The sequence below is a fragment of the Leuciscus leuciscus genome (genome assembly GCF_965113295.1).
Source record: "Leuciscus leuciscus genome assembly, chromosome: 5".
NCBI classification, from domain to species: Eukaryota; Metazoa; Chordata; class Actinopteri; order Cypriniformes; family Leuciscidae; genus Leuciscus; species Leuciscus leuciscus.
In genome coordinates this window covers 5943963-6088141 of record NC_138729.1, presented here as the reverse complement: position 1 = coordinate 6088141, position 144179 = coordinate 5943963, and the positions used below count along the sequence as shown (strand labels likewise).

The window sequence follows — 144179 nt, the reverse complement described above, 5'->3', positions numbered from 1 at the left end:
AATTCTAAAACTGTACATACATTTCTTTCATTCTTTAGACTATATACAGTGAAATTAATTTATAAATAAAATATTTTTTTTATATATAATTCAGAAAGTAAAAAAAGAAGCAGGAATGAGATATATACATATCCTATATTGGATATTAACATCCAATAGTGTAAATCGCGGCAGCAGCTTCAGGTTGGTAGTCCAAGGCATTGTTGTTTACGGGGTTCTTACCACCGGAGCCTCACTTTCGATTTCAAAATGGCGGCTGCGTGAAATCAGCGTATTGGGGGCTTAAAACACCATTGTTCTCATTGACAAATGCAGAACAATTAGTTCATGCGTTCATGACATCAAGGCTAGATTATTGTAATGCTATTATGGGTGGTTGCCCTGCACGCTTAATAAACAATCTTTCTTACCAAAACCAGGAAGTATGACCATATTAGCCCTGTTCTGTCAACACTGCATTGGCTCCCTATTAAACATCGTATACATTTTTAAATATTGCTGATTACTTATAAAGCACTAAATAATTTAGCTCCGCAGTATTTGAGCGAGCTCTTAACGCATTATAGTCCTTCACGTCTATTGCGATCTCAAAATTCCGGCCAGTTGATAATACCTAGAATATCAAAATCAACTGCTGGCGGTAGATCCTTAGCACCAAAACTTTGGAACAGTCTTCCTAACATTGTCCGGGAAGCAGACACACTCTGTCAGTTCAAAGCTAGACTAAAAACACATCTCTTTGACCTAGCATACACATAACACATTATAGACTTTTATAATTCAATGTCAGGCTGCATAGATTAGGTCAGCCGGAACCGGGAACACTTCCCATAAATCCTGATGTACTCGTTACATCATAAGAAGAATGGCGTCTACGCTAATATTAGTCTGTTTATCCCGAGGTTTACCGAAGTCCGCCGGATCCAGGCTGTATCTAGTGATGGCCAAATGAAGCGTTTCGAAGCATTATTGCTTTCTGATACAATTGTGTCGAAAATGATTCATTACTCAAAGCTTCATTCAGATAGAAATTGCAGCACCATCTCCTGGTGAAGTAAATGTAATGCAACAAAGCTGACAACCATAAAATGCAAGTAGGCTTATTACGTGTTTAACGAGGCGATCAAAGCTGAAACAGTGTTAGTGCTGTGAAACTCATTTATGTAGGTGCATTTTACAGATACTGATGAATTTCATGTGTTCACCTTGATAATAAAACATTAAGCATGATGTGTGTGTGTGTAATTATTTCTTTAGACAAGGACAGAAGATCAGACCAGCTTAAAAAAAAGTTGGAAACCATCACAGAAATTCTAATGGTTTCTATTAAAATACCAATAGGAACCATTGGCTTTTACTATTTAAACCACTACAGAATTCTTTTTTGTTGTGTGTTTGGGACATATTCCATTAGGATTTAATGCCCCCACCAATAGAACCCAACACATATCAGAGACCACTATAATTCCCATTACAACCAATAAAATTCCCATGAAAACCATTAAATCCAATAGAATTTCTGTAATGGTTTCTATAGTTTTTTTTTAGCAGGGCAGTATCGTGTGAAAGCTTTATCTTGTTTAGCTGTGGGAAGCAGAACTCTATAACTTGTTAACTGGTGGGACTGATATTTTTGTATGTTGAAAAGGATGTGCTTGTGTAACTGGTTGTACTTGTATAGGCCTAATGTAGCAGAGGATTTTTGAAGTTTCTGTCTTTGATGCATGTTTTTATGTAACAATGTTCATATGTTCTCTAATTAATAATAATAATAAAAAAAAGAAGAAATACAGCCGCCATGTTTCAAACCTGTCAACACTGGATTGGGCTGTCAAAGCAGTCAGAGATGATTCACTACAGGAGTGAACCAGTGTGTTTGCTTCAGAAGTCATTTTCACGTGACTAGTGACGTAATGATACAAGCTCCGAAGCAGTGGTTCATTGCAAGGACCGTTCGAGTTTGAAGCAAGCTTCGGAGCGTCGGTGTCAGACGTAACATCACTAGCTGTATCCAGATCTGATGAAGGACCTGTGCCTGGACACGACGACAGGTAATTGGTAATTATCCTCAGGTGAAGAAAGTTCCAGGAAGTGGGCGTGTCTCCCAATAGAGTGACAGGAGAGTGACTAATTGGGATTTTTAACATAATAGCTTTGTCCATCAGGGAGACAGAGACATCAAACCACTGTCATTCACTAGAGGAGGACAGGGCACAACTTTCACAACCTCTCCTTTTACCCCTACTGGCTGAAATGGGTATTGCATGCTAAAATTAACATTCTTTTAGTAACAACTTTGTCCATCAGGGAGACAACGACATCAAACCACTGTCATTCAGTAGAGGAGGAAAGGGGACAACTTTCACAACCTCTCCTTTTACCCCTACTGGCTGAAATGGGTATTGCATGCTAAAATTTATATTCTTTTAGTTACAACTTTGTCCATCAGGGAGATAGAGACATCAAACCACTGTCATTCAGTAGAGGAGGAAAGGGGACAACTTTCACAACCTCTCCTTTTACCCCTACTGGCTGAAATGGGTATTTGCATGTTTAAAATTAACTTTATTTTAGTAATAGCTTTGTCCATCAGGGAGACATAGACATCAAACCACTGTCATTCAGTAGAGGAGGAAAGGGGACAACTTTCACAACCTCTCCTTTTACCCCTACTGGCTGAAATGGGTATTTGCATGTTTAAAATTAACTTTATTTTAGTAATAGCTTTGTCCATCAGGGAGACAGAGATATCAAACCACTGTCATTCAGTAGAGGAGGACAGGGGACAACTTTCACAACCTCTCCTTTTACCCCTACTGGCTGAAATGGGTATTGCATGCTAAAATTAACATTCTTTTAGTAACAACTTTGTCCATCAGGGAGACATAGACATCAAACCACTGTCATTCAGTAGAGGAGGACAGGGGACAACTCTTACAACCTCTCCTTTTACCCCTACTGGCTGAAATGGGTATTTGCATGCTAAAATTAACTTTATTTTAGTAATAGCTTTGTCCATCAGGGTGACATAGACATCAAACCACTGTCATTCAGTAGAGGAGGACAGGGGACGACTTTCACAACCTCTCCTTTTACCCCTACTGGCTGAAATGGGTATTGCATGCTAAAATGTACTTTATTTGAATAATATCTTTGTCCATCAGGGAGACAGAGATATCAAACCACTGTCATTCAGTAGAGCAGGACAGGGGACAACTTTCACAACATCTCCTTTTACCCCTACTGGCTGAAATGGGTATTGCATGCTAAAATTAACATTCTTTTAGTAACAACTTTGTCCATCAGGGAGACAGAGATATCAAACCACTGTCATTCAGAAGAGGAGGAAAGGGGACAACTTTCACAACCTCTCCTTTTACCCCTACTGGTTGAAATGGGTATTTGCATGTCTAAAATTAACTTTATTTTAGTAATAGCTTTGTCCATCAGGGAGACATAGACATCAAACCACTGTCATTCAGTAGAGGAGGACAGGGGAAAACTTTCACAACCTCTCCTTTTACCCCTACTGGCTGAAATGGGTATTTGCATGCTAAAATTAACTTTATTTTAGTAATAGCTTTGTCCATCAGGGAGACATAGACATCAAACCACTGTCATTCAGTAGAGGAGGACAGGGGACAACTCTCACAACCTCTCCTTTTACCCCTACTGGCTGAAATGGGTATTTGCATGCTAAAATTAACTTTATTTTAGTAATAACTTTGTCCATCAGGGAGACATAGACATCAAACCACTGTCATTCAGTAGAGGAGGACAGGGGACAACTTTCACAACCTCTCCTTTTACCCCTACTGGCTGAAATGGGTATTGCATGCTAAAATTAATATTCTTTTAGTTACAACTTTGTCCATCAGGGAGACAGAGACATCAAACCACTGTCATTCAGTAGAGGAGGAAAGGGGACAACTTTCACAACCTCTCCTTTTACCCCTACTGGCTGAAATGGGTATTTGCATGTTTAAAATTAACTTTATTTTAGTAATAGCTTTGTCCATCAGGGACACATAGACATCAAACCACTGTCATTCAGTAGAGGAGGAAAGGGGACAACTTTCACAACCTCTCCTTTTACCCCTACTGGCTGAAATGGGTATTGCATGTCTAAAATGTACTTTATTTGAATAATATCTTTGTCCATCAGGGAGACAGAGATATCAAACCACTGTCATTCAGTAGAGGAGGACAGGGGACAACTTTCACAACCTCTCCTTTTACCCCTACTGGCTGAAATGGGTATTGCATGCTAAAATTAACATTCTTTTAGTAACAACTTTGTCCATCAGGGAGACAGAGATATCAAACCACTGTCATTCAGAAGAGGAGGAAAGGGGACAACTTTCACAACCTCTCCTTTTACCCCTACTGGTTGAAATGGGTATTTGCATGTCTAAAATTAACTTTATTTTAGTAATAGCTTTGTCCATCAGGGAGACATAGACATCAAACCACTGTCATTCAGTAGAGGAGGACAGGGGACAACTTTCACAACCTCTCCTTTTACCCCTACTGGCTGAAATGGGTATTTGCATGCTAAAATTAACTTTATTTTAGTAATAGCTTTGTCCATCAGGGAGACATAGACATCAAACCACTGTCATTCAGTAGAGGAGGACAGGGGACAACTCTCACAACCTCTCCTTTTGCCCCTACTGGCTGAAATGGGTATTGCATGTCTAAAATTAACTTTATTTGAATAATAGCTTTGTCCATCAGGGAGACAGAGATATCAAACCACTGTCATTCAGTAGAGGAGGAAAGGGGACAATTTTCACAACCTCTCCTTTTACCCCTACTGGCTGAAATGGGTATTGCATGTCTAAAATTAACTTTATTTGAATAATAGCTTTGTCCATCAGGGAGACAGAGATATCAAACCACTGTCATTCAGTTGAGGAGGAAAGGGGACAACTCTCACAACCTCTCCTTTTACCCCTACTGGCTGAAATGGGTATTGCATGCTAAAATTAACATTCTTTTAGTTACAACTTTGTCCATCAGGGAGACAGAGACATCAAACCACTGTCATTCAGTTGAGGAGGAAAGGGGACAACTCTCACAACCTCTCCTTTTACCCCTACTGGCTGAAATGGGTATTGCATGTCTAAAATGAACTTTATTTGAATAATAGCTTTGTCCATCAGGGAGACAGAGATATCAAACCACTGTCATTCAGTTGAGGAGGAAAGGGGACAACTTTCACAACCTCTCCTTTTACCCCTACCGGCTGAAATGGGTATTGCATGTCTAAAATTAACTTTATTTGAATAATAGCTTTGTCCATCAGGGAGACAGAGATATCAAACCACTGTCATTCAGTAGAGGAGGAAAGGGGACAACTTTCACTACCTCTCCTTTTACCCCTACTGGCTGAAATGGGTATTGCATGCTAAAATTAATATTCTTTTAGTTACAACTTTGTCCATCAGGGAGACAGAGACATAAAACCACTGTCATTCAGTAGAGGAGGAGAGGGGACAACTTTCACAACCTCTCCTTTTACCCCTACTGGCTGAAATGGGTATTGCATGTCTAAAATTAACTTCATTTTAATAATAGCTTTGTCCATCAGGGAGACATAGACATCAAACCACTGTCATTCAGTAGAGGACTACAGGGGACAACTTTCACTACCTCTCCTTTTACCCCTACTGGCTGAAATGGGTATTGCATGCTAAAATTAATATTCTTTTAGTTACAACTTTGTCCATCAGGGAGACAGAGACATAAAACCACTGTCATTCAGTAGAGGAGGAGAGGGGACAACTTTCACAACCTCTCCTTTTACCCCTACTGGCTGAAATGGGTATTGCATGCTAAAATTAATATTCTTTTAGTTACAACTTTGTCCATCAGGGAGACAGAGACATCAAACCACTGTCATTCAGTAGAGGAGGAAAGGGGACAACTTTCACAACCTCTCCTTTTACCCCTACTGGCTGAAATGGGTATTGCATGTCTAAAATTAACTTTATTTTAATAATAGCTTTGTCCATCAGGGAGACAGAGACATCAAACCACGGTCATTCAGTAGAGGAGGACAGGGGACAACTTTCACAACCTTTCCTTTTACCCCTACTGGCTGAAATGGGTATTGCATGTCTAAAATTAACTATTTTAATAATAGCTTTGTCCATCAGGGAGACAGACACATCAAACCACTGTCATTCAGTAGAGGAGGACAGGGGACAACTTTCACAACCTCTCCTTTTACCCCTACTGGCTGAAATGGGTATTTGCATGCTAAAATTAACTTTATTTTAGTAATAGATTTGTCCATCAGGGAGACAGAGACATCAAACCACTGTCATTCAGTAGAGGAGGAAAGGGGACAACTCTCACAACCTTTCCTTTTACCCCTACTGGCTGAAATGGGTATTGCATGTCTAAAATTAACTTTATTTTAGTAATAACTTTGTCCATCAGGGAGACAGAGACATCAAACCACTGTCATTCAGTAGAGGAGGACAGGGGACAACTTTCACAACCTCTCCTTTCACCCCTACTGGCTGAAATGGGTATTGCATGCTAAAATTAATATTCTTTTAGTTACAACTTTGTCCTTCATGGGAGACAGAGACATCAAACCACTGTCATTCAGTAGAGGAGGAAAGGGGACAACTTTCACAACCTCTCCTTTTACCCCTACTGGCTGAAATGGGTATTTGCATGCTAAAATTAACTTTATTTTAGTAATAGCTTCGTCCATCAGGGAGACAGAGACATCAAACCACTGTCATTCAGTTGAGGAGGAAAGGGGACAACTCTCACAACCTCTCCTTTTACCCCTATTGGCTGAAATGGGTATTGCATGTCTAAAATTAAATTTATTTGAATAATAGCTTTGTCCATCAGGGAGACAGAGATATCATACCACTGTCATTCAGTAGAGGAGGACAGGGGACAATTTTCACAACCTCTCCTTTTACCCCTACTGGCTGAAATGGGTATTGCATGCTAAAATTAATATTCTTTTAGTTACAACTTTGTCCATCAGGGAGACAGAGACATAAAACCACTGTCATTCAGTAGAGGAGGAGAGGGGACAACTTTCACAACCTCTCCTTTTACCCCTACTGGCTGAAATGGGTATTGCATGTCTAAAATTAACTTCATTTTAATAATAGCTTTGTCCATCAGGGAGACATAGACATCAAACCACTGTCATTCAGTAGAGGACTACAGGGGACAACTTTCACTACCTCTCCTTTTACCCCTACTGGCTGAAATGGGTATTGCATGCTAAAATTAATATTCTTTTAGTTACAACTTTGTCCATCAGGGAGACAGAGACATCAAACCACTGTCATTCAGTAGAGGAGGAAAGGGGACAACTTTCACAACCTCTCCTTTTACCCCTACTGGCTTAAATGGGTATTGCATGTCTAAAATTAACTTTATTTTAATAATAGCTTTGTCCATCAGGGAGACAGAGACATAAAACCACTGTCATTCAGTAGAGGAGGAGAGGGGACAACTTTCACAACCTCTCCTTTTACCCCTACTGGCTGAAATGGGTATTGCATGCTAAAATTAATATTCTTTTAGTTACAACTTTGTCCATCAGGGAGACAGAGACATCAAACCACTGTCATTCAGTAGAGGAGGAAAGGGGACAACTTTCACAACCTCTCCTTTTACCCCTACTGGCTTAAATGGGTATTGCATGTCTAAAATTAACTTTATTTTAATAATAGCTTTGTCCATCAGGGAGACAGAGACATCAAACCACGGTCATTCAGTAGAGGAGGACAGGGGACAACTTTCACAACCTCTCCTTTTACCCCTACTGGCTGAAATGGGTATTGCATGTCTAAAATTAACTATTTTAATAATAGCTTTGTCCATCAGGGAGACAGACACATCAAACCACTGTCATTCAGTAGAGGAGGACAGGGGACAACTTTCACTACCTCTCCTTTTACCCCTACTGGCTGAAATGGGTATTGCATGCTAAAATTAATATTCTTTTAGTTACAACTTTGTCCATCAGGGAGACAGAGACATAAAACCACTGTCATTCAGTAGAGGAGGAGAGGGGACAACTTTCACAACCTCTCCTTTTACCCCTACTGGCTGAAATGGGTATTGCATGCTAAAATTAATATTCTTTTAGTTACAACTTTGTCCATCAGGGAGACAGAGACATCAAACCACTGTCATTCAGTAGAGGAGGAAAGGGGACAACTTTCACAACCTCTCCTTTTACCCCTACTGGCTGAAATGGGTATTGCATGTCTAAAATTAACTTTATTTTAATAATAGCTTTGTCCATCAGGGAGACAGAGACATCAAACCACGGTCATTCAGTAGAGGAGGACAGGGGACAACTTTCACAACCTTTCCTTTTACCCCTACTGGCTGAAATGGGTATTGCATGTCTAAAATTAACTATTTTAATAATAGCTTTGTCCATCAGGGAGACAGACACATCAAACCACTGTCATTCAGTAGAGGAGGACAGGGGACAACTTTCACAACCTCTCCTTTTACCCCTACTGGCTGAAATGGGTATTTGCATGCTAAAATTAACTTTATTTTAGTAATAGATTTGTCCATCAGGGAGACAGAGACATCAAACCACTGTCATTCAGTAGAGGAGGAAAGGGGACAACTCTCACAACCTTTCCTTTTACCCCTACTGGCTGAAATGGGTATTGCATGTCTAAAATTAACTTTATTTTAGTAATAACTTTGTCCATCAGGGAGACAGAGACATCAAACCACTGTCATTCACTAGAGGAGGACAGGGCACAACTTTCACAACCTCTCCTTTTACCCCTACTGGCTGAAATGGGTATTGCATGCTAAAATTAACATTCTTTTAGTAACAACTTTGTCCATCAGGGAGACAACGACATCAAACCACTGTCATTCAGTAGAGGAGGACAGGGGACAACTTTCACAACCTCTCCTTTTACCCCTACTGGCTGAAATGGGTATTGCATGCTAAAATTAATATTCTTTTAGTTACAACTTTGTCCATCAGGGAGACAGAGACATCAAACCACTGTCATTCAGTAGAGGAGGAAAGGGGACAACTTTCACAACCTCTCCTTTTACCCCTACTGGCTGAAATGGGTATTTGCATGTTTAAAATTAACTTTATTTTAGTAATAGCTTTGTCCATCAGGGAGACATAGACATCAAACCACTGTCATTCAGTAGAGGAGGAAAGGGGACAACTTTCACAACCTCTCCTTTTACCCCTACTGGCTGAAATGGGTATTTGCATGTTTAAAATTAACTTTATTTTAGTAATAGCTTTGTCCATCAGGGAGACAGAGATATCAAACCACTGTCATTCAGTAGAGGAGGACAGGGGACAACTTTCACAACCTCTCCTTTTACCCCTACTGGCTGAAATGGGTATTGCATGCTAAAATTAACATTCTTTTAGTAACAACTTTGTCCATCAGGGAGACATAGACATCAAACCACTGTCATTCAGTAGAGGAGGACAGGGGACAACTCTTACAACCTCTCCTTTTACCCCTACTGGCTGAAATGGGTATTTGCATGCTAAAATTAACTTTATTTTAGTAATAGCTTTGTCCATCAGGGTGACATAGACATCAAACCACTGTCATTCAGTAGAGGAGGACAGGGGACGACTTTCACAACCTCTCCTTTTACCCCTACTGGCTGAAATGGGTATTGCATGCTAAAATGTACTTTATTTGAATAATATCTTTGTCCATCAGGGAGACAGAGATATCAAACCACTGTCATTCAGTAGAGGAGGACAGGGGACAACTTTCACAACATCTCCTTTTACCCCTACTGGCTGAAATGGGTATTGCATGCTAAAATTAACATTCTTTTAGTAACAACTTTGTCCATCAGGGAGACAGAGATATCAAACCACTGTCATTCAGAAGAGGAGGAAAGGGGACAACTTTCACAACCTCTCCTTTTACGCCTACTGGTTGAAATGGGTATTTGCATGTCTAAAATTAACTTTATTTTAGTAATAGCTTTGTCCATCAGGGAGACATAGACATCCAACCCCTGTCATTCAGTAGAGGAGGACAGGGGACAACTTTCACAACCTCTCCTTTTACCCCTACTGGCTGAAATGGGTATTTGCATGCTAAAATTAACTTTATTTTAGTAATAGCTTTGTCCATCAGGGAGACATAGACATCAAACCACTGTCATTCAGTAGAGGAGGACAGGGGACAACTCTCACAACCTCTCCTTTTACCCCTACTGGCTGAAATGGGTATTTGCATGCTAAAATTAACTTTATTTTAGTAATAGCTTTGTCCATCAGGGAGACATAGACATCAAACCACTGTCATTCAGTAGAGGAGGACAGGGGACAACTTTCACAACCTCTCCTTTTACCCCTACTGGCTGAAATGGGTATTGCATGCTAAAAATAATATTCTTTTAGTTACAACTTTGTCCATCAGGGAGACAGAGACATCAAACCACTGTCATTCAGTAGAGGAGGAAAGGGGACAACTTTCACAACCTCTCCTTTTACCCCTACTGGCTGAAATGGGTATTTGCATGTTTAAAATTAACTTTATTTTAGTAATAGCTTTGTCCATCAGGGAGACATAGACATCAAACCACTGTCATTCAGTAGAGGAGGAAAGGGGACAACTTTCACAACCTCTCCTTTTACCCCTACTGGCTGAAATGGGTATTGCATGTCTAAAATGTACTTTATTTGAATAATATCTTTGTCCATCAGGGAGACAGAGATATCAAACCACTGTCATTCAGTAGAGGAGGACAGGGGACAACTTTCACAACCTGTCCTTTTACCCCTACTGGCTGAAATGGGTATTGCATGCTAAAATTAACATTCTTTTAGTAACAACTTTGTCCATCAGGGAGACAGAGATATCAAACCACTGTCATTCAGAAGAGGAGGAAAGGGGACAACTTTCACAACCTCTCCTTTTACCCCTACTGGTTGAAATGGGTATTTGCATGTCTAAAATTAACTTTATTTTAGTAATAGCTTTGTCCATCAGGGAGACATAGACATCAAACCACTGTCATTCAGTAGAGGAGGACAGGGGACAACTTTCACAACCTCTCCTTTTACCCCTACTGGCTGAAATGGGTATTTGCATGCTAAAATTAACTTTATTTTAGTAATAGCTTTGTCCATCAGGGAGACATAGACATCAAACCACTGTCATTCAGTTGAGGAGGAAAGGGGACAACTTTCACAACCTCTCCTTTTACCCCTACTGGCTGAAATGGGTATTTGCATGCTAAAATTAACTTTATTTTAGTAATAGCTTTGTCCATCAGGGAGACATAGACATCAAACCACTGTCATTCAGTAGAGGAGGACAGGGGACAACTCTCACAACCTCTCCTTTTACCCCTACTGGCTGAAATGGGTATTGCATGTCTAAAATTAACTTTATTTGAATAATAGCTTTGTCCATCAGGGAGACAGAGATATCAAACCACTGTCATTCAGTAGAGGAGGAAAGGGGACAACTTTCACAACCTCTCCTTTTACCCCTACTGGCTGAAATGGGTATTGCATGTCTAAAATGAACTTTATTTGAATAATAGCTTTGTCCATCAGGGAGACAGAGATATCAAACCACTGTCATTCAGTTGAGGAGGAAAGGGGACAACTCTCACAACCTCTCCTTTTACCCCTACTGGCTGAAATGGGTATTGCATGCTAAAATTAACATTCTTTTAGTTACAACTTTGTCCATCAGGGAGACAGAGACATCAAACCACTGTCATTCAGTTGAGGAGGAAAGGGGACAACTCTCACAACCTCTCCTTTTACCCCTACTGGCTGAAATGGGTATTGCATGTCTAAAATGAACTTTATTTGAATAATAGCTTTGTCCATCAGGGAGACAGAGATATCAAACCACTGTCATTCAGTTGAGGAGGAAAGGGGACAACTTTCACAACCTCTCCTTTTACCCCTACTGGCTGAAATGGGTATTGCATGTCTAAAATTAACTTTATTTGAATAATAGCTTTGTCCATCAGGGAGACAGAGATATCAAACCACTGTCATTCAGTAGAGGAGGAAAGGGGACAACTTTCACTACCTCTCCTTTTACCCCTACTGGCTGAAATGGGTGTTGCATGCTAAAATTAATATTCTTTTAGTTACAACTTTGTCCATCAGGGAGACAGAGACATAAAACCACTGTCATTCAGTAGAGGAGGAGAGGGGACAACTTTCACAACCTCTCCTTTTACCCCTACTGGCTGAAATGGGTATTGCATGTCTAAAATTAACTTCATTTTAATAATAGCTTTGTCCATCAGGGAGACATAGACATCAAACCACTGTCATTCAGTAGAGGACTACAGGGGACAACTTTCACTACCTCTCCTTTTACCCCTACTGGCTGAAATGGGTATTGCATGCTAAAATTAATATTCTTTTAGTTACAACTTTGTCCATCAGGGAGACAGAGACATAAAACCACTGTCATTCAGTAGAGGAGGAGAGGGGACAACTTTCACAACCTCTCCTTTTATCCCTACTGGCTGAAATGGGTATTGCATGCTAAAATTAATATTCTTTTAGTTACAACTTTGTCCATCAGGGAGACAGAGACATCAAACCACTGTCTTTCAGTAGAGGATGGAAAGGGGACAACTTTCACAACCTCTCCTTTTACCCCTACTGGCTGAAATGGGTATTGCATGTCTAAAATTAACTTTATTTTAATAATAGCTTTGTCCATCAGGGAGACAGAGACATCAAACCACGGTCATTCAGTAGAGGAGGACAGGGGACAACTTTCACAACCTTTCCTTTTACCCCTACTGGCTGAAATGGGTATTGCATGTCTAAAATTAACTATTTTAATAATAGCTTTGTCCATCAGGGAGACAGACACATCAAACCACTGTCATTCAGTAGAGGAGGACAGGGGACAACTTTCACAACCTCTCCTTTTACCCCTACTGGCTGAAATGGGTATTTGCATGCTAAAATTAACTTTATTTTAGTAATAGATTTGTCCATCAGGGAGACAGAGACATCAAACCACTGTCATTCAGTAGAGGAGGAAAGGGGACAACTCTCACAACCTTTCCTTTTACCCCTACTGGCTGAAATGGGTATTGCATGTCTAAAATTAACTTTATTTTAGTAATAACTTTGTCCATCAGGGAGACAGAGACATCAAACCACTGTCATTCAGTAGAGGAGGACAGGGGACAACTTTCACAACCTCTCCTTTCACCCCTACTGGCTGAAATGGGTATTGCATGCTAAAATTAATATTCTTTTAGTTACAACTTTGTCCATCATGGGAGACAGAGACATCAAACCACTGTCATTCAGTAGAGGAGGAAAGGGGACAACTTTCACAACCTCTCCTTTTACCCCTACTGGCTGAAATGGGTATTTGCATGCTAAAATTAACTTTATTTTAGTAATAGCTTTGTCCATCAGGGAGACAGAGACATCAAACCACTGTCATTCAGTTGAGGAGGAAAGGGGACAACTCTCACAACCTCTCCTTTTACCCCTATTGGCTGAAATGTGTATTGCATGTCTAAAATTAAATTTATTTGAATAATAGCTTTGTCCATCAGGGAGACAGAGATATCAAACCACTGTCATTCAGTAGAGGACAGGGGACAATTTTCACAACCTCTCCTTTTACCCCTACTGGCTGAAATGGGTATTGCATGCTAAAATTAACATTCTTTTATGTACAACTTTGTCCATCAGGGAGACAGAGACATCAAACCACTGTCATTCAGTAGAGGAGGACAGGGGACGACTTTCACAACCTCGCCTTTTACCCCTATGGCTGAAATGGGTATTGCATGCTAAAATTAACATTCTTTTAGTTACAACTTTGTCCATCAGGGAGACAGAGACATCAAACCACTGTCATTCAGTTGAGGAGGAAAGGGGACAACTCTCACAACCTCTCCTTTTACCCCTATTGGCTGAAATGGGTATTGCATGTCTAAAATTAACTTTATTTGAATAATAGCTTTGTCCATCAGGGAGACAGAGATATCAAACCACTGTCATTCAGTAGAGGAGGAAAGGGGACAACTTTCACAACCTCTCCTTTTACCCCTACTGGCTGAAATGGGTATTGCATGCTAAAATTAACATTCTTTTAATAATAGCTTTGTCCATCAGGGTGACATAGACATCAAACCACTGTCATTCAGTAGAGGAGGACAGGGGACGACTTTCACAACCTCTCCTTTTACCCTTACTGACTGAAATGGGTATTGCATGCTAAAATTAACATTCTTTTAGTTACAACTTTGTCCATCAGGGAGACAGAGACATCAAACCACTGTCATTCAGTAGATTGAGGACAGGGGACGACTTTCACAACCTCTCCTTTTACCCTTACTGGCTGAAATGGGTATTGCATGCCAAAATTAACATTCTTTTAGTTACAACTTTGTCCATCAGGGAGACAGAGACATCAAACCACTGTCATTCAGTAGAGGAGGAAACAGGACAACTTTCACAACCTCTCCTTTTACCCCTACTGGCTGAAATGGGTATTGCATGTCTAAAATTAACTATTTTAGTAATATCTTTGTCCAACAGGGAGACAGAGACATCAAACCAGTGTAATTCAGTAGAGGAGGACAGGGGACAACTTTAACAACCTCTTCTTTCACCCCTACTGGCTGAAATGGGTATTGCATGTCTAAAATTAACTATTTTAGTAATATGTACAATATTTGGTGTTTGGCTGGTCAAGGATGAGTGCTACCAGAATGGTGTGTCGATTAGAACACAGGAATGAGTCCAGAAGTTACTTCTCAATTGATTGATTCATTTATTATTCATGATTCATTTATCATGATTCATTTAATTTAGAAGGATGTCCTGTTACTTTATCCACTACAGTAAAAGACCTGGGAGTTATACTAGATCGCAACTTGTCTTTCGAAAATCATATTTCATATGTTACAAGAACAGCCTTTTTCCACCTTAGAAACATTGCTAAGCTACGTAACATGCTCTCTGTTTCTGATGCAGAAAAGTTAGTTCATGCATTCATGACCTCGAGACTAGATTACTGTAATGCTTAATTAGCTGGTTGTCCTGCATCCTCAATAAACAAGAATGTACAAAAGCGTTAGTCCAAAATGCAGCTGCTAGAGTTCTTACTAGGTCAAGAAAATATGATCATATAACACCAATTCTATCATCTCTACACTGGTTACCTATTAAGTTCCGTATCAATTACAAAGTATTACTACTGACCTATAAAGCCCTAAATGGTTTAGCTCCTGGGTATTTAACGGAACTTCTATCGCCCTACAATCCATCGCGCTCTTTAAGATCACTAAATTCGAGGCTTCTGGTCATTCCTGATTCCTGATATTGTTCGAGGCTCAGATTCGCTGTCCCCGTTTAAAACTAGATTAAAGACGCATCTCTTTAGCCAAGCATTCACATAATATTTACCTTTCATACTACAGTTGAATCAGATTGAATGCATTAATATTATGAACAGCAGCTATGCTAATTATTTCCCATCTGCTTTTCTGTCGTTATCTCGGGACGCTAGTCCCGAGGTAAATAGAGTTCGTCAGCTCCAGTTTGTATCCAGCCTCTCATGGAAACTTCAGATGCCCCAACACCCGTGAGGAGACGACTCGAAACCTGTGAAGAGACGACTCGACACCGGCGATATGTTATGCCCTAAATTAATACATGATTAACTAACTGTATTTTTCTATGTACATTTCTGAAATGCACTTTCTGTGAAGCTGCTTTGAGACAATATGTATTGTGAAAAGCGCTATACAAATAAATTTGAATTGAATTCCTAGGATATCTAAGTCCACTAAAGGAGGGAGGGCGTTTTCACATTTAGCTCCTAAACTCTGGAATGGCCTTCCTGATATTGTTCGAGGCTCAGACTCGCTGTCCCAGTTTAAAACTAGATTAAAGACGCATCTCTTTAGCCAAGCATTCACATAATACTTACCTTTTATACTACAGTTGAATCAGATCGAATGCATTAATATTATGAACAGCAGCTATGCTAATTATTTCCCATCTGCTTTTCTGTTGTTATCTCGGGACGCCAGTTTTGTGAAAAGCGCTATACAAATAAATTTGTATGTCATAATGTAAAAATAAATTATTTTAACTCTGTTGCCTTTTTGTAAAATTGCTATTGTGAAAGTGAAGAATGAATTAAGGCAGAACAAAGTCAGTCTTGTTAACTTCTCTATCAGTCCTTCAACCATTTTGTTCATTTGCTAATTATTCCAGTTTTACACAACTCATTTGAGTTAATATTTTGCTGTATTTTCAAATAAACTTTATTTTTTACATAATCTGAGTCTGAATTTATTACACATACAATGAAAAAAAATCTCTAAATGACAGAAATAGCCTGTCTTCAACATTCAAGCTACCATTTTTACACAACTTATTTACAACAAATACTCGCTGTATAATAGAGTATAACAATATGCCTTCAGAATACAGTGGTTGCTTGTTTCTTTATAATTAATTTCCTTGAGGAATCTTTTGACTGGAGAGTCATATTGTGTCATAAGGGCGTTCGATGTGCATAAAACTGTAACAATAACGACTCTGGGTAAATGTGAATTAGCTCAAAAATATGGGGAATCTTGGGAATATTAATAATTATGACTCATGGTCATAATTCATAAGTCGCATGTACATTTATTTTATCAATTATCGAGATTTCCTTGTTCTGTAACTGGATTGACCAACATCTAATTCGTCCAGCGAATAAATGTAAGATCATTACAGTTAAGAAGGGGGTATCCCTTTACAAACTCCGAGAAAGTTTTATCTTCTGGCCACGAATATCAAACTTACTGAGTTTCTGAATTAAGAACTACTAAATGTAGTTTATATCGAGCTTGTAGCTTAGATCTTTTAGTTTCATTGACTTTTATAAGGTGGGTTTTCAAACACAGAGACAATTAAAAGTATAAATGGGTTTATTAATAAAATGGCACACACTAGAGGTTATGTAAACTACAAACATAAACGTACGTAAAAATGCAAACAAACAAACAAACATTTAACCGAACAAAAACATAAACATAGCGTGATCAGAATGAAATGAAATGAAAGAAAGAAAGATATAGAGGGAAGATAGAGGGTAACTTAGTTCACAGACCTAAGACCTGGACACCTGAAATCAGCGTTTAGAGAGAGTTACGTTACGTGCAAGATTCTGTGCTCTTTCAGTGTGGTGCTGAAGAGGGGGCGCGCGTGCGCGTGTCCGGCTGGTTTGCGTCTAGCTTCGTCTTCTGGGTCGTTTTGCAAGACGATGTAAAGGCTCACTTGAATTTAACGTTACCGAGAAAGTTCAGATTCATCTCCCGGGCAGGGAGAGGTTTAAAGTCTTTGTTGCAAGGGACGCAGCTACGACTCGAACATGTGCTCGCTCGATGGAGAAGGCCAGGGCCTCCTCCAGATGTTCCTTTGGAGAAGCGCTGCGCCGAGGAAGAGGGTCAAGAGAAGTTGATGAGAGAGAGAAGAGAAACTGAAGGTTTGGACTTTTATCAGTGTCCCATGTGCCGTCCCCTCCTTCGTGTAGGACGAATCAGCTGTCGAGATTTTTCGAGCGGGAAGATTCCTTTGTCCGGTTAGACACGCACACTCGAATGAGTCATGATTGACTTTAACTTGAGAGGATTTTCTCCAGACATATGAACTTATAAAACAATGCGCATCACTGAATTCTGCTATCGGAATTCAACTCCGTTAGCGGGAGAGGATTACAGAGATATCAAAAATAGAATATAGGCTTTGTAGCAATGCAAAGATACATTATTATGCATTTGTATAGGCATTTGCAGTTCTATTAATGTTACAAATAGGACATGTATGCTTTCCTATGGTTTACACACACCTCTTAACACACAAATTTATATATTTAGTACATTTAAGAGTGACTTTATGGGTAAAAGTCCTTTTCTGTAAGGGGGTTTCTGTTTCAAAGTCCAGAGTGTGTTTGTGTGTGGGTTGGTGCTCAACTTTTAAGACCTGCCAATGAGATCGGATTACGGGATGCGATTCTACTGGGAGAACATTCTTCAGAAATACATTTCAGAGCCAAACACTCGAAGATCATAACTATATGATCAAAACAACATTAATCACACATGCATAATGGAATTGTACATATATTTAAAATAAATATTGCTTATCCTGAGTTACACACAAATGTTGGTCTCTTGGTGTGTGTGTGTGTGTGTGTGTGTGTGTGTGTGTGTGTGTGTGTGTGTGTGTGTGTGTGTGTGTGTGTGTGTGTGTGTGTGTGTGTGTGTGTGTGTGTGTGTGTGTGTGTGTGTGTGTGTGTGTGTGTGTGTGTGTCTGCGTTGGAATGTCATGAGGCTGTAAAGTCACAGGGAGTCCATGCTGAAATGGGGGTTTTAGAGGGTATTCTCCAAAACAGGGTTTCCTTATGTGACTCAAATGTCCCTCGGGGGAGCCACAAAGATGCAATTGTGACCGTTCAAGCAGACTTGGAGGTGCCATGAACAACTCGTTGTTTAAGGAGACAACGAAGGATGTGTTTGGAGATTGGGATTTACTAATTTGAACAGCATGTGACCGCATGTCATAGTCATTGTCGTTACAAAACTCATTCTGGTATGTACAATGTTGATGGGTCAGGGTCTGTGTCTGCCTGCTTATAGTAATTGGCATGTCTTCATTAATGGGTGTCTACGCCTGCGTGCCTCGAGTGAGGACAGTATAGGGCGCCTGCCAGTGTAAGGTAGCAGGAGGTGCAGAGAGATGCATATATGGGTGGAGCAGTAAATTCTGGTATACATTAGCTTTCAAACTGAGCACATCTAGGTTGTGATCTGTGATCATATCCTTAACAATTAATAAGTGCTTTAGTAGAAAGGGATCTAATATTCGGCAAGCCAAATGTAACACGTGTCAGGTCTGATGTGTCACGCTTGTATAGGGTTCAATATGCTTCGATATGGGCCAACTAATCAGAAGGTAAGGAGCAGCTACTGTAGAGAGGGAAACAACACAGCAGGAAGGTGAAAACCAAGAACTTCGTTTACTCGTTGGAATCTTGCATTCATTGAAGAATTTCTTAATTGCAATTTGTCTGGAGTATGTAAATCTCAATACTGTCATTTAACAACATACAATGAATTATAATGCTTATGATCAACTCTCTTTTTGAAATGTCAGGAAGTTGGACTCAAACAAATCAACTCAATTGAGAACAATTGTCATATACTTTGTACGAAAATGAAATAATAAAATAAAACTTCTTGAAAACTCAACAGACTCAGTTTGTTTATAACCCAATAAAATTGAAGGAAACAATAAACAATGTTCTCAAAACAAAATATTACAAACTCAATAACTCAAATCAGTCTTTCCCTTCAAATGTCTTTTCAGTCAAATGAATCAAATATTCAAGATTCACTGAATTGATTCAGTTAATGTCAGTTCAGAATCAAATGACTCAGATCAAAATATTTGTTGACTCTTTAGAATCGTTCAGTTCAGAATCAATGTCTCTCCGTTCAAAGCTCGAGGAAAAATATGCAAAAACAAAGTCTCAGTCCTGTTTGTCCAAAAACAAAAAGGAAAATATTTCTCATACCAGTTTCGATGAATTCAAGATCAAAGTTCAACAATCAAATTGTCTCCGTGGGTTGCTCGCCTTTTACATACGCTCATATCTCGTGTCCGCAGGATGGTGATCACAATTTCTCAGAAGAAACACACACACACACACACACACACACACACACACACACACACACACACACACACACACACACACACACACACACACACACACACACACACACACACACAAACCCAGCCAAGGCAAGAATTTCACATCTTATTCAATAAGAAGATAATTTGCGGTGCTTTAGTGTGTATCTACATCGGCCTTTATTCTCGATTCTCTGCCTCGTCTTTTTCTCACTTCGGCATCAGCTCTTCAGACTTATCACTTTCACTCAGAAATGTAATCTTTTGATTGCATTCAAGTTTCTTTTTCTCAATATCTATCTTTAGATGCGGAGTATCCCTGGAGATCACTCAGTGTGTATCTGCTTCGTCTGACTCGCTCGCTCTCTCTCAATGTCTCTGAGCGAGCGGCAGTGTCGCCGGCGCAGTCTCCATTGGCTCGTTGGAGTGTCAATCAATGCAGCACGATCAATAATTGGACAGAACACTTTCTCTTCTAAAGCACTCGTTTTTCTCTCTTATTCTCTTTTTCTTAATTTTCCCATCTTTTTACATATCTTTCAACTCTTTTACTGGTAGCCTGGATCAACTAGGTTACACAAACTTTATCAATTGTTAATTTAAGTGATCTCCAGAATCCTTGCAATAGAGAGTAACAGTCAGGTTTTGGAAGTAAAACTCTCCATAGGGAAATTGATTTTTGGCGATAACATATTGCAACTGGTATCTAAAATAATTATTTCTAAAATGACCGTGTTTAACAGCGTCTTTAGCTCTGCTCACTCCCATGAAGCACTATGAATGATGTAATCAAGTCAGTCTCCCTATGCCCTCAAAATACTTAAATATTTGTTCATAATGCTTCGTGGGATTGTAGTTCTTTTCCTCACTAAAGCCGTTAAGTACACGGTCTTGTTCTTTTGCATTTTTGTCCAATTTTCAAATACTTTTTTGCTTTAAATCAAAGTTTGTGATGTTATGATTCACCTCATAGCTGGTTGGTTTGGTTCATTGCTTATGATACTTTAAAAAATGAATGGAAAAAATACTTCCAGAACCAACGCCACTGAAAAAGTGGGCAGGCACTAATGCACCAAGAGAGAAAACAACATTGTGTTCCATAAAAGGAAGATAAACTACATTTGAAGTGAATTTCTAAAAGAAAAAAAAATCCAAAGACAGCACAGTGAAATAAACCATCTTTATGAAGATAAGAAATTTGAGGATTGATGACAGGTCCATCCTTTAGACACAACAGTGATGCAGAACTACAACCCTACTAATGTGTTTGGATTGCACATTTCATTGCCTTTACTATAAAATTGGTTTCCTGTTTTAACATTTTTAATGTCTTCAATATTTAGCCTAAAAATAAGGCAAAAATAGAAATGATGTGCACACAAACAGACACAGACAAACTATTATCTCCCCTCAATCCCAAAGTACATTTGAAAGATACCAGCACATCCTTTGTCATTAAGGAACTGATAAAGCTGTCCAAGGTCCATATGGTTTTCTCTGGTCCCGTGAGGGTCAAAAATGGCTTCATGAAATCCAGTGAACTTGCGAAGGGAGTCAGTTCTCTCCTCTATCGAGCTGTTTTCCAAAGGGACATCCTCTCTGTGACGAATCATAATTCTTTTCCATGTTAAAACTTTCACCCTGAAAATATATTTAAAAAAATGCACCAATAATAAAAATCTGCTTTGCCATCACAGGAATATATATTTTAAAATATATTTAAATATAAAAGTTATTTTAAATTGTAATATCAAATAAATTTATTTGCATTTATAAATGTAATTTTATCAAATAAATGCAGCCTTGGTGAACATAAGGGACTTCTTTCAAAACATAAAAAAAAAATCTCCTTCAAACTTTTGACCGGTAGTTTAATATAATATAATAATTAATAACAATTTGAAAATTAAACTAAGATTGTTTGTGTCAACCATAAAGTACGGTCAATTATTAGCTGCAGAGAACATTAAACCATCAAAATTAAAAGTTAATCTACTGTAGCCTATATGAATTTGGGAGATCGCCTATATCAGGGGGTTACAAACTTATATTAGCAAATTTAAGCACTTAAACATATGTCTAAGTTCAAGAAATATTTTATAGTCATCCCAACAGCCATGAAACGCATACACACACAGGCCCCTAACATAATAAATGAGATCCTTATTTTGGACCTAACAAGTATAGTCACACACACACAGGCACACAAACAAAACCTATTTTAAATTAGGTATTAAACTCATCTTTGGTATTTTGAGTTTGCACTCAAAAGGCGTGTTCACAAAAGAGTAAGAGTAGACCCTATTGATTTTCAATTCATACCTGGCCCAGAACTCATCACAAGCAGACTGCAGACCCTCCACACACACAATACCAGGCTTTCCCGGCATACTGAACCCAGAAAGGTTCAGCTCCTTTGCCCATTCCAGAATGTTGTTCCTCTTCATCTTATTGTAGATATGATGGCTGTAGATCCAGAGTCTAGTGAAGGTCTCTTTTGACTGCATTGAAACATTTTCCTTCTTGGGATCGCAGACAGGAGCACTTTTACTGATATATCCTTGTGTATTTTCATTGATCCACTGCACATCAGACAGAATACACACATCACCACTGCAGTTTTCAGACAGGAAGGTGTTGAGGTTGGAGTGAAGCAGCATCTGCTGGGATCTAGTGAGCTCAGAACATCTGAAAAGGGCAAAAAATTATTATCCTAGTAAAAATCCAGAAGAAATCCATTTGAAATATTTATAATAACTTGGATCCTAATGGGAATTCAGATACATTTTATCAGGGTTCCTCAAATCCGGCCCTGGAGGGACTCAGCGTTCGTACAGATTTTTGAGTGAAATTCAAGCACTAAAGTAAAGTCATTTGTGGTGATTTATATGATTAAATCATCGTAGGTCAGCAGCAAAGGCACTGGTAGATTAAGTGAGAAATCCATAAAGTATGTTTTACGTATTAAATCATTGCATTATTTGCATACAATTCTGTAATTGTATTCTATTGTGCATTTTTGTTAATTTTGAGGAATACTGAATCTGTTTGGTGAGTGTCAGAGGAGAAAAAACACTTGCAGAAAATATAATTCCAACCAATCGTTCCACGAACCTATACATATCTTTTCTTATTCTAAAATAAAAATGAACTACTGCATTACTGCATTAGCTACAGTAAAACAAAGGCTTTTGCTATTATTTATTCTTTTGGATATTTTTCTTTAATAAAAAGTAATTTAATGATATGACAGCAAAAGAAAATCACACACATATATATTCATCAACCCATTTCAGAATGCATTGCAAATAGTTGTGCAAAGTAAATGAGTGTACTAAAGATTTTACAGTGTCAGTCAAGTCAAGTCACCTTCATTTATATAGCGCTTTTAACAATATAGACTGTTTCAAAGCTATGGAAGCTTGTTTCCGCCACAGAAAAAAAAATAAAAAAAAATAAATTGCGACTTTTTATCTCACAATTCTGACTTTTCTTTTCTCAGAATTGCGAGATATGAAGTCAGAATTGTGAGATATAAAGTCGCAATTCTGAGAAATAAAGTCGCAATTGCAAGATATAAAGTCAGAATTCTGAGAAAAAAAAGTCAGAATTGCGTGATATAAAGTCTCAATTGCGAGATATAAAGTCTCAATTGCGTCTTATAAAGTCAGAATTCTGACTTTTTTCTCGCAATTGCGACTCTATATCACGCAATTCTGACTTTATAAAACATAATTGCGAGATATAAAGTCAAAATTGCGTGTTATAAAGTCAGAATTGCGAGATATAAAGTCAGAATTGTGTGTTATAAAGTCAGAATTGTGTGAAATAAAGTCGCAATTGCGTGTTATAAAGTCAGAATTGCGAGATATAAAATCAGAATTCTGACTTTTTTTCTCGCAATTGCGACTTTTTATCACGCAATTCTGACTTTATATCTCGCAATTGGGAGATATAAAGTCAGAATTGCGTGTTATAAAGTCAGAATTGTGAGATATAAACTATTCTGAGGTAAAAAAAAAAAAGCTACAGAAATAAGTAGCCTATATAAATGGCTGCTATTCTGCATGAGTTTATTTGTAATTGCAAGAAAGAAAGAAAGAAAGAAAGAAAGAAAGAAAGAAAGAAAGAAAGAAAGAGAGAGAGAGGGCAGAGATGAGGTTAGGAATGAAAAGTCAGTAAGCCTATGTTGTTTCTTCATTCACTGTGACCTATGCACTGGATGGCCAATTTCACATGTAGGCTATTTTGTGTATTTTCAAAATACAAAATACTGTATTTGTATTTAAATAAATTATGACATCATAGAATGTTGAGGACAAAAGCGTGAAACTCCCTGATCACTTTGTAGCGAGTAAGGAGTTCAGATATCAACAGTGTTTTTGCAGTTCTTGCGGTGTGTTTGCATTTGTTGATAGCGGTTTATCGTATTGATTATGGGACAGCGACACTTTCGGAGAGTGGGAGTTGACGGAGGAGGAGAGTGTGTGCCCGGGATAAACCCCCGAACAACACTGACACCCACCGACCACAAGGCGGAGCTCCATCCTCGTCCCGACGAGACGCCTGTGGTGGGCATCGGTAAAGCGGAGAGAAAGGAGAGAGGGAAAGAGAAATCAAAGAATAAGGGGCAGAAAAGGAGGACATTTCGGGAGTTTGCCTCTTTTTTCTTTTGTTCATCTCGCCCCAAATCCACCAAAGCTCAGGGTGAGCAGGTGGAGCAGTGTGAGGTGGACCAGGACACTGATGAAGCCCCATCCAGGAGATGTACTGATGGTAAATTGAGCTCTGAACAACACAAACTCTCTTTTACACTCTTGTAAAACACTCTTTTATTATCTTTTTTTTTTTTTTTTTACTATTTTGATCACACGAGCAGTGCGCTTGGTTTTTTTATGTTACTAGGCAACCACCGAAACAGTTGTGCTGTCAGTCAAGTAAACGTCAAATCAGCCTTTTATTAACTTTATTTACTTTGTCAAAACTGTGGTAGTTGGTTCGTGAAGTCGTTAAGCTCCTGGTAACCCGCGGTAAAACGCGAGGCGCTTGGGGCTTAACAGCGCGCAGAACTCTCACTGCCATAGGAAACCAATTGAAAAAAAAGGCGCCTCTCACTGCAAAAAAACGCGTCACGTGTGATCGGGTCCTATCATTTGCACACAATATAAAAAACCCACATCACACATTATAAAAAGGCAGATAAATGAATTCCACGATGTGATGAATGTTTGAATATAGATGAAATATAGTTTGAAGATGTGGCGGATGATTTTAAAACAAGCTTGTGGTTTATATTCCTCTCTTTAGATCAGATTTCTTTACAGGACATCTTTACTGCAGAGGATAATGATCATCAGGAACCTCCTTCCAGTCGTCCTGAAGTCCCCCCCACTGCCGAAAACCAGCAAGAGGAGGACATCAAGCCTCAAGATCAGGACAGTCCAGCCAGTTCATCATCAGGTGACACTGGATCACAGCTGGACAGTCACAAGATCGAGGGTGAGTTTACTGCAAGTTTACTGTCTGACATAAAATATAACACACACACACTCTCTCTGAAAGTAAATATGTATATAGGAAAGCATATGTTTTAAATAATCCAGCTGATACTGCTGTAAGGTTTCTTTTAGTTTTTTTTTTTCTCCATAATTTTAAATCACCATTAGGCTTTTTTTGCAGTTCACTTAAATAGTAATGCGACAAATGAATTTTTAAAAGAACAAATATTACAAATATATTTCCCTATTAACATTTCATCAGAAAGTATGGCCTCACTGCAGGACACTGCTGTATTAAACAATAAACAAATAAAAATAATTATGTTTTAATAGATCACATCTCCTCGAAATACGCCATTGGCAGGAAATTGGGGGAAGGAGGATTTGGCTCTGTATTCGAAGGGACCCGTTGCAAGGACGGCCTCATGGTAGCTGTGAAATTCACAGCGAAGAGAAAGAGCCAGCAATACACCAGCCTTGTACGTATCATACTTGTCTCTATGTTGGCAATTTATAACATTTGAATGTAAATCACGGTGCAAATATTTCAATAGATAGACTGGGCTAAATCCTTATTTGAGAAACCAATCCTATGTCTAACAATAATAAAAACTGTCATTCTTCTAGCCTGACCATCCCAAACCAGTTCCACTTGAGGTGGCCCTGACAGTAATGGCCAATCAAGGCCCAAGCTGTGGCCACATTATTAAGGTGCTGGACTGGCAGGATCATCTCGACCAGTACATCATGGTCTTAGAATGGCCCTTACCCTGCATGGACATGCACAGCCTTTGGAAGCGTAAGAGAGGCCGCTTCAGTGAGGGATTGGCCCGCCACTTCATGCAGCAGGTGATTCACGCTGCTGCCCTGTGCTGTTCCAGGGGTGTGCTTCACAGAGACATCAAAATGCAGAACCTCCTGGTCAACACAGAGACCCTGGAGGTCAAATTGATCGATTTCGGCTGCGGGGACCTCATGAAAAGATCAGCCTACAAATACTACTCTGGTATGTGTTATTATTTAAAATATACATTTTGGGATTTAAACTCTAGTGACCAGTTACATCACATTACATTCTCAGACATCACACAGTGAGATATTAACAATACACTAACAAAACTATCAAAGAATAATCAATATTAATATAATTTTTGTTGACTAAAATTAAATGCCATTTCAGTTAAATTGAGAAAAAGCAAGCTTACACGTGTGACAAACTCCTATCTCCAGGCACAGCAAGGTATTGCCCTCCTGAGTACTTAGAGAAGGGCAAGTACTTTGCGAAGCAGGCAACGGTGTGGTCGCTGGGGGTGCTGCTGTTTGCCATGATCACCGGCTATTTCCCAAACAGCAGAGATATCGCTTTGATGGACCCTGATGTCTGGTTCGAGCCGGGCTTCTCAGATGGTTAGTACAAAAAAGATGTTCTAATGGATAATGCAGGAATCTTTCCCATTTTTACAGCTTAGAGAGCAAGTGTAAAGTTGAAGGAAATAATTAGACAACTCTCAATCTTTCTGCACAGAATGCTGTCGCTTTATTCGAGGTTGCCTCCAGAGTAAACCAAAGCGGAGACTCCATCTGGTTAAGCTGCTCTCCCATGACTGGTTCAAGGTACTGAGTCTAAGACAAGCTAAAAAGATTTTGAAGGCTATTTGTTAATTTGGCTTGATTATGGACATCAGCTTATTTACATTACCATTCAGTACCTGCTGTAACTGTCATATACTGAGTCCTTATACATGGCACAGATGTATTTTATACCTAATGAAAAATGCTTTCTAATTGTGTTTCAGGTCATGTAGAGGGTTTAGCCTTGCGTCTGGCGGGCTGACACAGATGACCCCTCCATCTCTCCAGCCTCAGCGTCTTGCAGGGCTGGCAGGCCTCGGTTGCGTCTGGCGCCTTGGCTTGAGGTGGTAGTTTTAGCGTCTTGCGGAACTACTCGCCTAGTGATGTATATTGTAAATAGTTCACCTAGAGCTCTCTGTTCAGCCCGTCCCACAAGTTCCTCGCCCTGCCGCCCTAGAAGTTTCTACCACTGGCATCCGGGTCCCAGAGAGGGGGTTTCACATCGCTCTCTTTCTCAGCTGCCTTGGGCCCAGCGATCCTGTCAGGGCTGCTCCAGAATTCCCAGTGAAGACAGCCATAAAGTTTCCCGTCACTGCTGCTCCAAAACCTGCCGAGGCCCCACAGAAATCACTGTGAAGGTTCATTCTGCTGCAACTCCAGTCCCTGCTTCGGTTCTAGAGCTCCGTGTCAAAGAAGCTCAGGTTGCTAAGCTTTCCAGAGGTTCCTGACATGACCACACATTTTCCTCCCAATGGTGCAGAGGTCAGAATAACCTAGCAAATTACATACCCATTTCAAATCTTCCATTTATGTCTAAAATACTGGAAAAAGTTGTGTCCGCTCAATTGTGCTCTTTCTTGCAAGAAAATTATATCTATGAAAAATTTCAGTCAGGATTCAGGCCGCATCATAGCACAGAAACTGCTCTCGTTAAAATTACAAATGATTTACTTCTAGCTTCTGACCAAGGCTGTATCTCAATACTAGTTTTACTCGATCTTAGCGCTGCGTTCGACACTATAGATCACAAAATACTCTTAGATCGACTACAAAACTACACTGGTGTTCATGGACAGGCATTAAGCTGCATGTAAAATATTACAAACTCAATAACTCAAATCAGTCTTTTCAGTCAAATAAATCAAATATTCAAGATTCACTGAATTGATTCAGTTAATGTCAGTTCAGAATCAAATGACTCAGATCAAAAGATTTGTTGACTCTTTAGAATCGTTCAGTTCAGAATCAATGTCTCTCCGTTCAAAGCTCGAGGAAAAATATGCAAAAACAAAGTCTCAGTCCTGTTTGTCCAAAAACAAAAAGGAAAATATTTCTCATACCAGTTTCGATGAATTCAAGATCAAAGTTCAACAATCAAATTGTCTCCGTGGGTTGCTCGCCTTTTACATACGCTCATATCTCACGTGTCCAGGATGGTGATCACAATTTCTCAGAAGAAACACACACACACAAAAACCCAGCCATGTTTGATACATTAAAACCAACATTCAAACCACCACTTAAATAGACATGCCAGCAATCAGTGTAATTGGAAAGAGTGGAACAATTTTTATCATTCTAAGCCAATCAAATACCTTATAGGAAATTAACAGCATGGTAAATAAATAAAAAAAGGATTTATATAAACATATATAATGTGTGTGTGAGAACGGTCAAATAGGAAAAATGATGTAATTTCAAAGTGAAGGCTTAGAATAGACCCTATACTTAAAATCACTTCTTTTTTTCTTCTTCTTTGACAACCAACCAATCACAGTCTTCAAAAGATTGTGTCATACATAGCAACGGGGTCAACCCCGCCTCCTTACTAAGATGAAAGTTTTTGTCTTTTCCTTACTCAGAGTTGCCCTCAGATCAGTCCCGACTCCCGACCAATATAACACCATTTCTATCATCTCTACACTGGTTACCTATTAAGTTCCGTATCAATTACAAAGTATTACTACTGACCTATAAAGCCCTAAATGGTTTAGCTCCTGGGTATTTAACGGAACTTCTATCGCCCTAATACAATCCATCGCACTCTTTAAGATCACTAAATTCGAGGCTTCTGGTCATTCCTAGGATATCTAAGTCCACTAAAGGAGGGAGGGCGTTTTCACATTTAGCTCCTAAACATTCACATAATACTTACCTTTTATACTACAGTTGAGTAAGATTGAATGCATTAATGTTATGAACAGCAGCTATGCTAATTATTTCCCATCTGCTTTTCTGTCGTTATCTCGGGACGCTAGTCCCGAGGTAAATAGAGTTCGTCAGCTCCAGTTTGTATCCAGCCTCTTATGGAAACTTCAGATGCCCCAACACCCGTGAGGAGACGACACGACGCCCGTGAGGAGACGACTCGACTCGACCTCGACGCCCGTGAGGAGACGACTCGACTCGACGCCCGTGAGGAGACGACTCGACTCGACGCCCGTGAGGAGACGACTCGACTCGACGCCCGTGAGGAGACGACTCGACTCAACGCCCGTGAGGAGACGACTCGACTCGACGCCCGTGAGGAGACGACTCGACTCGACGCCCGTGAGGAGACGACTCGACGCCCGTGAGGAGACGACTCGACTCGACGCCCGTGAGGAGACGACTCGACGCCCGTGAGGAGACGACTCGACTCGACGCCCGTGAGGAGACGACTCGACGCCCGTGAGGAGACGACTCGACTCGACTCGACGCCCGTGAGGAGACGACTCGACGACGGCGATATTTTATGCCCTAAATTAATACATGATTAACTAACTGTATTTTTCTATGTACATTTCTGAAATGCACTTTCTGTAAAGCTGCTTTGAAACAATATGTATTGTGAAAAGCGCTGTACAAATAAATTTGAATTGAATTGAATTGAATTGAATTTATTGCCATTTGCTTTCTTTCTTCATTGTCTCATTTCCTTAAAGGAGAAGTTCACTTTTAAAATGAAAATTCTGTCATCATATACTCACCCTCATGTTGTTTCAAAGCTGTATGAATTTCTTTCTTATGCTGAACAGAAAGGAAGATAATTAGAAGAATATCAGTAACCAGACAGTTTTTGGGTCCCAATGACTTCCATAGTATATTTTTTTCCTACTATGGAAGTCATTGGGACCCAAAAACTGTCTGGTTACTGATATTCTTCTAGATATCTTCCTTTCTGTTCAGCATAAGAAAGAAATTCATACAGCTTTGAAACAACATGAGGGTGAGTATATGATGACAGAATTTTCATTTTAAAAGTGAACTTCTCCTTTAATGTGGCTTTACAATTGCTGCATATTGCTGGTGTCTACAATCAAACAAAATTAACTTTACTGATACAAATCATTATAATAATAATTATACATTCACATAACCATAAAGAAAATCTTTAACCAAATTAGTTATCAAATTAATATCAATACAAAAGGTTTAAATAAAATTACAAAGTCATAGACGCAGCAAGCAGAGGAGCAAACAGTCAGCACAAAGAGAGACACACTAGTGAGGTTGATTGGTAATTATCCTCAGGTGAAGAAAGTTCCAGGAAGTGGGCGTGTCTCCCAATAGAGTGACAGGAGAGTGACTAATTGGGATTTTTAACATAATAGCTTTGTCCATCAGGGAGACAGAGACATCAAACCACTGTCATTCAGTAGAGGAGGACAGGGGACAACTCTCACAACCTCTCCTTTCACCCCTACTGGCTGAAATGGGTATTGCATGCTAAAATTAACATTCTTTTAGTAACAACTTTGTCCATCAGGGAGACAGAGACATCAAACCACTGTCATGTTGTAGTGCAGTGGCATCAAACCACTGTCATTTTGACGTTTTATATTTATAACAGTAATTAATTTATTTCCTAGCGCGAGGCAGCAATCAGGGCAGCTATTAGCCGAGACTGTTGTTGTGGTGCTCCCGCAGACACGCACTGTAGCTGAACGCGGCAGAACGAAACCTCACAAAGAGTGAAATCCTGAATGAAAATCCTTTAAGTGCTTCGATTATGTTTATATCTCCATAATTGCTTCTAGTAAAATATTAGGAGTTCGAGTTCCTATATCAAAAGTTGCATTAACTACATACCCAGTGTAATGATTAGAAGAGTAGGCCTACGTTTGTCAACGTTTCTTGCTTGCTTGCTAGCTGTATGTGTGAAGCCAAATGATCTGCCAGCCACGGAAGCTTGTTTCAACCACAGAGTGAAAATTATAAAAGGTAATGGCAACTTTTAAATCTCACAATTCAGATATTTTTTCTCACAATTGCGAGTTTACATCTCACAATTCTGACTTTTTATCTCAGAATTACATGATATAAAGTCGCAATTGCAGGTTATTAAGTCAGAATTGCATGATATAAAGTTGCAAAATTGCGTGTTATAAAGTCAGAATTATGAGATATAAACTCACAATTGCGAGAAATATACTTGAAATTCTGACTTTTTTTCTCAGAATTGCATGTTTATATCCTGCAATTCTGACTTTATAATACGCAATTGGGAGATATTAAGTCAGAATTGCATGATATAAAGTCGCAGTTGCATGTTATAAAGTCAGAATTGTGAGATATAAACTATAGGTAAAAAAGGTTTTTTTAAAAAGTCCGTCTTTTTTTCCCTTAGAATTGGACTTTATATCTCAAAATTGTTAGTTTATATCTCACAAGTCTGAGAAAAGATGTCTCGCAATATAAACTCGCAATTATGTGTTTAAAGTCAGAATTGCGTGATATAGCCTAACGTCGCAATTGCGAGAAAAAAAGTCAGAATTCTGACTACATATATATATGCAATTCTGACTTTATATCTCTCAATTCTGAGAAATAAAGTCAGAATTGCGAGATCTAAACTCGCAATTGTGAGATAAAAAGTCGCAATTATCTTTTAATAAAATGTTTTATTCTGTGGCGGAAACTGTCACGATCCACACACAAGAAATAGGGAGAAGATCCAATAGCAGTAAGTATTTTAATGGGGCATTTCGTAATCGTAATCCAGTCCAAGCAGGGGTCAAAACCAAGGTAGCAATCAGACATAAACAGGAACAAAACAACTGGCAATAACAGACCTCAGAAGTGGCGTGATAAATACAAGAACTCCGTGACACATACTAAAACAGACAGGATATATATACACAGGGGAGAGACAATGACAATGGGGAATTGGCTGGGTGCAATGATCAGCGATGGGAAACAGCTGAGTGCAATGATAACAAGGACTGTGGGGAAAGTAGTTCACAAAGTGAAATGACACCGTGAGGAAGGAGGACATCTAGTGGTGACCCAGGGAACACAAACCAGACACTGACAGAAACAAGCTTCAATAGCAGACCTAGCAGCTAGACTAGTTATTCAAAGCTAGCATAACAACCTATTTGTCCAGTCAAGTGAATGTGATTTGAGCATGAATGAGTATATACGAGAGCTTGGTAAGCTGTCTAGGAAGCTAATATTATTTTTCTTAATTTAGAATCCTGCATCATGGAGAGAAAAAGAGGAAAAAGAACTTGTAACTTTGTTGCTCCAGAGTTAGAGGTTTACCTGTTAGATTATAGCCACTTCTCCAGACACCACTACAATACTGGGCCTAGCCCAAACCATGAAAAACATCCCAAGACCATTATCCCACCTTCAACATTGGTCCATATAATTTTGCCTACAGTATATAGTGTAGCAAGGTAGTCTTCAGAATTTTTTTAATTTTAGGGGACCCCCCAAGAGTCCTAAGTCATTTCGAACCCTGGTTTTATGTCTATGCTTCATGCATTTGTAACCATTTTAAGGACAACTTAGTTGTAGTGCAGTTAATGTCCTTTAAAGTTTTCAGATTTTCACCTAATCTGAAGTTGAGAACACTTTGCAGTTAATGAGTTTATCAAATTTTTAAAAAGCTGTCCTTTAGGTAGGCATGTATATCTTGTTTGTTGAAAGACAATAACTCTGGATGAGTGCCCAACTATAGTCGGTTTCAATCCGGTGTATGTTGTAGAGAGTGAGTTTCCGTAACTTTGTTACAGTCTGATGCAACCAGAAAGAAATGTTTGGGATCATATGGTCATTTGTTATAATTTCAGACACAGGAAGAGGAGGCTTGTCTTTTCCATGTGGTAGGTTGATGCTGTAGTACAGCACTCTCTTTGCCTGACTTGGAACTCGACTCACAACCCCTCCAGTAGCATCCAAATACAGGGTAACAGGATTTCCTTTTCTGAGATGTTGTACAAGAATGACCAGTCCTGTCTCAGTGTAAAGATGCACTCCAAATGGATCCACCTGCAGATGTTGGACATATCCTGGGCAAAATCTGTATGACAGATCTGTCTTTCATAATTTTCTGAGTCAACATCAGCTCCAGGATCACATCATCATGCAGTCTGCAGCTTTTTTGAATTTCACTAGAAATTACTTTGAGTATGTTTTTATTTTAAACTTCTAGTAATGTTTCCAGCCATCAACTCAGGAACTGGTGTTTCCCTCAGATTTTTGTATTACACATTACTTACTCCTTGTACCACTTCTTTGGCAATCTTGCCTCTCTTCTGGTAACTAGCTGGCCGGGACCTTATCTCTGGTTTCAAATGGGTTACCTTACCAATTCTTGTCACCTGAATTGGAATTCGTTTGTCACTGCTCAATGGTTTGTGTGTAATACGGAAAATATAATGTGCATTGCAAGTTTTGAAGGAACATGATGCCTTGACTGTCATAAATGGACACCGATACTTTCGACTATGAGTGACCTTTAAGTGCTGGTATGTAAAAACCAGTGTGCAGCAGGGATTTGTTTTAGGAAATATTTCATAAATTACACGTGTCCATGATTTCTGCTACCCGGCAAAGGCCTTATCTTTTTCCATTTCCGTGTGGATATGTACATTGTAAAAGACTTGGGTCCTGGCCTTGTGGTTCTGTATGGCTTCTTGTGATGTTGCTGTTGGTCCACAGATGTTGGTGCCACGTCACGCTCTCCATCGCTGTCTGTCAGACCCACAGGTGAAAGATGGTCCGCAGATGTTGGTGCCACATCACGCTCTCCATCGCTGTCTGTCAGACCCACAGGTGAGAGATGGTCCGCAGATGTTGGTGCCACATCACGCTCTCCATCGCTGTCTGTCAGACCCACAGGTGAGAGATGGTCCGCAGATGTTGGTGCCACATCACGCTCTCCATCGCTGTCTGTCAGACCCACAGATGAGAGATGGTCCGCAGATGTTGGTGCCACATCACGCTCTCCATCGCTGTCTGTCAGACCCACAGGTGAGAGATGGTCCGCAGATGTTGGTGCCACATCACGCTCTCCATCGCTGTCTGTCAGACCCACAGGTGAGAGATGGTCCGCAGATGTTGGTGCCACATCACGGTCTCCATCGCTGTCTGTCAGACCCACAGGTGAGAGATGGTCCGCAGATGTTGGTGCCACATCACGGTCTCCATCGCTGTCTGTCAGACCCACAGGTGAGAGATGGTCCGCAGATGTTGGTGCCACGTCACGCTCTCCATCGCTGTCTGTCAGACCCACAGGTGAGAGATGGTCCGCAGATGTTGGTGCCACGTCACGCTCTCCATCGCTGTCTGTCAGACCCACAGGTGAGAGATGGTCCGCAGATGTTGGTGCCACGTCACGCTCTCCATCGCTGTCTGTCAGACCCACAGGTGAGAGATGGTCCGCAGATGTTGGTGCCACATCACGCTCTCCATCGCTGTCTGTCAGACCCACAGGTGAGAGATGGTCCGCAGATGTTGGTGCCACGTCACCCTCTCCATCGCTGTCTGTCAGACCCACAGATGAGAGATGGTCCGCAGATGTTGGTGCCACGTCACGCTCTCCATCGCTGTCTGTCAGACGCACAGATGAGAGATGGTCCGCAGATGTTGGTACCAGGTCACGCTCTCCATCGCTGTCTGTCAGACCCACAGATGAGAGATGGTCCGCAGATGTTGGTGCCACGTCACGCTCTCCATCGCTGTCTGTCAGACCCACAGATGAGAGATGGTCCGCAGATGTTGGTACCAGGTCACGCTCTCCATCGCTGTCTGTCAGACCCACAGGTGAGAGATGGTCCGCAGATGTTGGTGCCACATCACGCTCTCCATCGCTGTCTGTCAGACCCACAGATGAGAGATGGTCTGCAGATGTTGGTGCCACGTCACGCTCTCCATCGCTGTCTGTCAGACGCACAGATGAGAGATGGTCCGCAGATGTTGGTACCAGGTCACACTCTCCATCGCTGTCTGTCAGACCCACAGGTGAGAGATGGTCTGCAGACTTTCCATCACAGTCTTTATCATCACAGTTTTTTGTATTCATGACATGTGTTCTGACTCCTCTTCTATTTTCATTCCACACAACATAAAGCCATTTACGGTATTGTGAAGTATTGATTCCAAACACAGCTGTAGACAGTTCTGGCCATACCTCTGAACTCCAATGTGTTTTCTTCTTTGTTATATTGACACCATGGAACTTATTTATTAGTTGTGCAAGTCCTCCACATGTACTCCATAAATCATGTTTCCTCATTTTTTTACCTCTCTTCACTCTACCCATGTCGACATGAAACACATTCTAAAGTAATATCTTGGTAATAAAGCTGTAATCACCTACTGTTCACGACAATCTGCATCAAAGCTTGAATGACAGCTGCAGTTTTTCCGTATGGAACGCGCAGAATGAGTGACAGTGTCGTGTAATGACGCAACAGAACGTTTTAAGACAAAGTAGAAGCCTCCAATGTAATATAAATAATTTTTTAATGACTTCATGCTGCATAAACCTATTATTTTTTAAATGTGTAGGCTACATAACTGTATATTGATCGTATTTATTTCAAAATATAAATATTAAAAAAAAATTCTGTAAGATCTGTTAGGCGCAATTCCAAATAAGGCCAGTTAGTGTCACCAACACAATTAGAAGTGTGCGTGTGTGTGTGTTTGATACTGGTGTTCCCTAAGTTATGGGGTCCAAATATCCACAGAAATATAGTAGCTAATACCAGTACATTTTTTTTTTTTTTTTTTTGTGTGTGTGTGTGTGTGTGTTTGTTGTGTTTTCTGAAAATGTAAAAATGCAGAAATTGTTGTTTGATACGTAGGTTTAGAGGTAGGTTTATTGTAGTAGGACAGAATATACAGTTTGGAATATATGCCTATGGAATATCCCCTAAAAAAACATGAAAACCCAACTTATGCTTGTTAAAACTTACTTATACTCAACACCTTATTTTGAAATTTCATTTTCATTTTTATTCATTGGAACCCAGTGGGTACTTGGGAGAAACTCTCAGTATTGATGATGATTAGGTTTAGTTAAGTCAATTAGAAATATACTGACTTGCAATGGAATGGTTTGAAAAGTCATAGAAAACTCTCCTGAGACTCTGTATTTCCCTAAATATTCAGAGTAAGATAAAATAAAAATCACTGTTCATTAGGCAAGAAATACCGTAATTAAAGGGTCTTGGTCATGAATTGTCATTTTTAATTAGCGGGTGCATGATCCAGTAATAATCTATATTTTAAAACAAATGACGGTATTGTTTTTTAATATGTTTAGTATTTAGAATTTTCAAGATATACAGTTTGTAGTAAGTGACATAGTTATTTAGATACTGAATGAATATGAATAAATTTTTATGAATACATGTTTCTATTCTTTCTATTCTGCCATTGGCCAATGCATATGGAAAAAGGACCAAGTCCAAGCATATTTAAGTGCTTCCCTGATGTTGTAAGAAATACAGCATTTTAATGAACTAGTAAAAAAATAAAAAATTATTATTATTTATTTATTAGCAACTGATCATTTGTCTTTGTAACATATTTAAGAACTCATATTTAATTCTATTTTTTGCATTCTTGACATTTATATTTGAGGATTGTTTACTAAGATCAGTACTATGTATATAAAAAAAATCCTGACTTTAAATTGTAGTTGTAAAATATGTATAGGCCTATTTATCAACTTTTTTAAAAATATATATTTGAATCTTGCAGACTTCCATATAAACAATGCACAACCACAAGTGTGTAAACAACATTTTATTTAACATTTGAACATAGTAACATAACTAACATAGACAAAACATATGACATTTAGTTGTTGTAAAAGAAAAAAGAGAGTTTGTCTTATGTCAATTGCCCCCCTCTACTGAATGAGTTTTACATCTCTCTCTTCCTAATGGATAAAGCTATTACAAAAAGAAGTTTAATTTGGTCATGAATTTTTCAGCCAATAGGGGTAAAAGGAGAGGTTATGAAATTTGTCCCCTGTCCTCCTCTACTGAATGACAGTGGTTTGATGTCTCTGTCTCCCCAATGAAAAATGCTATTACTAAAATAAAGTTAATTTTGGCATGCAATACCCATTTTAACCAGTTGGGGTAAAAGGAGAGGTTCTGAAAGTTGTACCCTGTCCCCCTTTACTGAATGACACTGGTTTGATCTTTGATGTCTCTGTCTCCCTGATGGACAAATCTATTACAAAAATAAAGTAAATTTTAGACATACAATACCCATTTCAGCCAGTAGGGGTAAAAGGAGAGGTTGTGAAAGTTGTCCCCTGTCCTCCTCTACTGAATGACAGTGGTTTGATGTCTCTGTCTCCCTGATGGACAAGGTTATTACAAAAAGAATATTGATTTTGACATGCAATACCCATTTTAGCCAGAAGAAAAAAAAAAAAAAAAGGATGTGAAAAATACCCCCTCTGTTAATTTTAAGTTCGGCACCTCTGCCGAACTGCACTGGTCTCGTGTCAATGGGCCCTTTAAAATAAAAAGCTGTAACAAAAACACACCCTTTGCGTTATAGTTAGAAACGAAGAAAAGTTGCACTTTCCCCACGGTCCCTTACTCGCATCTCTGTCAAGAGCGAGCTTTCCCGGCGTAACTCACATTGCGTCGGCTTTTGTGGGGCAGTGCTTATTATATAGAGCGAAAACACTGAATATTAAGCTTGTGAAACATTGTTAGCTTAGCCTTTTTAGCAGTAATATGGTTTAAATTATTTTTGGCCAAGTCGTTTTGGAGGTATTGCCATTTATCGGTGAATGTGTGGGAAATTTCGAAAACAAAACTAACTTTACTCCACTGCCATCGGCGTTCTCACTGGTTCGCGTTTTTTGAAGTTTGCGCAGAAAGAACTGAAGAGTTTTCTGTTAAAACGGTGTCGTGTTAGAGGCCCCTAAGTTAATAACTAATGATCGTTGCGACGGAAGTGAAGTGAATCTAACTTTAGCTGAACAATAACTTTATTCTAGAGCTGCTATAAAGCCAAAACACTTTACTTTAATTTCCTATTATCAATGTAAAGCTGCTTTGGAACAATCTACATTGTTAAAAGTGCTATATAAATGAAGATGACTTGACCTTTTCCATCAGCCATGATGAATCTGTGAGAGGAAACTGGAGCCTCTCCTCTCAACTGTCTCCACAGGTTCTCCTGCATCAGGGTGCAAGTACTCCCTGTATCCAATACCGCCTTCACTTCTTTACCTTTTACTACCAAGAGACGGGAGGTCTGCAATGCAATCTATCATGATACTACGTGGTATCTTGATACTTCAGCTGGTATAGTATCATAAGATTTGTTTGTGCTGTCGCGACAACCCTAGATGTTAGCAGCGAAAAATGTGACTGGAAGCTGGGTTCATTAAAATGACTTACTTTTGTCAGCTACAACTCGTTAAATCTAGCGCTCCGTACGCTCTAAATCAGACACAGAGATACAATTGTGCGGTAAGATTACATTTATTTGAGTGAATTATAACATTCATTTGAATGAATTACAGAGAGATGTACGCTTGTGCGTGAGAAGTACATCCGTGCAGCGTCTCAACTAACTAACGATGAAGCGGTAAGTGTAATAAGTCAAAAACATCGATGTTACCACCTCGCTACTGAGAAATATGAAGTAGCTAATTAGTAGCAAAGTCGCGGGCCAGCGTTGACAATATGTGCTAATATCTGTCCGCGCAGAGCGATCTCCCATCTGTGTGTGTGTGTGTGTGCACGGGCTTCAACAAAAGCAGCGTAGTAATACAGAGCGGTGATCACACTGACCTACCGGTGCATTACATGGTTAGAACGCACACCTCGCAGCCAATCAGAATCAAGTATTCAGACAGCCCATGGTATAAAGAAAAATCAAATTAAGATTATGCAGAACCGGCAAAGAATTGCATTAATAAAATAATTGTAAAAATTCAAGTGCAATGATTTAATTTTACTACCAAGTTCGAGTTAAAAACTTTTAATTGAGTGAGAATTCTTTAGAAAATTAAGCTGAAAGATATTCACAATAAATTACACAGATAATCTATGGAGGGCATACAAATGAGCATGCTATGAGATGTAGCAATAACTGAAATAACAGAAAACCGAACAGGAAGAATAAAAAAAAAAAAAAATTGCGCACAAATCAAGTACCCACAGTCAGTTAATATTCAGGTACAAATCAAATGTAACCTTTTTTGTGTTTTTAAAAATCACACGATAGCAGTAAAAAGATACAAAGCACCAAAGTAAAACTACTTACAAAAGGACTGTAGTAATAGAAACAAACAATGCTTATTGTCCACAGGTGGGCAGTAAAAACAGACGACTTCAATTATTTCTTGTTTTTTGCCTGATTTCTTGGAGAGCCTTTTAGTAAATCTCGAATCTTGAGGTAAACCCCCGTTGCTTCAGCAACTTCTGTAAACTCAGGAGTGTCCTCAAAAGGAATTATTCCCGCAGCAAATCTGCTACGGTGCGGGACGAAAGCTACTTTATTTATGGCAGTTTCCTCCGTGTCATCAGCCACTTGAGCGTTCGACTCTTGTGTGCTTATGTGTGGAGAGGCTGAAGTTTCATTCGTTGCAGCGTCATTATTACCGTTTTCCTCGTAAATTTCATCCAGGACGATAATATCACTCAAATCGATCACGTTTTCATTGACTGAATGTTTTTCCTGACCATCACAGGTTGTTTTATCTATCGTCTCACCCTCGCAATTAGTTACTGGATCACCGGGTGAAGTTGGTGTGCTCTGGATTTCATAAGCATGACTCAAATCCTCCATCTTTTCTCCTTCTTCCTCTGTGTCAAGCTTAAGCGAAGTGACAACACTGGGTGAACTTGGGACGGGGGTCCCAGAAGCTCCAGCGTCAGAATCACTGTTGGTTGTAGTATCTGCCTTTTCAAGGGCTGCCCAAAGAAGCCTTTGCTGCTCCTCCAGTTCCTCCAAAGTCAGCCCATCCTCTGACTCTTCCCCCTCCGTCATCCCCCTCCCTTGGGTGGATGGAGAATCACTTGTAGGTGGAGTTGCTGGTGGAGTACCCTTAGGGACTGGAGGTGTGGTCGGAGGCGTTCCCAGCGGTAGAGGTGGAGGAACGCTCAAGGATGAACAACCAGGAGGGAGTGGTGGGTGGAACTGGAAACCATCAGATCTCATTTGAGGCGCGTCATGATCTGTAGAAGAACAAAAACTAAATCATCATGATTGTCTTTCACAATTATTTGAAGTCTTTTTTTTTTAGTGAGGCACTGACATGTCGGCAACCAAAAATATTCAGGACACAACAATAGACCCTGACACATTTAAAGGGATAATTCACCCAAAAATGTAAGTTCACAACTACCACTTTGACACTTCAAAAAGTTCATAAAGAGATTAAAATTAATCCATATGAATTGAGCGGTAGTATAGTCCAAACTTTTCTGAAGAGACTCAATCGTGAACAGATTGAATTTAGGCTTTTATTCTGAGGATGAACAAAAGTCTTATGGTTTTGGAACGTCATGAGGGCGAGTCATTTTTGGGTGAATTATCCCTTTAAAACGTGCCACCTGAGAAGCGCTAATGAAATGTTACCGCTATGGCCCTTGATTTTGGCCCTACAAAACTATTTCGTCCAAAACCGAAAATGAATCTCTACCACTTTACTAGTTACAGCACAATAAAAACATCCAAAAATATGTAATCGCATGATTAATTGCATTTGCGATAATATCGCGATATGATGAAATACGATTTTTTTTAACCGCAAAGCTGCGATTACACTCTGGCCACGTGACACGCGAGAGTAAACCAGTCTGTATTGCAGATGAAGCATCAACTTGGCACGCTACGCATATAGGCCTGGCATAGGCTACAGGAAATAACAGTTTATGCTTAATTTATGTGATATTGTGTTATAGATTCTCTCCAACAATTCTGTATCGATTAAGATCATTTCAGATTTATGTCTGAGCTTAGTTTTAAACACAGATACGTGATGACGCTACGTGTGCTTTATAAACAACCGTATTCTGCTTGCTTCTAATTCCTTTGTCTCACACACACACAACACGACACCACTTGAACCTTCCAAAAAATTATCTTTCATAAAGTTCGGAAAAGTTGAAGCGAATTACAAGGACATTCGCGGGCTTCCTTGCACAAGATATGCGCTATGAGATACGCACGGTTTGCTTGATGTTACTTTTGTAGTGCGCGCCAGCGCGGTCTCGCCCGCCGGTATTTTACTTACAAATGTTCTACGAAGGCATCATATGTCTTCTGGAATGCAGTTGGCTTATTTATTAAAAATATGAAAATCACTGACAGAAGCTGCATTCAATTTCAAATAGTCATGCGTGCTTTGCGAAGAGCTTGTAATGTTTTTTTCTCCCTCTTTGTTATTTGTTTTAAAGCTATATTAGTTAAAATTATTAACATGTAATTGTATTAATTTAGTTTATTAATGTGTAATTATTTTTAAAAGTAGGCCTACTTATAATTACATATGTAATTAAATATTTTAAAGCCACACTATGTAGAAATTGTGTTTTTGCCAAACAGCGACCCCTAGAGTCGCTGTGGAATACTTGCACTGTCGTAAATATATCATATTATAACGTTTTTACATGATTGCAGCTAAATCACAAGTAAATAGTCTATAGTCTAGGCCTACTGTATAATTTAATTTGTGTTGTTTTTATTGGAATGTAAACATTACAAAATGCCAGATAACATCAATTAAGTTAAATGTACATCGCATTATTTCATAACATTGGCCGTTATGATGTCATTAGACATGATTATTGCAATTTAATAGTTTGCAAATTGTGCTCGTTTACACTATTTACAACCTCTACGTTAGGCTTATTTATGTCCTGATAATTATGTGAGATATTGAAAGCTGTTCTCATGATAATCGCAGGAATCAACGTCAACAGCGTCGTCTGATATCCCTCAGGACTACGTGATAAATACACCTCACAACACCTGAGTTCAGCTGGCAAACTAATTCGTGAGGCATAGCTATCTGATTTATCAAAACGATTCCATTTACACCTGGTCACATAAATGTATTTTTGCGAAACGGATTTAAATTCGATCTTCAATTCTCGCTCTATATGCAGATTTAATGGAGTGCACGTCACCGAAAGCAACAGATATGAGCTGCATTTTATAGATCATCAGCTAAAATTTCAAAATCAAAGACCGCAATGAGAGAGAGCAGTAAAAGTCCTTTTAGTTTCTTTACTTTTAATGATGAAGATTGTGTGATAAGCGTCTGCGACTTATTTTCACTTTGATTTGCGATAGTTTGCACGTTGGCTTGATGCAGTTGCTCATCTGCGGTGATGCGTGTTCCAGCGCGTCGTCATATCTGGATATAACATATAGCCTATACAACGCTCTCACACGTTTTAGTTTTTTTTTGCATTTTTGGGAGGAGTACAATTTACATATGTGACCCTGGACCACAAAACCAGTCTTATGGGTATTTTTTTTTTAAATTGAGATTTATACATCAACTGAAAGCTGAATACATAATCTTTCCATTGATGTATGGTTTGTTAGGATAGGGCAATATTTGGCCGAGATACAACTATTGAACATCTGTAATCTGAGGGTACAGAAAAATCGAAATATTGAGAAAATCGCATTTAAAGTTCTCCATTTCTATTGGTGATAGTGCTGCATCCATTCACAAAAATAAATGTTTTATATATTTAAGGTGGGAAATTTACAAAATATCTTCACGGAACATGATCTTTACTTAATATCCTCATGATTTTTGGCATAAAAGAAAAATCTATAATTTTGACCCATACAATGTTTTGTTGGCTATTGCCACAAATATACCCGTGCGACATAAGACTGGTTTTGTGATCCAGGGTCACATATGTGGTTTCAAAAACCATATGCATTTACACTTGTCCAGTTTCGTCTGGAATGCGTCTCAGATCTCCTCCTGAAGTGGTTTGAGGGATCGGATTCAAATCCGTCTCAAATGCGTTTCGGAGGGCATTTAAACCTGGACTTTTCACGATTGGATAGCTATCCGATCTGAGAAAATGCATGAAGTGGCCAGGTGTAAACAACCCCCATGACAAAAACATACGCACGATAGCCGAAAACAAACGCTGGTTGGCCTCTCACGTCCAAATTTGAGGAAGTGGTGGGGGAAGTGACGTATGCCGTAAAGCAGTCGAATTTTGTAGTTATTTTTGTGCTCTGGTTACTACCCGAACCCCGAAGTTACATAGTGCCAGTAAAAGCGATACAGACCCTGTCAGGCTATGGCAGACGTGTCATTCAACCTATTGTAAGTCGATGTACCATCACAAGGATCTTGGAAATATATTATGAAGGTTGAAAAGTTACATAGTGTTGCTTTAAATTTTATTAATAAGATTGATTAATTAATTAATTAATAAGAAAAAAATTTGATCAGCTCATGAGGTGTCTAAAGATTCCCATCCCTATTTTACAATGATTTATTGCTTGCTTTTGTTGAATAATAGAAAAGATAAAGAGCTTAAAAAATAATCGCATATTAAATCGCAATCGCAATATTGGTAAAACGAAATCGCAATTAGATTTTTTTTCCAAATTCGTTCAGCCCTACTGACCACATTCCGAAGAAAACTGAAAACTCATCTCTTCCGTGAGCACTTAACCTCATAATAAAAATAATAAAACTTTTCCTTTTCCTTTAATCCTCCCTTATCGGGCTCATGCTACTCTGACCAATGCCTGAACTTCGTATTTTGTAAGTCGCTTTGGACAAAACCGTCTGCTAAATGACTAAATGTAAATATTATCATATTTAAATGTTATCTTTAATATGATGACCAAAACATTATTTGTTCATCTTTCAAAGATTACCCATTTATAAAACTAAAAGTTTCAAGACGTATGAAAACTCATACTTAAAAATAATTTTTCTTTTGATAAAAAAATATGAAACATTATATTGTGATGCAATTTTTAGCTATATCGTACAGCCCTACACTATAGAGACGAGCATTTTGATAAATATATGCACTATTCCATATTTATTATATTTTTACTTAACCTTTTGTCTTTATTATTTAATATGTTTTAATAAATCTGCCACGAAAACATGTTATTAGTCACTTTTAAATGTTTATATTTCAACAACGAATTAGAGTAGAAAGTATCATTAAAAAGTTAATAGAGAACTGCCTTATGTGCAATTTAAATGTTTAAATTAATTATACAACTCCATTTTCACTTGGAGTGTTGATTATTAAATAAATGTGATTGATTATTAAACTATTGTCCAGCATTTTGTTTCAATGAAAACTTTCATTTTGGTGTTTCTGTAAAAATAATAATAATAATCACATAGTTACATACTATATGTAAAAAATTTTTTTTGAAATCCAGAACAATCTGTACTCAAAAACTACAGTGTTTAACAAAATTGAAGCTGTATACCTGACTCTATCTCCATATCCGATGCCTGGTGTGTTTGCTCTGAATTAGATCTCAATTTCTTTGTCTTCTGGAGTGTGGATTCAGACTCATGACGCCTCTTACTGCAGCTGGTGGCCTGCTGTGCACATACAGAGGTCATAAATTCCTTGGGAAATATCAATAAAGGCAATAAACCAGAAAAATAAACTAAAATATATCGAAAAGGGTTTTTACCGATGGAAAGTTACTGCTTAAAAAAGCAGCAAAATTTTGCTTCCATTGCTGAGGCTGCATTGGAATAGACCCGAAAGACCTGTAATCCTGTATGTTGGGGAAAACACACACAAGGGTTTGTTGGATTTCAACAGAACAGGCTTAATAAAGGGAAAACAGGATTTTGCATTAACAGCCATCCACAGCCACATTTGTAGACTGTCAGCTTGTAGAAAAAGGGTGCGTCTCAATCAGCTCCCTAGTTCAATAATCGGGGAGTCATCCATTTTAAGGGCTGTCTCAATCCCAAAATCCTACTTGTGCACTGAAACGTTCACTCCCTAAAACATCCCACAATGCACCATGAAAACTAGGGAGCATCAATGCTCACTATGTTGCCTTACCGGAAGTTTTTTAAAGCCATTACTGTATTATATTTTGGGATAAACATACATTGCTAGATAGATAGTGAACATAATTAATCTAAGATTTACTATAAATTTACATAATTAATCTAAGATTTACTATAAATTTACAGCAGAAAGGTTGCAGGTATATGTAACAATCAATGTTTTTATCAATGTACTTTTAAATAACATAAAAATATAAATATCAGAAAGATATCTGTGTTGCTGTTGTTCATAAATATCAGAAGTGATGTTGTACATCGAGGATGTTGCCAGAAATAGAGCCATCACTGTCCCAATGTGTAGTGAGTCAGGGTCCTCCCCAGTGCCTGATTTCATGTACGCAATCTACTGATTCACGATCTAGGGAGCTGATTGAGTTCTACATTTCCTGAAGAGAATGTCAGTGGTAGATGTTGCATCATCTTCGTTCTGTTTGTAGCTGAAGTTTCACCATACCAAGCTGCATCATGATGTGGAAACACAAGCATTTCTTTGTTTGTTTCATGTACAATTGGAGTATCTGCACACTTACATCTCTTATGTTGGGTGGCGTAGAGACATTGAAGCCAGGAAAGTCAACCAGCTTGGAGACATCATAAGATGTCTTTTGGATGGGGTGATTTTCATCTTCATCATTTGATCCTTGCAAAGAAAAGTTATTGAGTCAATGGCAGCATAGTTGTATTTAAAACACACTATCCTTCCTTAATCACACTTATGAAAGGTGAAGGTCTTGCAGTTCTGTGGTCAGCTGCAACAAACCCCCTCAATATGAAAACCCTTAGTAATAACTTACAATTCTGGGGTTTCGTAACCTAAGGGATTTGTTGCTAACAAAGGCCATAATAAAATACCAAACTGAGTCTTACCATCATAGAGAATCAGGCCTGAGTTTTCCATTTCGGCCTCTTTTAACCAGCCAGGCGGGTAGCCGAGCTCCCTCATGCGGTAGATGAATGGAGGAAGGGTGTTTACAGTGATCCCAAGAGCATCAAGGAGGTCTTCACTACAGAAAGACAATATAAACTGCATATCAGCTGAGTCCACTTTCAGAAAAATGACATTTCACAGACCAGGCGTGAGCCTAGTCCCGGACTAAACGCATGTTTGAGCTGTTTTAACTGAAAGCAACTTGCACTGATATATCTTGAAATATGTCAGTTCCATTGTTTGTCTCAAGATGCACAGTAATGTTTCTTTTTTCTAAGGCACATTTATAAAAGCTACTTAAATGCCTTAATTGAACTAAGGCCTCATCCTGGCTTAATCTAAGCTCTGTCTGTGAAACCAGGCCTAATCCTCCCAAATTAAAATATTTGGGCAAAGAAATGTGGGTGGAAAGACAAAATGCCTTTGTTATGTTATCAGTTCTTGAGTCAATTGTATGTACAAGTCTATAATTGTACATGCAATATTTATTAACCCATTCACTAAACCAGTAAATATATATAAGATTGTACTAATTTAAAGCAGCTACATAATTATCACATTTGTGATTCAGTTAAAAGTAGACGGGTAAAGTTGGTAAGACAAACTTAGATGTTGGCTAACATGAAAATAGCTTTTGTGTTTAAAAAATGAACACATTTTTTTTAAGGGTTTGACAATTTCTCGACTCTCGAATGCAATAAAGGCAAATCTGCAGAAGGTACGCCGATTCATTTGTTTTGAGATGCTGTAAAATTCACAGGTATTAGACTCATATTTCAGTCTGATCTCTTGTTGACCAGTTCGGGGGTTAATGCCTGTCTATCTCTTCATGTACGGTTCTAGCAAATACAGTGATTCTCCAGAAGTGGAAACTAGACATGCTTTCAACATTTGATGCGAGTTGATGAACATTATATATATATATATATATATATAAAAAGATAGCCTACAGCGATTTATCAATGACAAACTAGATGTATTTGGGAACTTCTGGAAGCTTATATTAAAGGGATACTTCAGGATTTAGCATTAAGCTTTGTATTAGTAGAAAACCTGTAGTATTTTCGAATTACCGTGCTTTCCACCCTCATATCGTCCTGAGAGGAGAGATTTATGTATTTTTTGTCTGGAAAAAATCCTCCGATGACGCAAAATGACGATTTCGGAGGATGATTTTCTGGCCAGAGGCTAAAGACTACAGCCAGTAGGAGGAGCTGTTCCGCATGTTCTCAACCTGCCCATAGAGGGTGGGATCTCACTCACAGAATGTACACAGTATCAGCCGTCTTTCTTTGGAAGCTAAGCTAGCAGGCTCTTGTTCTGTGGAGAAAGCTGAGTAGTAGGAGAAAGCTGAGTAGTAGGGGTTACCATCCTCCTTTTCCCGGACTTGTCCGGCGGGCGAGATCGTTCAAAATGTCCGGGATTCAGCTTTTGCTTTCTGCAGTCGCCATTCATTGTTTACATGCACACCTCGTTTCAATCTAACTGAATTCATTCCGATTGGTGAGTCTGAATGTAGTGTTTACATGAACGCTAAACAAGTGATCGGATGATGTGCGTTTTAACATTGCTAAGAAAATTCCCGCACGCACCTCCGTGAGAGATACGAGACCGGTGCGTCTCAGTAATGACGGCACCGGCCTCGCGCCGTTCTCCCGCGGCCGTCAGCCTCGTCCTGTAAACATAATGAATGGCGACTGTAGAACGCAAAAGCCGAATCCCAGACATTTTGGGCGATCCCGAAATCCCAGGCAGACTCGTCACGGAGACTCACTGGTAGCCTAACCTTGTTGTTTTCAACTGTGCTCTCTTACCGGTAGGCGTGGCCTCCTAGGGCAGCGAAGCAAGTGCATTCTGGGAGTTTTTGTCTTTCATCCACATAAGCCAAAAATAAATTTTCTGGCTTTTCTCAGTCTAGAAAGCTCCAAATAAAAAAAAATCTTCACATTTCTTCTACATAAATGACCTATTTTAAATACACATTCATCTTTCCAGAGGTGAAGTATCCCTTTAAACTATCTTGGAATTGCTTCATACCCTTTTTTGCATTTTTTTATGCTTTTATGATGTTTTGATCTTAGATTACCTTTGCCACTTTACATGGCCGCTCGCTCTATCGTTAACGCTATTATTAGGCACATATCCAAGTGTTTGTGTGGAAGTTAAATTAGTACAGCACTTACTGCATGACATTTAACTTAACATGCATTCCTCTCTATTAGCGCATCTATTATTCTGTGGAGATGAGAGTCAGTCTTCAACATCTTTGCAGCCGAGAAAACACTATAAATTATTAAAATGTTTTTTTTTCCGACACATTCACAATCATTACTTTTGCTAGTTAGTTCAGCAGATTAATGGCATATTTCAAGAGAATCGTTCAAATTGGTATAGAAGCATGAAATTTGGCACAGATACTCTCTAAGGGTCACTTTTTGGGAAAAAGGCGTTGGCCACCGAAAAATTCAACATGGCGGCCATTTTTTCAAGATGGCCGCTATTTCTGTAAAATGCTCATTATGTCAATTGTTAAAACAGTGATGTAGGCATAACATTTTGTGAAAATACTCTCTTCAGAATGTTTTTTTGGAAAACAGTGCTTGTCCCTCAAAAATTCAAGATGGCTACCAGTTTTCAAGATGGCCGCCATTTCTCTTGAATCCTTACATCTTTTTTTCAAATGGTGCTGCTATCATGAAATTTGGTACAAATATTCTTCAAGGAACATTATCATGGAAAAAGGTGTGTGCCGCTCAAATTCAAGATGGTGACCATTTTCAAGATGGTCACCATTTCTGTCAGAGCTCAATTGAATGTGTTAAGGAAGGTTGTGTTTAATAGAGTGAACGTCATTACACAACCAGGGCACACTGGTGACTTAACTGCTGTGGAACTCAGCATGGGGTTCAGTGTCAGCTGATCTAGTTTTACTTACACTGTAGTTCTTGACTAGTAGTAATAGTATAGCTAAGTTAGTGTCCCAAATGCTGTCTACCAGCCCCTCATCAATTAGCTAGTAATAGATGTAGTTAGATAGCCGCACCTGAATTGACAGGTTGTGCCAGCGCGGGAGAGCCGAGCCAAGGGTAAGCGGGGCAATACATGACTTGTTCATGTATGCTTACCTGGAAGGTGTACAGATCACACGGGACTTAAATGGCACTGGATGAATGATCGGGCTAGGTGTAGGTGACCCGTACCTAGTTGTATCCCATACCTGAATGTGTACTATGTCTATGATTGAGGTGGTAAAAGGATAACCCCTCGGCCTTAATCAGACAACAAACCCCCAAAATGGCAAATGAAATTCCCATGTCAGCCAAGAGGCCAACTGATTGGAAGAAATGTTGTCTTTGTCAGACAGACACAAAGGAACCCCTCCAATCACCACCTACCCATCATGTTTCTCAACATGATGGCTATAAAATGATTGCCACCAACATTCCACTCTTACACAAGATGAACAAAATGCCAATGACCCTGGACCTGGAACGACTGGATGAAGGTGGTGGTATAGAAGCTTTGAGAAGGAACCAAGCGAAGTATCACTACAATTGTCGACTTCGGTTCAACCACACAAAGTTACTTCGTGCCCAGAAGCAACAATCCGATGCTCAATGTAGTGAGATAGATGAAGGCCAAACAAAGCATCGCAGAACCATGATGCAGAAAAGTCTAGATGATCAGGTTTGCTTTCTTTGTGATAACATATCTCCTGAATCTGACCTACGTCAGGTAATGACACTGCAACTGAATGACAGACTACATGAATGTGCACAAACACTGAATGATGCTAAATTATTGTCTCAACTAAGTGGTGCTGATGCCATTGCACAGGAGCTGAAATACCATCATTTGCGTCTCATTCATCTTTACAACAGAGAGAAACCTCAGAAGGCTTGAGAAAGAGTCACAGAGTGAAACGATTCAACCAGCCATCTTTCCTATGGCTCTTTCTGAACTGGTCACCTATATTGTTGAAACCAGTCTCAATTCTGATGGTCCTTCAGCCTTCCGTCTCGCAGATACAGTGGGGAGAACAAGTATTTGATACACTGCTGATTTTGCAGGTTTTCCCACTTACAAAGCATGTAGAAGTCTGTAATTTTTATCATATGTATTCTTCAACTGTGAGTGACGGAATCTAAAACAAAAATCCAGAAAATCACATTATATGATTTAAGTAATAATTTGCATTTTATTGCAAGACATAAGTATTTGATACATCAGAAAAGCAGAACTTAATATTTGGTACAGAAACCTTTGTTTGCAATTACAGAGATCATTCGTTTCCTGTAGTTCTTGACCAGGTTTGCACACGCTGCAGCAGGGATTTTGGCACACTCCTCCAGACCTTCTCCAGATCCTTCAGGTTTCGGGGCTGTCGCTGGGCAATACAGACTTTCAGCTCCCTCCAAAGATTTTTTATTGGGTTCAGGTCTGGAGACTGGCTAGGCCACTCCAGGACCTTGAGATGCTTCTTACAGAGGCACTCCTTAGTTGCCTTGGCTGTGTGTTTCAGGTCGTTGTCATGCTGGAAGACCCAGCCACAACCCATCTTCAATGCTCTTACTGAGGGAAGGAGGTTGTTGGCCAAGATCTCGCGATACATGGCCCCATCCATCCTCCCCTCAATACGGTGCAGTCGTCCTGTCCCCTTTGCAGAAAAGTATCCCCAAAGAATGATGTTTCCACCTCCATGCTTCATGGTTGGGATGGTGTTCTTGGGGTTGTACTCATCCTCCTTCTTCCTCCAAACACGGCAAGTGGAGTTTAGACCAAAAAGCTCTATTTTTGTCTCATCAGACCACATGACCTTCTCCCATTCCTCCTCTGGATCATCCAGATGGTCATTGGCAAACTTCAGATGGGCCTGGACATGCACTGGCTTGAGCAGGGGGACCTTGTGTGCGCTGTAGGATTTTAATCCATGATGGCGTAGTGTGTTACTAATGGTTTTCTTAGAGACTGTGGTCCCAGCTCTCTTCAGGTCATTGACCTGCCGTGTAGTTCTGGGCTGATCCCTCACCTTCCTCATGATCATTGATGCCCCACGAGGTGAGATCTTGCATGGTGCCCCAGACCGAGGGAGATTGACCGTCATCTTGAACTTCTTCCATTTTCTAATAATTGTGCCAACAGTTGTTGCCTTCTCACCAAGCTGCTTGCCTATTGTCCTGTAGCCCATTACACAGCTCTCTGGTCTTGGCCATTGTGGAGAGGTTGGAGTCTGTTTAATTGAGTGTGTGGACAGGTGTCTTTTATACAGGTAACAAGTTCAAACAGGTGCAGTTAATACAGGTAATGAGTGGAGAACAAGAGGGCTTCTTAAAGAAAAACTAACAGGTCTGTGAGAGCCGGAATTCTTACTGGTTGGTAGGTGATCAAATACTTATGTCATGCAATAAAATGCAAATTAATTATTTAAAAATCAAACAATGTGATTTTCTGGATTTTTGTTTTAGATTCCGTCTCTCACAGTTTCGGTGTACCTATGATAAAAATTACAGACCTCTACATGCTTTGTAAGTAGGAAAACCTTCAAAATCAGCAGTGTATCAAATACTTGTTCTCCCCACTGTATGTGCAACCTGTACCAGCAGCGTATCCTTTTTCTAACAGTGGCACTTCCTCTCTGTGGACTACACCTTGCCGTGGTGGAGAGGCTTGTGTACTCCAATGAACCTGAGACCTATGCCGGTGGGGATTTTATAGCCCTGGCAAGTTTAACTAAGCTGGACAGGTCAAAGGAGAGGAGGCAGACAAAGCAGACATTATGACTATTTGACAGAAATGGTGGCCATCTTGAAAATGGTGTCCATCCTGAATTTTTGAGTGGCACATACGTTTTTCCAAAAGAGTGTTCCTTGAAGAATATTTCTGCCTAATTTTATGCTTGCATCACCATTTGAACACTTGAAATAATTAATATTCGACAGGAACGGTGGCCATCTTTAAAAATGGCGGCCATCTTGAATTTTTGAGGGACAAGCATCTTTTTCTATTAACATGTCCTTTAGAGCGTATTTGTATAAAATGTTATGCTTAGATCACTGTTTGAATAATTGATATAATAAGCATTGAATAGCAATGGCGGCCATTTAGAAAAATGGCCGCCATATTGAATTTTTGAGTGGCCAACGCCTTTTTCCAAAATAGTGGCCCTTAGAGAGTATCTGTGCCAAATTTCATGCTTCTATACCAAAGTGAACGATTTTTTTACTAATCTGCTGCACTAAGTGCGCTTGATTTATATTTGAAAGCTCATTATTGTTTAGCAATTCTCTGTAATGTAGAACAACAATGATACATATATGACTGAAGGGGGACTTTAAGTGTTTGCCCTATGTGAAAACTAAGAAATTACTTAACAAAAAAAATGCAAAAATTGGCACTTCATAAGATGACTGACCTCATTATTCCTGGCTTGTACTTTGCAAATCGCTCCTCGACCTCTTCTGCATGGTAGCGTTGGTTGCTCTGATTGCTGTTCTGTGAAAACTCCTTTCTTTTTTCATTGATACGAGCCATATCTTTGGGCTTAAACATTAAATAAAAAAAAAGGTTAAAAGGTTTAAAAGGCTTTAAAGTTTGATTTATAACCATATGTCGATTTCAAAATATAACAATGCAACAGTAAATTTGAATCTAGTACATATATAGTCAATAACTGAAGAAAAAAACACCTTCGGACAGTCTCGGAGTTGATGGTCCTCAGAACAGCAGTTAAAACAGCATGGTCTAGGTCTGGAAAGACAGCACAAGCAATCGAAAACATTACTGACTTGCACAGCAAGCTGGTAAAGGCAAGCATCAGTCTTGCAATACCATCAAAATATCAATATCCAAAAGCTGCGATTGTAAACTCTTTCCATACCTTTTCTCCTTTACCTGCACATCTTGGCCCTCGAGGGCAATGATCTGGCCAAAGACCTGCTGGTATCTTTGCAAAAAATGATTCAGGAGCAGTGATGTGCATAGATGTGTAAAATAGAGTGAAAGCATTATCTAGATTGTGAAAAGCACAGTAAGTATAAGCTGGCTATAAGCTTTAGGATACTTGGGAACTTCCCATCCCTCAGTCAGTTGGGGGTTTTCATTCAGGAGCGGCTGGCCAAGTTTATCAACACAGAAGTTGGTGAAGTATAAAACACTCCCTATTATCTACAAACCAAAAACAAGACTGATAAGTAGTGGTTTCAATAGTCTAATAATTGAATATTAATAATGTGTTCTGCTGTGTCACTCACACTGAAAGCATTTTTTATAAGTTGGGAGTCACTGGAAGTCTTCGCTTTATAGCTCTCCTCCATGACGAAACTTGAATGCTACAAACAAGGAAAAAACAGAATTTGTGAATACTGAGGGAGACTCTTGTATTAAATTCCTTGTCCAGTGATATTAAAGATGTACATGTGGGTTGACGTGAAGCGCAGAGCCTTCTGGATCATTGTTACACTCATGTAGGCGTTTCTCGACAAGACAGTAGATGAAGTCTTCGATGTCTTTCCGACATTGTCTAAACACACACACAAAAAGCATATTAAAAAACTACATTTTTGAAAACTTTAAAACTTTATAAATCAAGGATGTTACAGAAAGTACCTACTTGGAAATGATGCTGTTTCCATAATTAACCTGACAGAGTGGTCCATCGGTTTTGGAATCTGCTATTTTTATACCCCTGCCATAAAAATGAACATTGAATCAAATCAGTAACTGCAAATGCCCCGTTTAACCGTATATTGAACTAGAGTGTGAATAATTATTATCAACTCACGTAGGACGACTTAATATGTTCAACTTTCTCTTCAGTTCCTCATGTGGATCATCATTAAGGTACACAATTCAACACTCAATATAAAGATAGACAACAAGCAGTGGAAAAAAAGAGAGTAGAAGTACACCATACAGCTATTACTGATCAGTACTAGCATTTTTCTTCTGTTTGATGAGGCTAATATCGAAATTAGAGAGCATATTTATTCCAGTGAACCCTTTTTCTGTTCCAGCGGCTGTATTACAGAAACTTCCCGTCTTAATTCTTAACTGAAGATTTGAAAAAGAGTTATATATTACAGAAAAGGTTTCTAAGTACTAAACATTCAATCTTCTTTTTTCATTTCAGTCTTGATGTTTGATGTCACTTGCAGCATGTGAAACTGTACATTTAGGAGTTTCAGTATGCTTTTTCTAACAAAAACATTCAAAATAGCAGTTATTATGTTGATTATCAACCATAACAACTAAAAAGAAAGAAAGATCTGCTGTCGATGCAAACTTAATGGGATAGTTCACTCAAAAATGAAAATTCTGTCATTAATTTCTCACCCTCAAGTCTTTCGTTCATCTTCGGGAACACAAATGAAGATCTTTTAAATTAAATCTGAGAGCTTTCTGTCCCTCCATTGACAGTCTACACAACTACCACTTTCAAGCCCCAGAATCTTGAACTTCATTAAAGTATCCTTTAATGAAGCATAAGCATCATTAAAGTAATCCATATGATTCCAGTGGGTTAATCTAACTTTTATGAAGCCATAATTTACACCTTTATTTACAAATCTCGCTTTCACAAGAGCAGCACGACACGTGTGTGTTGTTCACAAGAGAGTTTACGTTGTTAGGTGAGGGCACGTTGGAGATTCATATTTGATAAACAATGGTGTAAATTATGTTTGTTTGTTTTTTGCGCAAACAAAGCACTTGCGTCGCTGGGGCTTGAAAGTGGTAACGTAAGTTACGTAACTTGGCTGTCAATGGAGGGACAGAAAGCTCAGATTTCATTAAGAATATCCTCATTTGTGTTCTGAAGATGAACGAAAGTTTTAGGGGTTTGTAATTATTGACAGAATTTTCATTTTTTGGGTGAACTATCCCTTTAATCATACTTTCATCGTAACTGAACTAAACATAACTGATCTACACAAACATCAGACACTGTTCAACGTCTGTTGAACACAATCGAAAAGTGCAATAATAGATACAGCTAACTTATATCCAGTGATACAGCTATCTTCAACACGCAAGGAAAGCAGTTAAACAGTCAAAGATATTTCAGCTGAAACCGAAAGCCAGCACGCTCACTGGATGAAACACTAGAAGGATATTCTCTGCCTTCAGACGCTCAACTGTTTCTTCGCACACTTCTAATGTCTGCCGAAGCCCCCGGAGTCGATCTGAACTCTCACCCTCTTCCTCATCACCTTCATCTATTATACGAATGTGCGTTGGCGCTTTTTCATCGAATTGCTCGAACAATTCTGCATCTCCAAAATCCACCGCCGCCATGTTTGATGATCACAAAGCGCGTCCGGTTCGAAGGACAAATCCTGCAACGCGATGACGCTTGACTGTTGATTGGCTAGAGACCAGAATCAGGAAGTAAATATATATCTGGCATGTCAGGGCGTTTGCAATAAAACTATTTATCTCTTCACTATTTTAAATTTTTTTTCCTGTCTGTAAATCATGACATCTGGAGGAGTTTCTCTCATCAATATGTCATATTGGGAGAGTGGGAAAAGGAGGATACGATTCTTGTATCTTGCAAACAATAACTCCTTTAACGTTACTAAACGAAGCACAAATGAGGTAAGTGTACCACTAACACAAGTAACATATTACTGTTGATTTTTGGACATAAATACCCTTCTGGAAAAACTGCTGAATCCAGTCTAAGCTTGGTCATATCTGATTTAGGGGGCTAGTTTTAGAGGGCTTCTGGACACTTTTGGGCTAGCTGATCGGACTGGGACACCAGCTGGAGACCAGCTTGAAAGACCAGCCAAGGCAGATTTTAGCATTTTAGTTTCTGCATGAAAACAACTGCATCATAGTAAAGCATTGCGTTCCCCTGCTGAAAAAAACCCACTCTATGATGGTCTTAACTGGTTTAAACTAGACATAACTGGTTTAAGCTGGTGTTCAGCTGGTTTTAGATGGTTGGTCAGCTGGTCTACCAGCCTGACCAGTTAAAGAAGTGGCCGAACAGCAAACACCCCATCTAAAACCAGATGTGACCAGGCTGGAAGAAAAACTAAAACCAGTCATCCAGCTTGGGCTGTTTTTAGATGTTTTTTTCAGCCGGGTTTCCACTATGGCTTCTCATTTTTCCAGTGAGCATTCCCCCATCTCTTGATTATTAATAAATTAAATAGACTAATATCAGTTTAAAGTATTTTTGTCTTCAATTTTTAATAAACTATAGAGATACCTGAGAAGTACTTTTTGCTGTAAAACATTTATGTAGGACCTGATGATACCAAAAAAAAAAAAAAAAAACTATTTAAATTAGTAATCTATGTACAATTATTTTGTATGGTTCCTCAAATTAATTCAATTTTGTTTATACATTCATTTTTTTTTTTTTTAGGATCAGATGATCCCTCTCTTTCTTGGAGCTGATCTGTTCTCAGACACAGACATTCGCAGTGAAAACCAACCCAGATACCATGCGAAATATGCTAAACGAGGACTGGCAACTAAACTGGTTTTCTCATCAGGTGTGTGATGATCATTTTTTGGCCTGGGCATTGGATGATATTAGTTAATTTTCATGAACTATTAGAGGATAATATTTACCTTATTGCTCTCTAGACTTCAGATTCCAAGGTCTACGACTTCCTTTTTCCAACAACAGTCTGTGGTTCTATAGTGTTCAAGGAGTTTTTCGAGTGGCATTTGAACTATATAGCAAACAAGACCAGCTCTCAATTATGGAGTCATTTCAGGTAATTTGAGTTTATCATTATATTTTATGTTTTTGTATCTTCACGATTTCTAATAAGTCTTTGTTTGTTTGTTTTTTATTAATTTTCCTCGTAAGGATCTATGGAAATCTCGAATAAATGACAACAACTTAAACACGACCTATCATCTGGGTGCCCAGGATGTTCAACCCCAAAATGATCAAGAGGCACAAACAATTTTGGCAAATAATAAAACATGTCCATCATACCAAGGCCATCAACACTCAGACGGAGGGGAAATGAACATCTTTCCAATAACCACAGTTCAGTCAGATATTTCATCATCTACAGATCATGACTACTGTTCCCTAACAGAGCAAACAAACTTAAGCCAGTGTCGTTTACTTGCTGATAAACTTCACAGCCTAGCGGAAAAACTGAAGTTACTTACAAATATGGAAGCAGAACAATTAAACACTACCACAAAGGTCTTGGACTATGTTGAATACTCTATTACCGGGATGATTGAAGAGGAAAGATTGACGGATACTGTGATGGCACTGATTCACACTCATTTTAAGAGCTACTCCATCTACTCAAGCAGTCTTTTAAAGGCTGTGGCAGGTTGGCTTGGCCAGCAGTTCAATGCAGCCAACAGCACCATTAGCCACCGGGTTGAAGGTTTTAAGACCCAACACATTGAGCACATTACGAACTTGCCACCCCCAGAGGAGCTGGCAACTGAACTTTTCCCAGAGGCAATGCGAAATCTTCTTGCACACTGGATGGGTCTGAGTGACGAGGCAGAACACTGGAAACGACACAGCGAATACCCAATTTTATTGCTTATCCTTGAATTTGCCAATCACAATCTTATCACTGGAGTGGCCCATGTATTGTATTCCAGTCTAATATGCAAATAAGTGTAGTTATTTGCATATTATGTCCTGAGGTGACATTTTTATAGTTGTATAGCCTTTAAACAAATTATTCCAAATAAATTGTTTACCGTTAAAAGTCATGTTTTTTATGTCTTTTCCACACATGTTGGGGAATAAATGTAGTATTTGTTCATAAAAAGAAGTCTTGTGATTTTAGGCCAAACTATTAATAATTTAAAAGGAAAATGGCTATCTCTCATAGTTCATATCTTCATATTTTTACCTTGAAGATATAGCTTCACATCCTTTTTGCCATGCTCAGCTTAAAATGTGTTGAAGCATTAGACAAGAATGTTTTGGTTTATCCAAAAGCTTTTGGTAACTTTTAGTCAGCATGGTTTAACGATGATCTGAGAGGCACAGTATAGCTGGTAAAACAGGCAGAATCCAAATACATTTACATTACATCTCAAATATAGTTACAACTGACCCACCAAACAGACCTACTAAACATGGGGAAGAAGAGGAGTAGTGGGAACTAAAGTAACAAACCTGCAAAGGAAACTTTATAGTGAGATGGAATATCTCCCTTTTTTCAGAAGGGACCTAATATGGAAGAAATCAAGCAGAAGTACATATTGTATGCTTTATTTTGATAAAATATGTGTATTTGGTAATATGTGCAAGTTTGTATACATTTAACCCTTGCAGTGCATTAAAAAACTGTATACATCTGTTGCATTCCTGGGTCTATTTTTATAAAACAGTTATAACTTAATATTTTTCAACTAAAACCATATTGTATCTGTTCAGTAACTTCTCATTAATGAGTGAATGCACACTTCTTCTTTTTTTAAAGTTTTGAATGTGACCATGTTTTATCAATAAATATGTACCCCATATTTATTAATAAAAAAATTTTTTTTTAATGTTACAAGAACTACAGCAAAAAATGTGATGCAAGAAAATATTTGTATCAATATTTATGAGAAATTTAATTTGAATATATCATTATATGAAATGTATAAGAACATTAATATGAGAATTACAAGTGTGAACTCCATTGCCTTCAATGGATTGAATTAAATTCCTTTTAACTTAAAACTCATGACTGCTCAAAAAAGTCTAAATGTAATAAAATGTATTAAATGTTTCCAAACAAAATATATTCATTTTACTTGCATTTTATTTTCGGATCGAAATGATAAACAGCGTGAATAGATGTCGTGCTTTAGTGACACACATCATAGTTTATCTTTCCTCAGGGTGGAGCGCAATACCTCTGTGCCCACGCTTTATTACAAGCAAAGAAACGCACGATATACGTATGTTAAAGTGGGTTAATAAAGTGGGCGATGCATTTTTGTAAGAAAAATATCCATATTTAAAACTTTATAAACTGGCGTCCTGTGACAGCCGTACACGAGTCGTGTTCTGGCGGAAGAGTGACCTCTGACCCAACATATGAAGTAGGATGTAGCGTAAACTTAGGTGAGAGTAAACGCCTCTCGTGGTTCAAACAAATAGAGCTGGGCAACAAACTCAAGATCATCTTCTCTCATATAAAAAATTCTCGTTTTAGACTTCTAATTCATGACTGGTGTTTTGGCGTGCACTTTCGGTGGTGTCGGAGTGGGGAATTAATACAATTGTGAACGTCTATACTCTTCAGTTTAGCACGCAGACCACCCCGCTTCTGTGGAATGATGCAGTCAGTGGTGCCAGATCAGCATGCGTCTATTTCGCGATCAGAGATTCAGTCTCTCCTGGCGTAGCAGGCGATAGAGGTAGTGCCACCAAAGCACAGGGAAGGCGGTCTATACAGCCGCTACTTTCTATTCCCCAAAATGGATGGAGGTTCTCCGGCCCATTTTGGATCTGAGACCGCTGAATCGTGCACTGGTGAAAAGCTTGTTTAAAATGATTACTGTGAAGCAGATCCATGTGCACATTCAACCTGGGAACTGGTTAGTGTCAGTGATTTTAAAAGACGCTTATTTTCATATCCAGATAGCCTCTCGTCACAGAAGCTTTCTGAGATTTGCATTCGAGGATGCTGTGTATCAGTTCAAAGTCCTCCCTTTCAGGCTGATCCTAACTCTGAGTACCTTTACAAAGTGGAATTTGCATTCTAAATGATCTAGATGCCTGGTTTATCATAGCCCAGTATCAGGATGTGTTGAAAAGCCACAAGCATCAGCTTCTGGACCACTTAAAATCTCTGAGGCTGTCTATAAACGTGAAGAAGAGCGTACTTCAACCTTGGCAGAGCATTGCGTTCTTGGGGCTAGATTCACGTGTAATGTGAGCCGCCTGTCTCAGGTGCGTGTGCAGTCCATGCTCAGAGCCCTCGCCATATTTAAGCCATGAGATCAGTTTGCCTAAAGTGTTTTCAGAGGTTACTGGGCCTGATGGCAGCTGCAGCGGTCGTGTGCCGGCTAGGACTTCTGCATATGAGGCCGCTTCAGCTTTGGCTAAAAGCCTGTGTCACGCCCGGCGTATGCCACTGTATGCGCACATACACCCCTTTGCTCTACAGGACCATGTACGAGCGAGGGGTTTCGGAGGGCAGAGTGGTCAGAAGAAAAGTCATGATGACGGATTCGACTTTGATGGGCTGCGGAGCCTTCTGGCTTACAGCACTTGGACGAGTGCGCAGTCGAAGTGGCACATCAACTTCCTTGAACTGAGGGCAGTATCTTTAGCTTTGCAGCACTTCTTGCCGTTCTTGAAGGACCGCCATGTGCTCATTCAGCTGGACAACAGGGCAGTGGTATCGTACATCAATCACCAAGGTGTTATTCGTTCTCGCCGGCTTCAGATGTTGGCAAGACTTTTATTCTTATGGCCTCCTCAGACAATCCAGCTGATTTGGAGCCTTTTCAGGGAGGCGGAGATTGATTTATTTGCCTAAGGTGAACTCACTGTTCTTTTCACTGACCAATGCCCCCTTGGAAAGGGACGCAAATTAGCTCTTCCCCTGATCAAGATCATGCCACTAGTGCTGCACAAGATCAGGCAAGAGTGGAAGACATTGTTGGTTGCACCGAACTGGCCCAACCATCCGTAGTTTCCGAAGTTATTAAATCTCCTTTTAGCTCCCCCATGGCTGATTCTGTTAAGCAGGGACCTGCTATCTCAGGCGATGGGCACGAAATGGCACCCCAGCCCAGAGAGACTCTGGCAGGTCAGCAGGACAATAATCATATCGCAGCGAGTTTTGGACACGAATGCAGATGCAAGTGCCCCTTCGACCAGGTGCCTCTATGCTTTAGAGTGGATGGTCTTCGAGTCTTGGTATAGGATGAAGAATGAAGATCTGGTTAGTTGTGCTGTGTCTGTCATCTTATCATTTTTACAAGACTGTCTGGATAAAGGGCGTACATCTACTTTAAAGGTGTATGTGGCTACCATTTCAGCTTTCCACAGAACAATCACATCCACGAGTCAAATCAGTCAATAATGTCACCTGATGTTAGACCAGTCCATTTTTCAAAAAAGTTTGAGACCAGAAGAGCCGTTATCTCCATTATGGTTGAAGCACAAAATTGCAAGAGACTGCATCATGTAGCAACTCAGTAATAACTGCACATAATGCAAGTCAAATGTAAAAAAAAAAATCATAATGTAATAATTTTATCAAAATGTAATAAAATTGTGAATACAGTGTTGTTGTTTTTTGTCATTTCATGAGAAATGCATAATGTACTCATTTTGTCATGAAATAATTTTATAAGGAAAAAAAGACGTATTCATTTTATAGTAATCCATTATTATAATTTCCCACAAAAGTGCACTAAGTTGATTTAATATTAGTATTATACACTTCTAATACAGTAATCACAATAATAATGTTTATTCATGTTAAATGAGGCACTTCAGTGTGAAGAGGATTTTAAATGTTTTTCAATTTTGATCGGAACGGTTTAACAAACATTGTTAGGGAACAATACTGAGGGTGTTTACATGATAGCATTTTCAACTTCAATTACTTCAATTTCAAATTTAAATGTAATTTTCAATTACATTTAGTATCAATCATTATGGTTGTGTCCATCTTTTTTACTAAATAGGTTGGTCTTTTTGAGCCTCAGTTTAACACCAAGATTACATCAGCCAAAAGGTAAAAATTAGGAAACTTTTATTCAGGCACTCCCCTAATGACCATACTAAACAAGTGCAAATATGGTGTGATGCTGACCTTCAGCTGTAACACACACAGCAGCTTTTTCTAATTATTTGGTTAAGCTAGTTAGGTTTAACTTGCCTATTAAGAATCACAATCTAAGATCGCACAAATGCAATGTTAAAAGTGGGGATTTCAGCTGTTCCAATCTCAGTTTCTCTTAGTGTAATAAGAACAAGCCAAATATCAAAAATGTTTGATCTTCATTTATGATGAGAAGTATTTTACATGATAAATTGTTTTATTGTTTCCAGTGTGAAATGTATTGGTCTGGTTTTTTGTTTCCCAACCGAAACCAATGAAATGTCTGCCATGTTCATTTGTGCCCTTAATATATTTATGTAGTAACCATTTTATTAAAAGCAATGAAGCATTAACAATATAGCATCGCCCCTAGTACCCAAGGCAGAAATGGACTCACACCCGTTGGTCGTTGATATTTCAGGAATTGCTAGATTCAGGGAGTTTCAATACAAACACAGTGAAATATACAATCACATTCCCCACCCAAAATCTAAATGGAAGCTTTACAATATTAAAACACTTGTCAGAGACCAAGCAACAATATATGTTTGTGCAATCAACTGTATTTACATGTGAATTTTGCAAAATGAATAAAACGACAGATCTGATGAATTATACATGCAAGCTAATGCACCAGCATTCTCTACAAGCACGTACAAACCAGCTTTACAGGGGCAACATCGGCCAGAATTTACAGAGACGTGAAGCACAAGTACAGAATGTTCAGACAGCATCCATGCCCCTTGATGAAAAAGAGGAGGAGAAACCAAGGCCCATTCCCCTCTGCGTGTGCGTCTGTGAGCGGGCCATCTCGTACTGGACGTCCAGGTTGCGAAACATCTCTTCCTGCTGCTGCAAGGTTTTAAGACCTTCTTCGTTAGTAGCTCCTGATGAAGTGCCTTCCTCTTCACCCTATGGGGAAACAAAATCAATCAGAACATTTCTATATTAAAGAGGACTTATTATGACCTTTTTCTAAGTCTTGATTTAGTTTTTGGGCTAGAAGTGCTTCGAGCGAGTTTGGGGAAATGTCCCGCCTCTTACCACAGCCACCTGTGTCAACACACTACTCACTCAATCGGGCCTTGTCCCTTTATTCTATGTTTGCCTTGGGCAGGAATTATTCAAATGAGGAATATTGTGACTAGGGTTGGGAACCAAGAATCGGTTCTTATCCAAGAATCCGAAAGCGGTTCTGGTGCGATGTGCGGGAGAAGTGAATACGAATATTCTTATGAATATGAAAATAGTCATGAATGCACTGAAAAGCCCTCGTGCTCCTCATAGACGTTTTGCGTCAGATATCCATGCAAAGAGAGAGTATAAAGAGTGCTAAAACAACAACATTACAGACTAAAGAAAGTTGAACATGTAAAAAAAAGTATAATAGGACCCCCTTTAAATAATGAGATTTCTCCATTTGACACATTAAGAACATTTTAAATAGATAATGTAATATTTAGCACTTACTTTAATTCCCATAAGCTTGCGAAATTTCACATTTTGGTCTTTATTGCCAAAATTCAGCTTCTCCCAAAGCTCAGCTGTCTGTGACTTGTCCTGCAACATAAACATATATTAATACTGGAAAAATGCTTAAACATTTACATAAACATTACAACCACTAAACATTTACATAATGAAAATAATTTATCAAGTTCAAAATTGTATTTTCAAAATTCAGCTTTCTTAATCGTCTCCTAAATACTGCCATTCATAAAGGCTATAGTTATGAGACAAGATTATGAATGTTAAACTACATGACGTCTCTCCAGAGGAGCACTTCTTCCTGTTAGGCTGCTTTTACTATCAAACGTCATGACTATCTCTGGTTCAATTGTTGGTTGTTAGTTGTGCCCATTTAAGAGATTGACCAATGATCATATAGATAAAACAGGCCTTTAGACATGACAAGCTTGCGTAGAGTCCAAGTAAAGCATGATTTATTTAAAAGAGTGTTTGATTTTGAAAGAAATGTGCACTTTTATTCAAGTATACAATAAACTGATCCAAATATTTATTTTGACAAATACACATTTCTATTTGAAATAAATGCTAATACTAAAACTGTTCAAATAATTTGTTCTAATGTTACCAAATGGTGTATAAATGTATATCGTGTTCTTAACTGTATTGTATTCGCATGTTTTTAGTAACACTAGTGCAGTCCAAAAAAGACAATGCTTAGCTAATTTTGAATTCAATTGAACAGTTCTGCAGTTTAAAGATGATGCTAAACAAATGTTAATAAAAGCTTAAATTAAATCGGTTCAAGATATAAAGCAATTCAGAAGACTTTACCATCTCTTTTTGAGTGAACAGACTTTCAAGGGAGGGACAAAAATCTCAGATTTAATTAAAAATATCTTCATTTGTGTTGTGAAAATTAATAAAAGTCTTATGGGTTTGGAACAAAATGAGCCTGTGGTAAATGACCTAGCCTTACATAATGGTCAAATTCCATTTAAGATTTAAAGTGATTTATATTTATGTGCACTTACAAAAACGACCAATTAACGACCCATTCAAACAATTTAACTGATACCACAATATAACTTGCCAATATAAATTGATATAAATATAGCTATGTTAAAATCTATTTATTACATGGCTCTGTGGAAAACTTGATTCTGATCCATCTAAAGTCGGCGCTTTACACTTGCTAGGAATGTTTTTTCCCTGTGGAAGTTTTGTGTTTGGTGAGCTAATAAAATATTAAAACTCAAATCAATATTTTGTGTACAGTTATTTAATTATGTCATCCGGGTATCGCGGACTTGCTCTCGTTTCATACAAATACAGCTGCTGTCATTTTGCAACGATTGTCTTGTACACTGTAATGAATTATAGGACAACAAACAGGTACGATTTTAAAATAGTTTCATCTCAAATCAATATCTTTTATCCCCATAATTATTTATGTGGTGAAATGCCATGTAATAAGTGTTATGACTGTACCGTATCCCTTAAATGTCCGTTTAGTTTGAACTTTCCGCACTAGCAATTGCTCTCTCTGCGGAAGATTTGCGTTTAAAGAGCTAATAAAATATTTCGACTCGGATCAATATTTCACATCTAATTATTTATTTATGTGGCAAGTAGCCGTGTAATAAGCGGGATAAAGTACATCCAGCCGGTTGTTATCGCAGAATAAACCGATGCAAGACCCTGATAACCCTGTCGGGGTTTATTCTGCGATAACAACCGTCTGGATGTACATTATCCCTCACATAAGAGCAACTCTTGTCCTCACCCCTTCTTTCTTCCCCTGCCACAACTTTTTCCTCTTCTTTTCCTGCTCGGCAAACTTCATTGGGTTGACCGCTGAGGGATTGTAGTAGCTCGGCACGGCAATGCCGGTCTCTGCCAGTGTCTTGGCCTGAAGCGCTGCCATCTGAGCTGCCATTGCGATCTGGGGAGTGACCTGTGTGCCCGAGGCCAGCAGAGCTGCGACGTTCAGCGCTGGACTGGGAGCAGTGGTGACCGGATCACACAACAGTGGAGCAGCCGCTGGTGGAGAAACAACCAACAGAACATCAGATGGAGTGGGTCAGATGTGAAGCCATTCCACCAATAGCTATGACTTGTGGCAGGTACTTGCCTGCTGCTTGCTCTTGTTGCCGTTTTTCCAACAACTCTTTTTCTTTCTGTTCTTGAAGCTTCTTTGCTCTCTCCAACCTAAGAGTGTGAAGTGAATGTGTTTACTGAACATGAAGACTAGAGAGCAGTTAATACGTCACTAATCAGCTAGAGGTGGTTTTCACACTGGGCACGTCTGCTGCGGTCCGAATCAGAGCGTGATTATTCCCGGCACAGTTGGTCTGCTTTCAGACCCATTGGATTCTGTAGAACAGTGGTGCGTTTCCATTCATTTTGCATTACAAACGGGCATGGCGTGCGTTTTTTTTGTTTTTTGGTTCCATTATGCGCAATAACAGACCCAAGACGTAATTCACCAGGGGCCGGTTTCACAAAGCCATTTGTCAATAGTGTTAGAAAAGTAAAAAATGTGCTCATAGACTAGTCTAATGCAAGTTAGACTTTCACAAAAATAAAGACTTACTTAATTTAGACCAAAAAAATTAGACACCTTAACCCCAGGCCAACTTAGGTCTAAGACTCTGTTACCTTGGCAACCAGCAGTAACAATCAGTTACATTACAAACGAAAGAAAAGGGGAAAATGGCTCATAATTTAAACATTTCTTCTTGTTACTACATTCTCCGCAAAATTTCCCAAGTAAAATGTCCTTGTAACTGTTATACTCCTCCAACAAACACATATTTTCTGCTGGGGTAAACTGCACTGAGCGGTTGAATGTGCTTACTCGATCCGCCATGTTTTTTGTTTTGAAAAGTGTCTTATGTTACCCAGAATGCATTGCAGTGTAGTCCTACTTAAGATAGTCACAGTCTATAAGTGCTTTGTGCAACGGTCTGATTTTGATGTCTATCTGAAGTCTGACCATCTACTATATCTAAGCCATAGTCAAAGTCTATCTTTGTGAAACCGGTCCCAGGTGTCTGGGGGAAGGTGGCTTTATGCTGTTCGCAGTCTTTTTTTTGAGCATACAGCTGATTGTGAGCAATTCATTAAAAACGCTGGATGGAAATGCCAAGATGTGCATAAATTCTAAAAATGCACATGCACTCAATTGAGGCGGATAATTTTATCCAATTAAGACGAAACAAATGGAAACACATTTACTGAATAAAAAAGAGGACGTGATTGGAAAACTGGAATAACCAGCAGATCAGTTTCATTGCACAGCTTCTCAAATGTTGGTTAGATCATTCGGAAATGCCAGAGCCAAAGTCTGTCATCAGAAAGTGTCTCTCAGGATTGTTTTCAAACGCCAGGCATCCGAACGCAAGTCAATATGAAATCAGTTTACTGTGCTGCATCTGTGTTTTGAGGCTCAAGTGATTTATGATGCATGAAAAAAAGAGCCACAGTTGCTTCCCCCGAAAGCAGCAGCTTCCATTTTTATTACAGATATCTTGCACCAACTTCCCAGGAAGTGAGTTTTGTTCTCTTGAACAAACAGGACAGAAATGGTGCTTTATTGGCAAACGTTTTGTGTGATATGCCTATTTTGCGCATAAGTTAAATTCACACCTTTGGATGGAAAAATAGCAAGTCTGCCTGCTGATCCGCACATCAGCATTCAACACAAGTAATCTGTCATGCAAACCGTGCTCTTTATCAGACTAAACTGCCAGTGTGAAAGCCTGATTATTGTGCATGTTAAAACCCTCTCAGAACAGTTTCTTAATTCATCTCTACTTCAACAAATGTCAAAGCATTTAGCAGTGTTCACATTAGTATGCAGAGACTACAGGTTTGTGAGGTGTTGTTGAGACAGTAAGTTGCTTAAATGTTGTTTTAATAAACTGGGGCCGGATTCACGAAAACCTTCTTAAGAAAGAAGAAAATTCTTTAAAAAAAAGTTTGTAAGAATGTTCCTAAAAAATTCTTAAGAAGTTCTCAAACATTTTATTAAGAACATCTTAATTATTATTTTTTTTTTTACTTGAGAAGAAAATGAAAGGTGGTATTTGATTGATAAGCTATTTTGAATGATTTGTTATTTGGTTTAATTGCTGAAGACTCGCTGAATGAAAAACACCTCAAAGCCCGTCTTTTTGCACTGCCTGCAGATTACAGTAGATATAAGCGTAGACTATTTTCATCGCGACTGGCTTGACGAGAGTTAATCTTTAAACTTAAATTTTAATAAAGTTAAGATCGTTATTTTAAAGTCCCCCTGTAGTCAATAATTGTATCCCTTAAAACTCATCTTTGATCACCAAAATGACACATTTAACATTAGTTCCTGTGAAAAAAGTCTTCATGCCTTAAAATAGCTTGAATGTAACTCTACCCTTGCTTCATTTACGTGGATCTATGAATATGCAAATTAGCCCCGCCTCCACTCACTCACACCAACTCGGAGATTCACATTCAACTTTACTAAGGTAAACGCTGCACAATGGTATCGCTCTTAGTCGGACACATGACTAATTAATATGACTAGCCTTTTGCTTGACTATTTTATCAAACAGCTAATAATATTACACAAACCATGTTCCCAATCGCCATCACAGTCTGCCAAAATCAGCATCCTTAGAAATTGGAAACTTAGTACGTCAGTGGAGAAAGGCATATTCATTATAACATCGTAATATACATTATACATCATTCACACGCTATCTTGCTAAAAGCACCTGATTTTTCATATCAACAGAAAAATATCAACAGACATGCTAAAGCTCGCCCGCACGTCGACGTGATTGGTTACAAGGTAGTTTTTGACTTAAGAATAGAACCTCTCAAGACACAGCGGTCTTTGCCATTAATTTGCGCTCCGTCTTTCTTGAGCTTTCTCTATTGTGAATGCGTCCTGTACCTGTGATGTCTCGCTAGTTCTAGCTTGAGTACGTGCATCATATACGCGCAAGTCATCAATCGGTGTCATTTCAGACTGAGTGCTCGTCCACATTCACGGTACTAGTACGCATTATATTTAGCTAGTGTTCTGTTGTGTTGTAATGCTTAATATTTGAAACAACCCAATAAATTCATTAAACATCTTACATTTGGGTATTTAAGACAGGTTGGAAGTTATCCTAAGTTTGAGAAGTTATTTATGATGATTTTTGAGAACATTCTTTTCAGGAATACGAATACTTGAATTTTATCTTTAAGAACAATCTTAAGAAAAAAGAACATTCTTAGGAAAGGTTTTTGGAAAAACAAAATATCTTTTTTTCTTAAGTTGGAAAAGAAGAAATTGGCAGTTAAGAATTGTATTATTAAGAATGTTTCGTGAATCCGACCTGTTAGGTAGAGTAGAAATTCAACCGATTTTGACAATATTTCTAATGAAACAGTTATAACCTTTACTGGGAGTATATCTACACATACACAGTATACAACAAAAGAGAGTAAACCCGCTTTAATTATAATTTGACAAATAAAGTATTTCCTCGTATGAACAATCGAAAACAAACACCTTGAAACTACAGGCCACAAGGTACAAACTCAACAAAAAAAAAAAAAAAGAGGACATGTTCAACTTAAAAGTAATGCAATTACTGTAAGGTGATACAAGTCGACATGAAAAAGAAGATGTGACAGTCTTCCCTATTGTGACGTATATCGAGTGAAACGGCTTCTCGGGCAAGAAGAAAAAAAGTAGGACGGGACTTGATTTTGTCTATTGGGAATTGATTGGATAGTTGTGGTTTGCTATTGGTCGATCTCATGTGAGTGACAGGTTGCCCCGCCCTCTCACCAGTAAACACATCATCATTGAAGAGAAGTCAATGCAAGAGGGAGGGGAAATTATTTTGCTTATTTGATTAAGCTTTTGATTTCTTGGTGATTTGAAGTAATATTAAGTATAATATTGTGCGTACTCACTTCTGCTATATACTGTGTATAAAATCCAAATAGTTTATTTTGTGCTTCCAGGCAACAGATGTCACTCTACCTTCTAGCCAATGCTTCCTGAGCATCCATGGCTGTGTTTCTACCCCTGAAGGTCACAGGGCTAACTGACCGACTGCGACTTTTTCTCCGCGCTTTCTCTGTCCTCTTCTTCTTCTCCCTAGATAAAATCGGACCATCTCACGGTTTAAGCACAAATCAGCATTTTCATTCAGTTTCACTCACAGAAAAGATCCCAAACACAAAATCTTTGTCCACCTGCTCTTGCTACGGCTCCTGCTGTGATGTCTGTGTTTGCTTCTGGAGTTTGAGCGAGACCTGGCCCGTCTCTTTTTCTCACGACTCCTCGATCGCCGTTCACCGCTGCGTGAGCGAGATCTTCTTTTGTCCCAGTTTCGACCGTGATGTCGTCTTCGGGAAAACATTAATTCACATCTAAGCACACTAAGCCTTCACACACTGACACGTTTTGCATGAATGAAATCAAATCGAAATGACAAACGTCAAATGAAAATACCTTTCCTTGGAACGTGATCTCGATAGGCTTCTCGGTCTGGAGGACTTCTTGTCTTTTCTGCGATGTCGTTCCTCCACTTCTTCAGACAGCCTGTCTCGGCCTTTATCTGACATCTCCATCTGCTCCTCTGATCCACTCTGACATTTCAGAGCTTTCTCAGAGTCTTTCTTCCGTGCCTGTTTTAAGAAGAATTGGTCTCTTTCAGGAAAATAGTGCAATAAAGAGAGTTAGTAAGTTGATTTAACAACAAACTTGCCAAAATAATTCTGACAAGAAAAACACTATTTAAATTATTATTTAAAAAGCTTGTCCACCACCATCCGAGTGCAGCATGTACAGTTACATTTAACACAAATGAGTGCACTTAACCAGCACATTTACACCTAGTTCAGAACCAAAAAAAGCACGGGAGATCTTTGTCTACCAGATCGCAACATCTTCAATTTGTGAGAATTCTACAGATTTCATTCATTTGAACTGGCATTTTCTTCTCTCGTTTTTCTCTTACGCAAAGTCAACATGAAATCAAAATAAACCCCATTTACTTGCATGTTCCTGGTCTTATGCTACATTATAGCTTTGGGATTTGTTGAGTGAATTTGTGCTAGCCACTGTCTTGGATCCCAGCAGGGAGAGTCTCAAAATATGGCCTAATTTTACATTTATATCCCCACAATTCTGATTACAAGCTCAGATTTGATCTCAATGGACTACTTGCACTGAGCTTCGTGACGCATTTCCGTTTTGAAAGAGTACGACTCATTTAATTCTGGTTATGTATATTTTTCAATTTGCTGTGTCACCTAGTTGACTAAACGCTACCTAAAATGAGTGTCAGCAAGAAGATTGAAAAATATGGACATTTTCAAGGACAGAAGAAGAGATATTCTGATGATTACAGTGTAAAGTTTTAATCCAACCCAAGCTGATCTGAGAAAAGGCTGTTAAACAAGCAGGATTTTCCACCACAGGTTGTCAAAGCTCGTCTAAACTAGTGACTGCGATGCTGAAGTGTGTGAGACCTGATGAATACGATCAGTACAAACATTTATTTTTATTAAATATTTTAATCACTATTCTGTGTCATTTTTAATTGTGAATCATTTCACTGTATTTTTACGTTTAAGCCAGAATTCTTCATTTTTATTCAAAGTAGCAGCGCTGTCAATGCATTACCGTTTAAGATGAATTAAATATCAAATATTGTTACATTTATTTGCATTTAAAACGCTGTTAATGAGAAGACGAGCACTGGACTGCTGCAGGTTAGTGGGGGAAATATATTTATTTGTTATTCTGAATTGAAAAAAAAAAACATTTATAGGAACATTTCAGATGGTTCAAGATAATTCATGTTAAAGCAGAAATCATGATTCATCATTTTAATCAATTGTCAGCCAAAAAACTTAGTAATAATCTGCGTTGTCATGAGTAACTGTCTATGTAGGCGCACTGAACGCTGTTACTGGAAACTCCAGAGTAGCAATAAGTAGAAAGTGCAAGTGGTTGTGCAAGTAGTCCACTGAGTCAATTCAAGATAAAGTAAATTGGGTCGGGAATGCCGTTTCATGTTGACTTTAAAGGGCATTTTACATGACACGAGAAAAACTTTTCTTGCAATCTTGCCATCTCTTATGTGTACAGGCACTGCCATACATATAAGCAATGTAAAACACGGAAGTAATAAATGGTAATAATTAATGATGCCCACTCGTGCAAGTAAACCAAAAAATCCTATTCTGACATGTTTACACGTTTAAACATCGCATTGTGTTGCACGCAAGTGAGAGCTAATAAAAAGAGTATTTATTAATTTTAGGTGTAATGGCATTTAATTATCCATAAAATGTGTGGGTGTTCATTTGAGAAATGCAAAGATAATACAGCCATACAAAGGCAAAACAAAGGAACAAAAACGGCTTTAAAGTGTGTGTTAGAGTGGATCTTATATTTACTGCAGCAGGGTTATTATTATAAAATATGGTAAAACTTTATTTTAAAGTGATGTAGTTACTACATGTAATTTAATATAAATTATGCATAATTACAAGTAAATAAACCTAAACCAAACAGTAACTCTAAAGTACATGTAGTTAATATTACTCTGTTCTTATTTGAGTAAGTACAATGTAACTAACTACATTACCAAATGTAACCAAAAATATTTCTGTTCATTGAAAAATCTAAAATAAAATCTAAATATTAGTTGAAACTTACAACAATATACTAAAATATGTTTATGTTGTAGAACTAAAATTATTAACTGGAAATAAATAACTAAAACGGAAAGTAAAATAAATTACTAAAGAGCAATATTTAAAAACAACAAAAAATAATAATAATAAAATGACAAAAGCACATGAACATGAAATTACTTGCATGCAACTAAAAAATAAAAGCCTAATCAAAATATGAATAAGACTCAAAAATAAAATACTGCAGTTTTCACATTTAAAAAAATGTGTAATCACTGTGTTTAGGCTTTGTAGGGCAGAATAGGTTAACTAAATATTAAATATAATAGGAATAAATCTCAGCGGCTGCGGTTGTACACAACAAAGTGGCATGATTCCTGTGAACGAGCCTGTTCTACCTCCTGCCCTGCTCTCCCATTGAAAGTGAACTCACGATCACCGTGTACAGCGTAAAAAGCCAATTATGACCAAATTCATCTTTAAAAAAAAATATTTTTTTCAGTGGTTTTAAAACGGATTATAACATTTTGCAAATCTGCAAGCATTCAAATGGGAAATGACCACTCATTTTTTTCCATTGCAATTCTGAGCTGGCATCTACAAAAAAAAAGGGGTTGTGAGACAAAAAGAGATCTATTTATAGGCAAATAAGTTTAAATGACTGATAGTTACCTGTCCAGGTAGTAGGCATATAATTTTGCTATCTGTCAGCAGCGTCTTCTGTTCAGAGTGTCTCTTCGTGCATTAGCACGCTGAGTGTAATTTATTGTACAAATGTTATCATATGATCTAAAATACAGGACGTTAAAAAAGCTCCCAAACAGACATTTCTCTCCATCTGTTATCAACATTAATATTATTTAATATTACATGCACTTGTGATTATATCAGTGCTTTTCCTCTCAGTCTGGCATTTCATTTCTTACTGTCTAAGCTGCATACTTACCACCGGCTAAGACTAGAAATGCCAGCTGTAAAACTACTGATGATGATGTGACCAGTTTAATTTAGGTCTACATGACATCAATGGACTAAAATTAGTTACCTCTTTGCTTCTGCTGTGGCTTCTTCTGTGCCTCTTGTCTCCTAAAAGACAAAACGATACAAATAAATGATTGTTTAAAGGACACTGGAGGATTAAAATTACATGTAACTTTTTTAAATGAAATGGTTTGACCATCACTTTTTTTTTTTTTCCTGTGCCGACCTAGGTCCTATTGAAACAAAGTTGGGATAGAACATAAAAGCCTTTAGCAAAAAGTAACCTGGTAATAATAAAAGGTGAAATTTAACTTTTTCATCATGCATCTGATGAAGAGGCCCACAGTCATCATCACTGGCAAAGTAATGTATCTGAACAGCAGGCTGTTTAATTGTTTATTAAATATTTTCTTACCACTGCATAATTTAATAAATGAGAAAAGAAAAAGAACCAGTTTTTAGATGGACTCAAGGCTAACAGAAGCTGGGATTTGATTCTTGACAAGGTAAGGAGAGACAATGCGATTTTGATCATAATTCATGTGTTTGGGCACAGTGCAGCCAGTGGACTGCCCTTAAATGTCATTGGCCACCCAAAAAGTTTACTTTATGACTGGCCATCTTTCAAGATTGAGGTAGGACCTATATACCAGTATATACAGTACCAGTCAAAAGTTTGGAAACGTTACTATTTTTAATGTTTTTGAAAGAAGTCTCTTATGCTCATCAAGCCTGCAGTAAAAAAAAAAAAAAAAAACAGTAATATTATGAAATATTATTACAATTTAAAATAATGGTTCTCTTTTTTAATATATTTTAAAATGTAATTTATTTTTGTGATGCAAAGCTGAATTTTCATCAGCAAGTACTCCAGTCTTTGGTGTCTTATGATCCTTCAGAAATCATTCTAATATGATGATTTGATAAAACGTTAACAGCATTTATTCATTAAAACAGCATTTATTCAAAATAAAAACATTTCTAACAATATAAATCGTTACCATCACCTTTTATCAATTTAACGCATCCTTGTTGAATTAAAGTACTAATTTCTTTAAAAAAAAAATAGTTATTGTTCCCAAACTTCTGAATGGTAGTGTATATTGTTACAAAAGATTTCTATTCTAAATAAATAGTTCTTTTTAACTTTTTATTCATCAAATAATCCTGAAAAAAGTATCTCAGGTTATTAAAAAAATATTAAGCAGCACAACTGTTTCCAACATTGATCATAAATCAGCATATTAGAATGATTTCTGAAGGATCATAAGACACCAAAGACTGGAGTACTTGCTGATGAAAATTCAGCTTTGCATCACAAAAATAAATTACATTTTAAAGTATATTAAAAAAGAGAACCATTATTTTAAATTGTAATAATATTTCATAATATTACTGGTTTTTTTGTGTTTTTTTAACTGCAGGCTTGATGAGCATAAGAGACTTCATTCAAAAACATTAAAAATAGTAACGTTTCCAAACGTTTGACTGGTACTGTATAAACTCCTTGGTTTAAATGCTTGAATTTAGTCAAGGATAGACAGTGAAGATCAGTGACTGATGGGGAAATAACAGCTAATTTACTACTTGTGAAGCACTGCATCACTATTATCATCTCAAATGCTGCTCCTTAATTATGGTATCCTAAAGTTTGTGATAAGAAAAAAAATATATATATTTTAGAATCAATTAATGTGCATATGAGATGGACATCAGTTATGCTCATCTTTGGCAGAAGACATCTAGAGTTAAACAGCTTTATATTTAATGAAGCACATACAAAAGATCTGAACCCAAAGCGACACAACCTGTTTTATAGACTACAATAATTGTTGCGCATAACCTGCTGTATTGAGGAGAAAACTGTGATCTGGAGGAAAAAAATGCCTAAAATTCACACTTTGACATCAGCATGAAAATGTGAGAGATTACCAGGTCAGAAGGTCATAGAGAAGGTGTTGTGCTCATTCCTCTCTGCCTAGCAAGCAGACAATAAATAATGACATAGCAACTCCATAGCCACACCTTGGGGCACCCTAGCAACTATTTAGGGCACCCTAGCAACCGTACAGCAAAATTAATAACAGCATCTCAGCATTTGATCGTCGTAGAGACATGTGGGTGGGCTCTTTTAAAAAAGGCTGTAAACTGGCTTAAGGTATCACCCTGGCAACTGCCTAGCTACACCCTAGCAACCATTTAGAAGATCCTAACAACATGAACAAGCCATAACCAGACGCAAGAACATCATAGAGATATGAGGGTGGGCTCTTTTGACCTAGACCGTCAAGTAGGCATTAAATATCACCTTGCCAATGTCTATGTGGTGTTTTTAATATGCTTTAAGACAAAACATGTGTAGATTCATAAGCCAACACCATTGCTGAGCATTTTCTCTTTAAAACTGCAGTTATATAAAGAGTCTCAAAAACACGGTTTGAAATCGCTGGAGTTTCTGACGTCACAAACTACCTTGTAACCAATCATGTCAACGAGTGAATCTTTGAGCAGGTGTGAGTGAGTGGAGGCGGGGCTAATTTGCATATTCATAGTACCACGTATACTAAAGGGGTGTAGAGTTACATTCAAGCTATTTTAAGGCATGAAGAACAATTAAGGAAAAAACTTTTAAATATGTAATTTTGGTGATCAAAGATTAATTTAAAGGGGAACTTAGCAACTCTAGCCATTTCTTCGCTGATTTTCACTTATGTTGTCACATGTTTTCTCAACGAGCTCCCCCTACAGCTGTGGAGAGTATATTTCACAACCCTGTCGCAATAAAACTCACTTGCGGCACCGACCTCCCCCTCTCTACCGCTTCTCATGTGCATTTGTTATTATCGGAGCCGGCCAACTTTATCGTGTGGAGCTATGTCTACCGATGTGGGTAATACATCATACACAGTATCATATGGCGTGTGTGTTTATGTCAAATTGCTGTAAAGCAGTTTGTGTTTCTCGCTCGTTCTCGCTTCTCATGAGACTTCCTATTTCCAACTTAGCGGGACGTTAGTCCCCATGTTGCAAGGTTGGTTGGAACTCAAGGGGGAGCGGGGAAAGTCACAATTTTCACCAGAACAGGTTATTTAACCATCCAAATGATTTCTAAACGTTTTAATTAAGTTGAAATAGTTGCCAAGTTCCCCTTTAAGGGATAAAATGAGTGACTCCAGGGGGAATTTTAATACAATGGAGATTGGTTCAATTAACAGAAACTCAAAATAGCATGTTATCTGAACCACATTAATTACCCAAATTGATTTGACAAAAGAAAAAAAAAATATGATAAGAAATAATGAAATTAAGTTCTACAGTGTGTTAGAGGTTTTTACAGTGTATGGGGGTTTTACTGGGAATGACTGCACCATCATGTCATCATCAGTGAGTCTGGTTTACCTGACTTGCGCTTCCGCTCCACTGAGCGCGATCTGGACCGTGAACAATGCTTCGAGCTCCGGGATGTTTTGCAGGTTTCCAACCCGAACTCGGCGTCATTTGCCTGATAAAACACAACACCAATATAAACATCGAGCTATACTGTTTTGTTTAAAATGTAAAGAATACACAAAGCATTCAAACACTCGATTATGAACATTCACACTGGAGTGTTGTCGAGTAACGTTACTAAGGACCGTAAGTCGAATTATCCAGCTAATCGCCGCATGTTTGTGTGCATTACGTGCTGAAGAGCAGATTCTAACTAAATGATATTACTTGCTGTCATCTCAAATACACTAAAGTTTAGGACACAGTAGGTTGCCATTTTAGTTCACAGCATTGTTTTGAGCCGTGCGATTAATTCTTTTCTATTTAGCTTAGAATATGCAATCCGCCATTTTCCGAGTCCAGAATGCAGCCCATCAATCGCTGTCTCATTAATTATAAGCTTCTGTCGAGTACGACCTTGCCCAAACAAGAATCAAACAAATGTACTTGCCGCCATGATAACGAATAAAGAAAGGCTGAAGTTATCGATATAATTCGTAAAGCTCCGTCTATCATCCGTTTCTTTAGCGGTGGAACAACAATACCCGGATGTTTCTGTCTTCTTCTCCGGATATTCGCAGAAAGCTGCAAAAGCACAGCGCCCTCTTGCGGCTGGACATTATAACTACAGGTTTTTGATGATGATGAAAATATTATGTGGCACAAAAGCTTTTCCACCCGAGAATTATCACAAAAGAAAATATAAATGTAAGCAGTTTTAAGTAGTGCTTTTCAGCAGCGGTGCTACAAAGTGGTGAGATAAAAAAAACACACAAAAAAAAAAAAAAAAAAACCCAGCGTTAAGCGAAATAATGGCAATAAAACACGTATTTTAATAAACTCTGCATGATGGTTTCACGCGCACGCAACGCGCCCAGTGTAGTCAGATTCATTAACGAATTACTCTTATGATCACAGCACAGCCCAGTTCATTTACTAATTGTTTTTCCATTTGTTCGTGAATCGGAAAATTACTGCTTTTTCTCAGCTAATTTAGAAGTCCTCTGAAAAATCTAATCGCGTTGTGTAAGATTAATTTCGTATAACTGTTAGTCGAGCTGATTCTCCGACCGAGCGCTCCACTTTCATGACGAACAGGTCTTTTTTTATTTATTTTTTTATCAGACGAATGTAATCAATAACAAGATCCCGATCACTGAAACTTTTAGCAAATTTAGTAAAGAATCTAATCGCATTGCACTCATTAGACACGTTTCTCAAAACGTTGAACAATGAGTATAACATTAGGTGGCAAAACTGATGACAAAACAATCAGAATTTTTGCATCCTGGAGAGAGAGCTGAATAATCATCAGTTACAGTATACAGTACCAGTACTTTAGATGAGGGAAATTTCACTATTCTATGCACAGTAAACTAGCACATGATGTAGGCTACTCTCTTAAACTTGTAATTGTCAGTTAGCCTAATTTGCAGCAATTTTTATGTGTAGACTAGCCTTACTGTATTTTTGCAGAACTGAGAAATAACTGTCTAGGGATATATAGTCTTGTGTCAGAAGACCATAACTGCTATAGTACTGTATACGGTAATGATATTTGGCCATGAAATATGCAGATGATGCTGAATATATATTACTGTACTTGTATTGTGGTGCATATTTTACAACAAATTTTGAGGTTGTATACTGTATAGACATTGAGCTGCAAAATAATTCCTGAATCCCAATAAGAGATTTTTGTTAAAGTGTTATGAATTGACCACTATAGTGTTCACTGGGCAGTGGAGTAGTCTGTGTGTTTGTTCAGTTTTCTGTGTCATTTGAGGACAAAGATTGATTTTGACAGAAGGTAATGTTTTTAACTAGAATGTTTTGTTTTATTTGGACCTGGAAGTTTGAGGTTTGTGCAAGTTGGTGTATAGTTTTGAGATTGTGTTTATAGTTGTGAGAAAATGGTGAATTGTTTCATGAATTGTGTGTTAATAGCAATAATGAAAAACTAATAACTAGATTGAAAAGGGGGGCGGGGGGGGGGGGGGGGGGGGGGATCTATACAGAATCTATACTGTTTAATTTTAAACAGTATAGATGATTACTTAGTGGTAATGCAATAGGTGTGAACACAATTGTGTATGTCAGGCCATAAATCCCCCAAAATGATGCGTGGGCGCTTGCTTTGGTGTTGCCACCCCTCTTAGACCTCATGCCACCCCTTTGCCACCCTATAAATAATTTTCTAGATTAATACATAAAATTTTATTTTTATTTTTAAATAAAAAAAAGTATTTTTATTTTTATTACTGAAAACACAGAACAGAACAAATGTATGCCTAGTCTGAGAGACCTGACTATTAAAAAGGGTTCTTTATTATTACATAAAATTATAAATTTGTTATGTTATGACAAGGTTCTACATCAATGTTGTGAAAAGGGCCCTACACTGACAGCCATGATAAAACTTGCTATGTTGTCTTGACACAATAGTTTTAACACATACTAGCTACGCCTTTTAGAAGCTCAGATAACACTGATTAAATGATGACTTTACAGTGCTTCCTGCAAACAGTTTAGACAGTATGGCAAAACAAATCTGATCATTAAAAAAAAATTCACCCCTGACTTTAACACAATAATTGAGTCAAACATTTACAAACATTAATGAAGGCACAGTATTAGGTGTGAATCGTGACGGGCTTACAAGTGTGTTAATCATGTGACAAGAGTTTAGAAAATTCAGCTTACCTGTAGCACAAAAATCATAGGCTATCCCTTAAGAAAAGGATCTTAAACATATATATTTTTTGCAGTGCAGTACATTCATTGCACATTTTTCTATATAACATCGGGAATGCAGAGCACATTAGTAAGGCCGCTGTATGCAGAACGGAAATCAAAGTGTTTGATTCTTTCTGAGAATGTTTGTGTTGTTTCCTGGGCACAACCCATCAAAGAAGTCATGTGTGGGCCAGTGGTGCAGAAATCGGTTCATATTAGGCTAATCTGATAAATGACGTTCACTTGATAACATCTTGCTGTGACATCTGAAAGTAACCTATTTTCTTTTACGATTTCTAATGTGGTTGGATGCATTGATGACACGCATATTCCCATCATCGCTCCTTCCGAAAATGAAACAGATTACCATATGGAATGGAAGGATGCCAGATGGAAGGATAATCCGAGATATAGCCTAGCCTATATGTCGTAAGCACCACAACAGCTGTCAAATAAACAAATTATTCACAATTTATTTGGTAATCTCAATTTCCTACAAATACAAAGGCAACGTTATTCTTTTTTCTGTTGGATATTAATATTCTTCCAATATTGTGGCCACCTCTTCATCCACTCATTTTGCGAGCCTCTGCCTTCTTGCTTTTGGCTGAGTAGAAGTCAAATGTTAATTTCATTAGCCTAATTAAGAAATGACACAGGTTAGATTAGAGAACATTTAATTATGTGAAAAGGCTGCTGTACATTATATTGATTTAATGTCAAATGCTTGTAAAGTCATGTAGCCTACATGAACCTTTTATGCTTAAAGCTTTACCTGATTGAATTATGTTTTTATACTTCATTTTTAGTTGCTGCCACATTCTTTTTTTTTCATGGATACCATGAAAATTTTGATTAGTTCAATAATTTACCGTTCTGCCAGTTTTCACCTCTGATAATTATAACAGTGATTAAGAATTAAACTTGCGTATTAACTAGGAAGTGTCTGGACCTCTTTTTGTCGGGTGCTGTTGCCATGGTAAATCGTAATTTCGGAGCTATAATGGATAAATCAAAAGAATGGTCCAAAAAGCTAAGAGAAGATATCAGCGCCCTTCACAAACAAGGAACAGGATAGAAAAAGAAAGCGAAGGCACTAAATGTCCCTAGAGACACCGTTGGAAGCATAGTTCGCAAGTTCAAAGTTAGAGGAACAGTGGTTACAATACCTGGACGGCTGCAATCAAATTTCTGAGAAGGAATGTTCAGAAAAACCCTTGAGTGACTGCAAAAGACCTGCAGCAAGACTTGGTGGCAACAGGCACTGAGATTTCAGCTTGCACAGTAAGGCACGTAATAAACGCAAGCCAAAACTCCAAGACTACACCACTACTGACTCAAAAGCACAAGAAAAGTGCTCATAATCACATAAATTAGCCACAGAAGTATTGGTGCTCGGTGATGCTCTGGGGCTGATTTGCATCATCTGGCACTGGAAACCTGCAGTGTGTGGAAGGCAAGATGGATTCATTGAAGTATCAGGAAATCCTAGGAGAAAACCTCATGCCATCAGTGAGGAAGCTGAAGCTTGGGTGTCTTTGGACCTTCCAACAGGACAATGATCCCAAGGATACCTCAAATTCCACCAAGGCGTGTTTGCAGAAGAAGTCCCGGAAGATCCTACAGTGGCCATCACCGTCACCTGACTTGAACCCCATAGAAAATCTCTGGTGGGATTCGAAGGCGGCGGTTGCAGCACACAAACCTAAGAATATTACTGAACTGGAGGCCATTGCTCATGAGAAACGAGCTAAGATTCCTCAGAAACGCTGCCAGAAGCTGGTGTCTGGTTATACATCTCGTTTGCAGCAGGTCATATCAGTAAAGGGGAGAACTAAAGATGCTTTCCATGAAGGGGCTGAATAATTTTGAGACGGCAAATGTCATTAAAAGTTGCATTTTCAGTTGAATTTGGTGAAACCACTTAAGGCATTTGTAGTGTTGAGCTATTTCAATTACTTTTGAATGATTGGTTCATTGCAAACGGCTGAAAGTCTGTACATTTTGCCAATAAAACCTGCATTAATTTGCAATGGGGGTTAAATCATTTTGATTACAACTGTATGATAATATATTTCAATTTCAAAACACTTTATTTGCCCCAAGGGGCAATTAACGAGGCCACGTAGAGTCACGTAAACAATATACATAAAAACATCATCATACATTAAATAAATAACACAGTGTGCACGGAATACATATTATTTATAATCTGCTAGAGTAAATTACGTTACGAGCCAAACAGTCAGCCACACGAGCAGTGACCAGCCAGCCAGCCAACAGCAGTCCCTGTTTATATATGTACAATTTATATTTGAATAGACAAAGTCAAATGTTACAACTGACCACATAACAGTCCACAGGGCAGGTGCAACATTCATTAAAGGGAACATAATGAAAATCTGACTTTAAGTGCTATAATCAGGTCCCCAGTGCATCTACCAACCCAGAAAACATGAAAAGTGACAATCCAGTAACTTTTGGTAAGCCTTTCTCTGCAAGCATGTCAAAAAAGAAGCTGATCAGATTTCACTCCCGTTCTGATGTCGGAAGGGGATCTTATTATAATATTACTGCCCCTTAATCTGCACTTTTCCACCCGCGGCGCCCGCCATTTGGTTTCGCAAGTGACAACAGTGTAACCAGTTCTAACGCAATGGCAAAAGTTCGAGCAAAGCATGCAAACTGTTCTGCCGGGGAAATGTGTCAACTTGTGTAAAAGTTAAACATGACGATTTCAGCTCATTTGCATTTAAAAGGAAATGCACACAAAAACCACCTAAAAAGGGGCAAATTTGACAAGCTATAATAAATGATCTGGGGGGTATTTTGAGCTGAACACTTTCAAGTAACAACCAGGTTTTGGTAAATTAAAAAAATATATTTTTAAATCAAAATCAACACACTGAAGTTTAATTATACTTCTGTGAAAGATTAAAGAACTGTGTGTGTTTAAGTGCATGTTGGACTATATTATTATATAGATTCTTATATATTCTTGCAAGGTTATGTGGCAAATATGTGGTCTTTTGCCTCAGACCTCAGTATCCTGCCTTTATGCTTCTCTATGTGTGCTGCTAACATCTGGGGCTGGTTGCATAAACATAGCTATTATGTTAAGACAGTGTCTAAAGTCTTACCTTTCTGTATCAAATTTGTCTAATCTACGTTTTATGTAACTGATTTAAAAAAGCTATGAACAGTCTTAAAGAAAAAAATGTATTGTATAAGTTGTAAGATTAGCAGTATATGCAACCGGCCCACGAACAGTGGGACAACACACGGTTACACTTTATTTTGATAAAGTGTAATTACAGTATTTATTTAGTATTAATTACAGTATACATTAATTATATATTTAAGTACTGAGTAATATTAATTAACTACATGTACTTACTATAGGGTTAGTTGCATGCATGATGCATAATTTACTGTTATTGCTATGGTAACGTAGCAAATGTAACAAGGACACTGTAAAATGAAGTGTTACCCAACACACTATCTGTTGTGCATTTCCTCTCTTGTGGCATACTGAAAACACAGAACAGAACACATGTATGCCTAGTCTGAGAGACCTGACTATTAAAAAGGGTTCTTTATTATTACATAAAATTATAATTTTGTTATGTTGTGACAAGGTTCTACATCAATGTTGTGAAAAGGGCCCTGCACTGACAGCCATGATACAACTTGCTATGTTGTCTTGACACAATAGTTTTAACACATACTAGCTACGCCTTTTAGAAGCTCAGATAACACTGATTAAATGATATGACTTTACAGTGCTTCCTGCAAACAGTTTAGACAGTATGGCAAAACAAATCTGATCATTAAAATAAATACTTTTTTAACTTGGAAGAAGGAATGTTCACACGTGTCTGCTATTCTTCCAGGAATGAAGAGGGGTTAACTGAGCATGTGTAATATGAATATTATCTCTCCTGTTTGGAAAAATAAGCCATGTTGCAACCATCCCCGTTCTCCCACACAGCTGACTCACTCACTCCTGAGGGTGTGACATCCTCACGCTTTAAAGGATCAGTGGAGAGCAGGAAGAATGGGAATTACTGATGTGAACATGAGGAGCTGAGCTAGAAGTCTTCAAAGGACCCCTAGGTTTGAGCCAGTCTGCGGTCTTGTTTTTCCATTCATCACAGAGCTTATGCATCAACCTGGTTCAGCAGAGATCAATTGGATCCTCAACAAACTGCATTAGGGCTCTCTTTCAAACAGGTAAGATGTGCAAGTATCGTATCACCTACCCATTTTCACAAAGGTGCGCTAGAATTAAAGAAACTGATGATTCCTTCAGGCTGTTGGTCAAATAGTGCCATAACATCATGCTTTTATTCTTTACCCTGCTTCAGCTTTAACCCTCTTCCTATGCGTGTGTATGTTAGAAATAGCCCTGTCTGCCTCGCTGCCTGCTGTGAGTGTGTTTGCTCTGTGCTGTAAGCTCCGTCTTAGCCTCGTATTTTCCTTGTTTTGAACCATCATCTACTACAATTTCTAGTTGTTTATACTACTACTAAATACAGCTTACCCAACATCGCTAGCTTCCGTTACTACTAGCACAACACGCTAGTAATTCGCTAGCCTGTAAACGCGCGCCACCCGTGTGCGCTCAGCTATTTTTATTTATTTATTTTCTCTCGCGCGCTCGCGCCTTTGAGTTCATAAAAGCTCAGGTGAGTAAGAAACACTCAACAAACACGGTGAGTAATGTCTTGTCCTGTTATTATCATGCGTCGCGTCTGAATACGTTGTTGTTTTTTTTTGGAGCTCTATCGATTTGATTTATAATTCTTGATTTTTCTCGCTGCCTGCTGTGAGTGTGTCTGCTTCGGTGCTGTAAGCTCCGTCTTAGCCTCGTATTTCCTTGTTTTGAACCATCATTTACTACAATTTCTAGTTGTTTATATTACTACTAAATACAGCTTACCCAACCCTGACATCGCTAGCTTACGTTACTACTAGCACAACACGCTAGTAATTCGCTAGCCTATAAACGCGCCACCCGTGTGCGCTCAGCTATTTTTATTTATTTATTTTCTCTCGCGCCTTTGAGTTCAGAAAAGCTCAGGTGAGTAAGAAACACTCAACAAACACGGTGAGTAATGTCTTGTCCTGTTATTATCATGCGTTGCGTCTGAATGCGTTGTTGTTTTTGGAGCTCTATCGATTTGATTTATAATTCTTGATTTTTCTCTTTAAACTCGCTTACAACGAACATTTTCTACTTCCTCACTGAGAAGCACTAATGTTACTGCTCAAACCTCATTGTTACAACGCGGACTGTTGAGCAGACGCGTCTCAGGCCTATTAGTGATCCAACGCTGCATACTCTTAAAGGTTACGTCCGTGGATCACGGCTGAACGCGTCTTCTCCACACTCACTTATAAACAAAATTTTTTTTTTTATTTTTTTTTTGCCTATCGTGCGTCTACTCTACACCCCTACCACTAAAAAACCTAAAAAACCTCATAGTTACAACGCGGACTGTTGAGCAGACGCGTCTCAAGCCTATTAGTGATCCAACGCTGCATACTCTTAAAGGTTACGTCCATGGATCACGGCTGAACGCGTCTTCTCCACACTCACTTACAAACAAACTTATAATATAAATTAGTATTAATATTGATAGCATCACTGGTAGCTTCGTTGCTAACTCACTGTCCATCTGTTAAAATGGCGAATATATCAGATGTAAGTAGTCTACCGCTTGGTGCAGGTGAGGACACATTTGAGCTTCACGCACTGCAGTCTGAGCTGGAAGCTGTTGAGAAACAGATCCACAACCTTTTATTGAGACAGGCCGAGCTGAGAGACCGGTGTTTGGCTCTTGAAACATCACGCGCCGATGCACACAAATCAGTGTTTAACGTTACTAACCCGCTGACTCCGACCGCGTCTACTCCGTGCGTTCCTCAGCATCGGTCGAAATCAGCCATGGTCTCGTTCACTCCGGCTCCAACACGCGACCACGAAGCCTGGGTGGTTCCGCAGCGGAAGACGCGAGTCAGGTTTAGACCAAGACTTTCTCCGACCCTCCCGGTTTTCGAGTTATCAACACAAAACCGCTTCTCCCCTCTACGCGAAACAGAACGCGATGTTGTGATCATCGGCGATTCCATCGTTCGGCACGTACACGCTACGTTAGGTAAAAGTAAGGTGCACAGTCACTGCTTTCCTGGTGCTCGTGTTTCTGAAATCGCTGCTCGCGTTCCCGAGATCCTGAACGGTGACGAGCGCGTCGGAACTGTGGTCCTGCACGCGGGAGTGAACGACATCAGGCTGCGCCAGACGGAGATTCTGAAGAAAGACTTCAGGAATCTAATCGATACGGTACGCAGCACATCGCCTGAAACAACGATCATTGTGTCAGGACCGCTTCCCACGTACCGACTAGGGCATGAAAAGTTCAGCAGATTATTTGCGCTAAATGAATGGTTAATGTCATGGTGCAATGAGCAGAAACTGCTCTTTGTAAATAATTGGAATCTGTTTTGGGAGCGTCCTAGGCTTTTCCGTGCTGATGGCTTACACCCAAGCAGATTCGGAGCGGATCTTCTGTCAGATAACATCTCCAAAATGTTAAATACCCTTTGACTAGTAACCAAAAGTCCAAATCATAGTCTCTGCTGCACCAATTTAACTGATATAAATACTAGTGTAGAACATTGCATAGAAACCGTGTCTATTCCTCGTTTAGTGAGATCAAATAATAAATCTAATGCAGGATCTAGGAAAAATCTAATTGTTATTAAAACAGAAAATGTTACTATTAGTAAACAAAAACTATTTCTAAAGCTAGGTCTTCTAAACATTAGATCACTCACACCTAAGGCAGTTATTGTAAATGAAATAGTCACAGATAATAGCTTCGATATACTTTGCCTTACTGAAACCTGGCTTAAACCAAATGATTATTTCGGTATTAATGAGTCTACTCCTCCTGGATACTGTTATAAGCATGAGCCCCGTCTGATTGGTCGTGGCGGAGGTGTTGCAACCATTTATAAAGATATTCTAAATGTTACCCAGAAAACGGGTTATAAGTTTATTTCATTTGAAGTACTTGTACTAAATGTTACGCTCTTAGATGTTAGAAAAACATCCCTATTATCTCTAGCCTTGGCTACCGTATATAGACCGCCAGGGCCTTACGCTGATTTCCTAAAAGAGTTTGCAGATTTTCTCTCAGACCTATTAGTCAATGTCGATAAAGCATTAATTGTTGGAGATTTTAACATACACGTAGATAATCCAAATGATGCGTTAGGAGCTGCGTTTACAGATTTATTAAATTCATTTGGGGTCAAGCAAAACGTCACCGGACCAACACATCGTCTTAATCATACACTCGATTTAATTATATCACATGGAACCGATCCAACCGATATAGATATCATTCCACAAAGTGATGAAGTCACTGATCACTACATGGTAACTTGCATATTACGTACTGCTGTAATATGTCATGCGGCGTCGCGTTATCAACCAGGCAGAACAATCCTCCCATCCACCATAGATAATTTCTCAAATTGCTTATCTAATCTGTCTCAGCTGCTGCCTGAACCCAAACAAACAGATGAACTAGAAGAACTAACTAGCACTATGAGCACCATTCTCTCTAGAACATTGGATGTGGTTGCACCTATTAAATTAAAAAAGGTCAGAGAGAAAAATAAAGCACCATGGTATAACAATACTACGCATGTTTTAAAGAGAGAAACGCGTATTTTAGAGCGTAAATGGAAACAAACTAATTTAGAGGTCTTTAGAATCGCGTGGAAAGACAGTATGTCACGTTATAAAAAGGCCCTAAAAGCGGCCAGGGCTGAGCACCTCCGCAAACTAATAGAAAACAACCAAAACAATCCAAGGTTTTTATTTAACACCGTGGCTAGACTAACAAATAAACAGACGTCACCCGAACAAAATATCCCGTTACAGTTCAGTAGTAATGATTTCATGAACTTCTTCACTGAGAAAATAGAAAGCATCAGAACCACAATTGTAAACGTTCAATCTTCAATCGCGCCTTATAATTCAGCTTCAATTATCACCCCGCAAGAACAATTACAGTGCTTTACAACTATAGAACAAAAAGAGTTAAATAAACTTATCACTTCATCTAAAACAACAACATGTTTATTAGATCCTATACCAACTAAACTACTGAAAGAAGTGTTACCTGTAGTGGAAGAGCCTCTCCTCAATATTATTAACTCGTCTTTATCTTTAGGTCATGTTCCAAGAACATTTAAACTGGCAGTTATAAAACCTCTCATTAAGAAACCACAATTAGATCATAATAATCTAGCAAATTATAGACCCATTTCAAATCTTCCATTTATGTCTAAAATATTAGAAAAAGTGGTGTCCGCTCAACTGGGCTCTTTCTTGCAACAAAATGAGATCTATGAAAAGTTTCAGTCTGGATTCAGACCGCATCATAGCACTGAAACTGCGCTCGTTAAAATCACAAATGATTTACTTTTAGCTTCTGACCAAGGCTGTATCTCAATACTAGTTTTACTTGATCTTAGTGCTGCGTTCGATACTATAGATCATACATTACTCTTAGATCGACTACAAAATTATACTGGTGTTCAAGGACAAGCACTAAGCTGGTTCAAATCATACCTATCTGACCGCTACCATTTTGTCTATTTAAATGGAGAAAAATCGATCATAACTCCAGTAAACTATGGAGTGCCGCAGGGATCTGTATTAGGCCCTCTGTTATTTTCAATATATATGATGCCACTTGGAAATATTATAAGGAAACATGGAATTAGTTTCCATTGTTATGCTGATGACACTCAAATATATATTTCATCACGGCCGGATGAAAACGCAAAATTTTCCAAATTGACAGAGTGTGTTAAAGATATGAAAGATTGGATGACCCGTAATTTTCTTTTATTAAATCCAGACAAGACAGAGGTAATACTTATCGGTTCAAAAAACCGCCCACAAAACCTCGCACAATACAACTTTAACATCATAGGATGTCCTGTTACTTTATCCTCTACAGTAAAAGACCTGGGTGTCATACTCGATTGCAACCTGTCTTTTGAAAATCATATTTCATACGTTACAAAAACAGCATTTTTCCACCTTAGAAACATTGCTAAGCTACGTAATATGCTATCAGTTTCTGATGCAGAAAAGTTAGTTCATGCATTCATGACCTCGAGACTGGATTACTGTAATGCTTTACTAGCTGGTTGTCCTGCATCCTCAATAAACAAGCTACAGTTAGTCCAAAATGCCGCCGCTAGAGTTCTTACTAGATCAAGAAAATATGATCATATAACACCGATTTTATCATCACTGCATTGGTTACCTATAAAGCTCCGTATTAATTACAAGGTATTGCTACTGACCTATAAAGCCCTAAACGGCTTAGCTCCAGTCTATTTAACGGATCTTTTATCACCCTATAATCCATCGCGCTCTTTAAGATCACTAAATTCAAGGCTTTTGGTCATACCTAGGATATCCAGAACCACCAAAGGAGGGAGAGCATTCTCACATTTGGCTCCAAAACTCTGGAATAGTCTTCCTGATACTGTTCGTTGCTCAGACTCGCTCTCCCAGTTTAAAACTAGATTAAAGTCGCATCTCTTCAGCCAGGCATTCATATAATCCTACAGTTCAAACTACAATCCGGCCTCTAGCTCATAAATGCCAGAGGAGAACTGGCCCCCGACTGAGCCTGGGTTCTCCCAAGGTTTTTTTTTCTCCATTAGGTCACCTGATGGAGTTTTAGGACACCATTAGGTCACTTGATGAAGTTTTTCGGTTCCTTGCCACTGTTGCCTTTGGCTTGCTCAGTTGGGGATATTTTGGGGATATTTAATTTAATTTTATCAATCAATAAATTCCTCTTGAAACAAACTTTGTTGTATTATTTTAATTTAATACTGTGAAGCTGCTTTGATACAATCTGTATTGTGAAAAGCGCTATACAAATAAACTTGACTTGACTTGACTTGAATATAGTCTGAGACGCTGTATAGTCTGATAATAATCAACTTTGTAACTCGGAATATAATCATAAACTGCATCACTAATTACACAAGTGGCACTCTTAAAGAACTACTAGTGATCAGGACTGCGTTTCCCATAAGCAAAAGTAGATTATAGAACCATTCCCACCAATGCTCTCTACAATCAACTTTTGAGAATCACAGCCCAGGACCATTATTTTAAAATGAGTAATTGATGCGTTTTATGACCACAAATTGCTCACATATTAATTGCCTGATAAGGAACTATCTTAGACCTAAATTTTATATTACTAACTGATTAATTCATCTTGTATCCATTTGAGTTAGTAGAAGTTGACGTGTTAATGTACTCATTTGTCTTGCATTACTTCCTGTATAGTTATCTATTCATGGGAAATTATTCTAAAGTGTTACTGTTTTTGCTCATAAACTGGAATCCCCAATCATGCCGATCACAGCTAGATGCTCTTACAAAGTGTTGGATAAGTATTATGATATTAAATTGCTTAGAGAGTGATATACTAGACGTTGTTACTGAACATCGCTGGATGAGTGTTGGCGGGACGTCTAAGTCCCGTGAACTTGATCCAAATACATTTATTCATAATGTATTATATATTTCCCTTTTGGGCTAATTTGCTGCAAATGGATTTATCTGACCACCATGCGACCAGCATCATATGATGTTGTTTTCTTGGTGGACATTTTAAACACATTATTGTAAAAGTTCTTTCAATATTTTATCCTTACATACGTGTCCAGTCAAATTATGTAACTTTTTTTATTTGACATTTTATTGTAAATGACTAGAATACTGCTTTCTATTTCCTTTCAGGGTATTTTTTATTGCATAACATCTGTGACCAAATGACCAAAATGATCTTTAGAAAAAAAATTATTTAGCCTACATTTAATTAAATTACATTTAAAAAAAAATGTATAAAAAAATTTAATTATAAAATTATTAAAATAAAAAGAATTCCCTTCAAACAATCACTGTGTATTTTGTGACCAATTCAGAGGGCAAGAAATATTTGTGTCTGATCTTATCTTGATATCTCTGTTAACATTTAAGCTGATTTATTGTCTCTTTTTCTTCTTTTTTTTTATCTCTCTTGTTGAAAAACATCAATAAAACGATTTCAATCACATATGGCAGAACAGTTGACAAATTCACCAGTCAGTACATCATTTCCCTTTAAAATCAAAATGTTGTGTAATGATTAATCATAGGAAATATAATCTTACAATAATAGAAATTTTATTAAAAAGGGAATTTTTTGTTACTGTGATTATAGGATAAGCCTAATACAGCTATCAGAAAAGTAAGAGAATGAGTGACCTTGGTGATCTTGTGGAAATCTTGCATCAGCAAATGGGCTGCAACATTCCCCACTATGAAATGATGAAGGTCTTCCCCGGTTAGACTCAGATCAAGATTATCCATTCAGAAGGGGAATCACCAATTCTGTCATAATGCATTAACCATGTGGAAGAATACGCACAGCAGTGATGGAAAGATATCTCGGCTAAAGACTTCCTGTACTGTTGCAATGCAGGTCCTGTTATACTGTAAAACTTATTATTATTATTATTTTTTAAAGTTAGTTAAGATTATTGAAGTATATGTTTTAAAAGAAAATACTATTTCAGTCATTATTTCAAAATGTCACGTTTAATTCAATGTGCTATTTGCTTTGTAATTGTGAAATTTCTAGCAAGTTCGAAATAATTTCAAAGTCAGTCCTACACCATTTTTTATTTTATTTTTTATTTTTTGTGTAGGAAATTGTTTAAAAATGGAAGGTTTTTGAAAAAGTGCAATGAAATTATTGCTGGACGTTCTTTAATATTGCTTTAAGCAACTTTAAGGCAGCAGTTACACATAAGTTCTCAATCTTCTGTGAGTGTTCAAATAATTCCACTGGACTGAGAGAGGAAAACCTAAAGTCATCTTAGGAAAACCCAAAGCTTTGGCTGACATTTGGATGGCATTTAGATAAAAAAAAAAATCCATCAGCAAAGTCTGGATTTCACAACTAGATATGATCATTCTCATTACATCAGAGCTTTAGGTCTTTTACAGTCATGTAGCAGTTTAGTCTGTAGAGTCTAGAAATTTCAGCATGATCTATTATCATAGTTCTTGACAGATGGAAGCATTTTTGAAGCTTTGAAAAGTGTATATGCAGTAACCAATTTGGAGCATCAAAACTATTGACTGACAATTCTCCGAATAAATTGCACTCTGATTCATGGACCAAATCAGAAATGTCTTCCTTTTAATAATTCTTACAGCATATCATTTCGCTTTATCATTAATATTCTTAAAGTGACCATTGTAAAACCTAAGTCAAATTCACTAAACTCAAATATTCAGAACTCAATAACTGATTATATTAAGCAGAACTGAAACTGAACATGTTACAGCAAGATTTGTTTTTGCTCAAGATCTAGTGGGAGATATAATGTTCTGCTATGCAGAAATTAAAAGAGTTTTTTGAAGTTTGGGGGGTTATTACATTGTGTTGAAGAGCAGAGCCTGTAATTAGGTTGAGGATTGGCCAAACCACATTAATATGTTGCTTTATTTAAAAAGCAATGGCTGTGCACACTTCGGCTCAGTGATAGTCTCTTTGCTTATAACACTAGTGCATGTGTGTGTGTGTGTGTGTGTGTATGTGCTTGTGCTATTGCTAGCTAGCAGTTATCAATAAGAGATTTGAGTTCTGATTTTAATGGTTTTATGCAATTTAATTCAATTTCAGCAACACAAAGTATTGAAGTAGATTTATAGATTAATTCAATATTCTCTTTATGTGGACTCAAATAGAAAAATTAAGTTCACAGTACTCATATATATACGTTTTTCGAACTTAAATGGTTTAAGGCAATCGGTTTCCTGGTTTGAGTTACCTTAACTCGTTGGGTTTTACAACAATGTTTCCCTTTAATGTTTTCGATACTGTGGGTATTATTATTTCACATAACTTCAAGTAGTTTCTTCCCTCTTTAATGAGATTCCTGAGCTTGTTTGTCATAAATTTGGAAAATGATGCAGGCAATCACAGAATAGGGTTATTATCGTTAACTAAAACCATAAAAAATCACTTGAAATAAAATAAACATTAACTGAAGAAAAAAAAAAACTTAAACTTAAAGACAAGGCAACATTTCTCATTTTTGTTCAGTTTAAGTAAATTAACAAAAACTAATTGAACAAAACTATACAGACATATTAAAAAACACTAATGAAAACTAATAAACCAATAATAAAAAAAATACAACACACTACTAAAACTAAAATTAAATAGAAAATAGAAAAATAAAATCTAATTCAAAATATTAACAAAATAATATAATAGCTATCAATTATACTAAAATAACAGTGTCACAGAAAAAGACTCAATTTGTATGAGCTTCTTAAAACTAAAATCATTTCAAGCCTTTTATAGTGAAAATCAAGAATCATCAAAGCTTCTACAAGCCAAATATAAAAGGTTTTATATAATATTTTTTTGTGTTAAAGTCCCCCTGTGGTGAAAATCAAACTTTTAATGTTGTTTATATGTCTATGTGGTGTTTTTAATACGCTTTAAGACAAACCATGTGCAAATTCAACACCATTGCTGAGTATTTTCTCCTTAAAACTGCAGCGAACCAAAGACAGTCTCAAAAACACGCTTTGAAATCGCTGGTGTTTCTGACGTCACAAACTACCTTGTAACCAATCAGATCAACGTGTGATCGTCAACGAGTGAATCTCTGAGCTGCTGTGAGTGAGTGGAGGCGGGGCTCATTTGCATATTCATGGAACCGTGTATACTAAATGAGGCAAGAGTGTAGAGTTACATTCAAGCTATTTTAAGACACAAAGATTTTTTTCAAGGAAAAAACTTTTATGTAATTTTGGTGATCAAAGATGAGTTTTAAGGGATACAATTATTGACTACAGGGGGGCTTTAATAAAACATATTAAGCAAGTATGTTTAGGTGTAGGTGGACTGGACAACTGGGAATTTTGTCCCAGAAGGAGGGACCCAAAGGTCCTCTAAACTCTACTCATTGTCCCCGGCCTCATAAATTTTGATGATGACCCCGGCTCCTTAACAGCTTTCTGAATGTTATAACCAACGCACAGCTGTATTTTTTCCCGTTCAAACAGTAGTGAGGTCTGTGTGGTCTCATCATTTAAATCACTCCACACTCCTCTCATCTGTCCCACAGAATATTTACTCTTTCCCCGCCATTGACGGAAATTTCCGGCTTTCCGTGTTTCCACTGTTATATGGTAGGGGCGCTATGACACATCCTCTGAAAGAGTACAGAATCTCCTGATCAAAAGACAGGCATAGAAGATGCAGAAACAAGCGATATCATGTAATCATCAACATTAAACAGCATATAAATCAAAACTGCCTAATGTTACCGTATTGAATGGCGAGATATAGGAGAGTGATTGGGGTGTTGATCGACTTGATCTACTCCATCTATGTTTTAATCATCGTTCTGAATCCCATCCGGATGAAGTCTGTGACAAAACTTGATTTTCTCAGCTTTTTGCTCAAAATGTTGCATTTTATAGGCCTATGACATTTACCCACATTCAAGTGTTGCAAAAAAAGAAAAGAAAAAAAGAATGCATAAAGTTTGCATACATTTTTTGCTTTGTTTGTTTAAAAGCAGAGGGTCTGTTCTTTCTTTTGATATGTTGCATGTTCAGATATTCAGACAACAAAATATTCTGGGGGCCATGAAACGCTTGTGAAAATGATCAAAGGGACAGGTTTACCCACCATCAAAACCTCCTTCAGTCTCCTGCATAGTTTTTCATGACACAAAAAAACATCTAATGAACCTTCCCTGGATTGTTTGATCGATGTTTTCATGCAAACAGAATAAAGCAAAACCAGATGTTCAAATCAACATGTGCATCTGAGAACTCTTTACTGTGTTTACATAAAACATAATCTTATCATGATTTACCATTTTTCAAAGCGACGAGGAACACAAAAAGAAAGAAGTGTTACAAAGTTTGAAACATACAGTGTTGCAGTAAAAAGTTATGTTACAATATTTACTTTTTTTCATCTTGGCTGAGCTTGCTTGTTGGATTTTTCAGGATCAAGTTTCTCTCTGTGAAAAAGAATGTGTGTAATACTCCAAATAGTTTGTGTGCTTTAACGTGTGTGTGTGTGTGTGTGCATGTTTGGGTAGCATGTGTATGCATGTATATGCAGGTCCAAGGGCTCGATGTCCGCAAGCACACATGCACATGTGTGTACATAAACATAATGAACATGCTCCTGAAAACTACATTTTTCTCTTATTTCAGTCTCTCCCATTCACTTTCAATGGCCGGCCATTTTTGACCGGGAACATCATAAGTGTGACTCTGTGCCATTTTGTACAAAATAAAAGTTTTTCAAAACAAACTTCCTGGTGAAACATTAAAGTAGACTAGTGTGATCAACAGTGCCCATTTCTTTACATATTTTATTTAATATTTCCAAGATTATTCATAAATAATGCTTTTTTTACTCAAAAAATGAGATGGCTACTCTCAGATAAATGAGGCATACGATTAATCAGATGCAAATAGAAATATAAAACCAGTCCTAATTGAAAGAGAACAAGTTGACAAAAAGATTATCGGGTGATAATATAGCATAACAAGTGATTTATAAGCTATTTTTTGGAGGCCGGCCATTTTTGACCGGGAACATCACAAGGGTTTTGAACAAAACGCAAGGAAAAAAAACTTGAAAGACTAGTCTTAACAGTTTATGCAAACGAACTCAGATTACGTAACTCACATTACTTGTACCCCCAACACTGCATGTGTGGAATATTTCAAGCTGGAACAGGCAGGGCATTAAGAAATCAAGTAAGCAAGAAAGGCAGCAGGATGCAGCATGAGTTTTCAGCTGTTTTGAATATTGTCAGAAATAAGCTGTCCGGTTAGGATGGGGAAGATTATTCCACCAGCAAGGAACAGTGAACAAAAATGCTGTGGAAAGTGATTTTTTGCCTCTATGTGATGGCACTGCAAGGTGCGCTCACACACCGACCGCAGGCTTCTGGAGATGTCGACTCGGAGTGGAGGTAGGAGGGTGAAGAGCACATGGCTGTTCTTGTCTCAGGTAAACATTCGAAATTGGTCTGAACAATGCATAATATTGGGTGTTGTACATTGTAAAAAAAAAGGCGAGTCTAGTTCCGGCGGAAGTGTGACCCCTGACCCGACGCATGACGTATTGATGAACTCGGAAGCGCAGAGGAAAGAGCAAAACAAAACACCGGTCATGAATTAGAAGTCTTAAACGAGAATTTTTTAAGAGAAATGTTGGAGGATCTTGAGTTTGTTGCCCAGCGCTATTTGTCTGAACCAGGAGAGGTGTCGACTCTTACCTAAGCTTACGCTACTTCTACATCCTACGTCGGGTCAGAGGTCACTCTTCCACCGGAACTAGACTCGCATACGGTCGTTACCTGAAGCCGGCAATTATAGTTTGGATATTTTTATTTTTCTTACAAAAACGCATCGCTTCACTTCAGAAAGCCCTGAAGCCGTATAGATAACTTTTATGAAGGATGGATGGGCTTTTTTTCATTCAAAATCTCAGGTACCATTCACTCCCATTATAAAGCTTGGAAGAGCCAGGATATTTTTTAATATAACTCTGATTGTGTTTGACTTAATGAAGAAAGTAATATATGCACCTACACTGTAAAAAAATTCTAACCCTCCCAAATCAAAAATTTCAAGTGACCGATTAACATCTACATTTTTCAATTGGCCGAATTGAAATTCTTGTTGCAATAGTCTGTTAACATTGGCTCAATGAGAAATAATACGTCAGACTAATTGAAAAATTTAGATGTTATCGGTCACTTGAAATTTTTGACTTGGGGATGTAATTTTTTTTTTTACAGTGTAGGCGTATGAGGGCGAATATATTATGGGATCATTTTTGGGTGAACTAACCCTTTACAATTCTCCGTTTTGGAGTGTATTTGCACAAAGTAACAATAGAAACCTGTCTGGTAACAGTAACAGGAGAGTAAGAACAGTGGATTTAACTTTCGACACGACCCACCCGAATTTTTATCCAATTCTTCTTCCTTTTGCAATCGCGTATCAGCTTGGAGAGGTGTTCATTTAAATAAAAAATTAATAAAAATATTAAAAAAGTTTTCAAGTTGCTCAACAAAAAGGATATATATATATATATATATATACTAGGGCTGTCAAAAGATTAATCGCGATTAATCACATCCAAAATAAAAGTTTGTGTTTACATAATATATGTGTGTGTACTGTGTATAATTAAATTAGTATATACAAATACACACACATGCTTGTATATATTTAAGAAAAATGTGTAATTTATATATAAAAAAATTATATTTATATATAATATAAATTATATCTAAATATATACAGTATATGTATGCAAATATTTCTTAAATATATACATGCATGTGTGTGTATTTATATATACAAAATAATTATACACAGTACACACACATATATTATGTAAACACAAACTTTTATTTTGGATGCGATTAATCGCGATTAATCTTTTGACAGCCCTAGTATATACACATATATATACATATATATAAATACATATTTATATACATATTCATACATATATATATATATATATATATATATATACACATATATACATATACATATATCCATACATATATATCCATACATATACATACATACACATACATACATATATATATATATATATATATATATATATATATATATATACACACACACACATATACATACATATACATACATACATACATATACATATACCAACTTATAGATATAGATAAATCAATCATTGAATAAACTAGATACCCCTGGAGATTCGTCATACCAACCATACCACAAAATATCATAGGTACACTGTAAAAAATTATATGATCAATAAGTTATGACAACATGTTTTTACATTGCTTTCACTCATCAAAATAAGTTAAGCAGTTTTCAACTTTGTTTATAAGTTATACAAGATTTCTTAAGATTTCAAACTCATTTTTAAAGTCAGTTAATGTCATTTAAGTTGAAAAGATTTAAACATCCAAGTTGATTGTACTTAAAAATTAAAAAGGCAGCAACTTTTGTTTTTGTATTTTACAGCGAGGAGTCTTTGTGCTGTTAAGATATGGAGTCCATGTCAGTTATATAGTTAACATATAACTGTATATCAGTAATATTAGTTATAAAGTTATACCTGTAAAATATGTAGTTACGCCAAACGTAAACTTTTTAACGGAAAGGTGGAAATAGTTAGTGAATCAGACGTAATTACCCATTGATGAACTGATAAGTGTGAACTCATAAGAAACTGATGAGCAATAAATATGGCTTAACACATCTACACACATCAACAAAGAGTCTCATCATGGCTTACAGAAAAGAGCTTTGCACTGCTGGTAAGTTACAAGACTTAATTTACAAGGAAAGAGACACTGTTTAAAGTTGTTGTACGAGATGAAGAAGAGTTCATGTAGCACATCCTAATTCTCTCTATCAGAGTAACCATTTGTAACTTAAACAGAATAAAACAGCAGTATATTATCAATATTCAGATCAAATCCCTTACCAATGTCTATATTTTCAGCTGTTTTTGGTTACACTTTATTTCAAGGTGTCATTGTTACAGTGTAATTATATATTTAAGTAAGTAATATTAATGAACAAAATGTACTTACTATAAGGTTAGGGTAGGATTAGGGCTAGTTGCATGTAATTATGCATAATTTACTGTTTTTACTACGGTAAGTACATGTAACGTGTAACAAGGACACTGTAAAATTAAGTGTTACCCTGGTTTTTTATTGTATTATTTGAATGTTTCTCTTGCATTTGTAGGTGTACTCCTGCTACTGTCTTTACTACAGTCCACTCAATCTGCATCTACTGCCTGTACAAAAGTGGGAGAGTCTATTGATGTTACTAAAATGGAAGAGTTGGGTAAAGAGGCGTTAAAACATCTGGTGAGTTTTTAAAAAACGTTTTTTTTTTTTTTTTTTTTACTGGTTGAGCAATCTACTTTTGGGTTGATAAGGAACATTATCTAGGGCAGAGATAAGAAACATCGCTGGCCCTGAACCAGGAAATGAAATTGGCTTCTGACAGTGCAATTCATATGATGGCGTTGGGCAGATTTCTGAGAAAAACTAGAGTTGCTCTTAAAAGTGACTGATTGGTTTTTTTTCTTTCTTTTTTTTAAGGTGAGTTCAGCTTCATCGGTCCTGAGGAATCGCACAGGGTCCCACTCGGTTGGATGCATTAGGGAGCCAAAGGAGCATGAACGCCTCAACTGCACTCTCCTCTCTACATTCATCTCTTACTTGGAGACGGCATCTGGTCTTGGCGTAGACAACGAGCTGCGCAACAAGCTGGAACTTATAAGAGAGAGAGTTAAGCACCGAAAAGAAGCAAGGTGCAGCGGATCATCAGAAAATACCTGTGAGACAATCTTTCAAAAGCTTAAGAGTCGTTACAAGAATTTAGAAAATGTGAGAAGCGTACTTGAGCTTTACATACAATGGATCGTCAAACCTATGGAGTAGCTACTGCTAAGCGTTCTTTGCTGGTTCAGTTATTTGTAGAAATTATTTATTTTTGTTTTATTTATTGTGTTTTATTTATTCATACATGAGTGCTTTGTAGCCTTCTTGTCGCTGAACATTTCTGCATGTCAAGGAAAAAGGCCTGTAATGTTTAAAGGTTTTAGATCTGTTATGTTTGTTTTCAAGGAATCCCATTTGTGTACACTCTCTCAGACAATGTCACATGAAATCATGCTGAATATGATATCTGAGCATATGAACATGTCATCTTCCATTGGAATAGCAGTCTGTGGTAAAGCTTATACCTCGGCTGTCTGGGTTCCAGAAAAAGAAATAAAAAATCTTATTGCATAAACTTGAATGTTGTGAAATCAATGAGCTATATCTTATGACTTGAGTAAATGTAAGTAAAATAAATTAAGAGTAGATCTGAATCTGAAATTTATTAGCTTATTTAATTTGAAGCCACTAAATATAACACAAAAAAAAAATGTAGCTAGCAATATATGTGCTGACATTACTATTTAAAAAAAAAAAATGCTGACAGTCTTGCCTGGGCCCGGGGCGAGATAATCTTAGATGCTCTTCCTCTCCTCTCCTCTCCTCTCCTCTCCTCTCCTCTCCTCTCCTCTCCTCTCCTCTGCTCTTCCTCTCCTCTGCTCTTCCTCTCCTCTCCTGTTCCTCTCCTCTTCCTCTCCTCTGCTCTTCCTCTCCTCTCCTGTTCCTCTCCTCTTCCTCTCCTGTTCCTCTGCTCTTCCTCTCCTCTCCTCTCCTCTTCCTCTCCTCTGCTCTTCCTCTCCTCTCCTGTTCCTCTCCTCTGCTCTTCCTCTCCTCTCCTGTTCCTCTCCTCTTCCTCTCCTGTTCCTCTCCTCTTCCTCTCCTGTTCCTCTCCTCTTCCTCTACTGTTCCTCTCCTCTTCCTCTCCTCTTCCTCTACTGTTCCTCTCCTCTTCCTCTACTGTTCCTCTCCTCTTCCGCTCCTGTTCCTCTCCTCTCCTCTTCCTCTCCTGTTCCTCTCCTCTGCTCTTCCTCTCCTGTTCCTCTGCTCTGCTCTTCCTCTCCTCTTCCTCTCCTCTCCTCTTCCTCTCCTCTCCTCTTCCTCTCCTCTGCTCTTCCTCTCCTCTCCTGTTCCTCTCCTCTGCTCTTCCTCTCCTCTCCTCTTCCTCTACTGTTCCTCTCCTCTTCCTCTACTGTTCCTCTCCTCTTCCGCTCCTGTTCCTCTCCTCTTCCTCTACTGTTCCTCTCCTCTTCCGCTCCTGTTCCTCTCCTCTCCTCTTCCTCTCCTCTGCTCTTCCTCTCCTGTTCCTCTGCTCTGCTCTTCCTCTCCTCTTCCTCTCCTCTCCTCTGCTCTTCCTCTCCTCTTCCTCTCCTCTCCTCTTCCTCTCCTCTGCTCTTCCTCTCCTCTCCTGTTCCTCTCCTCTGCTCTTCCTCTCCTCTTCCTCTACTGTTCCTCTCCTCTTCCTCTCCTGTTCCTCTCCTCTTCCTCTACTGTTCCTCTCCTCTTCCTCTACTGTTCCTCTCCTCTTCCTCTACTGTTCCTCTCCTCTTCCGCTCCTGTTCCTCTCCTCTCCTCTTCCTCTCCTGTTCCTCTGCTCTGCTCTTCCTCTCCTCTGCTCTTCCTCTCCTCTGCTCTTCCTCTCCTCTCCTCTCATCTCCTCTTCCTCTACTGTTCCTCTACTGTTCCTCTCCTCTTCCTCTCCTTCTACTGTTCCTCTCCTCTTCCGCTCCTGTTCCTCTCCTCTTCCTCTCCTGTTCCTCTCCTCTGCTCTTCCTCTCCTGTTCCTCTGCTCTTCCTCTCCTCTGCTCTTCCTCTCCTGTTCCTCTCCTCTCCCTCTCCTCTGCTCTTCCTCTCCTCTTCCTCTCCTCTGCTCTTCCTCTCCTCTCCTGTTCCTCTCCTCTCCCTCTCCTCTCCTCTTCCTCTACTGTTCCTCTCCCCTTCCTCTCCTGTTCCTCTCCTCTTCCTCTACTGTTCCTCTCCTCTTCCACTCCTGTTCCTCTCCTCTCCTCTTCCTCTCCTGTTCCTCTCCTCTGCTCTTCCTCTCCTGTTCCTCTGCTCTTCCGCTCCTGTTCCTCTCCTCTTCCTCTCCTCTTCCTCTCCTGTTCCTCTTCCTCTACTGTTCCTCTCCTCTTCCTCTACTGTTCCTCTCCTCTGCTCTTCCTCTCCTCTTCCTCTACTGTTCCTCTCCTCTCCTCTTCCTCTCCTCTTCCTCTACTGTTCCTCTTCCTCTCCTCTCCTGTTCCTCTCCTCTGCTCTTCCTCTCCTCTCCCTCTCCTGTTCCTCTCCTCTTCCTCTACTGTTCCTCTCCTCTCCTCTTCCTCTCCTGTTCCTCTCCTCTGCTCTTACTCCCCTGTTCCTCTTCCTCTCCTGTTCCTCTCCTCTTCCTCCCCTGTTCCTCTTCCTCTCCTGTTCCTCTCCTCTGCTCTTCCTCTCCTGTTCCTCTCCTCTGCTCTTCCTCCCCTGTTCCTCTTCCTCTCCTCTTCCTCTCCTGTTCCTCTCCTCTGCTCTTCCTCTCCTGTTCCTCTTCCTCTCCTCTCCTGTTCCTCTCTTCTTCCTCTACAAGTCATTCGTTTACGTATCGGACGTGTCATTAGTGGACGTGTAGCCTATGGCACGCATTGTGTGATTATCTCGGCAGTTTAGGACATCGCACAAGATTTGTGTCAACACAGAAAACATTTCATCACTGGATAGTTTTTTTCGTTTACTGAAATTGTGGTTTATGTCAGCTGAACGGGCGGAACGCCTTTTAGAGAAGATAAGGCAAAGTTTTTTTAGCACAATTCACACCCCGTGGTTATTCAGGAGAAAAAAATCTCCAAATGCTCCACGTGAAGCTGCGGTCTTCCGACCTTGTACTATCGTGTCAATTGATTTTGATAATTGGCCCATCACTCTTCTCCACAACGGAAACCCCCTTTAAAACCCTAATCTCTTATTTATCTCACAAAATAACACCACGCTATACGATCCGTCAAAGCATGATGGGAAATAATACTAATCAGATTTTCCACTCTTTGGGCGATTGCTTAAAATTTCCACTCTTTGGGCGTTTCTTAAAATTTGTTGTCAAAGATGAAGAATATAGGGATGGAATGAGAAATATTTCTTGTAGTTAATTGTGATAATGGTAGTTCTCAAAATGTATCATGATTTCTCCATTCTCATATATTTTGACTGAAATGTAACAAAAAAAATGATAGGCTATTAATATTGCACATCTTAAAAATATAATTTGTTAGTCAAATACTAATTTCTTTTCATTAAAAAAAATATGGCGAGTTAACAGACTTTCCTCTATTTTAGTCTTTATTAAAAAAAACACACACAAACACACACAAAAAACACACTCGGCAGTGTGACTATGTTTAATGTCCCGACAACCTCTGGAGTGAGATTAAACCCATTTAGACACTTGTTAGCAACCACCTTTTTCAACACAACAGCTTTAAAAAAAAACAAAAAAAACACGGGTAGGGTAGGCTATTACTGGTCTGTTTTATGTCGTAGAATATAACATAAAAATATCTTGAGCTTGTGTTCACCAATGACCTTATTTCAGGCTTACAAACATGACTTCAACACCATGGAACGGGGAGTGCTAAAACGCTAACTCTTTTCCAGGTTTCTGCCTGCAAAAAAAGCCCTATCCCTGGAGAATTCTAAACATTGGATAGCCTATATAAAAAATGTTGTTGCTTTTTTATAAAATTAAAATTAACTATAGACACCCAAAGTATGGTTATATTGACGTGTTTTCCATTATATATAAATATATATAAAGGAAACGTTTTATTTCTTTTTTTTTCTATGATAACAACTTATGCCTAAAGAGAATGCAGATTCAATGTCAGAGTTTGGTAATATCCACAGAAAATGTATACACATTAAACATGATATCAAAGTTAAAAATCAAACATTTTAAAACAGAACAACACATCACGGTTGCTTAAAGTAAACCAATAAGTATTAAGTTGTGTCTTCAGCAAGTTACAATCAAAGTCAGCACAAACTAACTGCACGCCTGGCATGGCCTTGAGTTTTCTGGCATTCAGAGAAAGTCGGACCACAGTCAGACACATTTTTAATTGCCGTTTAGTTCTGTGCAGATTCACAGAAGGGAAAAAAACAACATATTGTACCCTTGGAGTTGAGCGATGACTTTTTCAGCCGCCATCAAATCCAACCTGACTGCTCTGAATAAAAATCATTATTGTAAGCCTACTATGAAGGCTTGGGGTAAGGCAAGAACTCGGCATTTACATTTTACGTATTCATTCAAAAACAAAAAGGGAGAAATCCTCCAAAGTGTGTTTGTCAAACATTTTAAAACAGAAGGTCAAGAAGTGAATTTAAATGATTTATGTAATGTACTGACTGACTATTGCATTAGTGAGATTCCTTTAAGAGGCTAAAAGCCTGAGGGAGGGCGTTCCTGTTTTGGAGTGAATGTGTGTTTTTTGCCAGAGTGTTTTCTGGGGTTGGCAGAGCTTGATGTATGTTCTTTCCTGCATTGAGTTCAGTAAAGGTTCACCAAGTTACGAACGTCTCCTCATGTTATTCAAGTATATTAGAATTTAGTTTAACTCTGAAAATGAAGCCTGAACTAAAAGGAGACAGCACAACTTTCTGTATGGTAAATAAGTGACTTATATCCTGACCTGCTTTGCTCAGATTAGTGAAAATACCCTCCAACTTCCCATACAAATGACTTTATTTAGTCAATTGCCTTGCATATAAATGAATGCAAAATTCATACATTTTTATTGGGAACAGTCCACAGTTAGTTGGGGTTTTTTTTTTCACCAGGAAAATGCAGAAACAAAGTGTTGACCAAATCAGCATTCAGAACACTGAAAAACAAAACAAAAAATCCATATTTAATAATAGATGCTTCCTGTGGGCCATTTAATATGAACTGCTGAAATATGTCTGACATTAAGACGTACCCCCCCCCCCCCACCAAAAAAAAACAACCACTAATTAGCCTATCGAAAGTCCTTTAAATGTTCATCTTAAGAAACAACAAATGCACCTCACACTTACATGAATATAAATATTTGTTTTATAGGCCCATGCATCTGTCCATGCGCTTAAATGCTTCAATAAGCCAGTCTCGATCATGGTATTTGTTAAATGGTGTAGCAGTTTTTGGGTGAACAGAGGATACATTTCCAAAAGGTCACTAAATAATCAGAATAACAGCATCAAATACAAAAAACACCCAAACATATTTCAAAAAAACAAAACACCCTGAGTGTCAAGGCAACAGGTCTAGTGAAACTATGCAGTCGGAGACATGCCCAGCTGTATGGCTCTCAAGATGATGAACGTAAACAAGAGAGATTGACTTTGGTTTGTCATTTTAAAATAAATCGCTTATGCTAAAAAAAGAAAAAGAAAAGGGGCTTACTCTTTTTTTGATTGAGTGGCCATTTGTATCTTCCTGTACATAAGAGAAGCAAACAATTTGACCATGTACGTAGAGTTCTCCATTTTGTCCACTTCTAGGAATACATTTAAAGTAGACAATCAAGCAGTTCTCTTGCATTTCTCTTGCATTTTGAGTGGAGTTTTTAGTAACAACAAAGCGACAGGCAAAACCACAGGCAAAAGGCTCCTGAAGCCTGATATGCCTGGATAAAAATTCTTAAAATCACATTTTAGATGTCAGAGGGTTAAAACTGAGGATCATGAGGAATGTTTTTTAGGGTTGAGAACAGCTTTCTTGGCTTCCTCGGATAACAGTGCGGGATCGGTCAAGATGGAGGTGGTGGTACAGAGCTGTCGTAATGTCTTGAGTACCACTGTAGGATACAGAACAAACACACAAAGAGAAATGGTGAACATAATACACAGATATACAAGATACTACATCAAAATGAAAAAACAGTGGCAGAATAGAAAGTGGTAGGTTAGAACAAAAGAAGTGTGTGCATTTGAGACCACCAAAACACCATTACTAACATTAGATATTTCTATCATCATTTCATTTCACATCATATTTCATTTATCATTCCACAACCTATAGGTAGTTCCTGCAGACCTATTATACCCTTTTTCAAAGTCTTGGTTTTGGGCTCTACTACAATAGGTTTTCATGCTTGAATGTTCAAAAAACACATTATTTTCCCCTTATTCGACATTGTTGCAGCTCCTCTCTTCTCAGTCTATCAGTAACACTCTGTTTAGTTTCCGTCTCTATGAAGCCCCTCCTTCTAAAAAGTGCAAAGTGCTCCGATTGGTCGGCTGGACTAGTGTGTTGTGATTGGTCAAGCACTTCGAGTGTGTTTTGTAAATGTCATGCTTTTTACCAGAGCTGCGAGTTTCAACACACTACTAACTAACTCAACCAGGCCTCGTCCCTTTATTTTATGTATGTGTTGGGTGGGAATTATTTAAATGAGGACTATTGCGATGTGTTTGTTCCCAGAAGAAAACTCTAGACCAGGGTTTCTCAACCTTTTGCCTACTGCGACCCACTTGTTTTTTGTATGCCAGTCATACGACCCACTTAGGCGGGAACTAAATCAATAAGTGAAATGCCTCTTTAGACCTTGGCTACACCGTATATGCTTATTATAATTAATTTAACGAAAACACACAAACATTTGAAATAACTAGGCAGGCTATGAGGCAAACTGATTTTTTTTACTCATGTTAATGTGACACTTGAGACTGCCGCTCTGAAAATGATGATATCCAGACGCGGTAGAATTTGGGAAAGGGCGAATCGTAGTGTCGCACACAAACTAGCTGTTGTCAGCCTATTCCTGCTTTTTGTTTTCGTTGCAATCACTGTTGAAAATCCCGACTCGAGAGAATTTCTGTGTTAATCTGGTCAGGTGGTCCAGGACAATTCTCTGTATGCCGATGCTTGGACCTTGTCCAATAAGGGCCGTTCGCGGCAATAATAAATGACTGTGATAGGACAGTTTAAAGTGTTAGAAAGCTATGGCAATAATGATTCAACATACAACATTAGAAAATATGATTTGTTGAAGGTCACTGTTGCAATGAGCCTTTTGTGAAGCGCACTTATTGGCTGTGCTGGTGTAACACCGAGAACACAGAGAAAGTCTCGCGACCCACTGGTTGAGAAACACTGCTCTAGACTACAATGGAGGCGTTTCAGGGAGTTCAGAAAAAGTGACACTGATATAGAGAATAACTCCCGCTAAAGGGACTTTGTACTTTGGAAAAGTTTGCATGGTTAAACAGCAACATTACACACTAAAGAAAGTTGAAAATGAACTTAAAAAAAACAAAACACTGCCACTTCCCCCATATGTTAGAATCTTAGGAAGGTATGCAGAGAGTATATTCTTCCACAACCAAGAGGTTCATAGCATTTGGAAAACTTAGCAGGCATCTAAATCTATTCTGTTTTATCATCTCGGCCTTCACAAATGTGTCACAAAGAGAAGAAGGGGTGTTAATCTGTGTCTTGTGCTGATGTATTCATCTTTATAACTTCATAAAGACAAGGAATTACTAAAAGCAAGTCGTTTGGCAGCTTGATTTCAATAAAAGAATTCATGACCCCTTTAAGATTTTTCGTGGGTATGCTTCATTTTCCATGTTTCGCAGAGCCTTCAAAGTGTACTCGGCCTTTGGATGAGAGCGTTCGACACATGCGCAGTACAATACTCTTTATACTCCACTGACAGGGCAGCACTGAGTCGTTTACGGGACATTCGCTTGGAAGGAAGTTTAGTACAAGAACCGAAACAAAAACGATGGAGAAAGATACGCTGCTTTGTCTACTGTTTTGTATCGCTCTTTACTTTGGGCTGCACGATTTAGAAAAAAAAATTAACTGTGAATTTATGGTTAAAATTGCGATTTAAAATGCTATTTTTAAAACAAACAAATATTAGTCAAATGCACATGGCACACAAAATGGAAAACACTGATTGGCTGAATCCTCACGGATTTCCGGGAGGCGTGTGTGTCACGTTCTTTAACGGTCCACCTAGAAACAAAGCCATCGTGAAGCCAAACCCCCTCATGGAAGAAGAAAGCCATCGTGTTCAGGATCAACTAAACGCTGGATTTTCAAAAGTATGTAAAGTTCACAGCACTATTATGTTTTTGAATGAATTGCATGCCGGTCTGTTATTGTGGGGACAGCGCCTTTACATTCTTACACCCCTAAACATGACGCTGAACAAAACAAACTATGATTGGTTGCTTGACATGTCAGTCAGACGTCCCCTTGGCCAATGAAAGCTATGGAGTCCAGACCTTCTGCCGTCAGTCTGAAGGTCTGGCTATGCGAGACTACTACTGTCCAGTCGAAGAAAAAGTTTACATTTGCAGGACATTTCAATAAAGTGGAACGGTGAACTTACTAGGTCGGAGGACGGGGAGGGCACAGTAACGATCCAGCCACTGCATGGTGGATTCACATAGCTCTGTGTTGTTGGTGGTAGACACTGTCCCATTGAAGGACTCAAACAGAGGTTGAATAATGACGCTAAACTGAGAGAGGAGGTATTAAAGAAAATAAGAGTCCAATCGAGTACAAACATTTTGTCTATTCAGTTCAATCTTTTCAGGCTTAAGGATACTATCCAGAATTTCCAGTTCTGAAGAGTTCTGTTCTTCACATAGTCCTCAAACTTCTCCCTCATGTGGTCAAAGCGATGGCGTGTGACGGGAACCCCTGTATCAGGGAGCTGTTCCTGGCACACGCTGCAATAAATAATGGGCATCTTTTACAGAGAATAAGCAGGTCTACATGCACACAAAGCTTTACATTGAAATAGCCTGGCTATGAAGCAGCAGATTTTCCAAATGTCATACTTTCAATTAGTTCTCAATATTTATTTTTAATGAACACTTACCTTATAGATGAATTAAGCTCCTCAATCTCCTCTCGTAGTCTCTTGGTCTCTTCCTGCATCTGTTGTCTCTCTAGTTGTAGTTTGCCAATGTAATCAACAGTCTTTTGAAGTGTTGAAGCATTACTGATCTGAAAACCCAGATATGGGTGTCAAAAAATAAAGTAACATCAACAGCATGTTCTGCTGTTTAAGGGCCAAAATGAAACAGTAATTACACTATTTTTCAATATTAAAGAGGCCATATGATGCTTTTCAATGTTTTCTTCTTTTTCCTTTAGTGTGCAATGTGTCTGTTTGTGCATGTATAAGATCTGCAAAGTCACAACGCTCATAGTCTAACAGAGAACACTGCTCCAGACCTTCCTAAACCACCTTGATCGAAGTGCAGATTACTACCGCACTTGTCCACGTCACAACGGCCATGTACAAACTGTAAAGTTTCATTGTGTTCAGCAATTTTAACTAAAGCACAGTGTATTATAAGCGTTTTTGGGGTTGTTGTTTAAGCTTGGCTCGTATATTAACATACATTAGAGATGCATCTCTCATCATATCTCTCATAGCACGTCATTAACAACTACTTGTTACACACTGCGGAGAAATTTTGTAAATGTGCTTGTCACTACCTGCATTTTTTGGTTAATTCGGTAGTAGAATGCAGTTGTCAATCCTGTAAATGACTGAACTGTGTGTGTACAGGACAGGATTAAGCACTAAGAGGTGAATTGCAATAATGTACAGTATGTGAAAAATGTTGTTTGGTAACACTTTATTTTAAGGTGTCATTGTTACAGTGCAATTATATATTTAAGTGCTGAGTAATATTAAGCAACTACATGTACTTACTATAGGGTTAGGGTAGGATTTGGATTTGGTTGAGGGTTAATTGCATGTAATTATGCATAATTTACTGTTATTACTATAGTAAGTACATGTAACATATGTATTGAGGACACTGTAAAATAAAGTGTTAACTAATGTTTTTTACATTAAAGCATGCTAACCTATTCTAGCACAAAATAATAACCTTTGAAGAGAACATCATATGGCTTCTTTAAAACACTTTGTCCCATTACAGTTACGCAGAGACAACACAAAAATATTTTGAGAATGAAGTAAGATGAATGCAGATTTACATTTGATTGAGACTTGAGGGTCGGCACAAGATTACACAATGTCTTGAAGCAGACATTTATGGTAAAACGCCTCTTCTGCTCAGCAGATATGTGAGTCACTCTGCGACTCTGTCAAAGCAAAAATTACAAAACAAGACAGACTGAGAAATTGGTAGATATTTGGATATTTCAACATCAAAATTAGTGACAATTATGCTCAAATGGCCAATTAAGAAAGTTGTTAGTCCACATCCCCCCCCCCCCCCCCCTCTTTACAATTTGCCATTCATTCAATATCAGCAATTTTTTCTACTATGATTTATTGTGCAAATGTTTGTATTTGAAACATTCTGTATGAATGTATGTAAATGAACCTTTTGCATTTCTGGATACATCGCATCAATGTACAGTTAGACAACACTAGTAGAGTGTAATCTCATGAACCGTACCTTACAGGTTTCATTTTTGCCCATGCCTGCACTGGTGCTGAGAGGTGACTGGGGGCTTGGTACCTGTTCTGGTCCCAATGGTGACCCTTGACCTGAAACACGTCCGTCGTGTGCTAAAGAAAAAGGATTTAAAAAAAACTTTCAGTGAATCCCAAATAAAAAAACAAAAACACAGAGCAATTTCAGCGTAAATTGAAAGTGACTGGGCTGAATCGAACCTGTACTTGAAGACTGTACAGATGTCTTGTTGTTGGACACATTTGTGGCAGTTTCCTCTTTGGGTACGATTAGTTGGGGAGACTTCTGTGTCTGAGGGAGAATATGAAACCCAGCAGAACCCTGCAAAGTAGTGCGTACATTTTTATTGTAATTTTGGATTGCTTGGGGCCAAAATGAATTATTATTTACTAGGGTTGGGTAGAATTCAAAATTAAGAACTGGCTCCCTTTTCAATTCATGAATCAGAAATGGAACGAACCACAACCCACAGGATGCTGAATTGGCAAGATAGGAAAATTAATTTAGTGAATTGAAATTTAAGTCACACTATAGTAACTGTTTAAGCACAATATTCTCTCTTCCGTTTACCTATTTTCTATTGAATTAGAAAGTATGGATGAGGCATAAAAAAAATATTTTTTTACACCCATTGCTACTCATTATTGCTAGTCAGAGACAAGTGTTCTTAGGGTGAGAGAGTTGTATCATTTCATTGAACACTTCCATGAGTGCAAGATGAGTCAATAATTTTTGTCTGATTTCACGGAAGAGAAATACTATATCTGTGCATGAGTTGATTGTTAACTTGTAGGAGCAGACACGGCCTCAGACCAAAACACATATACTAACGTTCAAAAGTTCGGGGTCAGTATGTTTTATTTAAAAGAAATTTATACTTTATATAGCAAGGACGCATAAAATTTATCAAAAATGATAAGTCAAGACATTTATAGTGGTACGAAAGGTTTCTATTCCAAATATATGCCGTTCTTTTGAACTTTATATTCATCAAAGAATCCTGAAATTGTTTTATCATCGTTATTGTTTAGATTAAAAAAATAAAATAAAAAATCTTACCAACTTTTGAACAGTAGTGTAGATGTTATACATGAAAATGTTAGATTTTTTTTTTGGACTGAAAAATTTATAAAAAATACTAATAGCCATTACACGCATTTTCATCAATTTGAATTATAATTCTGCATCCTGCTTGTGAACTCAATTAAAATTTAGGAATTTAAAAAGATTATTTAAATCAATCCTGAATGATACACAACCCGTTTATATAGACTATCTATTGTAAAACATGATAGGACATGAAGGGTGGAAATCTTACACAAGGAATACTGGAGGAGGCAATGAAACCAGTGGTGGGGACAACATCAGTGTTGAGAGGGGACGAGGTAACAATGACAGCACTGGCGGGACCTGGGAATGGTTATGATGGGATATGTACATGATGAGAACAATTTCAGCATTGGCAATGCTGTTGATTTTTACCCTACTATCAATTTTCTGGATGATTTTTGGGGATCCACTAATAGATGAACACACTAAGAAGTGTGAAATTGTCTCATTGTGGCAGATCAGCAGCTTGTGGAAAGCTTACAGTAAATGTGTTTTAATTAGAACTAAGACTGAAAATACTGGTCGAGGCCTGGTCTATGGACCTCGCCCATACAACCACCCTTCCTCTCAGAAAACAACTAAGAACTCACACAAGAACATGGTTTAATGTGAATGTTTATCATTGACTGTTATGTTTTTGGTATCATTTGAAATGTCTCAAAGTCAAATGTCTCAAAGTGAGCGGTACAGATCTCATATCCAGATAGATAAAATAAAAGGAAATAATGTTTAGAGAAGTTTAGAAAAAACTGGTTTAGAGATAAGGCAACCCCCCTTGTGTTGAATAGAAGCCATTTGAGGGTGGTCTCCCCATCCCCCATGTCACCTGGTCAAAAGAGGATAAAGGAAGGTGTTCTCGCTCTCTCTGGTCTCTTTTTTGCTGGACACGAATGGAATAGGTGGTCTTTCTCTCTCTCTCTCTCTCTCTCAGGTACAAGCTGGGTAAGATTATTTGGTGTAACCAATGTATAACCATGTTATAGATATTTGAATTGTTTGTGGAATTAATCTCTGATATCTGAAATATTAAATTGTTACATGTGATTATTCTAACTGATTTTGACATTGTTCATTTAATGGTTAAAAGGAATAGTCATACATTCGCTCACCTTTAGTGAGGCACAGATGTTATTAAAACCTTTCATTTATGGAGTCAGATGAAATAACGAGTAAATACATATGATTAATGTATTACAAATATAACTAACCAATACTTTGCATGAGTGAGGACAGAACACATGATAACCTTCCCCGTGTATTGGCGAACCGGCGTTGGACCAATATAGCGGGCCTTACAGAACTGCTAAACTGGTTAAATTATTTAATCAAAATTAATCTTAAATGACCAATATGGAGAGGTTTTCTCCAATTACTGATAGATGAAAACATAACCAGAGTCCGTCACTGTATGGCACAAAAAAAAGAGATAGCCATTTTAACAGTAAAACATAGTAAAATGATATGGTTAAAAAAACTGTTAATTGGTTAACGGTGAGTTCCCTTACTTTATAAAGTGAAAAACTGATCTAATGAGTCATTTTCATGTAATTTTACAATGAAATGTGGATGAATGTACAGTTCTCATAAAAATAAACTGACGTTCTCAGAATTCTGTGCGACACAGCTCACATTTGATCGTTGTTCATTGAAATCCTTGTTTCTTCTTAGTTTTGTTCTCAGTTTCGTACGTTAGGGTTTTGTTAATCTTATGTTGTTAAATTATTGCATTATATTAGTGTTGTGTTACCATGATGGTGTTTTGCATTTGTGTGCATGACACCGCACACCTTCTATATATATATATATATATATATATATATATATATATATATATATATATTAGTATTTACTTTAATTCCTGTGGATGTAGATTTGAGTATATTAACTCTTTCCCCTAGTCTGGCTATCACCAGACCAAGCTCAATCTTTTAAGAACATTAGTCTAGGGAGTCTGCTCTGTATTTTCGACTGCACAAGAGGCGTGATCAACCGGCATAGTTCAAATGACTCTGTATGCAATTGGATAGTCCTTCAACCAATCAGACCAATGATCCGGGTGACGTACTTTGCAGCGAAAACTCCAGGCAGGAAATGTATAACCAAAAGTGTTGATCAGCGGTTTGAAGAAGCAGCAAAGGAATCGAGCGATTTTTGCAGGTTATGCAAAAAAAACATGAAAGTTAGCTGTATTTACACCCACTCGAGCGATTTGTTTGCTAAAAAGAAGCCATTGAGCATCGTCGAGAGGATAAAAGGAATTGAACAGAACCATAACAACTCTGGAATTGGATTGGATTAAACCCGCCAATAGCGCGCCAGGTGGATAAGCCAGTTTGTGATTGGTTCCCGCAAATTTGTAAAGGAAGCAGCAGAGATAAATGTACAGGTTTCCAGCCTGAGCTGCAGGGCGAAATCAAATCGCCTGTCTATCTTTCCCCGCCTTTGACAGAATTTTCCGGCTTTCAGTGTTTTCACTGTTACACGGCAGGGGGCACTATTACACATCATCTAATAGAGTAAAGAATCTCCTGATCAAAAGGCAGGCATAGAAGATGCAGAAACAAGCGATATATGTAAGCAGATGCATATGTGAAATAACACGATCATCAACATTAAACAGCATATATATCCAAACTGCCTAATGTTACTGCATGAAATGTTGACCCAGGATGAGTTATAGACTGTGAAGCTTTAGGGGTGTTGATGGACTCTATGTACTCAATCTGTGTTTTGATCACCGTTCTGAATACGATCCGGACATAGACTTTGACAAAAATGCAAATTTCTCAGCTTTCTGCTCAAAATGTCGCTTTTTTTAAATTAAACTTACCCATATTCAAGTTTTTTTGTATAAAAGCAGAGGGTCTGTTCTTTCTTTTGATATATTGCATGTTCAGATATTCATACAACAAAATATTCTGGGGGGCCATGAAACTTTTGTGAAAATGATCAAAAATGCGTATTTTTTCGCTAATTTATCTTTTTTTTCTTTCAATTTAAGTTATTACTAGCTACTGTACTTTCTACTGTTATGTTCTCACAACCACAGCAGCCCTTTTCTAAAGTTTATGCAAGCTGTTATAAAAATATCAAACTGAAAATGTGTTGCTTATTATTAAATAGTTTACAGAAATATGTAATTGAACAACAGAATGTGTTAAATGTGTTATTATTTGTGGACATGAGAGCATTTTTCGATTTTTTGTGTGTGTGTTAGTGAGCATGTTACAAACCTGTGAGTATCAGCTGGGACGGCAGTGGATTGGCCGGGACAATCTGTCTCTGTGGGTGTCTGGCCTTTTTGCTAGGAACAGAAGGCAGAATGGATTTGGGCAAGGCGAAGTTGACTGACTGTGAGTTTGGTGAAGCAGAGGTTGATGCCGCAGGCTGTGGAGACTCAAAGCTGGGCCTGCGACTGAAGGTAGTGGCAGCATCAGTGGGAGTTACTGTGGAAGGGGCGGAGTGTGTTATTACAGAAGGAGATGGGATGTTTGGGGTGGGCTGAGGGACTGTAGTGACCGTAGAAACATCTCCTGGTGGGAGAGGTGGAGCTGGTGGTGGCAGCAGAGATGGGACGGAGGGGGTCACTTGCTCTGTGAAAAGAGGCATGTAGGCTTGTTGGTAGGACGGGCCAGCAGCATTACCATTGTCCTGGTTGGCGCCTGTGAGATGGCTGGGCAGTGGAGCAGACGGGATGAGGCGGTAGTCCAGTGGCAGAGAGGGAAGCTCTGAGGAGAGCGGCATGGATGACAGCAAGGGATTCTAGCAAACAACAGGCATCAATATCAGCACAATGCATACTCCTTTCTGCCTTTGCTTTGTTCGTATCATTGTTTGAGAAAAACAAGTAGGGATATACCTAATAGTAAATATTTGGAATATTTTTGCTATTACTTTGCAAATGTGGTAGAAGATATAGGCTAATACATTAAAAACTCATTAAAGCTACAAAAGCAGTGAGTGGTTTCTTCATTTTTGGTAATTACAGTTGTTTTAAGTAATATTAACAACATGAAGTTAGCAATAGGTATTTGCAGCAATTATTCTGCATTCAAACTTAGTTAGTCATTTGATTAGTGCAAAATATAAATCCTAATTTATGCAAGTTCAATTTCAGATTGCAGTAAAAGTGTTTTGAGTTCATAACATAGTATTGTGCAAGGAACAGCACAAAAATAAGCCATCAATCGATAATCTGCCTCTGTAATCATAATTTATGTGAAAAGGAATAAAAGTTGTTGTTTACTGCAAGAATGTAGATTTGGGTTTAATGCATTTTTTATTTGAACAATAGCTTTCTAGAAGACTGTGCCTGTATGCTAATTTAAGGCCTCTTTCACAGGCATGACAGTGTAACAGATATATGTTAATAGTGTCTACAATTTAAACGTGTATCATGTCTGAAAATTATAAAAGTCCTCCATATAAAATGTTTTAGTAAAAAATATACAGTTTTTGTCAGTTGTGGCAGAATCTGTGCAACGTTAATAATTGTAACAAAATAAGAAGGATAATAAAAATGGCATGAATAAGCTATTTTTAAGCCATACATCCCATCCCTGCTGTCAATTGTAACCCATTGTGTCTTATCATAGTATGCACATTTACACAGTTCAGTTATGCATACTAATCTTTAATGATTCTAATGGGTTACAAAGACACTGCAGAGTTTCGTAATTAACATGAAGCAACTGTGCATCTGCGGTGGAGGAAAGGAAGTGCACACAAAACAGGAAGAACTTGGAGCCCTACAGATCTGTGTTGCATGTTCAGGATGGTTACCTGTGTTTGGGAGCTGCTGCTGGTTAAGGGAGTGACTGGTGGGGAAGTTTGGGAAGTGAAGGGGAAGGCTTGCGGACGCAAGGTGTGAAACAGATCTAGTTGGGAACACAAAAAAGACTTTGGATCCAGTGAGTAAACTTTACAACTACTCTGACAGATTGAGTGAATTTGTAGGAAATTCATTGATGACTTTGATGAAGAATGTTCCACAAAACTGTTTGATTGATTCATGAATTCAAAATTAACAACTAAAAGAGTGATTTAGTCACAAAATCACCAGTTGCAAGTAGATGTTTGGACTTGGTTGACTATTGATTTCTCAATTTTAAGTTCAATTAATCGTAATTTAATAACATTAATTACAAAACGCTTTGTGCTTTGTTACTATTAATATGAAAAAGTCAATTTTATGACAAAATTCAAACAATAAATACCATTTTGGCATAATGTGGCGTGACAGATCTCTGTAGTGCTTCAGTTCAAGCGGCACGAGAACCGATCATCTCTTCCTCTTTACTACTAGTTATAGCATGAAATAAACATGAATCAGAATGTATGTTGAAAAGCGTATGGAAATGTATCATGTCTCATGTAATCTTGTTTCAACCATGGAAAGACATCAATAAAACAGCTTTTAACTATATGTCATGTAACATTACATTTAAAAGCCAATAAATGTCCAATTAGCTTAGCTCCGTAGCTTGATCGTTAGCTAGAAATATTGACTCTAGAGAGGAGCACTTTTTTCAATCAGTGTTGGGTTTCCATCTACATAAATATATGTAATATATCATATTTTTACTTAACCTGTTCTTCAATATTTAATTTATGTTTGACTAAATATGTCTTTTTATTTCAGAAAGACATTGTTTAAATGTTTATATTTCAAAAAACAGATTGAAGCAGACAAGTAATTACATCATTACAAATGTTTTTCATAAAGTTAGTATAAAAAAATGCCTTTTGTGTAATTTAAATGTCTGTATACAGGTTTCGGAAGTAAAAACTCAATTTTCTCCATACAAAAATAAAATAAAAATGTAACAATGATTTATATAAACCTTTAAAGGAAACTTTACCCTGGGCTACGAGGTTGTCAATCGATAGTATTTGCAGTTACACTTTATTTTAAGGTGATGTAATTACATTGTACTTACTCAAATAAGTTACTGAGTAATATTAATAAACTACATGTACTTACTATAGAGTTAAGGTTAGGCTTTGGTTTAGGGTTTGTTACTTGCAATTATGCATAACGTACTGTTATCACTATAGTAAGTACATCTCGTAACGTGTAACCACGCCACCTAAAAATAAAGTGTTAACGTATTTGTATCTGTTGAAGACGTCGGCGCACATTATTTCAACTTAGTTTTAAAAATACTTCCAGAACCAAAGCCGCTGAAAAAGTAGGCAGGCACAACCATTATTTGAGAGAGATTTTTCATTGAGAAAAATTGTCATGTAAATGTACATGATGAATCCAAATGAATCAATATTGAATCTAAACGAGATTGAGATTGGAATCGAATTGTTAGCTAGTGAATCGAAATCGAATCATGAAATTTGTTTCAATATCCAGCCCAAGTAGATGGAAGGCCGTAACATTTCTTCATCAACTAGTCATTGTGTCAACAAGTCAATCGTTAATCTGCAAGTTAACAAGAGGAAGCTCGCTCACACCTTGCAGAGGCTCAAAAGTGTCCATGAAGTCCAGGTTGGGCTGCAGTGGGATGAGGCCTGGCTGGATCATATCGGCATTGCCTGCATGGGCTAAGAAGACAGGAGGGGGCTTGTCAGTTCATCAGTTCATCTTACTCAAGAATAAATGTGTTAACAATGCTGACTTCACTCATTTCTCACCAATCTCCCTTGGATTGGGCCATGCTACAGGTTGATGAGAGGCCAGTGTGGAAAAGAGTGTGTCTGAGAATTCAGACATGAGCACGTCCATGTCAAAAAGGGAGTCCATCTCCATTGGAACGGGTGAATCACTACTCCTGCGGGACCTGCGACGACCTCCCACACTGACATCCTCATCCTGGCAGAAGAGGACACGGTAGGTGTCTGGCCACACTTCCCCAAAGAGCGAAAACTGTTCCTCCGCACCCTTTGGGAGGTCAAAATGCAACAAGCAGGCCAGGTCAACAGACACACTCGAGGTTCATGCAGAGCAAAATGCATCAAGCATCAAGAGTGTGTATTAGCAGCACATGCACTACCAGTCAAAAGTTAGAGGACACAACTGACTTTGTGATCTTTAAAAGCATTTTGATCAAAACCAGGGGTTCCCAAAATATTTCTGTCAGCCGAAGTCATAAAATATATACTTGAAGTACTCCCTGTCATTTTAAGTTAATATTTCAAGGACACATTTACATGTTTATGGTTCATCCGGTTATTGGCAAATGTTTTGGCATTCATCACTACAGGCTTAAACACTTTTGGAACTGCCATTTGACTGTAAAATAAAACCGACTTTATTCCAGTCATCAAAAGCCAGGCAGCCCTCCATGTTCTTGCACTGACTGACACCTGAAGACACAGCCAACTTAGCTTAACTTTGGCTTCTCCCTTATTATACACTTCTCCCTTATTATACACGTGGGGTGGTGGTGGCGCAGTGGATAAGACACATGCCTTTGGTGTGAGAGACCCGGGTTCGAATCCACTGTGAGACACCAATGTGTCCCTGAGCAAGACACTTAACCCCTAGTTGCTCCTGAGGCGTGCGACCTCTGACATATATAGCAATTGTAAGTCGCTCTGGATAAAAGCGTCAGCTAAATGAATAAATGTAAATGTAAATGTAAAAATCTCCTCTCTACATGCATCTAAATACTGCAATAAAACGTCTGTGCTCCACTCTAAACTTCAGTCTTGACAACATTTGTCCAGGACCAACAGCAAGGATCCAAGACACTCAACAAGGAGTCACAAATTAACTTTCCAAAGCAATTTCACTGCCCCTGAGCAGAAGAATCCCAAAGGAAATTGAACAATGCAACTTTTAAACAAGGCACCTGCTCAACAACCATTATGCACTTAATATACTTAACTTACGGAGCCCCTTATAAGGACATGGTGATTTTATAAAATGTATATTTTAATGCTTTTGCGTTCAAAGTTTGCTCACAAAACTTTTGTGATTGAAATAATATGATGTGGGAGCAAAACTTTTTTGCAAGAGAATGCAAAAGTTTTGCGAGCGAACGCAAAAGCATTGAATTATAAATTTGCCTCCCATCTCATATTTTATTTCCATCACCGTGTCCCTTAAGTGGCTTCAGACTAAACTACTTATATATATATGTATATGTATGTGTGTGTATAATATGTATATGTATATGTACAGTATATATACACAAATAGCTAATTGAATGTGAACTGCTGTCTTTCAAAAGATTTCAACAGATGTATTTGGAGCGTTTGAATCAAGATTCGTAACTGAAAATTAGTCTTTGCAAAAACTCTGAAATGCATGGATTATTGAAATCTGATGTGACGTTAAGACAGGCAGTGCTGATCTCTTTTTATCAATTAATTACAAATGAACAACAAAAGTTTGTGTAACAAATAACAGAAAACAACTGCATGCATGTACACACTTTTTACTTAGATGCAAAATTACTTGAAAGCAAAGCTTTATCAACAATAGTGGAGAACATTCTAGAAATTACCTTGAGAAGGCTGGACAGGTCTTCATCCTTGTGCTTCTGTAACTATAAATTCCAATTTGTGAGTGCTATTAAAGAAATCTTATTAATTGGTGTATTTATGTTGTAAATATAAGACATTTATAAATAACATATGAGTTAGTTCAATGTAAGGGGATAATAAACATACCCTTTTCTTAAAATATGTTCTCCATTTATGATATTCCCTGATGACGATTTCAATTCTCCTTTTCCAGTACTTGCCTTCTGTTGCTATTGCCTATGAAACAGAAGAACATTGTGATCTAACTCAAGAAATGAACAGTGCAAATTCTTCAAGGGAAAAAACAGGTTTTTTAGGCCTTCAGGTGTAAAATATCTGAAAAGTCACTCCAAACACGCTCACCTCTGTTGGTCGATGTACTCCCGAATCCATATTGCCATCCAAAGGTGTGACAAAATGGCACACAGGGTTCTGTCTCTTCTCTACATCTTCAAGAAAGACAGGCATTGCAGACAGAAATCAACAAACTCCTGTGTTTTCACATTTCTAAGCAGTATACGTGTTTCATTAATAACCTTACATTGCATATACCAGGCTCTCCAAATAGCATTGTTGAGGCGAATCTTGTCCCTCCACAGCAGCTTGAGGCCTTTGAAGTTCTTCCATTTTGGTGACACCAACCTTCCACTGTGGACACAGAATAAAGGACTATCAGATCATGACATTTCGGGTGGTGATTAATTAATCGTGATACAAATAGTTGCAATGAACCATTTAATTGCCTGTTCTGTTTGTGTCAATTACAGTCTAAGCTTGATATACAGTACAGGTCAAAAGTTTGGAAACATTACTATTTTTAATGTTTTTGAAAGAAGTTTCTTCTGCTCATCAAGCCTGCATTTATTTGATCAAAAATACAGAAAAAAAAAAGTTATATTGTGATATATTATTACAATTTAAAATAATTGGTTTTCAATTTATTATACTTTAAATTAGCATTTATTTCTGTGATGCAAAGCTGAATTTTCAGGATCATTACTCCAGTCTATCACATGATCCTTTAGAAATCATTCTAATATGATGATTCATTATCAAAGTTGGAAACAGTTCTGCTGCTTAATATTTTTTCATAACCTGTGATACTTTTTTAGGATACTTTGATGAATAAAAAGTAAAAAAAAATATTTAAAAAATTTAAAAAAAGAAGCACATTTTTTAAAAATAGAAATCTTTTGTAACAATATACACTACTGGTCAGTAATTTGGGGTCAGTAATTTTTTTCTTTCTTTTTTTTGAAATAAATCAATACTTTTATTCAGCAAGGATGTGTTAAATTGATCAAAAGTGATAGTAAAGAAGATTTATATTATTAGAAAATATTTTTTTTTATTTTGAATAAATGCAGTTCTTTTTAACCTTTTATTCATCAAATATATTAGGCAACAGAACTGTTTCCAACTCTCATAATAAATCAGAATATTAGAATGATTTCTAAAGGATCATGTGATAGACTGGATGTCACATGTGACACTGAAGACTGGAGTAATGATCCTTAAAATTCAGCTTTGCATCACAGGAATAAATTATTTTTTAAAGTATATTCAAATAGAAAACTATTATTTTAAGTTGTAATAATATTTCACAATATTACTGTTTTTTTTCTGTATTTTTGATCAAATAAACGCAGCCTTGATAAGCATTAGAGACTTCTTTCAAAAATATTAAAAAAACATAATGTTTCCAAACATTTGACCTGTACTGTACATTGCACATTATAGATACCCAAATATTGCATGGTCCGGGATGGAATTAGACTAAATATTTAAAATATTTTGCTTTTGTATCCTCTTAACTCCACTAATCACACTTATTTTCTGGAACCATCCACCTGAATTGTACAGTAATATGTATTATCAGGTGGCCTTAACTACTATGTACAAAGATTCAATGCCTCCAAGACTATGAAATTACAGTGTAATTACATATTCTGAAAAAGTATCCAATATTTACCGCTAATGAGTTTAGGTTTAGGAGTAAAGGCAGGGTTGGGATTATAGGGGTTCGAGCTTTGGTAATGGTTGGGTTACGGTTAGGGGTAAAGTTAACTACAGATGTTAATCAAATGCAAGTACTTTAAATATCATTTCAATGCACCAAAATGTATGAACATAAGTAAATTGAGTCAAACTATTAAGGCCACTTTATATAAAGTGTGACCATTATTATATTGGTTGGTGTTGCTGTTATGCATATTAAAATACTGTGAAAATATTAGAATATTTCTTCATGCATCATTGTGGTCTGGACCTATAAAAGGCCAACAATGTTGCTATTATACTTATATATAAATAAAATAAAACCGGAGCGTTTTTCTCAATTTTCAATTGATTATCATCATAATCTGTCTATTGTATTGTATTGTTTCATTTCATGTTGTGTTGAGTATTTGTGCCACATGGGCCTTTACATATAACTCAAATGTGACTAATCTGGTTAAAAGAAACACTTGCAGCTGGAGTAAACTTGCAGAGAATCCTCATGAGAGGATAGCATTGCATTGTGGTCATAACACCACCTCAGGGAGCAGTAATGTTAAATAATGAAATGATCTGTTGTCAATTATTCCTTATTAAACCAACCGATTACTTTGGAAATATGGCTGTGTACAGGCACAATTTTCATTCTAATACTTGTAAAAAAAACATTTAAATAACACTCTAGAGAAACTCTATAGAAAAATCACAAATACAATGATGGTTGTTATGCTTTCTTTCTAGGCATAATTCATTCACAAGCACAATAATAATTATATTTTCCATGCGTGCCCATGTGAAGTTGTTCAGTCAATGTCTTGATTGAGCAATAAAGTAAATAAGGAACACTCAAGCGCTCCACTTGTTTTGGATATGTAGCATACAACCAAAAAAAAACCCTGACATGGTAGTCCAGGCAACTAAGCAACATAATTCAGACAAAACTACACGAGCAAGATCTGAATGAGATATCAGGGTCATGACTTGTATGATTTCCACAAAATTGTGAAATTTGGGTTTGAACTGCGAGATTCTATTTTGAAGACGGAAATCTAAAAAGACAAAAAGATAACCACAGTATTTAAAGGGTTAGTTCACCCAAAAATGAAAATTATGTCATTAATGACTCACCCTCATGTCGTTTCCAAGCCCGTAAGACCTCCGTTCATCTTCGGAACACAGTTTAAAGTCGGCATGAAATCAAATTTGACAAATCTTCTTTTTATATGTAATATTGTAGTGTTTATTATAAATGATTTATCTGTGCACTTCATTATTGTTTTAAAATTAATTTACCCTTATAATCTTTAATCAAATACATTACCCTTCCCTCCCCCCTCAAAACGACCCCTCTTCTCTTTCAGTCACGTGCCATGGCGAAAGGGTGCGGCCAGAGCCGATGAGGGTGCGGCTATCGGTGTCTGTCTCGTTTTGAGTCAAGTCAAGTTATCAGTCAAGTTCACCCTCGAGAGCATCTCGAAGTGTCCGAATGGTAGGCTATCTATCTTATCTAAATCTAGTTATTTACTAATCGGACACGTCGAGATGTTCTCGATTGTGAACTTGACTGATAACTTGACTTGACTCATCTTAGTTCGCGGGAGGCTCATATAAATATGGGCTGATTCCTGCCTGAAAATTTAGCTGCTCGTCCTCGTTCTCGTCGCCGGGCTCCTCAATAAAAAATCCTTCATGGGAGGGTAACGGTGGGCAGTCCGGTGGAGAGAAATCCTCCACAACTGAATGTAAACTGGCATTCAAATCTGCCTCCATTTTGTTTGCAACGCCCAACCTCCAACGATCCAATCAATTCCCGAAGGACGAAATCAAGCCCCGCCCTACATTTTTTTTCTAATTTCAGAAGCCGTTTCACTCGGATATACGTCACAACAAGGAAAAAATGACAATCTCAACTTCCGTTTCATGCCGACTTTAAGAAATTTTAGATTTAGTCCGAGAGCTTTCTGTCCCTCCATTGAAAATGTATGTACGGTATACTGTCCATGTCCAGAAAGGTCGTCATCAAAGTAGTCCATGTGACATCAGTGGGTTAGTTAGACGTTTCTGAAGCATCGAAAATACTTTTTGTGCGAAAAAAAAAAAGACTTTATTCCACTATTCATTTCCTTCTCTCTGGGCCTCGAGTTAGTTCACGTAGTGTAACAGCGTAGCGCTTCTGTGTTATACGTCACACGTAAGTTCACTATTGGCCGACGCTGGTCATGTGTGTGATGCGTGTGACGTATAACACAGAAGCGCTACGCTGTTACACTACGTGAACTAACTCGAGGCCCAGAGAGAAGGAAATGAATAGTGGAATAGTCTTTTTTTTTGCGCACAAAAAGTATTTTCGATGCTTCAGAAACGTCTAACTAACCCACTGATGTCACATGGACTACTTTGATGATGTCTTTATTACCTTTCTGGACATGGACAGTATACCGTACATACATTTTCAATGGAGGGACAGAAAGCTCTCGGACTAAATCTAAAATATCTTAAACTGTGTTCCGAAGATGAACGGAGGTCTTACGGGCTTGGAACGACATGAGGGCGAGTCATTAATGACATAATTTTCATTTTTGGGTGAAATAACCCTTTAAGTCTCAATTTAAATGTGACACTTTGACTTGAACGAATGCCGGTGAATGAAAACAAGCGTTTGTTGTTGGTTTGAGATGAACATGCTTGGTAATAAAACCACCACCACCAACACAGATGCTAAAAAAAGGATATTTAGGACAGAACCATTTCTGAGGATTTGTAAAGAGACTGTCAAAACTAGACTGTTTTGCTATCATACTAAATTCAATAGTACAACAGATTCATGCATTGTCCACATAACATGAACAACCCTAAAAGCTACAATTAACAATCACTGGATGTGAGATTTAAGGTTTTTTATTCTCTAAAACTAAAATTAAACTATTAAAGATGAAAGAAAAAAGAAGAAACATCCTTGCATAGTAATTACATATCAAACGGCTTTACATTTAATCCATATTATCACTCATCAAAATGTAGTGTATTCTGGGCAAGCGCACTAAACTTGACAACTGTCCTTTTGAGCTCATTTTCCAAAGCTAAAATCTGTATTGTAATTTACTAAATGCATATAGGATACGTCTACAGTCAACATTATATAGTTCTATACACAGTAGTCAACATTTGAAGTGGACCAAACCTTTCATCTAAGTTATTCATGAATTTTGAACAATACCCGTTCTTGCTTTAGGACAACTGATGATGAACAACTTACTGTAAACATCAAAGCATTTAAAACAGCATAATAATCATCAGAACATATCCAGTCACAAAGAACACGTTTTCACAAACTTTCTAATCTTCAGCATCATAAAACAGTGCTTTAATGCGTTTACTGTATTAAGCGCATGTACACTTGTTTGTTATTTTGTCTTGAGTACTATATGTAAACGTCTGTGTTATGTGTTTATGTATTTCACGTTATGTGAAACAGCTTATACAGGACAGCACTAAAAAATGACATGGAATTTGTATGTGTTTAGGAGCCCAGATTGGTCTTAAACGGGGGACTGGAGGGGGTGGACTGGAATGTACCGCAGCTTCAATGTATATGTAAGGAGTGGTTATAATCAAGGTATTAATCAATGTTTCCTTCTAAATCTCAAATGAGTTGAATGACTTCTCTGGAGATTTTACTTTGTTATAGAAGCTACCAGTGTGATTACTGAAATATTCTTTGCATGTATTCTTAAATGTCTGTATTTGATATCTGAATGCAGTGCTTGCTTTTTTTTTTTTATCCCCCGGCTTCCAGAAATGAAATAGGGTCTTGTTTTGTGTTTGAGAAAGGTCTTCAACGTGTTAAAACATATAGGGGTCATTGAAGCCAATAGTTTAAGGGACCATTTCTTTGGTAAAGCCTTACTTTCCAGTTAGACTAAAGAGTAGGCCTAGCTCTCCTTGAGAGACAGAACGCATTATCTTGATGTTTTGAGACGACTCCTCTGTTTATAATTAGAGCCTGGCCAAACCCAACTTTGGAAAAGCTGTGTGTCGGTGTGTGTGTTAGTCTTCTTGGTTAAAGGTTAAGGAACCACTGGCATTATTGGAGATTGACTGAGTTGTTGTTCTGGACATGCTGGCGGCCGGCAACCCAAATCTGCGACCTGGAAGGTCACGACGTGCCTAACTTCAGGGTCCGAGTGTCAGCCGCATAACCGATGGAGATATGCTTCAGTCTATCTGTATATGTGTGGAGAATTACTACGTTTATCTATTTCTTAGCCAATCAGAAACTGCAACCTGTAAGCAATGACGTACCTTAGACATTGGTGTAGGGTATAACGGTTGGCTGTCTGCGTGTGTGTCTGTCTGTCTGTGTGTGTGTGGTGTAGGGTATAACGGTTGGCTGTCTGTGTGTCTGTCTGTCTGTCTGTCTGTGTGTGTGTGGTGTAGGGTATAACGGTTGGCTGTCTGTCTGTGTGTGTGTGTGTGTCTGTCTGTGTCTGTGTCTGTGTCTGTGTGTGTGTGTGTGTGTGTGTGTGTGTGTGTGTGTGTGTGTGTGTGTGTGTGTGTGTGTGGTGTAGGGTATAACTGCTGTGATCTTTGTAACTGTAAGCGGGGCGGCCTACGAACTCCTGTGTGAGTCTTGAAGCGGACTTCTGCTGATGAAACTGCAAACTATCTTCAGTAAAACTTTTCTTCAATTTATTATAAATCTGACTACGGGTCTTCTTTCAAACATCTGGTTCTTGAGTCCTAAACTGATACCCCTAACAGTGTGTGTGTAGTGTACGTGTGTATATATGTGTGTGTATATATACACACATTTATAAACACCGAATATAATTTTAATTCAGAAATTAAAAAACATGCTCATTGCGTATCTGAATTTATAGTGCATTTCTGAATAAATAAACAGATCTGAAAATGAGTCTCGAATTTGTATAGACACTCTACACATTTACCACTAAAATGCTAATGTTTTGACTCTTTGTGTGTAGCAGGTTGCTAAGATTTGAAGGGGAAAACAACTATGCAACACTTCCTCACAAAAGTGGCGTCTTATTTTGTAAACGGTTTCACTTCTTAGAATTACAGTCTATTATGTCATGCCTAAAGTCAACGTTGATGAGTTTTATCCAAACTAAAAGTACAACCCTAAACAGGCTAATACAATTTTATTTGTGCCTAACAAAAAACCTAAGAATTGCCGGCTGTTAAACACCCTGATAAAACACAAACAACACCTCGGGGAAATGAAAAGCCAAGTATCTTTTGGCCCAGCTAGCAGTGCGCTAACATCTTCACAGGAATGAGGGAATAACATTTAATGTGGCCCAACTAAAGTCTTCGCACAAAGAGGTAGTAAATCGCTCTTTTGTTCACTAATAAACCCACCTGTATGCAAGGGTCATGCACTCGAAGAGCTTCGTCAGGGAGGCATCAATAGAGAGATGCGACGTGCTAGTCTTCCCGAAATGATACGTCTGGCAGGTTTGTTTATTCACAGTGTCGAAATCGTAACCTTTCTTTGGGGGGTGATCGGTGTGAGGAGAAGACACCATAAAATGACCACTATGGATGATCTGTGATTCGCGTCCATCAGGTTTCTTTAACGAAATAGTCGATTCCTCTGCGTCAGAGTCGTCGTCCTGCTCTTGCTTGATAGGAGCCCTCCGATACTGCCGTGTATCTCGAGTAGCCATATTAAAATACTTTTGCTACAATTTTTGGCACTGGCGATACTTCACATTATGCCCCGACTTTCGTCCATTGCTACTGGGTTGATTTATATAGTTGTATAAGCTATTTAGGCGGCCAGACTTTGCCGCTCGCCCTCAATATTAGCATGCATGCTAGTAACCTGAAAGGATTCTGTGGTGAACTGAACTCAAGACGCTCGTTACGTCGATTGGTTGACTAGAAAGCACACCCACTAACGCTGGGAAACACAATGAGGGCTGCAACTGTGCAAGTCAGTCAAAACATATTTTCCTTCGGTTTCACAAACACGGTTTAAAGGGATAGTTCACCCAATAATCTTTTCAGAAGACAAATGAAGATCTTTTTGATGAAATCTGAGAGTTTTCTGTCCCTCCATTGCCAGCTACGCAACTACCACTTTGACGCTTCAAAAAGTTCACAAAGGGATTTAAAAACTAATCCATATGAATTGAGCGGTTAAACTTTAGTCCACATTTTCTGAAGACTCGATCACTTTATAATGATGAACAGATTGAATTTAGGCTTTTATTCACATAAACATTGTATATTCAATGTATAACATTGAACTCTTGAGTATTACACAAACCTGCTTTAATTAAATATGTTAAATAACACAAATATACGGTGATTGCTAAGGCACATTTATAAAAGCTACTTAAATGTCCTAATTGAACTAATCCTTGCTCAAATCTAAGCCGGTCTGTGAAACCAGGTCGTAATGTTCTTCGCTGAAAAAAATGGTTTTGCGATATTACATCTAATCTGGCTTTGAAACACTTGTAAAATAGTCTATCCTACTTAAAACACACAGATTTAGATTGATAAAAGCAAGTGCACATAACATTCAGTAGAAAAATAGTTTATTGTATTAACAGGCATAAACAAAAACATTCACTATTGTTAGTGTTTTACATGACTACCTAAAAGGGATAAATGCAGAAAAGTAGATAAAAATGAACAGCAATAAAGTAATTAAAATAAACTATATACCTACTCTTCGAGAAGGGAATAACATTCAGAACCAACACACTGATCATTTTAGCAGGAAATGAAAAAAAAGGTTACTTTTAAAACAGGACCAACAGCATCCATTTACACGACTGAATCGACCATACAGGGAAACCTTCACAAAGCGCTCCAGTCGATGGACTTCTTTCCTGACTTCTTCAGCAGTTCATTGGCCTTTGAGAAATGTTTACATCCAAAGAAGCCACGGTGAGCAGACAGTGGCGAGGGATGGACGGCTTGCAGAACATGGTGTCGATTCTATAAGTCAACAATCAGAAAACAATGTACAACTGTATGGAATATTTATCGGATCTACTTGTTCAGTTATGAACTGAAAGAATTACACACATCAAGTTCTATGTTTCCAACATACCTTGTTGATCGCAGCCCCTTTCTTCTGAGCATAAGAGCCCCAGAGAATAAAAACAAGACCCTGCATGTTAGTGCTGAGCCAGTGTACCACCGCATCTGTGAAAATCTCCCAGCCCTTGTCTTTGTGAGAGTTGGCCTGGTGCGCGCGCACAGTTAGCACAGCATTCAGCAGCAGAACTCCTTCAACAGACATTTATAAAGAGTCATTAAACACATTTACATGCACAAGGAAATTTGCTTCTATGGTTATATATTTATTTGCAAAATAATGAAAGTAAACATGACTTTGGAATTAACATAAATTAAAGGGGTCCTATTCTGCTTTTTTTTTTTTACCTTTTCAACTTTCTTTAGTGTGTAATATTGCTGTTTGAGGTTGAAAAAGCTCTGCAAAGTTACAAAGCACAAAGTCACTCCAGCGGGAGTTAATCTCTCTATATCAGAGTCACTGTTTCTGAACTCCCTGAAACGCCTCAGTTGTAGTCTTGAGTTTTCTTCTGGGAACAAACACGTCACAATATTCCTCATTTTAATAATTCCTGCACAAGACATATGCTAAATAAAGGGGTTGAGTTGCTTTAGTAGCGTTTTGAAACTTGAGGTTATGGTAAGAGGCGTGACATTTCCGAAACACGCTCGAAGCGGTTGACCAATCACAAGACAAGGATCCAGCCGACCAATCAGAGCATATTTTCCTTTTCGGAAGGAGGGGCTTCACAGAGACAGGAACTAAACAGGGCTGCGTTGTGTTTCGAAACTGCCAATGATTCTATGATCAACTTAAGCTTACGATGCTTTTGAGAAACGCAACCCTGAGCGTTACTGACAGACTGGAAAGACAGGTGCTGCAACAATGGAAAATGTGAGAAAAATAATGAGGTTTTTTTTTAACATTCAAGCATGAAAACCTATTCTAGTAGAGACTCTAAAGCCTGGAACACACCAAGCAAACGCCGACGAACTAGCGTTGATGAAAGCCGACTGTGTTGTCGCCTTGCGTTGGGGTAAAAAGCTGCACTTGAACACACAGAGAGAACTACTGCCGACTGTCTGCCGACCGTGTAAATGAGACAACTGTCTATTTCTGCAGATATATTCGTCTATATTCGTCATTCAAAAAGGGAAACCGACACTGCCGGCTGCAGATACACAAACCATAAACAAAGCAGTGTGTGCTTACCGTTTTGAATATCAATCCTGCTAAACACTTTCTTTATTCCACTCCGCCCATGTTAATATTGAAATATTCGCCAAGGAACACTCAGGTAAGATGACGTAACATTAGAACAGCTTTCTATCTGTACCGTTTTTACTTTTTTGCTCGCTGTTTTGCTATTATTCTAAGCTGAACAGCCAATCACAGTTCTCTCTCTCACCGACGGCCCGACACAGATTCAACATGTCGAATCGGCCAAAAAAAAGCAGACAAGGACCAATTTCTGCCGACAGTGCAGAACCGTGCGGAACACACTGAGAAAACTTAGCCGGCCGACGCACAAAAACGGCTTAGTGTGTTCCAGGCTTAAGACTTTGAAAAAAGGAATAATAGGTCTGATGGGAGAAAAGCATTTTTTCCCAAATTACTGATTTAGAAGAAAAAGCCAAATTAATGTGCAATTCCAAATATTAGTGGTTTAAACAAGTGTTTTCTTTCTTATTTTCTTAATAAACAATGGTTCCAGTTCTACATTTGCTTTGATTTGTTTGCATCGTGCACTGGTCCAATGCTCCTCTCTCTGATAACATAACATTTATTTTATATTTCCTTTTTCTTATATTTTCAGAGTGAGAGAAGACAGGAAGGAAAGGGAGAAGAGAGAGGACAGCAGGATCAGGAAAGGACCATGAGCCAGTGGGGCCAGTTAATGCATAAGCATAGCTTCTATGTTAAGACTGTCTTAACTCTTTCCACGCCAGAGTTTACTACAAAAGTTGCCAGCCAGCACCAGCATTTTTTATCACATTCACAAAACTTTCATAGTCCCCAGAATATTTTGTTGAATGAATATGTAAACAGTCAATATCTCTAAAGAAAGAACAGAGAAAAACATTCCATTGCATTCCATTGATCATCAACATGTGAAAGTGGGTAGGTTTCTTTAAAAAAAAAAAACATTTTGAACAGCTGAGAAATCGTGTTTTTGGTAAATCATCTGGAGAAATTGTTTTGATATTGCAATATATATAGCAGAAAAAATAAATATCGCTATGTCAGTTTTTTCCAGTATCGTGCAGTGTCATCAGTTCTGTAATGAACCAGTAAAGTGCATGCCATGAAAAGGAAAAAGCATGAATCACACCTTGCGTTGCCCATCCTGTAAGATCTCCATGGCCGGGTTGCTCAAAGCCTTCGATGTCTGAAGCCAGTTCTTTGAATATGTTCACCAAGCTGTGAACAGCAAAAGTGACATAAAATAATTGCATCCAAAACAAAGAATCCTATAGCCCTTATAATAATTTGTAACATCCTTGTGCTCATCTGTTCAATGTCATTAAAAATAACAGAGGTTGAAATTAAACATAAGCTGTCAGAATATAATTTCGCACAGTCTCGTTAAATTGTCTTTTACAGTTATGAACCTGAGAATTATGTTTGAGTATCTTGAGGTTCTTATCTCAAGGGCATCAAGCCCATATTGATCCAGACGGATTTTCTACCTCATCTGTAAATCAGGAATGAAAGAGCTTATGAAGGGTCCGATCCCGGAATCCACTGCCGCATCAGTGTATATCTAATGAGTGATTTATAATCAAGTCATTAATCAATATTTATCCTTCAAAATATTAAACTTGAATTACTTCATGCGTATGTTAAAGCATTTGTTTTACTTTTTCTCTTCAATCTCTAGAGAATAATGATAAATGTTGTACCTCTTTACTGAGAGAAAGAACATGCTATCAGGATGTTTTGGGAAAGCTTCCCGTTTAGAGCAAGAGCTCGACCGACTCCACCCTTGAAGAAGCTGTGTATCGGTGTATGTGCGCTAGCGCTAGTATTGTTTGTTACTGGTCCTGTATTGGTGAGGTAAACATCTGGCACCCTGGGGAGATTGACTGACTTTAGAAACGCAGTTCTGCGACCTGGAAGATCACAATGTAACTCAAACTAGGGTCCAGGTGTCAGCCTTATTACAAATTGAGATATGCTCCTGCATATCAGCCCATGTGTGGAAAATTTCTCTATTTCTTAGCCAATCAGAATCATCCAACCTGAAGTAATGACGTAGTTGTGACCTTAGAGAAAAGTGTAATTGCTGTGAAATGTGAAATGTCAGCGAAGCCTACGAATTCCTTGCTGAGTATTGAAGCTTAACAATATAGTAACATACACTGCTGTTTAAAAGTCTCTTATGCTCACCAAGGCTGCATTTATTTGATAAAATAAATAAATAAAAAAAAACCTAATATTTTTAAATATTATGACAATTTAAAAACTGTTTTCTATTTGAATACATTGTAAAATATAATTTATTCCTGTGATCAAAGATGAATTTTCAGCATCATTACTCCAGTCTTCAGTGTCACATGATCCTTCAGAAATCATTATATTATGCTGATTTGATGCTCAAAAAACCTTCATTATTATTATCAATGCTGAAAACAGTTATGGACCTTTTTTTTTCAGGATTCTTTGATTAATAGAACTTCAAAAGAACAGCATTTATCTGAAATAGAAGGCCATTAACACTTGGCCACATAAATACGTCTCCACAAAACAAACATAAATCTGATCTAGTTCAATTCCAGCGCTATATGCAAATTTGACAGAGTTCACGTCAGCGAAAGCAACAGATATGAGCTGCGTTTTATTGATCATCAGCTAATTTCAAACTCAAAGACCACAATAGGAGAGAGAGCGGCAACAGCACTGGTACCATCATTTAGTTTCTTTACTTGTAATGAAGATGATTGTGTGTTGAGCGTCTGCAACTTAGTTTTATTTGCGGTAGTTTGTGCATCGTCTTGCTGAAGAGATACACTGCTCATCTGTGGTTATATCTGGATATAACGTCATATAGCCAATAACACGCTCTCACACGTTTCTTTTTTTAGCATTGTTGAGATGACTAAAATTGGAAAACATAATGTGGTTTCAACAACCAGATTACACTTGTCCAGTTTCATCTGGAGTGCGTCTCAGAACAACTCCAGGGCCCGTATTCATAAAGAATCTTAATGCAAAGAGTAGCTCCTAGTGACAAAATTCTAAGAAAATTCTTAGAAATGTGGGCGTTTACTCTTAAAATTAAAGAAAAAATCCTAGTAAAGAAAAAAGTAATTCAGAAAGTATCTTAACCCTTAAAAGAGGTCTTAAGGTCAAAACTGTTAGGAGCACGGACGAGGACTTTTAAGAGGCTTAAGAGTTTCTTTTGCAGAGGAGAAAATGGCAGAAAGACGAAGAGGGAGAAGAAATGTGTTGTAGACAATGGATGACAGTGAGTTAATAAGACGCTATATATTAGATCGTGCAGGGATCATGTTTGTGACTGATCTTATTAGAGACACGCTAACATCTCCGACACAGCGCAGAAATGCCATAGCGCCAGAAATGAAAGTAATCACTACATTACGATATTTGGCAACTGGGAAAATTCCAGGTTTGATACATTAAAACCAACATTCAAACCACCACTTAAATAGACATGCCAGCAATCAGTGTAATTGGAAAGAGTGGAACAATTTTTATCATTCTAAGCCAATCAAATACCTTATAGGAAATTAACAGCATGGTAAATTTAAAAAAAAGGATTTATATACACATATATAATGTGTGTGTGTGTGTGTGTGTGTGTGTGTGTGTGTGTGTGTGTGTGTGTGTGTGTGTGTGTGTGTGTGAGAATGGTCAAATAGGAAAAATTACGCATGTCATTTCAAAGTGAAGGACAAAGTGTAGAATAGACCCTATACTTAAAATCACTTTTTTTTCTTTTCTTCTTGGACAACCAACCAATCACAGTCTTCAAAAGATTGTGTCATACATAGCCTCCTTACTAAGATGAAAGTTTTTGTCTTTTCCTTACTCAGAGTTGCTCTCAGATCGGTCCCGAATCGCTTTTAAGCCAAGACTCCTACGTAAAAGTTTTTAAGCTAAATTAAGAGTTTTCTTAGAGGATTCTTAGAATCTTCATGAATACGGGCCCTGGTCTTTTTACGATCAGATAGCCATCCGATCTGAGAAAACGCATGAAGTGACCAGGTGTAAACAGGCCCTTTGGTTAGAATAATTAAAAAAATGTGTAGTGTTGGGAAACACAGATCTAATATCATTAAAGGAACACTCCACCGTTTTTTGAAATAGGGCTTATTCACCTTCTTTCCTACATTTAGATAGGTGGGCAAATGCATTTTTGTCTCAGTGCATGCATTGTTTTAGTTTGACAGGGTTGGCGCTAGCTTAGCTTAGCATAATGAATGGAATCCTTTGTTGCCAGCTAGCATGTCCTGAGTAAAAGTGATATAAAAAATGTAAAAAACCCACCTAATTACTTCTTGCGGCCTGCGTATTCACAACAAGTACAAATAGCGATGCAGATTAACACTAGGCGATTTCCTAGGCAGATATTGACTTATATATTAAGGACTATATTAGGGGGAAGCACAGGCGAAGCACTGCTACTTGGGTGCAGAGATATCACGCCCAAGTAGCAGTGCTTCGCCTGTGCTTCCCCCTAATATAGTCCTTAATATATAAGTCAATATCTGCCTAGGAAATCGCCTAGTGTTAATCTGCATCGCTATTTGTGCTTGTTGTGAATACGCAGGCCACAAGAAGTAATTAGGTAGGGTTTTTTTTTTATATATCACTTTTATTCAGGACATGCTAGCTGGCAACAAATGATTCCATTCATTATGCTAAGCTAAGCTCACGCCGACCCTGTCAAACTAAAACAATGCATGCACTGAGACAAAAATGCATTTGCCCACCTATCTAAATGTGGGAAAGAAGGTGAATAAGCCCTATTTCAAAAAACGGTGGAGTGTTCCTTTAAATATTAAAGTGTCTGTATAATGTGTGTTATTTAATAACATTTTAGGGGTTGTTTTATGGAGAGCTTAAATAATCAGGCCAATAAGAGACTTTTAACTACAATTTACATTTTTATTATACAAAAGTTTCAGGTAAAACCATTTAGAAACTGGTTCATGGTTCACAGGAACTGCCCCCTAGTTGCAAACCATAAAAATGTTTTGAAACAGTTATGCCAAAGCCTTGTCACGTGACTTTGACAGTTTGATACGTGCTCCGAATCACTGGTTTAAAACAAATGGTTCAAAACAAATCAATTGCTAATTGATACACATCACATTATAGTAATCTGTAAAGCTGCTTTGAAATTATGTGCATTGTGGATAGTGTTATGACGACTGCAAGACAATACCTTGGTGGAGGTGGCACAGGTCTCTGAACGCTGAAGCAAAGCCCATGAGCCTGGTTCGGCCCATGATAAGGGTCCTGGCCAAGTATCACAACCTTAACCTAGAATCACAAGAAAAAAATATCATTATAAAGTGCAAGACACAGTGTTTTGTTTTTTAAGTTCTGCATAATGCCATTTCATGCAACCCCTTTGCACCCTTTTAATTTCTTATAGATTTCATTCACCACCATAGAAGTTTATATAAATGATTTATCAGTGCACATCTTTTTTTATTTTTTTTATTGTATTAATGCGCAATTGTAATCTTTAATCTAAATATCTCCCCCTCCCTCTTGCAGCACATCTCTTCTCTGATGATGTGTTTCCTGGCGCGAGGGAACCTGTCACTCACATGAGATCCACCAATAGCAAACCACAACCATCCAAACAATTCCCCATGGACAAAATCAAGTCCCGTCCTAAATTTTTTTCTTGCTCGAGAAGCCGTTTCACTCGGATACACATTCACAATAGTAAAGAAAAGACTATAGCAACTTCCATTTCATGTCGACTTTGTTTCCAAATGCCTATTTAACATCTGACTGGAAATGTTTTAGGAAAACATTGCTGATGAACACATGCAAAAATACCACTTCCATCTGAAAATATGCATATCAAAAAGAGATCTTTGCAATGCATGCATGTCATCACATGTATGTGCTATTAGGGGATGACTATAAAGCTAATGGACATTGAAAAACAACTAAACTTTTTTTGACTTCATGGAGTCTTTAAAGCTAAATAAAGCAGCTAAATTCTCAGAGCAAGCTAAATGCTTTTGAACATAATTCTTTATCTGGTGATTTTAACATTTGGCAACTAAAACCAAAATAAAATTGCCTCCTAAATGTTTCATTTTGTCCTTTTTTTTTTGTCTAAAGCATTTCTAGGGTTTAAACGCAAAGGAACAACTGATTAGTTAGACCTGCCTTACATACGAACATGACATTCAACTCACATCTTGTACGTCACATGTCCGTGTCCAGGAGAAAACTTCATTTTCAGGAGGATAGATGGTGTGTTTTTTCCTCTCCTCAGCAACAAAAGACATCAACTGCGAAAGACAAGCACTGCTGTATATCACTCTTCTTTCATCAAGGGTTAAAGTTAAAATGATTGTTCATGTCTTACTTACTGACTTAAAGTAGTTCTTTCCGAATTCTGCACTGAGAGCTTTCTTCCAGCTCTCTCCAAACCCGTCCGGAGCAGTCTGGAGAGCAGAGAGCCTTTCCAGAGCCGCTTTTTTGTTTTTGTTGATCCGTTCAAGTTGCTCAGGACTCAGAGATAAAGACGAGGAGACGTCTTCGCTCTCCAACTTTTGCTTTTTCCCCTGAGGTGATATTTTAATGTATTTGGTTGAATTCCAAGATCGTTTGGCGGCACGGCCGAGCATTTGTACATTTAAAAAACGAAGACAAGCTATACTTGAAAACATTGTCTATTTGTTATGTCATAGAATGCCTTCTCAAAATGCATCAAAGTTTTGAGGCCAAGACTCAAATGATTTAGTAAACCACGGTTTCTCAAACTCGGTCCTGGAGGGCCACTGTCCTGCACAGTTTAGCTCCAACCCTGATCAAACACACCTGAGCAAGCTAATCAATGTCTTCAGGATCACTAGAAACTCACAATTAGGTGTGTTTGATCAGGGTTGGAGCTAAACTGTGCAGGACAACAGTGGCCCTCCAGGACCGAGTTTATAGTAAACCGTTAGCGCGCCACCATTGGTTGCAGGCACGACCAGAATGCGCGAGATTTTGATTTATAAGCAACTCAAATATGTGCAATTAACATGTAAGCTGTTTTGTTTACACTAACATGTTCGCAGTATGTCGTTTGAAGTAATAGCCAAGTGACTTAAAACTACTTCTTCTTCTGTATTATAAAGGTGCATTAGCGCCAACCACTGGACTGGAGTGTGGGCAGCAGAAACACAGGAACAAAAAAAAAGTAAATAAATATAAAATTATTACTTAATTCAATTATTTAATTATTTAATGAAATAATTAGTATCTTTCAGATAATTTATTAGGACGTAAAACTACTTCCGGGATTGTGTAAACTACATTTCGCGGGAATATGGGGAAAATAACAACGAAGTGTCAGTCAGAGCCAATTCTATTTGCTCCTGAATGACAATATGTTCAACAGATAAATAAAGCAGCAACACTTTCATTCATATTTCAAGCGAAATGTGTCGACATATGACTCCAGACCAGAGTAAATAAAGTGTGTTTTACTCACATCATCACTTGCATCTCCTGAGCATGTAAGATTTCTTTTTTTGCACGCTGGCGAAAAGAACGACGTAATACTTTTCTGTCCAATCATTTCCGCAAATAAAATTAATATTTAAACGAAATCGACTTTAAAAGAGCAATACTCGAGGTATGGGGTGCGTGCAGTTGTAACTCCCGCCAGATATCAGTGACGTATATATATGACGTGAGGACGTCACATGCTCGGCGTGCGCATGTAGAGTGACAAAATAAGATAAAAGTTGTTACATTTAATACTTTACATAAATGTTACCCCATGTAATAGCACACTTTCTAAGTAGGCTATATTCAAAACTATTGAGAGAAGAAAAAATGCTATTTTTGTTCTTTTATTTTTACAACACGAACTCTTTGAGTCAGGGTTGACTATAATAGGGTATAATTCTTATGTATATGATGGTCACAAAAAAATCTTTGAAATGTCAAAATTACCCTGTGTTTACACTATAATAGCCTAAAGCCTAAATGTTTTTCTCTGGCTATTGGTTTTGATTTCATTGATGTTACTGTTGTTATTCGCTACTTGGTATAATTTAAAGTAAGTCGATTTTTGCATGAATAAAAAGCTTGTGTATGCCATGGCTATAATGGTTTTGTACATATAACTCTGTTTTGTTCTGTACTTAAAGCACTTATTTATTTATTTTACAATATAGGCTACTACTATACGGCGACTACTACTTTTGGGCCTATTTTCATTAATAATATAATTAAGATAATAATTCATGATTATAAATGATTTAATGAAAAGGGATGTGGCATAGGGAGGAAAGACAAGGGAAGACAGAAAACATTCGCCTTTAAGAATGAGACTTTAGGCTGTAAGATAGACATGTAAATAAAACCACAGCGACCCTGTGTGGTCACTGGTGAAGCAAACTGCAAATCCATTACACTATAGTTTTGCATATGCTATGACATAATTCTGAAATAATTTGATGTCAGATGTCACTTGGTTTGATTATCTAATGTAGAATGGGGTGAATTCATTTTAAGTGATGGGGTTGATTTCAGGATACTGTATATGATCTGAAATTTGTTTATCATTTTGAAGTGACGACTTTGTCAAGTAAAAATGTATTTTCAAGAACAGCAACGTTGTTTTCCTCTCTTCCTCACTCTTCTTCAGTCATTTTCTGTGGACTTCTGTTAAGGTGAATAGCATGTGGTAAATAAAAAAGCTAAATACATTTTTTTTTTTTTTTTTTTTATTAAAAATTAAAAAGACAAGCCTATAGGAAAAAGAGAGATGATGCCTCATCAAAAGCCACTGTTGAATGAGTTAATATGACATATTAAACAATAACAACAACAAATCATACTGAAATTAACCATGTGAAAAAGCTGTGGTATCAGGGTTCTATGTTTATTAAGTAAAGGGTAGCCTACTCTTTAATTTTGTTTTGTATTTTGAAAATGTAATTTTGGGATATTCAAAATATGATAACAGTGTGATTAAGGAGGCTTTTGTAATTAATCTGTTAATTTTATTAGTCAAATTTCACATCCATAAGTGTAAGTTTTCTAACAAAAAGCCCCTTTTCTCAGTATTCCTTAAAGAATTCAAAAATTACTTTTCTACTATTCAATCTAGTACTAATGGAAAAGCTATTAAGACTGTTAATTTGTGCACTGTCTTCTAAATCTTTGATTGATACAAATGTCTTGTATTTTTGTGATTTATTATTATATTATATTATATATATATATATATATATATATATATATATATATATATATATATATATATATATATGTGTGTGTGTGTGTGTGTGTGTGTGTGTGTGTGTGTGTGTGTGTGTGTGTTTCTTTGCTTCCCTGGCTCTAAAAGTGTATGTTGTATTGTTTTGTTGTTTAAAGCAATAAATAAATTAAAATTAACCACTTTGCATAAAAAAAAAAATAAAAAAAAAAACCTTTACAATTATTCACTGATACATGATTTCATTTTAGGCTATATTAGTGCTTTCTTTTTTTCTGATCCCGCCCATCGGTCCTGACAACAAATCATTGTGTATTGTAGCCTATTGGTAAGGTTATTTTTTATGAATTAAACACGTAGCTTCCAGAAAGCGCAATACATATCATCGCTGCCAGCTTTGGCCAAAACCAGGAAAATACACATTTCCCCCCATTACGCTGTTAGTGGTGAAACGTAAGATTTGTCTGGAGTGTTTTGATGTAGCCACTTGTCGCTAATAGGCCTTTCATATCAAAGCGCATGGAATGGCCTATATGTGTATTCTAAGCACAATGAATTGGGCTAAATCATGTAACAAAATAGAACGGGTCAGTAAAAAACTATAAAGTCTGTCATTTTCACAATAGGCTCCTATATTAAACAGCGCAACACGACGCAAAGTCATCTTTCCCCCAAAGTTGCACATATTAGGCTAATTGTGTGCATTTGGTAAGATGGTAAAAAAGAAAGAAAGTTGTCCTTCTGACCTGAAATTGACCTGAAAGTGATGGAGCCTCATGCCAACAAAGTTGAAAAACGCACAGATTACTGAAGTAATCTCGGGTTTAGATTACTGTTCATTCGTCGTACACCGCTCTTAATCCGTAATATCATCCTTAGATAATAATATGTCCCTGGATATTAGAAAAACGCATCCAGGGAATAGGTCTAAAAATATTACCTATATAACGGAACACGATGTTTAACTGCTGACTTTAGCTTTGTGTATTGCCAGGCTGTACACAGATTGCTGTGACAAATCCTTTGCAATTTTTCGATCATTCTGAATTTAAGTTTTGATTTGATGAATACAATTTCTGATGAATGAAACTCTCAAAACGCGTTTATTTATTCCCCCTTTTATTGTGAGGTTGTTGGAATATCAGTTGGTCTCTTTATTTGCTTTTTTTTTATAGCCTAGTATTTTATTTATAGCCTATGTATTATTATTTAATAATTGTATTAATTTAGTTAGGTGCATTTTTATTGAATATATGCCTATTAATTTTGAAAATTTGCATTGAAACAACTTGATCGAACGCCAACATTTTCTGTGGAAAAAAAGATGTTGGACATCTGAGCCTTTGAGGAGAGCGTGTTTTGTGGTTATTTGCCTGATAAAGGATCTGAAAGACATCAGACAGAAGCGGATCTCTGTTTTCCTGCAGCTTCAGGACAGGAGATGGGCACGAAGTTGCCAGACATGCTAGAGGGATTAGGTGGAGGGGAGGGGAGGGGGGAATCAAAGTTGAAAGCATTTGTATTCTCCTCAGATTCAGGCTGTCGCTGTTCCTGCGACGACACCTTGAAGGGCGATAGGAGCGTGTGGGTGTGAAAAGCAGCGAGTATAAAGTAGGTGGGTTTGAATGCGCTCGGAAACATTGCAGCGTTGGACGCGAGCAGGACTGGAACCTCAGACCGAGAGCTGAACTTTTACAGTGCAAACTGGACTATGGCATTATTTTTTGACCAATCGTTCGATTTAGTTCAAAAAATAACCCTGGACACTGAGAGAGATTTTATTTTCAACTCAAACATGGTCCAGTTTACAGGTGAGCAACCCATAACTTTGGGTTAAACACGTTTGTTGGATTGGGTAACACATTATTTTAAAGTAGGCTATCCTTGATAGCTACATATCTTACATGTGTATATATATATGATATAGATTTATCACAACTTAAAGTTCAACATTAGAAGAAGAAATATTTAATGTATTGTTTTAACTTAAAAAAGAACGTGTTCGTAGGCTAGCCTACTTGACTTAAAGTATTAAGTTTAGTTAACTTTAGTTTAGTTATGTTTCATATTTAAGTTATTTTAACGAATTTTTAAGTTGTTATAGCCTAACTAATTTCAGCAAAATTTTTACCATAGTAATAATAGTAAATTATGCATAATTACATGCAACTAACCCTCAACCAAACCCTAATCCTATAGTATGTTGTTAATTAATATTACTTAGTACTTAAATATATAATTACACTGTAACAATGACATATAAAAATAAAGTGTAACCTTGGATTGTTATAGACTACTTTGAGCAATTGAATAATCATTGTTCTTATTCTTTCTTTTGTGTTATTTTCGCTATATATTTTTAAATAGAAAGACCGTTCTTTATAAAAACGTTCCTTCTAAAAAAAAATATACCAGAACTCTTCGATTATTTATTTCCATTGATGGTTCCATGAAGAATCTTTAACATCCTCTGAACTTTTCAATTTGACAAAAGGTTCTTTAGATTATTAAAATGGTAATTTTTTTATGGAACCCAGAAAGGTTATTCAATGGGCGCGGGACCTTATTTTAAGAATGAATCGGGAAAGATGTGTTTTCTGACACTTTACTAAACAAGTGACTTTAATTTTTAGATGTAACAACAACCAAGCATACGCTGTCTTCTCCTGAACTCGAAAGAACTTACAGTGCTGATGGGCAGAGGAAAAGGAAGAGGACGATTTTTAGCCGCGCGCAATTGTCAGAATTGGAGCGCGCGTTCATGATTACGCCGTATCCAGACATCACTCTGCGCGAGAGACTGGCTGCGCTCACACTGCTTCCAGAGAGCAAAATTCAGGTATTTCAACTGTAGTGTAATAGAGTAGAATAGGCATATTATGTTATTTTGATTTCAACGTCTTGATTTGACATTTTAATATTTATTTCCAGGTGTGGTTCCAGAACAGACGGGCTCGCAGTATGAAAAGCAAGAAGCTGACCACACCAGTAAGGAGGAGTCTAGGCGGGGAAGTGAGCTCTGGATGTATACCTGTCACTGCCTTTCAACCAACCAGTCTTGATTTAAACCTAGAACTAAATTCAGGCGTCCATGAACAAAGAGACAGGGCAACAGAGGTCAACAGAGGCCCGGGTCACCATCAGCAAAGCCTTAGACAAGCTCTGAGTCCCTGGTCTCAAAATCTCCCGCACCCAACGCCACCCCATCCCTCCATCTCCCCAGACCTGCCTGGAGTCCTACAGTGGGGGAATAGACACTCGGAAACAACCGGAGTGTCATCTTTCTCCAATTGTCCATCAGACAGATTGGCTCAATATCCGTTCCAAAACCAGTCGAACAGTCTCTGGCAGAATAACTGCTTCACGACTCACCCTGAAGCGTTCTCTGGACACCAGCTGAAATCATACTGTCCTGCCAATCAGGCCATATATTCCTCCATGTCTGTGGACCAAGTGATTCCCACACATCAAACCAGTTTAGATGAAGCACTTCAGAGACAGGCTTTGACACACTATCCTCAGACCTCACTGGGAGATATTTCTGACCTCATATATAAAGCAGCTGTAGTCACCAATCTGGAGGACTGCTAAACAGAATATTTCATTTATTGTTACATGAACACTATTGTAAAAAATATTCTCTCTGGTGAACTTGTATTTGTCTCCAATGTCTTAAATGTGCTAATGGTACTTATTTTTTACAGTAATATGTGCACATGGAACATGCTTCTCCTCCTCTTCTTCTTCTTTTTGTTTGTTTGTTGTTGTTGCTATTTTGCACAACTGTAAATGTGAAGAGCTAGTTTAGGATTGTCCAACATAGGCAGGATTGTGAAAATGCTTTTATTGTTGAGATACAGTCAGCAAAAGAGAAGAAAGCCTGCACTCTAAAATGCTTTGACCTGACCAGCTGTTTCCCTGTATTAATTAATACAAAATATTTTGTATAACAAATGTAAATAATGTTTTTAATGTGTTTCTGTCGGTTGTGATTGAAAAACGTTCCTCTCTTTATCCAGATGTTCACATTGTGTGTATTATTATTATTTATGTAAATAAATCACTTGTATATTTATTTACATTCACATTTAACAAATGAATTGGTATCTTTGCCATAAAAATTACACTTACATCTGACAATAGTAATTCTTCACAAGTAAACATCTCCTTTGTTTGCTAAACGTGTAACATATTAGGATATTGTTGCATTAATCTAGCATGTACTAATGCGCAAATCAATCTCGACCAATCTTTTATTCATAACATCAAAGGTATTGTTGGGGTTTTATATAATCTTAAATATAAGACAATCACATGTGAAATACAATGTGTTGCAATAACAAGGAACAGAAATGAAATCAAAATTCCACCTCACCAGAACAAAAACAAAAACAAAACCTGGGAATAAACAACAAAATAAAAAAACAATAAATGAAAGATAACAATAAAAAAATAAAATAATTTAAAACCCCCAGGGCTCATGTTTTATCAGCTTATGGGTCTTAGATTACATTTGGATTTGAAGATCCAAACAGTATATTACTGTCGAAGTAATTATGGAGAAAATATCAGGGATAACTGGACACTGATCTCTATGTATCATAATCATCTCAACACAAAATAATCTTCAAATAAAATATAATAAATTCTCATAATCCTAGTGTCAAATCTACAGTCGTACTCTGTTTTGTGTGTCAGCTTGTATGTGTGTTCCTGATGCAGCTACATCCTTTAATCCAAAGGAAGATATTGGAGGGATATGTGCTTATTTTGTTAGAAGCAAAACAGGAAATATAATAATAATCATAGACAGGTTGATCGGTACACAATGTTAGGTGATCCTGTATAATTCCTTTTTTATTTTCCTTTTGAGCCTCCAGATAATTCTTTCAATACAGCACAAGATGGCAGTAGAGCCAACCTTTAAGCTGTAATGCATATAAAAATTAAATATAATATTAATTGACACATTATTATAATTGATAACTATTATTGAGTATATAACTATGTAAAAAATAAATGTAAAAAAAATGAAGACTTCAGATGCAAAAGCCTCAAAGTCCGTCTAAAGTTTTAAAGGGGTGGTTGATTAGATTTCACTTTTCTAACTTTAGTTAGTGTGTAATGTTGCTGTTTGAGCATAAACAACATCTGCAAAGTTACAATGCTCAAAGTTCAAAGCAAAGGAAGATATTTTCTTTTAAAGAAATTGCTTTTTAAGGACTACAACAAATGTCTGGTAGGGACTATTCCTCCCGGGTTAGTGACATCACGAAATTTACATACACCCCGCCCCCCGGAACGCGATTTATAGATTATCAACACAGAATATGCTAATCAATGACTAGAACATAACTACACATAAGATACCTAAATTCATCAACAAACCATTCAGAAATGTTGTCTACATGTTGCCACTTCTTCTTGAGTCTCTCCATCTTTGTCTGACTCCAGTTTGAAAGGCTAAAAGTTTGTGAAATGTGTCTGTGTGAGTGCAAAAGCAGTTGAAGCTCCGCCCTCTGTGTCAGGAGCAGCAGCTCATTTGCATTTAAAGAGACAGACACAAAAACGGTTCGTTTTTTCTTACCCTCAAAAAGTGACAATTTTAACATGCTATATAAAAATATCTGTGGGGTCTTTTGAGCTAAAACGTACATACACACTCTGGGGGCATCAAATACTTATTTTAGATCTTGTGCAAAGGGCATTATACCACCCCTTTAATATAATTTTTTTTATCAGGCTCCTAGCTTTCTACCCAAGTACTGGCATTTCTGAATGGGCTGAGGCTGGTATTTAGTGAGTTTGAAGTGAAAGTATTTGATGAACATATACTATGTGAGGAGAGCATTCAC

At 37.9% G+C, this 144179-nt stretch overlaps 8 protein-coding genes and 1 long non-coding RNA gene across 15 annotated transcripts; 4 read left to right on the top strand and 5 right to left on the bottom strand.

Annotated features, from left to right (window-relative positions):
* Window positions 1-20883: 20883 nt before the first annotated feature.
* LOC309500147 (RWD domain-containing protein 2B-like) lies at window positions 20884-22431 on the bottom strand (the record flags this gene model as incomplete). The annotated part of the gene is made up of 2 exons (XM_082171711.1): window positions 20884-21370; window positions 22052-22431. Coding segments are annotated over 2 exons (621 nt in total), but the record flags the coding sequence as incomplete, so codon positions are not given.
* A 1734-nt stretch (window positions 22432-24165) lies between these two features.
* LOC309500146 (serine/threonine-protein kinase pim-2-like) lies at window positions 24166-28481 on the top strand (the record flags this gene model as incomplete). Its single annotated transcript, XM_082171710.1, has 7 exons — window positions 24166-24505; window positions 25037-25228; window positions 25561-25706; window positions 25855-26233; window positions 26458-26634; window positions 26753-26841; window positions 27024-28481. 7 exons carry the CDS (start codon window positions 24166-24168, stop codon window positions 27030-27032), a joined length of 1332 nt encoding a protein of 443 aa, XP_082027836.1. The 3' UTR covers window positions 27033-28481.
* A 10034-nt stretch (window positions 28482-38515) lies between these two features.
* Window positions 38516-55364, bottom strand: zcchc8 (zinc finger, CCHC domain containing 8). 2 transcript variants are annotated; one of them, XM_082169475.1, is made up of 14 exons: window positions 55145-55364; window positions 53815-53857; window positions 53644-53718; window positions 53448-53553; window positions 53285-53362; window positions 53095-53198; window positions 52912-52977; window positions 52721-52781; window positions 52447-52574; window positions 45974-46110; window positions 45637-45746; window positions 44716-44802; window positions 44503-44620; window positions 38516-40235 (listed from the first exon to the last, which is right to left on the bottom strand). In XM_082169475.1, exons 1-14 carry the CDS (start codon window positions 55323-55325, stop codon window positions 39394-39396), a joined length of 2136 nt encoding a protein of 711 aa, XP_082025601.1. In that variant the 5' UTR covers window positions 55326-55364; the 3' UTR covers window positions 38516-39393. The 2 variants fall into 2 exon arrangements, with proteins under 2 accessions (XP_082025601.1, XP_082025602.1); XM_082169476.1 differs by having other exon boundaries at window positions 44503-44617; window positions 55145-55363.
* Window positions 55365-55392: 28 nt separating this feature from the next.
* LOC309498635 (uncharacterized protein) lies at window positions 55393-58338 on the top strand. Its single transcript, XM_082169477.1, has 4 exons — window positions 55393-55628; window positions 56410-56539; window positions 56634-56767; window positions 56863-58338. The coding sequence occupies exons 1-4, from the start codon at window positions 55506-55508 to the stop codon at window positions 57646-57648; spliced, it is 1173 nt and encodes a 390-aa protein (XP_082025603.1). The 5' UTR covers window positions 55393-55505; the 3' UTR covers window positions 57649-58338.
* A 3645-nt stretch (window positions 58339-61983) lies between these two features.
* rsrc2 (arginine/serine-rich coiled-coil 2) lies at window positions 61984-77055 on the bottom strand. Of its 4 annotated transcripts, XM_082169934.1 has the most exons (10): window positions 76902-77055; window positions 76361-76463; window positions 73026-73066; window positions 69786-69961; window positions 69527-69679; window positions 69312-69428; window positions 65418-65494; window positions 65070-65326; window positions 63287-63376; window positions 61984-62728 (listed from the first exon to the last, which is right to left on the bottom strand). In XM_082169934.1, the coding sequence occupies exons 1-10, from the start codon at window positions 76905-76907 to the stop codon at window positions 62540-62542; spliced, it is 1209 nt and encodes a 402-aa protein (XP_082026060.1). In that variant the 5' UTR covers window positions 76908-77055; the 3' UTR covers window positions 61984-62539. The 4 variants fall into 4 exon arrangements, with proteins under 4 accessions (XP_082026060.1, XP_082026061.1, XP_082026062.1 ...); XM_082169935.1 differs by lacking the exon at window positions 69312-69428; XM_082169936.1 differs by lacking the exons at window positions 73026-73066; window positions 76361-76463; window positions 76902-77055 and adding an exon at window positions 72653-72954 and having other exon boundaries at window positions 69786-69983.
* Window positions 77056-83201: 6146 nt separating this feature from the next.
* On the top strand, window positions 83202-99173 carry LOC309499661. The gene is made up of 4 exons (XR_014206309.1): window positions 83202-83419; window positions 90508-95352; window positions 98115-98239; window positions 98477-99173. It is a non-coding gene; the product is annotated as an uncharacterized lncRNA (long non-coding RNA).
* A 2994-nt stretch (window positions 99174-102167) lies between these two features.
* On the bottom strand, window positions 102168-126727 carry mlxip (MLX interacting protein). 2 transcript variants are annotated; one of them, XR_014206302.1, is made up of 18 exons: window positions 126218-126727; window positions 119379-119485; window positions 119201-119286; window positions 118985-119074; window positions 118819-118860; window positions 117002-117248; window positions 116822-116911; window positions 115139-115233; window positions 113590-114118; window positions 110565-110656; window positions 109447-109567; window positions 109229-109341; window positions 108801-108908; window positions 107665-107792; window positions 107389-107512; window positions 107170-107299; window positions 102538-104622; window positions 102168-102477 (listed from the first exon to the last, which is right to left on the bottom strand). XR_014206302.1 is itself a non-coding variant. In XM_082170938.1 (17 exons), exons 1-17 carry the CDS (start codon window positions 126523-126525, stop codon window positions 104507-104509), a joined length of 2526 nt encoding a protein of 841 aa, XP_082027064.1. In that variant the 5' UTR covers window positions 126526-126727; the 3' UTR covers window positions 102168-104506. The 2 variants fall into 2 exon arrangements, 1 of the variants encoding a protein (XP_082027064.1); XM_082170938.1 differs by having other exon boundaries at window positions 102168-104622.
* Window positions 126728-127387: 660 nt separating this feature from the next.
* unga (uracil DNA glycosylase a) lies at window positions 127388-136765 on the bottom strand. 2 transcript variants are annotated; one of them, XM_082171007.1, is made up of 7 exons: window positions 136588-136765; window positions 135479-135673; window positions 135302-135397; window positions 134305-134402; window positions 130225-130313; window positions 127926-128104; window positions 127388-127810 (listed from the first exon to the last, which is right to left on the bottom strand). In XM_082171007.1, the coding sequence occupies exons 1-7, from the start codon at window positions 136672-136674 to the stop codon at window positions 127670-127672; spliced, it is 885 nt and encodes a 294-aa protein (XP_082027133.1). In that variant the 5' UTR covers window positions 136675-136765; the 3' UTR covers window positions 127388-127669. The 2 variants fall into 2 exon arrangements, with proteins under 2 accessions (XP_082027133.1, XP_082027132.1); XM_082171006.1 differs by lacking the exon at window positions 136588-136765 and having other exon boundaries at window positions 135479-136544.
* A 3270-nt stretch (window positions 136766-140035) lies between these two features.
* Window positions 140036-141915, top strand: sebox (SEBOX homeobox; the record flags this gene model as incomplete). Its single annotated transcript, XM_082170113.1, has 3 exons — window positions 140036-140135; window positions 140958-141163; window positions 141256-141915. 3 exons carry the CDS (start codon window positions 140036-140038, stop codon window positions 141913-141915), a joined length of 966 nt encoding a protein of 321 aa, XP_082026239.1.
* Window positions 141916-144179: the final 2264 nt, after the last annotated feature.

Coding starts and splice junctions, on each gene's coding strand:
- unga (XM_082171006.1), bottom strand. CDS start 135,778: ATGTTTTCAAGTATAGCTTGTCTTCGTTTTTTAAATGTACAAATGCTC. Junction 134,403..135,301: donor GGACATGTGACGTACAAGAT/GTGAGTTGAATG, acceptor TTGTGATTCTAG/GTTAAGGTTGTGATACTTGG. Junction 127,811..127,925: donor AAGGGGCTGCGATCAACAAG/GTATGTTGGAAA, acceptor GTTGACTTATAG/AATCGACACCATGTTCTGCA.
- rsrc2 (XM_082169934.1), bottom strand. Junction 69,680..69,785: donor AGATCACGTTCCAAGGAAAG/GTATTTTCATTT, acceptor GTTTTCCCGAAG/ACGACATCACGGTCGAAACT. Junction 62,729..63,286: donor GCAAGCTTATGGGAATTAAA/GTAAGTGCTAAA, acceptor GTTTCCCCATAG/GGTGAAGAGGAAGGCACTTC.
- LOC309498635 (XM_082169477.1), top strand. CDS start 55,506: ATGACATCTGGAGGAGTTTCTCTCATCAATATGTCATATTGGGAGAGT. Junction 55,629..56,409: donor CTAAACGAAGCACAAATGAG/GTAAGTGTACCA, acceptor TTTTTTTTTTAG/GATCAGATGATCCCTCTCTT. Junction 56,540..56,633: donor TAAACTGGTTTTCTCATCAG/GTGTGTGATGAT, acceptor ATTGCTCTCTAG/ACTTCAGATTCCAAGGTCTA.
- zcchc8 (XM_082169475.1), bottom strand. CDS start 55,325: ATGGCGGCGGTGGATTTTGGAGATGCAGAATTGTTCGAGCAATTCGAT. Junction 52,575..52,720: donor AACTCCGAGACTGTCCGAAG/GTGTTTTTTTCT, acceptor TTAATGTTTAAG/CCCAAAGATATGGCTCGTAT. Junction 40,236..44,502: donor GGATATGGAGATAGAGTCAG/GTATACAGCTTC, acceptor GTTCTTCTACAG/ATCATGACGCGCCTCAAATG.
- mlxip (XM_082170938.1), bottom strand. CDS start 126,525: ATGGCTACTCGAGATACACGGCAGTATCGGAGGGCTCCTATCAAGCAA. Junction 116,912..117,001: donor GCCCAATCCAAGGGAGATTG/GTGAGAAATGAG, acceptor CTGTCTTCTTAG/CCCATGCAGGCAATGCCGAT. Junction 107,513..107,664: donor GAGCTTAATTCATCTATAAG/GTAAGTGTTCAT, acceptor TATTTATTGCAG/CGTGTGCCAGGAACAGCTCC.